Source organism: Hippocampus bargibanti, linkage group LG12 (genome assembly GCF_051943395.1).
Source record: "Hippocampus bargibanti isolate YZ-2025 linkage group LG12, ASM5194339v1, whole genome shotgun sequence".
In the NCBI taxonomy this organism is placed as follows: domain Eukaryota; kingdom Metazoa; phylum Chordata; class Actinopteri; order Syngnathiformes; family Syngnathidae; genus Hippocampus; species Hippocampus bargibanti.
In genome coordinates, this window is record NC_142745.1 from 19,304,258 (window position 1) to 19,448,436 (window position 144,179).

A 144,179-nucleotide genomic window follows, 5' to 3' on the forward strand; every position below is an offset into this window, starting at 1 on the left:
GTTATTTTGGAATTCATACAAAATGATGTGATAAATTATTTAGAGGACAACCGACGCCAAGTTGTGTCCATAATTTGCAAAATCACTTCAAATGACTTCTACTGAGCGTATTTTACAAAGATTCCACGGCATATAGCTATATTTTACGTTTTAAGACTCGCGCTGAATATTCAGGAAGTCTTGTTTTCGAGTTGATGACGATCCCCACTTGATGTCACGTTTGGAACGCCCCTGACCGAGAAAGCGACACACAATGCATTTTGGGTACTTTGTTTGGTCTGAAAACTTCATGTTTATCCGTGTTGACGGGGAAATTAGAAGGAAAACACATACATGACGCGATGGTGAATCGTTGTGTGTTACACCAAAACTACTATTTGATACTAGTTGACACAAATTCCCAGCAGACAAATCAGCCCATTTCCAAAAGAGCTTGGGCGCCATCTTGTGCATTTTCTGGGCGCTACATTGGTGGCCAGACACCTCAAAATGACACGGAAGAACTTGCAATCAATTGCAAACATTTATGCTTTCCTCTTCATAACTATTTGAATCATATTCATAAGTGGATGAGTAACAAGAAAGCATCTTCTCCGAATCTGAAGCCATTGTTTTGATTCTCGAGCAAGGCAAGACATCTTGGCGTGACGTCACGAACAAAGGGGTGGGACCTTCTGAAACTGGCCATTTCCGGATTCATTTTGAAGTCATTTTTATTGGTGTTTTTCATTTAACTAAAAATATCAGCCTGCGTGTTTTTGGTATTTTAGATGCTATCAAACGTTTTTCTGATGTCAGTAGGAAACAAACAAAATGGTGCCGGTTGCCCTTTAAACGTAGTGTGTACAAACCTCATAGCACAGTAAGAACACTACAACCCAATTTATTAACTGTCTTTCAAATGTGAAACATATCCTTGATCAATTAATAAATTTGTCTCAAGGAATATGCAAGATATGGCGTTTACAGACTATTTCGCAGATACTTTGAGGAGGAAATGGAAATAGATTAAAATAACGTGCACTGTGATTTATCAAGATTGCATCTGTTTTTAATAAATTTTCATTGAAGGGGCAAAGTGAAAGAAATCAACATTTATTGAAAAATTGAATCACTTTCAATACCTACTTGTGTTAAACTCCGCTAAATCATGGATGGATTGTCTTGACCGCGCGCTCTACAAACTCACCACTGACGCCCTCGCCTTCACGCGCAAACAGTACACGTGTACCGTCGCCAAGCACACAGACATAGGCTACCTGCAGTTGAAATTTGCATACTCGGCACGGCAGCCAATCAGAAGCCTGCTTCTCTCTTCCGGACTTTCGCAAGCGTTATAAAGTCGTGCAATTGCATATCATTTTCCAAAATAGATGCACAGAACCTCAGCCCAGAAGAAAGAATCAAAAGAAGCTAACAACATGTGTGACGCTAAAAAACGTAAATTTATATCAAACCGTGACTGTAAAGTGTACGTGAGAGTTATGAAAGGGGCTTAGTGGCAAACATTGCATTGTGCCCCATGGTGACAAATGACTACTGCAGCGCAATCTGGAGCCTTGGACATTTGCGTAAATTAAGCAATGTAACATTTGTGCTCGGTACAGCCTTGATTAATATAAAAAACATAATACTTTGTGACGATGTTTTTTTGCTATTGCTGGTTTTAGCGTGTTTCAACTTTTCAGAGTTGTCTGCCCTTTTCTCCGCTACCTTTTTGTCACCAGTTTGAGACACTATTTTTACTATAATTTGGACAAATTCGGCGGGCCGGATTAAAAAGCCTAATGCGCCGTATGTGGTTCGCGGGCCGTAGGAAACAAAAAGCATCGTGGTTTTGTCCAAGCTGTGTGATGGAATAACCGGTGCGGTTAACTTGTTTGAGTCAGAATTGCCATTTCATATGGAAAATTATTGTTTTATGATGGACATAATAAAAATCTCTCATGACTACCATATTTTTTACTTGGTGAATGAACAATGAAAAGGTAAGGTGAAAATGCTTGCAATGCATTAAGTTGAATTTCAACTTGCTTTTTAAACAAAAATATACATTCACTATTATTCTATGCACAAATATTTATGTAAGGAAACACATCTGAAGAAAAAATGATCTCCACTCTGCGATGTTCTGCTGCCCAAATCTTTCGATTGATGCCCTGAAGCAACAGCTATTTTCTTCCATCAGCGATCGGTATTTGATGAAATTTTAACCCGGATCCTTTCACAAAACGGGAGTGATGGGTAGATGAGGCATTCTGTATCGTTTCGACACAGTGACACACTGTATTGACACTGTGTTGACGCAGAGTGTTGCGAAATACTGACACCTGGCGGACTTGTAGGAACCATTTGACAGGGTCACCTGACACTGATCTGTCAACACACATTTAAATCTTTGCAAGGTACGTAGTCCTGAAAATAGATAGATAGTTAAAGAAATAAACGAATAAATACATTGCTGAATAGGTAAATAAATAAGTACATATATAAATAAAAAACTCAACATTTCGTAGTACTTAAAAAACATTTAACGCCATCAACCAAGAATGACGAGGAACCCTGTACGGGTTTGCGTCTGGGCCGATTTATTCTTTTTAAATCACGTTATATTGAGCGACCAGTTCATTCAGAATATATTTGAACGTGTACTTAAATATTAAATACGACCCAAACTTGATTTCCATGCTGAAATAACAACACCCCCCGTCACAAAGTCCCCGACCGACTGGTAACTAAGGAGATCACTCTGTTTACGTTACGAGAAAACCTAATTATGTCCTGCAACGTCATTATTCGGCGACGGAGAACAGAATCCAGAAAGGGGGGAAAACTGTTGCTATTTTTTTTACCGAACATTTAATACAATATGAACCTCCCGATTTTGTAGTTTATAACTATTCTATAGTGATTGTTTCGGTATATTTCTTTCAACGCACTGACGACGTAATCCCCAAAAGGTTAACAATGACGTCATAAAGAACGCACCGGGTCCTATAGCAACAGTGGCGCACGCATCGACGCCTCAGTGTCGCTGGGCCCGTCACTACAAAACGGTTCGTACAGACAACAACCACACACGATATCACCATCGTATTACAACGCGAAGACTTTCATTCATCAAAACCAAAAATAAAACGCATAAGCTCACAAAACAATGATGTACAATGAGATATACTGAACATAAATGGAAGGTCAGGTTCTCTCTTGGAACCACAGAAAGTCAATCGGAATGACCCGGTCTGCTATTTTTAAGATGTGTCACAGGGAAACAGTGAAAGCTCCAACGAAGGCTCACTGTGGGCTCTGAGATTTTTTTCCCATTACACCCCCTCCCCCAAATAAAAGATATTCAACCCAATTCAGCTTTGTGTGGTTGATGTTTAAGATCCCTCACACACTGACAGGAGGAGCTTTCCTTTTGGGTTCTCTGTTGCAATTGCAACTTTATGACAATGATGTGTCGTGAGTTGTCGAAAGATCTATGGGGACAAAAACTCAATGAGACGTCAGATTGTGAATTTCAGGGTCATATTCACATGACATCTGAGTCGGCCTGATCAGATGAGTTTCATCGTAAAGCCAAAACGCTGTGGTGATGCCACAAATCACTGACCAACATTTTTTGACAATTCTTTTTAAATGATGACGACAGTTTTGCGCACAGAAAACCAAAATCTACCAATCATATTCTACCACTTTATTGAGTCGTCAGTAAAAGTCAGCAGACAAGTGAGAGAAACCCACGGGACACATGAAAAATCAACACAATGCACAAATAAAACAAGGAGGAGGGAGGAACAAATCCAATGGAAATTATACACATTTACACACATGCACAATCAAAGTTACTTGAAGCTGTTTTCTAAGATGGTATGTTCCGTTTAGTTTAAAGGACAACCAACACCTCTGGACAAGTTGTGTGCATAATTTGTAAAATCACTTCAAATGACTCCTACTGAGCGCATTTTACAAAGATTCCACCGAATATAGCTATATTTTACGTTTTAAGACTCACACTGAATATTCAGGAAGTCTTGTTTTCGAGTTGATGACGGTGCCCTATGTGACGTCACGGAGGGAACACCCCTGACCAAGAAAGCGACACACTATGCATTTTGGGTATTTAGTTTCATCTGAAAACACCATGTTGATCGCAAAATTAGAAGGAAAACTACATCAATAACGCAATGGCGAATTGTTGCGTGGCAGCCAATTGTGGTAACACATATAAAGAAGGTGTACGTTTACACAAATTCCCAAACCAGCCATATCCAACGGACCAGAGCAATATAGAGCCAGCCGAGTAGCTCCCGGAGTGTGCGAATCCCAGCTTGGATAACTGCTGTCACCCTCTTAGCCTGACAATAGGTAGAAAGTTGCTTCCAGTGGTGAAAGAGAGCAATCGTCATCATAGTGGAGGAAACCTATGGGACAAACATTCAGCTGCTGGAACGAGGAGCTAACCGGAGTTAGCGATGGATAACCGCTGTTATTCATACGTACATTTGTAACTCTTCATCTTGAAAGTTTAAACAACATTTTGCATGCCCAACCATTAAGCAATCTGCATTGATGTTGACATCTTGTAGCTTCTTTGCTATTCATGTCCTTATATGCCACATATCACCCAAGTTGATGCTATATTGCTTATTCAGGGAGCTTCATATATTGTGTCCTTCACCAGTTTTGTTGCTTGCTTACATGACTCAAATTGATACGGAAGGTCTTCTTTAATCGATCTCCAAGCATTTATGCTTTCTTCTTCAAAACTATTTGAATCAAATTCATAACGGGATGACTAACAAGAAAGGATCTTTTTCCGAATCTGAACTCTCTGAAGCCATTGTTTTGATTCTGGAGCAAGGCAGTTTGTGAAGGAGTATCCTGACGAGATGTCACAAAGTGGGGGCGAGACTTTGTGAATCTCTCCACTTTTGAGCTCATTAGTGGCAGTTTTGGGACACTTTAAGTCATTTTTATTGGTGTTTTGCGTTTGACAAAAAATATTAACCTGCGTTTTTTTGGGTATTTTAGATGCTATAAAACGTTTTCCTGATGTCAGTTAGGAAACAAAAAAATGGTGTCGGTTGTCCTTTAAATGCATTTAACAACTTTCCTTGTCCCCTCCACACCCCGCCTCCAAAAGTTTAGAGAGTACCTGTGCAGTTATGGGGCGATCTAAACACATGGGGGCGTTTACACGCTCGCCACATTCTATTTACAGCGTTTAAAAATGGCGGCTGGCGACCGATTGATAGAGGCAGCATATTCCGATTTGGGGTAAGCATACAATGACAAAAGCAACGCTAGATGAACAACATTGATGGGTGAAAAAGAATCGGTGCGACCTGCCACCTGTGAATGGACAAGTCATCTGAATGTAGCGGTCGTATTGGTGAAGGAATGTCTTTTGTTTAACGATAGAAGAGTTAAGAAGAGGTTTCTGTTTTCGATAGCTAGGGAGTGACTATATCATCTTCTAAATCACGTGGCTCCTTACGGAACCTGCGGGCATTGAATTGAGCGTACGAGAGGGGACATAAGTTAAGATGGGAACCCCCCCCGGCCCCCCTGGAAAGGCGATGACCTCAGCAGGACACCTCCATGGTCTGCGGGGTGCGTTCCAGGGCCGCGGGGGGGTTGTTTTCCAGCAGGCTGTTCAAGTTGTGGCGGCTGCGACTGCTGCTGTCCATGGAGGTGATGCTGGAAGAAGAGGCGGTGCGCGATCGAGCCAGGCGAGTCATTCCTGCCGACGGGACTGCGGCAAACAAAACAGGCAGTTAAAACAAAAACAAATATTGTACAAATCCCCGCCACATAGAAGCAAAGTGCTGTGACAAACATGCAAACAATTTCAGAATACAGTCAAACCTGGGTTTTCGACCATAATCCGTTCCAGAAAGCTGTTCGAGAACCGACTTGGTAGAAAACCAAAACATCAACCGAATGTTAAATTCATGAAAATTAAACCCTGGCATACGATCTATTTTTCAGTATACACACGGAGTTGCCACAACGAGTAATGTGTCGTTTGCGAACGAGCCCGTTCTCCTAACAAGAAAATGGCAGCGGACTTGTTTTTGTCCTCTATTCCCCGCCCCCAGTCCTCGGTTAAAGCCACGTGATTGGTCAAGAACGCAGCAGTGAGGGGGGGGGGGGTACAGAAACACAGAGCTGCAAACTCTGTTAAATACTGTTAAATACTAAAAAGACAGGCGCGGACGACAGAGAGAGTGAGAAAATGGATAATGCAGCGGTCACAATGAAACATCACACAAGGAAGTGGCGTACAAGGAAGAGGAGGAGAGACGAGTGGTGCATTTGGATGGCTCATTTTTGGTCCAGAACCCATTTGCGGTTGTAAACCCGGGCGTAAGTTACTTCCGAGTTGAGCGCATGTGGCTGCCGCTGCTCACCTGTAGAAAAACTTAGCCTGTGACTGACCTTGAGAGTTTTGAAAGGCGCTTAGAAATCAAATGTATTATTATTATTATTATCATTTGCTATCTATTTGCTATCTATTAGCTATCTAAGTGGTATCTATTAGCTAGCTAGCTGGCTATCTACCTAGCTATCTGTTGGCTAGCTATTTATCTTTCTATCTATTTGAATTACTTCCGGGTTGAGTGAACGCTGGCGTCTGTGGCTGCCGCTGCTGACCTGCAGAAAAACTTATCCTGTGACTGTAAAGCAGGGGTGTCCAAAGTCGGTCCTCGAGGGCCGCCGTCCTGCCTGTTTTCCAGCTCTACCAGGAGCAACGCACCTGATTCAAATGATCAGCTCATCAGCCAGCTCTGAAGCGGCATCAAAATGGTCCTGATGATTTGAATCAGGTGCGTTGCTCCTGGGAGAGCTGGAAAACAGGCAGGACGGCGGCCCTCGAGGACTGACTTTGGACACCCCTGCTATACAGTCACCTTGAGAGTTTTGAAAGGCGCTTATAAATCAAATGTATTATGACTATTATTATTGTTATTATTATGATAAAAAAAAAAAAAAAATCTTAGTCAGAAACCGATCAGGACGAGAACCGAGAAGTTCGAAAACCCAGGTTTGACTGTATGAGGAAAATAAACAACAATGACAAAAATAAAACATCTTGAGGTACAGTATCTCCACAACAAAAAGAAGCATTTGCAATCAAATAATACCATCATTCATGCAAAAAGAAACAAAAATAAAGAATACATTCATGCTAAAGGTTCGAAAGTAGGGAGGCGGGGGACAAATGTGCACCAAAGTATTCCAGAAATCCTGACGGATTAAAAAAAACTGACTCAACAAGAACCACAGTGCGCCATACAGGATTTCTGTGTATTATATGCTGCATGCCATTCATCCACGCGGGCGGGCGGGTTTGCTGTGAGGCTTCAAAGCTTTCTAGTCGGAGAGCTTTGGAAGCCCCCCGCCCCCCACCTCCATCCCGGGTACCTGATTCGTTGCTCAGGTGACTGAGAAGGACATAAGGGACTGGAGGACAGAAAGAGGAAGAAAGGTTCAAAAGCTATTTTCGCTCGCTCCACCATCAGCTGATTGGACGCTCAAGATGAAAAGACCAAACAAGCGCAAATGTGCGCCCCCGCCACATTCCAACCTTGGGGCTTTTCCCACAGCGGCGACATGTTAACGAGGCCAAAAGTAGCTTTCGCCAGCACGCTGAGGTGTTTGGATTTATTTTCCAGCTTTTCTTGGGATGGAAACACTTCTTTTTAAATCTCATATAATCCTACGGCGACCTGTTGCTCAGCAGGAGGACTCGGGTGGCATTTCGAGGCAACGCGCCTCTCGCGCACTCGGCGAAAAACAACAACACGTGCGAGCGAGCGTGTTGGATTTTTGGTAAAAGGGCCAATTTGGGTCTGGCGAGCGTACGGCGTACAAGTGAAGACACAGAGTGGAACGCCACGAGCAATGTTCCCTCTAAGCTCCGGTCAGACCACTGGCAAAGTTTTTCCCTCTCGCGAGGGGGCAGCATTTGCCTTTTGTGCAGCCGCCCCCATTTCAAGTTCAGATAACTCCAGATCCATGTAATTTAGGCATTAACTCTTTTTTTCTGTTGAAAAAAGAGAGTCTAAGGTTTCTAACGCTGCATTGAATATTTGTTATTTATTATGTTATTCATATTCTGTGGGTCCTGCAATTTGAGTGGAAATGCGCTTAGAAATTAAATGTATTATTATTGTTAAACTGCGCGTGTGCGCAATCGCGCACTGCTTGCACACTTAGCGCACAAGAACACCTATGCAGAGCAGTAAAGAATATAAGACAGAAACACATTACGTAAAATCTATTTTTAGAACGGATATAATCTAGTTAATTAGACCACTTACACACACACGCACACGCACACACACACACACACACACACACACACACACATATATATATATTTTGTACCATTTCGCAAAGTAACTCAATGAGTGACAGGTGTCCAGTTCACAGTTCACGTACACTACGCAGCCAATCGGAGCACAACGACGCGAATGTGCCCTGCCCATACTGCCCATACGCACAACACATGAACAACAATATTTTTGTTCTTTTCTATTTTAAAGGACAACCGACGCCTCCGGACAAGTTGTGTCCATAATTTGTAAAATGGCTTCAAATGACTTCTACTGAGCGTATTTTACAAAGATTCCACGGCATATTGCTATATTTCACTTTTAAGACTCACACTGAATATTCAGGAAGTCTTGTTTTCGAGTTGATGACTGCCCCTGACCGAGAAAGCAACACACAATGCATTTTGGGTACTTTGTTTGGTCTGAAAACTTCGTGTTGAGCCGGCGAAATTAGAAAGAAAAAACATAAATAACGCGATGGTGAATCGTTGTGTGTTGCATCAAGACTTCTATTTGATACTAGTTGACACAAATTCCCAGCAGACAAATCAGCCCATTTCCAACGGAGCTTGGGCGCCATCTTGTACATTTTCTGGGACGCTACATTTCAGTCCAGATGCCTCAAAATGACACGGAATGACTTCTTTAATCGATTGCAAACATTTATGCTTTCCTCTTCAGAACTATTTGAATCATATTCATAACTGGATGAGGAACAAGCAACCATCTTCTCCGAATCTGAAGCCATTGTTTTGATTCTCTTGCAAGGCAAGACGTCCTGGTGTGACGTCATGAACAAAGGGGCGGGACTTTCTGAAACTCGCCATCTCCGAGGACATTTTGAAGTAGTTTTGGGACACTAGTCATTTTTATTGGTGTTTTGCATTTGACTGTAAATATCAGCCTGCGTGTTTTGGGTATTTTAGATGCTATAAAACGTTTTCTGATGTCAGTTAGGAAACCAAAAAACTGGTGTCGGTTGTCCTTTAAGTGGGCCAAATCAGTTATATTAAAAGTTAAATAATGAAAATTGCTGCTGTAATTTGATTCTTTTAATAAGCCATGTAACTTGCTATGATCCAAGATTTTCAACAGGCATGATACTGGCGTGTGGCCGCAGCGTACACATCTGATGTTGCTCACAGTGCTCCTAAGTGTGCTCAGGGAGCTTCTGTGTCTGCTCAGACACGTGAAAAATTAGAGGGAACATTGGCCACGAGCATCGTCCAAACCATTTTGAGAGGTCAACACTTGGCGGGAGGCCCGTTTGACACCACACAGCAGCGAGAGACAGAAGGAGAAAACACGGCAGACAACGTAGAGACAATTTCTCTCTTTTGAGTTGGCGCCTCACCTCCTGAGAACGGGCACTTCTACCGAATGCTACGGATAGCAAAAGGGTAACCACGTTAGCGTCCGCGTGCGGCAAAAGACGGACATTTTTGACCAGGCAGACACAGAGTTTTAAAAAAAAAGGTGCCAGCATGGAGCTCGCGATAAGAAGAAAGGAGCGTCAGCGCAGAGCGCAGATGCGTATGTGGAACTGTCGCGGCTTGGAATTGAGGCGGATTTACGTGGGACAGGAGATGTGAGACTAATGGGTTTTTAAAGATGTTTGTATAGCGAATTACCCCAACAGAGACAATCTCTTTTCGTCATTGGATGCTACAGCTGCGTGTTTGCTTTCAAAATTTAGCTTGTAGTAGACGTGCACATTCCACCATGACTTCCCTGATCCACTGCTGAAAAGGACGCTTTAATCCTCTCTTTCATCTAGAACTGCTTCATGTCACAAAGATGGTACAGCATGTGCTGAAAATGAATGACTCTGTGTGTCTTTGTGTTGTCATATTATTTGTTATTTTTGTTTCTCCCCCCCTAAGATGGCGGCGCGTGAACACGCAGAGGCTCCTCTCTCTCCTGGCAAATTGGCGTTTTCGTGTTTATTATGTTTGTCAAAGTCATTATAAGTGCCTTGCACGCTGGGTCCGAGGACAGTAATTTCATCTCTGCTGTATGTCATGCATATTAGCATATTTGACAATAAAGCTGACTTTGACGTGCACATTCGACCATAACGTCCCTGATCCACTGCTGAAAATGATGCTTTGATCCTCTCCTCTTTCATCTAGAACTGCTTCATGTCACAAAGAAGGTACAGCAAGTGCTGAAGAATGAATGACTGTTACTGACTCTATTTTTAAAAAAATATTATTTGCATATTATTTCTTTAGTTTTTTTTTTGTTCTTTTGACTTTGTTCTTTTGACTTCAAGAAGGTACATCCAATGCAATCCAATGACATCATCGGGGCTGTTCCGCTATCTTCTTCTTCTGTTCCTTTCGGCTTTTCCCTTCAGGGGTCGCCACAGCAAATCAATGTCCTCCATCAAACCCGGTTTTGTGCATCCTCTGGCTACCTTCATGTCCTCTTTGACAACATTCATAGACCTCCTCTTTGGTCTTCCTCTCGGTCTCCTGGCATTTCAAGGCTCAGAATCCTTCTCCCTATATAGTCACTCTCTCTCCTCTGGACATGTCCAAACCATCTCAGTCTGGCCTCTCTGACTTTCTCTCCAAAGCCTCTAATATGAGTTGTCCCCCTAATGTACTCATTCCTGATCCTATCCAACCTGGTCACTCCCAAAGAAAACCTCAACATCTTCAGCTCTGCTCCCTCCAGCTCTGCTTCCTGGGCTGTTCTAAAGAGTTTGATGTTTCTCTTTAATCCAAAGTAGGTTCGTTGTCAGATCTCCCAGGAGAGTGACACGCAGATGTATCCCAGAGCTTGAGCGTGGCGTGGAGTCGAGCAAATCGTGCTGTGAAACTCCGTCCGATGCTGAGCGGGTCTCTGCGAGCTGCGTGTCTGTCTGGGTCTGAGTCCGAGATGATTCTGCCCCGTGATTCCCTCCAATCTCTCTGTCCCACGCTGGCTACTGATATACCCTTGGCCTGCGTGGGAATGAGTCAGGCTCACTTGAAAGACATCAAAGGGTTGAAAGGCGCACTTCCGCGTGACGCCACAGTTCCGCTATAAGATGACCAAAGTTACCATATTTTTCGGTGTATAAGGCGCACCCAAAAGCCTCGATTTTCTTGACAAGATAACCATGCGCCTTATACGCCAGAGCGCCAGATATGTGGAGTCGTATTGAGCCACAACAGGTCTGGCAACTACTGTCAGCAGCCACCGAAGTAGTGCGTAACCCCAGCCTCTATTGTAGCGCCTTATAAAGTGGTGTGCCTTATATTTGGAAAACTTTATATTTCTAGATTATATTTGGAAAACGTTTTTCATTCATTGAAGGTGCGCCTTATCGTAAGATGAAGAAGGAGGCTTGGAAGATGGAACCGAAGAATCTCGATGAACTCTGGGAGTCCTGCAAGACTGCTTTCTTTGCAAGCTCCTGTATGTTGTTTTTCTACTTTCATTCCTTACATAACTTTGCGGCTGTGAAATGCAAATTTCTCCACTGCGAGACTAATGAAGGCAAAACCAATCCAATCCAATTCCAGATGACTTCATCCATAAATTAATTGAGTCATTGCCGAGACGTATGGATGCAGTCCTCCAAGCTCACGGGAGCTATTACCCCGATATTAATTATTTTTTTAAGGCATCATGACTTTATGTTCTGACGTTATTGTAGCATATTTATGTATTCAAAATGAAATATAGGTATCACTTCTACATTATTTTTGTATGCGACAAGACTTTTGTCCAAGCAAAATCTGACCTTTCTGTCCTAATTAAATAATAAAACTCAATGAATGAGACAAAACTTTATTTTGGTATAATAATCATAATCTAGAGGGCTTTGCCTTTCATATAAGCCATTTCTGATTCCAATAGATAAACTACAAGTCAAGTTATTATTTGTTGTTCCTACAACTTGGATAAGCGACAAGACTTGTCAGGGACCGTATGGAAAAAGTTTGAAAATATACCATTCATTGTGGGGGTGTACCTTATACACCAGAAAATACGGTAACTACTAAATAAGTTCCGGAAGACAACAGCAAATGCACCAAAGGTACACTGCGTCAGAGGTGGTGGAGTTGATTCTTGCCGATTTGAAAGGGGAACGTCCAACGGAAGGTGTTTGCAGAAGTTAAAAGAGGTGCAGACTTACTGTAGCCCATTCCCTGGACAAAGTACTTGAAGGCCTCAGCAAGTTTTCCCGGCTGTCGGGAGACAACGTGACAGAGAGGGTGAGGAGCCAAAATGACAAAAACGACATCCGGGGGAGGGGGATGGGGGGTTGGTTGACAAAAAGTCAAACTTGTACCTGCACAACCTGGGGCAGGCCTCCGCAATCAGCCATCTGAGACAGTGGAGAAATGAAATCCACAGTCAAACACAACAAAGAATTCAACATAATACTACTACTACTACTACTACTACTACTAATAATAATAATAATACATTTCTAAGCGTCTTTCAAAACTCTCAAGGTCACTTTACAGTCACAGGATAAGTTTTTCTGTGGGTGAGCAGCGGGAGCCACACGCGCCAGTGTTTATTCAATGCGGAAGTAAATCTGAGGAGGAGATGGCTGCAGCATCAAGTGAGCTCATAAAGGCAATGTTGGCAAAGTGGAATGATGTGCAGGCTTTTATCGAACAGTTCCATCCAGAAAAGACTGTGGCTATGACAATCATCAACATGATGAACAATAATGTGATGCCTCAGCTTCGTAAGACCTTACAAGTCAGAAAGCAACAGGTGTCAATGAAGAGGTTTTTAATCAGCAAAAATGATGGGTCTCCAAAGAAAAAAGAAGAGAAGCCAAACCAGAGGTTAAGTTACCCACAGTCCTTATGGAAGGTGACTCGCCTTCCATAAGCCATCAACGACCATCAAAAAGGTAAATAAAACGTTATTTTACAGCACAGTTTATTTCTTTAATTACAGTCCTCATGTAATGTGCCTCTCTTTCCGAACAGCAATTCCCTTTGACCTTCGACCTCCAACGCCATTCCATCAAGCCATCAATGACCATCACAAATGTAAATAAAGTGACTTTATGATACAATGCAGTGTATTTCTTTCATTACAATACAATAGCACATTTATTATACATAGAATAAGGTATGTTGTGTGTAGTTTTAAGGCTTTTGTAGTTGAAAAGTATATTTTATGGAAACCCGGGAACTGATTATTCCCATTTTAATGGTTTCCTGTTGGAAAATTCTTTTTGAGATGCACACTTTTCGCCTTACACACTCTGTCTGGGAACCAATTAAGTTCGTAAGTTGAGGTCTCACTATATTATTATTATTATTATTATTATTATTATTACGGCACACATGAAGGCTCGTGTTAGTAGTTAATAAGTCATGTTGCACGGAAACGAGTCAGAGGCATCGAAAGCGCGAAATGTGTTACTCTTGGATTTCCAAAATGAAGTCTTCATTTATTTCAAAGCAATTCTTTTCATCTATTCTAAAAGGTTTAGGTTTTCACCTTCAACAGGGTGGTCTTTGTGGGGTTCAGCCTAGAATTGCATTCCACCTAAGGAAGAACACATTTGGCATGATTTCCAACTTATTCAGAGCTACTTTGGGAAATCCTGCTAGAGGCATCATTTACCACGGCGTCCACGGCGGGCGACGTGTCACCGACAACCAGCAAAGCGGGGCACCTGGAAACAACAAAGGCGTTTGTCTTATATGGCTAAAAATAAAATCACAAGGGAAAAATCAAAGTGGAACAAGAGCGGCTTACGTTAGCGTGTTGACGGAGCTCTCGTTCAAACCCACGATGGGCCGTTCGATTTCCAGGTCCTGGCGACTGCGGGAGACAAATAATGGCAGGATTGGTCGCCTGTCTCTAACAGATACGTCGCCCCCAAGAACAACAGGCGGATTCATACTATTGGTAGGAGCCGCAGAAGAGAGCCAAGTTGTCCTGGTTGATGTCTTGGGCGATGTGGAGCCGGTACGTCTGGATCAGCTCCTGATTCTCGGTCAGCTCATCCTAAGGCGGCGGCGAACACGGGCAAAATAAGTGCGGCCAAGCGTGCCGTCACCACAGAAGAAGCCAAGTCATGAGACAGCAGGAAAAGAAGAATTGGCTCAAGTCTTAGTCAAGGTCTCCTGGGAAATTTACTCGAGTATTTCATACAGGCAGAAGGAAAAAGGCAGATAAGAAAAGGAGGACATGTTGCAGAAACTCACGCTGCTGAAATGGTGAGCCATGACGATATCAACCAGGTTACTGGTCCATCCAGAAAGCTGCAGCGCAGAACAAGAAAGCCGCCAAACGACGTTTGAATAATAATAACAATAATAATAATAATAATAATAATAATAATAATAATAATAATAATACAGTAAAGTCTCGTTATATCGATATCGGATATATCGATAGTCCCGGTTATATCGATACTATTTCTATGCACGCACGGAGAAAATTACATGCAGACAGGGTCGGATATATCGATAGTCCCGGTTATATCGATATTTTTTCGGACTCCCTTGAATATCGATATAACGAGACTTTACTGTAATAATAATAATAATAATAATAATAATAATAATAATAATAATACTGACACGTTAAAATAACTGTTATTTTATATATATATAAAATAACAGTTATATATATATATATATTATATATATAGGTTTATTTTTATATATAATTTATATTTAATATTACTACTACTAATAACAACAACTATTATTATAATAATAATGGTTTCTAATATTTTTTTATTTTATATAATTTAATTTATATTTAATAGTAATAACAACAACAATAACCCTTCACACACAGCGAATCAGTGTCCTCCATCTTCAGAGGTTAGATCTGCATGTTTGTTTTGGCCAAGCTTTTACGTCGGATGCCCTTCCTGACACAACCCTCTGTATTTTTCCGGGCTTGGGACCGGCACAAGAAGACTTATGTCCCTTTGTGGCTACAGAACAAGCATCTCGCTCAGTAAAAGGCTCCCAATCACAAAATGGTCGTCGGCACAGCAACATTCAAAAACATTACCGTAATCAAATAAGACTAATAATAGTAATAATCATCATCATCATCATCATCATTATTATCATAATCATCATTATAATCATCATCATAATCATCATCATAATCATGGCTTGTACATGTTTGCTAGGGGGAAGGACAGAGATACAAACTTTTGAAGCGGCCCAGTCGATCCAACCTTCAGCGCACGGGTCGATATTGATGAGCACCAGGCCCTCCACCAGCGTGGGATTGTTCAGCTGATAAAAATATGAATAATAATAATAATAAAAATAAAATGTAAAAAAAAAACCAGAGGGGTGCGAATGTGGGGACTCACGGCAAAGCGGGTGAGGACGTATGCTCCGGCTCCCACGCCGATGCCGATGATGCTGTTGACCCTACGGGGACGGCAGCAAGACCGCATAGCGTTACTCGCCATTGTGCATTGGCGCCCGTCCCGGCCTACTCACTTGAGCTGAGTCATCACCGACGGCAGCATTTCGGCCAACTCATCCATCGTCGGGTAGCGGTAGCTGCGGGAAGACCATCACAGACGATTGATGACATACGACGGGGACTAAGGGCAAATGGCGAAAGGACTCGTACCCGCCGGGGAACGGAGGCGCAGCCTCCTGCTGGCCAGGGGCATCCACATGGACCACCGCAAAGTGCTGCGTGATCTCCTGCATGTCCTCGTAGTTGAAGAGGGTATTGAAGCACGACTTGTCTGTAAAGGCGGACGCAAACGGGTCACGGGTTGGGAAAGCGCCGTCGCACAAGCCCAAGGTTGCGCTCACTCACGGTTGAGGCCAATGTCGTGATAGGTGAGGATGATGGGTCGGTTGCCCTTGGGAACGCCCCTCATCGTCACGTGAAGAACGCCGTGAGGAGTCTCAATGTCATGCTCCTGCAGCAACAAATGGGTGACGGGGTGGGGGCAGAGTTTGGAAATTAATTGGATTTTAAAGGACAACCGACACCATTTTTTTGTTTCCTCACTGACATCAGAAAAACGTTTTATAGCATCTAAAATACCCAAAACACGCAGGCTGATATTTTTAGTCAAATGCAAAACACCAATAAAAATGACTTCAAGTGTCTCAAAACTGCCACAAAATGAGCTGGGACTGGGAAGATTCAGAAAGTCCCGCCCCCTTGTTTGTGACGTCACTATTGGTCACACAATGCCTTGCTCTAGAATCGAAACAATGGCTTCAGAGAGTTGAGATTCGGAAAAAGATCCTTTCTTGTCACTCATCCAGTTGTGAATATGATTCAAATAGTTCTGAAGAGGAAAGCATAAATGTTTGCAATCGATTAAAGAAGTCCTTCCCTAACAATTTGAGCCGTCTGGACTCCAATGTAGCACCCAGGAAATGCACAAGATGGCGCACAAGGTCAGTTGGAAATGGGCTGATTTGTCCGCTGGGAATTTGTGTCAACTTACACCTTCTTTATGGTGTTACCACTATTGGTAGTGTTGGTGCGACACACAACGATTGACCATCGCGTTATTTACGTAGTTTTCCTTCTAATTTCGCCATCAACACGGTGATTTCAGACGAAAAAAGTATCCAAAATGCATTGTGTGTTGCTTTCTCTGTCACGGGTGTTCCCTCCGTGATGTCACGTAGGGCATCATCAACTCGAAAACAAGACTTCCTGAATATTCAGCGTGAGTCTTAAAAGGTAAACTATAACTATATGCCGTGGAATCTTTGTAAAATGCGCTCAGTAGAAGTCATTTGAAGTGATGTCACAAATTATGGATGCAACTTGTCTGGACGTGTCGGTTGTCCTTTAAAGAAGAAAAAAATGCCTGCCTTTCTGTAAGCGTACCACCGTAACACAAAAACGCCAAGGCGGCATATTTCGCTTTTGCATCTCTGAAAAGTTACTTGCCCCATTTTTCACAACTTGAAACACAATAAGATGACTAATCGCAAAAAAACATTGTTGCAAAGTATTAAGGATGCTCCCTTGCTTAATTGATGGTAAATATCCCTTGCTGATGATGTTTGCTCCAGTTGTCGTTTGTCCATACACTGTTCGTCATGTTGCACAATGCAATGCTTGCGTTGCGTCGTCAGCTACAACTCTTCTTTCCACGATGCTTTTAATAATAATACTACTAATAGTAATACTACTACTAATAATAATAATACATTTAATTTTCCAGTCACGGTGTAATAAACGTTTCCATTTTGTAGCGTCATAAATTTTGTTAGCTTCTTTTGAATCTTTCTTGTGGGGCTGAGGTTCTGTGCATCTACTTTGGAAAATTATATGCAAATGCACAACCTTATAACGCCCAGGAAAGTCCGGAAGCACGAAGCAGGCTTCTGATTGGCTGCCGTACCGAGTGTGCAAATTTCCAAACAAACCAGAATTCCGAAATTTCCAAACTGAACAAACGTTTGGAAATCGGAATAATTTATTCAGATTTCGAAATCTTCGTTCAAACGTTTGCTTTGTTGAATAAAGCAAAAGTTTGATTTGAAAAAAAAAAAACATTTTTTTTTCTTTTTCTTGAAGAAGTTGTCGGCCACCCGGGCGGAGACATTTTCTAAGTTGTACGCCCGACGTAAAACTTGCACTCCCCGGACGTTATTTCAGACACTGATATTTACATGATTCTGTCCTTGCGGACGTTCCCCATTCCATGATGATAAAAGCCAAATGCAAGAGCGAGTTTAGTCTTGGAGTAAGAGGCTAAATGATTGAAAAGGTCCCATTGGTGCACAGCTTTGCATATTTAAAGGGTGTCTTTTTAAAGATGCAAAGCATGTGCTCTCCGTCAGGCCCCCCACCCCCTTTTGCCCTTGGACACACAAAACACAGACTGAGCTGTTTCCACCAAGAAAATGGCAAAGACTGAATACGCCACCCCTCCCTTTTGCTAGGATGACACTGCAAAAACTGCTTTTGGGGGGTGAGGGGCAGACAGGCGGACGGCCATCTTTTCGAATGTTGCGCTGAAGGCTAGCTGTCCGGGGTTCAAGGACAAGGCGTCAATCATTTGAAATGGGGAAATGAATGATGGACAGATTGACGCCTCTCCAGCAAATGCCCTCAGGGGGTTGTCGCCAAGATCTGTTCGACTCAATTACGTGCAACGAAATGACATTGGGGGGTTTGAGAGCTACTGAACCAAATATAACCTCTGACAGAGACGACATGAAACAGGGGGAAATGATCCTCCCGGCCATGGAGCCTTTGTCTTTCCGAAATAAAGTTGGAGCTGCAACTAGACATGATTGGAATCATACCTTCTCTGTTCATAACATGTACAAACATCTGCACTCAGTGTTGATTTAATTTAGAAAATGTGCTTTGAAAGAGGGACTACAAGAACCGAAGAATAAAAAAAATCCTGAAGATTTGGAAAACAGATAACCCACGTACACCATTAGCGTCTTGTGACTACGGCGGCGCGCTAACGCATATCGACAGCCTCAAACTCTTTATATATACAGTGATACCTCGGTTTACAAACCTGTTGGCTTACGAACTTTTCGGTTTACGAATGTTAAATTTATGAAAATTTTACCTTGGCATACGAACTATTTTTCGGGATAAACACGGAGCTGCCACAATGACTGATGTGTCGTTCGCGAACGACCCCGTTCTCCTAACAACAAAATAGCAGCCGACTTGTTTTTGTCCTCTATTCCCCGCCCCCAGTCTTCATTTTAAGCCACATGATTGGTCAAGAACGCAGCAGTGAGGGGAGGTGGTTTAAACATTAAAGAGACAGGCAGACGACAGAGCGAGAGAGTGACAAAATGGATAGAAAACAGTGAAATTTGGACTTGTTTCAACTTTGATAGTTCAAAGGCAAAGTGGAGACTGCAAGGTTAAAATATCAAAGATCAAATATCAATCAGGCTCCACAAACAACCCGCACAAGCAATCTATACACTTGATGCAAAAAGCTATGAACCCAGCTAAACAGAACACAATTGATGAGAAACAAGGTAAAATTATCGCAGAGAAAGCACCAACAAGGGATCATTCCTCAAGATGGTGAAAGAGGAAGGCTACGTTCCTCTTCATGTGTTTAATGCTCATGCAACCGGCCACTCCATTCCATCAAGCCATCAACGACCATCACAAAGGTAAATAAAACGACTTTATTGTACAGTACAATTTATTTCTTTAATTATAATACAATAGCACATTTATTATACATTAAATAAGGTATATTTTGTGTCGTTTTAAGGCTTAGAAAATTATGTTATTTGGGGACCTGGGAACAGATTATTCTCATTTTAATAGTTTCTGATGGGAAATTCATTTTTGGGATACACACTTTTCGCCTTACAACTCTGTCTGGGAACCAATTAAGTTCCGAAGCCAATGTATCGCTGTACCTCATTTTCATGATCCGTGGATAAAATTATCTCAACAAAGGCATACATTTGACCGAGTATCCATTCTGTACTATCGGAACTAACAGTGAGACATTTGTTTGAATTTAATGTGGCGTCCACAAAATTCGAAGTTGCAAAAAAAAAAAAAAAAAAAAAGAGGGAGGACTAGCCAGCGAGCATGATAGCAAATAGATAGATAGCTAGGTAGCTCGCTAGATAGGCGAGCTAAATGGCAGATGGATGGATGGTTGGGTGGCTGGCTTTCTGACGAGCTAGGTGGCGAATGGATGGGTGGCTGGGTGGCTCTCAATCTCACGTGGGAAGTCTGGACTTTTTTGGTCTATTTTTTTTTGCCAGCTTTCTATCTATTTGAGTTACTTCCGGGTTGAGTGAACGCTGGCGCGTGTGGCTGCCGCTGCTCACCCACATAAAAACTTCTCCTGTGACTGTAAAGTGACCTTGAGAGTTTTGAAAGGCACTTATAAATGAAATGTATTATGATTATTATTATTATAACAAGAGTGGTAGGGGACGAGAATGCCTTTCATGCCCATTTAGCTATTGGCAAGGTTTAAGTATTGATCCGACTGATGAGTCATCTCGAATCATTTCCTGTCCAAGACGCAAAATGTAACTTGTGGTGAGGCTGTTTGGTTGCGGCTTCGGAGGTAAAGTGAAGAAGAAAGTGGCAAAGGTTTTTGGGGCCTTTTTTTCTAGTGGACATGACACATGTCGCCGTTGCGGTTCGGGAGGTTGCCACAGGCGAGTGATGGCAAGGTGAAGTCGTGCGTTCAATGAGGGTGAGCCAAATAAAAGCGCTATGTCATGCTTTCTTTTTCTTCCTCTTATTGGTCCGCCTCTTGCCCAGCTCACCCCACCCTGGCCGGGAAGAAGATCAATCAACCACGGGGAGCAGCATTACAAGGCAGAAACGGTGGCCAGTCAGCAACTGCTAAAAATGTGTACACATTGCATGCACATACGGCTGCGAGATGAATACAAATACACATTTTCATCGTGTACGTCGACGCGACTATCGTCCAACCTGCAGTGCTGTCCGCAAACGTTTGTCATCAAAGCATCAAAAGTCCACAGTCAAGGTCTCGGCAGGCGAGCGTAGAAGCTGCGACATTGTATTGGAGTTGCTACAGTGTGTTGAGATGGGTGACCTCCCTGCTTTTTAACACAAAAAAAAAACAGCACCGACACCAAACACACCATTATGAACCCAAATATACATGACCCTACTCTCTGACTTCCCACCAGGCACATCCACATCTTTCACTTGCACAAAATCGAACACCAAGAGCTTCGTCCTTCCCAGCTGCTCTATGAGGGCAAATCACACACATAGCCATCCCAGTGGCAGGCAAAACCCCCAGCGACTAAGATCCAAGCAGCATCCCGTCCGTGTATGTGTAAGTGTATGGAAAGGAATTTGTCACTCACCACTCCATTCCCAGATTCCACAATCTGGTCCAGATCCAGAAGAGCTGACATTGTTCCCGCACACTGCTGGAGAGTGGCGTGTTATGCTACGCGTGAGTGTGCGCTAGGCAGATTTGAAAAGCTTCGAATGCGGAAAGAGGGGTCGGAAAGGAAGCCGCGACGACGTTTGGTGGCGGTCGGGCAGGAATGGCAACAAGACAGAATGAGGGGTGGAGGCACTGAGGATGGGATGGGCAAATCTGAATGAAAGGAGAACGACCAGGGGAGGGAGAAAGGCAGGCAAAGACAAACGGGTGGTGGCGGGGGTGTCAGTGGTGGGCACGTAGACTGCTCAGTAGTCACAGTTCGTCCGCGCATTCAACCTCCAGCGAGTCTAATTGGATTGCGGAGGGTCAGGTGGAAGAAGAAGGTGGAGCCATGGGAGGGAATGGGGGCGGCGATGCAGACGCCGTCCAGGAAAATGGGAAGAATGCTGACATGCCGCAGTCACGTTGGTTGAACACAAAACAGAGAAGATGCTGACTATGGCTGCTCGCACTTGCATTGGCAAAATTGCGTCCACTCCCACCTTCGAGTGTCATTACCACGTCAATTAATGTTTTCGGGTAGAAAACGACCCTACGGAAGATGGAATTTGTGTGAAAAAAACAGCACCGCGGTCAAGCCAGCCTCCACTCGCAAAATAGAAGTCAAGTGAGCCGCCACATCGATTGACAGTGTGACAACACTGTGCATTCCGGTAACTGCCGGCAGCGAGCGGCGTAGGCCACCTTCAAAATAAAAGCGAGATTACAAGTGCTTTGGATTAAAATAAACACATAAATAGGAAAATAGGCGGTTTCTTGGGTGTCGGGTAACGCCGCTCTCCAGCGACAGATTACTGTAATGCACAATATTGACAATCACAGCGGCGGCTCACTTGGCGTCAGTTTTGCAAGAGGAGGCTAGCCTGACCGTAGTAAAACATCGCCGCGTTACAATTTAACCAGGAAGTTAACCCCAAACCAAAATCTCTCCTTCTCAAACAATGACGCCAACATATGAGAGGAACAATCTCATCTCAAGCCATTTTGGAGTCATTTTCTCATCAAACTGGACCGATTTAGAAATATCTGCAGTTGAGAGCAGCGGAAAACACTTGGCGACAACGGAGAAAAAGTGGCACAGTGAAACAGCCAATAGGCAGCAGAGGGGGTGAGGCCATAGCAAAAACAGTCGACTCCCATTGGTCAGGCAGGCAGCAAGCAAACCTGGTTGCACGTTTGCTCAAGTCGACATTATACAAGCCAACAGAGGGCGCTGCTAAGACAAATATCGAGTTGGTGCAGTATACGGATAGCTGTCACAACACCGACGAGAATTGAAAAAAGACCGGCATCCTCCTTTCAGGTCGACGAGGGGGGAATTCACAACCGAAATGGGGCACAACCCTCTCGGCGCCATCACGTGATATGCATCGTCATGGGCTTCCTTCAAATGACTGATGTGTAGGTGAACTTCGGGGTTATCAAGAGCTCTCCAACTTTATTGATTTTGATTTATACAGCTACTGTATAGAGGTGGTCGGCACGGTGGGGGCCATGAACACGTCCGCCTTTCAGTGTGGAGGTTCAGGTTTCCAGGATTGGATTCCAGCTCTGGTTGTATTCCAAGGGAATACTTGAAATTGTCCCAAGGCGTGACGGGCTGGCAAGCAGTTGAGGGTGTCCCCTGCTCTACGGCATGACGGCTGAGATAGGCTCCGGCACTCCCGTGGCATTCTAAAATCTAGTAATGGGTCCAGCGACACCGAGGCGTCGATGCGCGCGCCGAGCTTCCAGGGCAAAACCATGTGTCGGTGCGCGTACCGTTTTAAGAATGTCACACGACCACAACGGAACCACTGTTGCTATGGGAAGCGGCGTGTTCTTTATGACGTCATTGTTAACCTTTTGGGGATTACGTCGTCATTGCGTTGAAAGAAATAAACCGAAACACTTACTATGGAATAGTTATAAACTCCAACTTCGGGAGGTTCATATTGTAATAAATGTTCGGTAAAAAATTAGCAAGAGTTTCACCCCCCTTCTGAATTCTGTTCTTCATCGTCGAGTAATGACGTTGCAGGACATACTTGGGCTTTCTCGTAATGTCAACAAAGTGATCTCCTAAATTACCAGTCGGACAGAGACTTTGTGACGGGGGGTGTTGCTTTTTCAGCACAGAAATCAAGTGCGGGTCGTATTTAATATTTAAGTTGACGTTCAAATATATTCTGAATGAACTGGTTGCTCAATATAACGTGATGAAAAAAAAAAGAGTAAATCGGCCCAGGTTAAATGTTTGAACGCAAACCCGTACAGGGTTCCTGTCATTATTGGCTTATGGCGTTAAATGGTTAAAAAAAGTACTACGAAATGTTTTGTTTTTTTATTTATATGTATTTATTTATTTACCTATTCACCAATGTATTTATTCATTTATTTCTTTATTTAACTATTTATTTATTTGTTTATTGATGTCTTTATCTATTTATCTATCTTATTTATTATCAGGACTACGTACCTTGCAAAGATTAAAATGTGTGTTGACAGATCAATGAGTGTCAGATGACCCTGTCAAATGTTTCCTGCAAGTCCACCAGGTGTCAGTATTCAGCAACACAGTGTCAACACAGTGTCAACACAGTGTCTCACTGTGTCGAAACGATACAGAATGCCTCCTCTACCCATCACTACTAAAATCCAAGCTGGTACCACTCGGCTGATGTGACGTGTCTTTTCGTCACGATGAAATGGCCCGGTGCTCTTTGTCAAGTGAAGCGCTGCAGTCCAGAGGGTGGAGGAGGCTGAGTCACGTCACACCCTCAGTCCCGCAGGACCGGCATAAATAGTCCAAGACTGCAGCGCCACACCCTCAATGGTCATTTTGCATTTCTGTCATTCCAGGCAGGTTCTACGAGAAGCCATGTGATGTCAGTGGATGTTTCAAGGCACAGACATGACGATGAGCCTGAATGCGGTTCCCTTGCTGAGTTTTTGGCTTGTCGCAGCAACAGTGGACAACCATTCCTGCTCGTTGGAGAGCTCACGCCAAAGTCATGTTCTGCAAGCGGGCTTGTTTGAAATTGGCACAAAAATAGGCCTATCACATTCCCCATTTGGACTCAAATCAGAGTCCGAGACTCCTCATAAAAAAGGCATGTTTTTGTATTTTCAAAAAACAGATTTGCAATTGCTGGAAAATTACGGAAAAGCATTAGGGCCAGGTTGAAATACAGTATCTATTTTTTTTTAGAGATGGGGTATTATTCTGAGAAAAAAGTGACACATTTGCTCGATTTAAAGTGAGAAATTTGCTCAATTTAAAGTGACAACTTTGCTAGATTTAAAGTGACAAATTTGCTAGATCTAAAATCACAAATTTGCTCGATTCAAACTTGCAAATTTGCTAGATTTAAAGTTGGAAATCTGCTAGATTTAAAGTCACACATTTTCTAGATTTAAAGTCACAAATGTACTAGATTTAAAGTCAGAAATTTGCTACATTTAAAGTCGCAAATTTGCTACATTTAAATTCACAAATTTGCTAGATTCAAAGTCACAAATTTGCTAGATTCAAAGTCACAAATTTGCTAGATTCAAACTCGCAAATTTGATAGATTCAAACTTGCAAATTTGTTAGATTTAAAGTCGCAAATTTGCTAGATTTAAAGTCACAAATTTGCTAGATTCAAACTCGCAAATTTGCTAGATTCAAACTCGCAAATTTGTTAGATTTAAAGTCGCAAATTTGCTATGTTTAAAGTCACAAATTTGCTAGATTAAACCTCGCAAATTTGGTAGATTCAAACTTGCAAATTTGCTACATTTAAAGTCACAAATTTGCTAGATTCAAACTCGCAAATTTGCTAGATTCAAACTTGCAAAGTTACTACATTTAAAGTTGCAAATTTGCTAGATTTAAAGTCACAAATTGGCTAGATTTAAAGTCACAAATTTGCTAGATTTAAACGTTGAAAAAAAACTTTCAGAGTTTGAGATCCATCATTCGGTCGTGCAGTGGGTTAGCGTTAGCCGCCGTGTGAGACGAGATAATTTGTAGAACAGAAGTGCGTACCTGTGGAGTTGCAGTTATGGCATAATTAATTTATTTTATAATGTTTTCATGGACTAACTACGTACGAAATGTCAATACTTTTAGTCGCGACCGAGTTCACGAGACCGCCTCTTCAAATAGATCTTCTTCTTTTCCTTTGGGCTTTTCCCCTCAGGGGTCGCCACAGCGAATCAATGTCCTCCATCTATCCCGGTTTTGTGCATCCTCTTCTCTCACACCAGCTACCTTCATGTCCTCTTTGACAACATCCATAAACCTCCTCTTGGGTCTTCCTCTCGGTCTCCTGCCTGGCAGTTCAAGGCTCAGCATCCTTCTCCCGATATAGTCACCGTCTCTCGTCTGGACATGTCCAAACCATCTCAGTCTGGCCTCTCTGACTTTCTCTCCAAAGCCTCTAATATGAATTGTCCCTCTAATGTACTCATTCCTGATCCTATCCAACCTGGTCACTCCCAAAGATAACCTCGACATCTTCAGCTCTGCTACCTCCAGCTCTGCTTCCTGTCTTTTCTTCAGCGGCACCGTCTCCAGTCCAAACATCATGGCTGGTCTGACCACGGTTTTATACACTTTTCCTTTCATCCTAGCTGAAACCCTTCTATCACACATCACACCTGACATTTTTCTCCAGCCGCTCCAGCCTGCCTGGACACACTTCTTCACCTCTTTACCACACTCTCCATTGCTCTGGACAGTTGACCCCAAGTACTTAAAATCATCCACCTTCTTTATCTCTTCTCCCTGTAGCATCACTCTTGCACTTGGATCCCTCTCATTCACACACATATATTCCGTCTTGCTGCGACTGATCTTCATGCCTCTCCTTTCCAGGGCATATCTCCACATCTCTAGTTTCTCCGCCACCTGTTCCCCGTTCTCGCTACAGATCACAATGTCATCTGCAAACATCATGGTCCAAGGAGATTCTTGTCTAACATCGTCTGTCAGTCTGTCCATCACCATAGCAAACAAGAAGGGGCTCAGAGCTGACCCCTGGTGGAGTCCCACCTCCACCTTGAATTCCTCAGTCATACCAACAGCGCACCTCACAACTGTCTTACAGTCATGATACGTGTCTTGCACCGCTCTGACATACTTTTCCGTCACTCCAGACTTCCTCATGCAATGCCACAGCTCTTCTCTGGGCACCCTGTCGTACGCTTTCTCAAGATCTACAAAGACACAATGCAATTCCTTCTGACCTTCTCTGTATTTCTCTCATTCTTAAAGCAAACACTACATCTGTCATACTCTTTTTTTGGCATGAAGCCATACTGCTGCTCACAAATGTTCACTTCTGCTCTTAGTCTCGCTTCAACTACTCTTTCCCAGTTTCATTGTATGGCTCATCAACTTTATTGCTCTGTAATTAGTACAGCTCTGCACATCTCCTTTGTTCTTAAAAATGGGCACGAGTACACTTCGTCTCCATTCTTCAGGCATCTGTTCACCATCTAAGATCTTGTTGAATAACCCAGTCAGGAACACCACCGCCACCTCTCCAAGACACTTCCATACCTCGATTGGTAATCCTCTTCAGCGCCCTCCTCACTTCATCCTTGCTACATCTTGGTCCACAACAGTCACGTCTTCTACTCTTTGTTCCTTCTCATTTTCCTCATTCATCAATTCTTCAAAGTACTCATTCCATCTTCCCATCACACTATTGGCACCCGTTAATACATTGCCATCTCTATCCTTAATCACCCGAACCTGCTGCAGGTTCTTACCATCTTTGTCTCTCTGTCTCGCCAGCCTGTAAAGATCAGTCTCGCCTTCCTTGCTGTCCAGCCGAGCATACAAGTCATCATAGGCCTCTTTTTTGGCCTTTGCCACCTTTACTTTAACCGTGCGCTGCATCTCCTTGTCCTGCTGTCTACTCTCATCCGTCCTCTCAGTGTCCCACTTCTTCTTTGCTAACCTCTTTCTCTGTATACACTCCTGCACCTCCCCATTCCACCACCAAGTCTCCTTATCTACATTTCTTCCACTCGATACACCAAGTACTTTCTGACCTGTGTCTCTGATTATGTTCGCTGTAGTTTGCCAGTCATCTGGAAGGACCTCTTGCCCACCCAGTGCTTGTCTTACCTCCTTCCTAAATGTCATGCAACACTCTTCCTTTTTCAACTTCTACCATTTTGTCCTCACTTCAGCCTTTGGTTTCATCATCTTCCTCACTGCCAGCATCATCCAACACACCACCAACCTATGCTGTCTGGCTACACTCTCACCAACCACTACTTTGCAGTCACTGATTTCCTTTAGATGGCGCCGTTGACACAAAATGTAGTCTACCTGTGTACATCTGCCTCCACTCTTATAGGTCACCCTATGTTCCAGTCTCTTCTGAAAGAAAGTATTCACAATAGCCATTTGCATTCTCTTAGCAAAGTCAACCACCATCTGTCCTTCAGCGTTCCTCATCTGGAGTCCAAACCTACCCATCACCTCCTCATCATCTTTGTTTCCTGCGCTAACATGTCCATTGAAGTCTCCACCAATTACAACCCTCTCACTTCTCGGGATGTTCTGTATGACTTCATCAAAGTCCAACCAAATTTTCTCCTTCTCCGCCAGCTCACATCCTACTTGTGGGGCATACCCACAAACAACATTGAACATCACGCCTTCAATTTCTAGCTTCAGACTCATCATTCTATCTGATACTCTTTTTACTTCTAAGACATTCCTAACAAACTCCTCATTTAAGATAACCCCAAGTCCATTTCTCTTTCTGTCTCCACCATGATAGAACAACTTAAACCCTGACCCTAAACTTCTAGCCTTGCTCACTTTCCACCTGGTCTCCTGGACACACAGTATGTCTACCTTCCTTCTCTGCATCACGTCAACCAGCTCTCTACCTTTACCTGTCATTGTTCCTACATTCAAAGTTCCTACTCTTAGTTCTATACTCTTGGCGTTCCATCTCTCTCTTTTCATCCGGGCACACCTCCCTCCTCTCCTTCTTCGACCAACAGTAGTCCATTTTCCACTGGCACCCTGAAGGTCAACAGTACCAATGGCGGCCCTTGTTAACCCGGGCCTCGACCGATCCGGTATGGGATTCATAGGTTTGATTCGCATATTTGTTTTGGCAAAAATGTTTACGTCTGATGCCCTTCCTGACACAACCCTCTGTATTTATCCGGGCTTGGCACCGGCACAATAAGACACTGGCTTGTGCCCCCTTGTGGCTACATTGCCTCTTCAAATAGATAGAAATCATAATATTGTGATTCTGTGCCTTCAAGACTTGAAGGATATCTTTGTTACTAAACCCCATCTCAAAGTAACAACTGATGAACTCGTCCATTTCAGCAAGACCGTATCCGTCAGATAAGCAAGAGCATTAGGCTGCGAACCCACTACACGACCAAATGATGTATCTCACTCAAGATTTTTTTTTATGTTTAAATCTAGCAAATTTGTGACTTTAAATCTAGCCAATTTGCGCGTTTGAAATTCGCAAATTTGAGATTTTTTTTTCCTCAGAATAATACCCTGATGCTCTTCCGTAGAAAATAGCAGACATTCAGTTTTTAAAATGTTTTTTTTTTTTATTATGTATTATTGCATCACCGGCGATGGAAATCTCATATTTTTCAGAGAACTATAAGTACTCACCAAACTGAATCATACAGACAGAGAAGGCATTCATTTCAGTTCAATAAATCAGCAACAACAACAAATAATGAAAACATAAAAATAAAAATAAAAATCCATAATGATAATAATAAAAGTAGAAAAAATGGACAGGCAAAGGACTCACCTGACAGTCAAAATCCTGAAAGTTACGTGCATTCTGTAAAAAAAAAAAAATAATAATCAAACCACAGGCTTTGAGTTCAAAACAAATAGAAGTTGTGTGCTTTTTAAATCAGACTCGGTTTAGAACCTTTCTTAGAATCATGTGTGGTTGATTTTTGAGCATTTATACACACACGCGCAAAATTGTAACACACTATAAAGGACAACCGATACCATTTTTTTTGTTTCCTAACTGACATCAGAAAAACGTTTTATAGCATCTAAAATACCCAAAACACACAGGCTGATAATTTTAGTCAAATGCAAAACACCAATAAAAATGACTTAAAGTGTCCCAAAACTGCCACAAAATGAGCTCGTAACTGGGCAGATTCAGAAAGTCCCGCCCCCTTGTTCGTGACGTCACTATTGGTTACACACTGCCTTGCTCCAGAATCAAAACAATGGCTTCAGAGAGTTCAGATTCGGTGAAGATGCTTTTTTGTGACTTATCCAGTTATGAATATGATTCAAATAGTTCTGAAGAGGAAAGCAAAAATGTTTGCAATCGATTAAAGAAGTACTTCCGCATCAATTCGAGCCGTCGGGACTCCAATGTAGCGCCCAGAAAATGCACAAGATGGCGCCCAAGCTCCGTTGAAAATGGGCTGATTTGTCCGCTGGGAATTTGTGTAAACTTACACCTTCTTTATGCGTGTTACCGCAATTGGCTGCGACACACAACAATTCACCATCGCGTTATTTCTCTCGTTTTTCTTCCAATTTTACGATCAACACAGTGTTTTCAGACGAAAAAAGTACTCGAAAACAAGACTTCCTGAATATTCAGCGCAAGTCTTAAAATGTCAAATATAGCTGTATGAGGTGGAATCTTTGTAAAATACGGTATCAGTCGAAGTCATTTGAAGTGATTTTACAAATTATGGACACAACTAGTACAGGGGTGTCGTTGTCCTTTAAGGGACATAACCAAACTGTACCTTTACATTTCCACTAAAATGGCCGCCATTTACAATTGTAAAAAAAACATGAACATGATGCAAAAAATCATTTCACGAAACAAACAACCAGGGAGTTTCTTCTTCTTCATCTTTGACGTCAAGTTAGCATTTTTCTCCCGCCATGGGTTCGTGCCACGAATCGTCGCGCTATTTTGCCCTGCATGTCAGAAAAGATGAAGGCCGTTCGCTCTTTAATATTGTCACAAATCATCATTTGAGTTTATGTCGACGCATCAGAAAAAGTTGCATCGGCAGCAAACTCCCGAGCTCCGGGAATCTGCAGGTTGCAAACTGGAGAGGATGTTCCGCGGGAACATTTTAAAGGACAAGTTGTGTCCATAATTTGTAAAATGACTTCTACTGAGCGTATTTTACAAAGATTCCACGGCATATAGCTAGATTTTACGTTTTAAGACTCATGCTGAATATTCAGGAAGTCTTGTTTTCGAATTGGTGAGGATTCCTGACATGACGTCACGTCAGGAACGCCCCTGACCGAGAAAGTGACACACAATGCATTTTGGGTACTTTGTTTGGTTTGAAAACTTCGTGTTGATCCGTGTTGATGGCGAAATTAGAAGGAAAACATAAATAACGCGACGGTGAATCGTTGTGTGTTACACCAAGACTACTATTTCATACTAGTTGACACAAATTCCCAGCAGACAAATCAGCCCATTTCCAACAGAGCTTGGTCGCCATCTTGTGCATTTTTACATTTGTGCATTTGTGCAAGCAACTTTTCAGAGTTGTCTGCCCTGGTGTCTGGTAACTTTTTGTCATGAGTTTCAGACGCTGACATTAGTAAGAAATATTGTGCTACGTCAATTATCTTTGTCTTTTCTTTAATACCGTACAATAGCTATCTGGCTGGCTGGCTAGCTATTAGCTATCTATTGGCTTATTAGCTAGCTTTCTATCTATTTGTCTTACGATTCTATTTGAGTGACTTCCGGGGTGAGTGAACGCTGGCACGTGTGGCTGATGAGGATCAAGCGGTCTGGAAAATGGATGGATGGATATCAGAAGTTGAAAAATACGGATGAGGCATGAGGGAAAACAAGTTGTTCTTCTATCAAGCACACTTGGGATTTGTCCTTGCTCAAATAAAAAAATAAATAAATACAGGCATAATTATCCTGCTTTTGCCTTTTCTATTTTTCCCTCCACACAGATGAGGACATAAATAATTCACTTTGATGTACACTACAGCCGAGTCTGAATTTGTGGTCTATTCGTGTTTGGAGGATCTATTTTTGGTTTGGACAGCGTCTCCCGACTCAAGGCCCGGGAAGCGGATCTGGCCCTTCGCACCCCTCGCCCAGTGTGCGCCATGTCCGTATGTACGCACGCCTCAGAGGAGAGCGGCGCATGCTAAGTTGGATTATCCCTTTTGTTACATCAACTCACCTTATTGGTCAGAAGCGGCTTGATCTCAGTCAGCTGGACATCCTGGAGCTCATCCATGATCCTTTTTGGTCACCGACCAGTGCTTCAAAGAACAACAAAGAGAAAATAATAATAATAATATAATAATAATAATAATAATTAATCCATTCAATTTCTAAGCGCCTTTCAAAACTCTCAAGGTCACTTTACAGTCACAGGATCGTTTTTTTCTGCAGGTGAAAAGCGGCAAGCACCTGCGCCAGTGTTCACTCTACCCGGAAGTAACTCAAATAGATAGAAAACTAGCCAGCGAGCTAACAGATAGCTAATAGATAGCCAGGTAGACAGTTAGCTAACTAGCTAGATAGCCATATAGCTAATAAATAGCCAGCTACATAGCTAGCTAGCTAGACAGATAGCCAATAGATAGCAAATAGATAGCCATCTAGACAGTTAGCTTACTAGCTAGATAGCCATATAGCTAATAAATAGCCAACTACATCGCTACATGTGCCAACAGATAGCAAATGGATAGCAAATAGATAGCCAGCTAGACAGTTAGCTAACTCGCTAGATTGCCATGTAGCTAATAAATAGCCAGCTACATAGCTAGCTAGCCAGATAGCCAATAGATAGCAAATAGACAGCCAGCTAGACAGTTAGCTAACTAGCTAGATATCCAGATAGCCAGTTACATAGCTACATGTGCTAATAGATAGCAAACGTATAGCAAATAGATAGCCAGTTAGGTAGCTAGCTAATAGATAGCAAATAGAAGCAGATATACATTTATTGATGGGATGAGATAACCTTTATTTGGCTCATATTGAAGAAATTCCTATTTCACTGAAGCAAAGGTTATGAAAGGAATAGAAAAGGAAAAAAGTAGAAAAAGAAAATCTAGGAGCTGCTCTAAAGGCATCTTGGAGTCAAAACTACAACAAAAAAAACATACACGTCAGGCCTCAATCTTCAGATTGGGCCTCAATCTGCAGTACAGATAGAGTCTCACTCACTCACTCTCACTCTCACACACACACGCACACGCACACGCACACGCACACACACACACACACACACACACACACACACACACACACACACACACACACACACACACACACACAAAGATAACAAAAAAATTGTGACGCTTCCTGGCCAATAAGTCCATCTTTATGACCTTGAGTTGTACTGACATTGCATGACCCTGAAAGCCGGTTTGTGTCATCATCCAAAACTCAGGGTGGGGTAGCAGCCAAAATCATGTCAGAGTGTCAGTGAGTCCCCAGTTTGATCTGGTGAGACTGTCAGAGATGTTCGATCGGACACTGTGGACAAAGACTCGAACCCAGAAAGATTGTCTTTTACTGCCGGCAGGAGACGAAGCCATTCATGACAGATGCATGAATTCTGCAGCCCTCTGCCAAGCTATTTATTGAGAGTATATGCAAATTAAAGTGATACATTAGTAAAACATAGTTTTCTTGATTAGAATACCACGGCCCAGGATGTTCTAAGCACCAACAGCTGTTAGCAATAAAACATGGTCTTTTCCATGAACTGATAAATTTGTAACCCGGCTAATGAGCTCTTCCTGTGAAGGAGTTTCCGAAGTCCTAAATTCTGTCTAAGGCCAGATCTCCTAGATGAAGATGACAGCTGTGTCTGTCGACCTCAGATTGACCTCAGGTTGTCGGTGCTTCAATTGTGTATTCGAGTCACACATGTTCACTAAGCATATAACAGCATGAAACTTTGAAATATCATAACTTCTAATTGTCCATCAGAGACCCTGAGCAAATGAGAAGCCCGTTGCCGCAAACATCTGCTCTGAGGTCACCCCTACTGGAGCAAGCGATCGCATCAATGTCGCGAAAGAACAACTAAGAAAGCAGCAGGCCACGAGAGGTATCATTACATAACCAGCATCCACCTGCCAAAAAACAAAAAAAACGACACAGCTGTGAGGGAAAACAGGACCTGCAAAATCCTTGCTCACAAATCCGGCTCACCAGCGGACTAAATAATATTTAGACAAGCGACCAAGGAAAAAAGACCAACAAATACTCGGCGTGCTTGAGCAGATTGACCAGATCAGTCTGACACTTCCTTGTACTTGTGAAAGAATATCGGCAAACGCCAAACTTGTCGATGGCCAGTGGCGTAACGAGGGGGGGGGGGGGGGGGGTGACCACAGCGAGCAAAAGACGATTTGCTCTCGGAGCGCAGAGCCTCCATCCAATCAACCCGACGCCAATCAACAGACACGCTCCGCTCTTGAGTGGGTGTAGCGCAGTCGCCATGGAGATCAAGCTCGCTGCGATGTTTATTCCAAGACAGAATATCCCCAGGGGAGGAGGGAGATGTGACGCAAGGCTGCGATTTGCAACGCAGAAAGCTCCGCCCCATTCCGGCGTGCGATGGATGCCGTTTGCTGCGGGTTGCCCCATCGGAACCGGACCACCGCATCAGTACTGAAGGGCCCCCAGTTGGCCTGGGAAGTGAATCATCGACGGAAACGTTGGCCTTCAGTTGCAACCTTCAAACTACAGTGACACCTTGGCTGACGAAATTAATTGGTTCCCAGAAAGTGCGTGTAAGGTGAAAAGTGTGTATTCCAAACAATAATTTCTCATAGGAAGTCATTAAAATGAGAATAATCCGTTCCCATTTCCCCATAAAACAATTTTAAACTAAATAAGCCTTAAAGGACAACCGACGTCACTTTTTTGTTTCTTAGCTGACATCAGAAAAACGTTTTATAGCATCTAAAATACCCAAAACACGCAGGCTGATATTTTTAGTCAAATGCAAAACACCAATAACCAATGACTTAAAGTGTCCCAAAACTACTTCAAAATGACACAGAAAATTGCGAGTTTCAGAAGGTCCAAAATCTGCAAAAAAATTGAGCTGCGAATTGGGCATTTTCAGAAAATCCCTCCCCCAGTTCGTGACGTCACACCAAGACGTCTTGCATTGCTGGAGAATCAAAACAATGGCTTCAGATTCGGAGAATATGCTTTCTTGTTGCGCATCCAGTTATGAATATGATTCAAATAGTTCTGAAGAGGAAAGCATACATGTTTGCAATCGATTAAAGACTTTATTCCGTGCCATTTTGAGGCAACATTGGGGGAAATGTCTCACCCAAAAAGAGGCAGAAACTGGCCATTGAGCCTGTGAGGAATGAATCAGCCCGTTTCACAGGCTGATAAATTCTTTACATGGAGCTTGGACGCCCTCTTCTGACTCTTTCTGGTGCAACACAAGGTTTTCAGACCAAACAAGCATTGACGTGATGGAAGGACTGCTACAATGTGTCATTTTTTTCGGTCAGGGGCGTTCCTTCAGTGACGTGACGTGAGGACTCGTCACCAACTCAAAAGCAAGACTTCCGGAATATTCAGCACGAGTCTTAATACGTAAAATATAGCTATATGCGGTGGAATCTTTCTAAAATACGCTCAGTAGAAGTCATTTGAAGCCATTTTACAAATTATGGACACAACTTGTCCGGAGACGTTGGTTGTCCTTTAAAATTACACACAATATACCTTATTTTATGTATAATAAAATAAACATGCCAAGTTCCATGATGCTAGCTAAAGTCCCACGCACAATTTCCAATTGTCCTATGTAAACCACAATAACAGTCATTATTTAGTACTTCAAATTTGAAAACTAGTCATTTATTAATGCGTTGGGTGCTCGAGATGTAATATGAGGAGTGGATGAAACCCTTTCATGGCTTCCCCAAATTCATAACGGCCTCAGAGAGGAAACCGGAACTACAATGTGGCCCGCGGCAAAAAAATTACTTTGACACCCCTTGGTTAGACCGTATCGTCCTTGGGGAAAAGTCTCAGTAGTCACGCGATTCCTGACACTCTGGGGATTCACATTTTTGTCTGCAGATCCATCAAGGTCGTTGGCAATGTGGCGGATGACCTTGTATCAACTTCCTCAGGAGATTCTCCTGGCCGCCAATTCTTTTGGCGTATTGCCACGGTGATGAATGGATGAAATCAATCATTTTTGACGGCCTTCCGCTGACGGCAAATGTGACGAACGACCTCTTGCATCACCGAAAACAAAAGCGACTTTGTCCTCACTGGCCACCTGGATTTGTTTTCGTCACAGAGAAAGCAGGGCAACCCATCTGCGAGTTTGGGAATGCCCAATCACCGCAATTCCGAATCAGAATCATCTTTATTCCCAAGTATGTAGAGCACACAAGGAATTTGTTTCCGGGAGAACACGCTGCACTAGTATCATCAAAAAATTGCTAAGTGGCACTACTATACAGTTCCATTTGGGCTACTTGGGCTATTCGGTCTTTCATATTCTGCTAAGCTTATCGAATTGGTTGTTCTGTAGCCACAAGGGGACACAAGCCAGTGTCTTATTGTGCCGGTCCCAAGGCCGGATAAATACAGAGGGTTGTGTCAGGAAGGGCATCCGATGTAAAAGCTTGGCCAAATCAAACATGCGAATCAAACCTCTGAAGATGGAGGACTGATAATAAAAATAATAATACATTTCATTTCAAGCGCCTTTCAAAACACCCAAGGACAGTTTACAATAAAAACAATAAAACGAAGCACATAACAATAAAACCATAAGTAAAATGATACATAATAAAATAGCAGATAGAACTAGACATTGAAAGCAATTTTAAACAAGTGGGTTTTGAGGTGAGCCTTGATTCGCTGTGGCGACCCCTGACGTGAAAAGCCGAAAGGAAAAGAAGAAGATATTCCGCTAAGCACACAATTGCGCCAAACAGCGAGGCGCTCTAAAAAGTCAACACCAGCATTTAGTCCCCCCCCCCCCTCCCAAATAAAAGCTGAACTATTATGAATTAGCTATCTAATATATTAATAATAATCCATTTCATTTCTAAGCGCCTTTCAAAACTCTCACAGTTATAATAATACATTTAATTTCTAAGCGTCTTTCCTAACTCTCAAGGTCACTTTACAGTCACAGGATATGTTTTCTGTGGGTGAGCAGCGGCAGCCACACGCTCCAAAACCCGGAAGTTAATAGATAGAAAAGTAGCTAAGCCAGCTAGTAGATAACTAATAGATAGCCAACAGTTAGGTAGCTCGATAGCTAGCCACCTAGATAGCTATATAGCTAATAGCTAGCTATCTAGACTATCACTATTAAACACAGAGATAGAAAGATTGCTAGCCAGCCAGTAGATAGCTAATAGACTGCCAACAGATAGCTTGCAAGAAGTGTGTAAATGGCAAGAAAGAGAGCATGGCAAGATGGCTACATGAGCTAACTAGCTATTTGCTCCTTATTTGCTATCTATTAGCTATCAGCTATCTCACCAGCTATCTATTGACTAGCTGGCTCGCTTTCTATCTATTTGAGTTACTTCAGGGTTGAGTGAATGCTGGCGTGTGTGGCTGCCGCTGCTCACCCACAGCAAAACGTATCCCGTGACTGTACAGTGACCTTGAGAGTTAGGAAAGACGCTTAGAAATTAAATGTATTATTATGATTATTATGATTATTATTATAAATCGGGATATTTGGCGACGGACCCCCCCCCACCCAGATTTTTTTTTATTTTACTTCCCACATTAAAAAACAATTCCAAGTTAGGTGAGCTATCTATTTGCTATCTAGCTGACTAGCTGGCCACTGAACTAGCTGTCTACTAGCTATATATCTATCTAGCTGGCTAGGTGTGTGGCAAGCTAGCTCTGTAGCTGGCTAGCTGTATACTTTTCTAGTCTGCTGGCTAGCCAGCTAGCTGGCTATCTATTGGCTATTAGCTAGATAGCTAGTTTTCTATTAGCTAGCTAGTCTTCTAGTATCTATTTGAGTTATTTCCGGGTTGAGTGAACGCTGGCGCATATGGCTGCCGCTGCTCACCCACAGAAAATACTTACCCTGTGACTGTAAAGTGACCTTGAGAATTTTGAAAAGCGCTTTTAAATGAAATATATAATAATAATAATAATAATAATAATAATAATAATAATAATAATAATAATAATAATAATAATAAGGGAAACGCCGAAAGGAAAATAAAATAATAATAATTATTATTATTATTATTATTATTATTCTCCATTTCCAGACAGATGAGTCATGTGTCGTGTCAAATTTGTCCGTCTGGCTTTTCCACAGACTACATTCCTGTCATGAAAAGCAACATAAGCGCGCCTGTGCTCCACCGGAGCCTTCGGACTTCACATCGCCACGGAAACAAGGTCGGAGCAAATTCCAGGGATGTTGCCAACAATGCAGCCCGACGGGGATATTCCCTGTTCTTTTGTGCCGCGCTGGCCCATATTACATGCACCCAAACGCACTCAAAATGTGTGTGTGCTCACAACTCCTGAAAGTTTGGACTCGGGCGAAACGAGCCTTGAACTCCCCCTCACACACTGGATGGAAACATTGCCTTGGGGGTTAGTGGGGGGCATTCATAATACATGCTGCTCGTGTGCATGGGCCTCGGACCGCTGATTCATATAAAGCACAGGTCTTAAACTCGAGCGAATGAGGACGGACCAAAGTGTTGGCAATGATCACAAATACAGTGATACCTTGGCTTGCGAACTTAATTGGTTCCCAGAGAGAGCGTGTAAGGCGAAAAGTATGTATCGCAAACATTAATTTCCCATAGGAAACCATTAAAATGAGAATAATCCATTCCCAGGTCCCCATAAAACATAATTTTTCTACTTTCTAATTTTCTAAGCCTTAAAACTACACAAAATATACATTATTTTATGTATAATAAATGTGCTACGGTATTATAATTAAAGAAATAAAATGCACCGTATAATAAAGTCGTTTTATTTACTTTTGTGATGGTCGTTGATAGCTTGATGGAATGGAGTGGCCGGTTTCATCAGCATTAAACACTTGATGAGGAACGTAGCCTTCTTCTTTTACCATCTTGAGGAATGATCCCTAGGTGCTTTCTCTGCGATAATTTGACCTAGTTTCTCAGCAATTGTGTTCTGTTTCGCTGGGTTCATAGCTTTTTGCATCAAGTGTACAGATGGCTTGTGCGGGTTGTTTATGGAGTCTGATTGATGGGATATTTTAAGCTTGCAGTCTACTCTGCTTTTGAACTATCAAAGTTGAAACGAGTCCAAATTTCACTGTTTTCTATCCACTCTCTCTCTCTTTGTTATCTGCCTGTCTCTTTAATGTTTAAACCACCTCCCCTCACTGCTGCATTTTTGACCAATCGCGTGGCTTTAACCGAAGACTGGGGACGGGGAATAGAGGACAAAAAAAGAAGTCGGCTGCCATTTTCTTTTATGGAGAACGGCCTCACTCTCTCTATGTAACCCCCCCCCCCCCCCTCACTGCTGCGTTCTTGTCCAATCATGTGCGGCTTTAAGACTGGGGGCGGGGAAGAGAGGACCAAAAAAAAGTTTGCTCCCATTTTCTGGTTAAGAGAACGGACTCGTTCACGAACGACACATCACTCATTGTGTGTATCCTGAAAAATAGTTCGGATGCCAAAGTTACATTTTCATAAATTTAACGTTCGTAAACCGAAAAGTTCGTAAGCCAAGGGGTAAACCGAGGTATTACTGTATTTTATTCGGCCCGCGAAAGCAAATCAAACTTGTGTAACCCAAATTTATAATTGTCCCATGTAAACCACAAAAACAGTTTTTTTACTTCACATTTGAAAACTAGTTATTCATTCATTTGTTGTGAGCTTTTATGTAATATTCAAGATGGCAGCCTTGGCCACACGCTCCCTCACGGTCATCGGTCTCATCAAAGACGGCTGGAGCTCTGGTGCTGCCGTCACAATCTAGAGCTGAACACGCTCAAGACAGTAGAGATGATCGTGGACTTCAGGAAACAACCGTCACACTATCCAACTGCCTCGTGTCAAGCATTGAGACCTTCAAGTTCCTGGGAATCACAGTCTCCCAGGACTTGAAGTGGGAGGTCAACACCAACTCGTCCTGAGAAAGGGCCTACAGAGGATGTACTTCCTGGGGCTGCTAAAGAAGTGTCAGAGATATTCGGTCGGACACTGTGGATAAAGGCTCAAACACAGAAAGATTGTAGTTTACTGCTGGCAAGGGACGCAGCCAATCAAGACAGACGCCCAAATTCTGCAGCCCTCTGCCAAGTTATTTATTGAGAGTATATGCAAATTTAAGTGATACATTAGTAAAACATAGTTTTCTTGATTAGAATACCACGGCCCAGGACGTTCTAAGCACCAACAGCTGTAAGCAATAAAACATAGATATTTTAATTGGTTGTCTTTTCCGTGAACTGATAGATTTGTCACCTAGCTAATGAGCTCTTCCGTCTAAGGAAGGAGTTAACCAAGTACTAAATTATGTCCAAGGCTAGATCTCCTAGATGAAGATGACAGTTTAACAGGCTGTGTTCAGATTGACCCATGGTTTCTGTGCTTTCATTGTGTACTCGAGTCACACATTTTCACTAAGCATATAACATGAAACTTTTAAATATGATAACTTCTATTCCTTCTAATCTCAAGAAGCATGGCCTGCCACAGGAGGTGCTACAACATTTCTACATGAATCCATCCTGTGTTCTTCCATCACAGTTTGTTCAGGGCCGCCACAACAATGGACAAAATCCGACTTCAACGGAGACTTAGGAGGGCGGAAAAAATCATTGGCACCGCCCTACCCACTCTTGAGGACTTGCACACTGCAAGAATCCAAACTAGGGCGCGCAAAATCCTACTGGACCCTCCGCACCCTGCCCACCACCTTTTCCAGCTACTCCCCTCACTCAGGCAGGCGCTACCGATCCATGCGCACCAAATCAAGCAGACATTTAAACAGCTTCCTCTCCCAAGCCATTAACTCTTTGAACACTAACCCAAATAGAACTGTATAGTGCCTATTTGCAATTTTTTTGATGATGATACTAGTGCAGCGTGTTCTACTGGAGACAAATTCCTTGTGTGTTCTACATAAATGGCAATAAAGATGATTCTGATGAACCATTCTAATGGCTTCCCCAAATTCATAACGGCCCCCGAGAGGAAACCATAATTACAATGTGGCCCACTGCAAAAAATTACTTTGACACCCCTGATAATAATAATAATAATAATAATAATAATAATAATAATAATAATTTCATTTATAAGCGCCTTTAAAACTCTCAAGGACACTTTACAGTCACAGTATTTTTTTTTTCTGTGGGTGAGCAGCGGCAGCCACACGCGCCAGCGTTCACTCAACCCGGAAGTAACATAAAGTAAAAAAAAACGAAATAAAAAAACAATAAAAATGACAGCACAAAGACACAGAGAGTCATTCATTCTTCAGCACGTTGTTGTGACATGAAGCAGTTCTAGATGAAACAGGAGAGGATCAAAGCGTCCTTTTCAGCAGTGGATTAGGGACGTCAAGTTATTCATCTTCCTTAACTACAACAACCACACTTCAAAGTTTCAGTGCCCAAAATCAAGCTAGGTTATACAATCTGGCTCCAAGAATCTTGCTATCAAGAGAACCCAAGTGAATGGAACCATGCTTGTACTCAGACCGACGAGTCAATTTCCCTGAGAAACACGCATTGGGGGTGGAGGGGTGGGGCGCTGTGAGACGCCCCGCTCAGATATCGCCTGCCGGTGTCCTTGGCAACACCCCGTGCAGGCTCGGCTCGGCTGACGGCGCCGCTGAAATCGAATGACCTTTCTTTTCACTAGTGTAAAAAAAATAGTGGTCTACCTTCTGTAACCTTTGAAACGGGGGAAGGCGTTACTTCAAAGAATTTGTTGGGAAATTCTTTCTTCCCAGGCTGATTTCAAAGTACAGTGATACCTCAGCTTAAGAACTTAATTGGTTCCCAGAAAGTGAGTAAGGCGAAAAGCGTGTCTTCCAAACATCAATTTCCCATAGAAAACCATTAAAAATGAGAGTAATCTGTTTCCAGCTCACCATAAAACATTGTTTTCTACGAAAGAAGTCTTAAAACTACACAAAAATATACCTTACGTTATAAATAATAAATGTGAGGCGCACCTAATGCTTTTCCAAACAAACATCTGAATGGGCGCCGTGTGCTTTGGCCAGTAATTAACCCGGAGAAGAAGGCCCTCCTAGGAGACGGCCATAAACCTCTTTTGCCGTGTAAACACAAAGGCCTGGTTAATAGCGAGAGCGGAAGGGCTTGTCTGTCAATGGTTAGTCACATCTTCTCACAGTCTGAACAACGGCGGTTGTTGTGAGTGGCAACACATTTCTGCTAGCTGAATTGTTTATGGTCAACGCTCAAGTCAAACTTTCCAGCTCGCGTGACTGCTCAAAGGAATCACGGGAGATAAATATTTACATCGAATTGCGTGATTACTCCTTATATTTACAAATCCCCGTTCACTTATTTAGAAGATTTTTAAAGAATATTTATTAATTATCATTCCGTCTTTTTTTCACGGCCATATGACCCACCTCGAAATAGACTATGGCATATTTGGTGGAAAGAAAACACTCAAGGCTTTTCTTCTCACCCTTGTAATTGACAAGTTGTGTCCATAATTTGTAAAATCACTTCAAATGACTTTTACTGAGCATATTTTACAAAGATTCCACCGCATGTAGCTATATTTTATGTTTTCAGACACGCGCTGAATATTCAGGAAGTCTTGTTTTCGAGTTGATGACGATGCCCTAAGTGACGTCACGTCTGGAACGCCCCTGACTGAGAAAGCGACACACAATGCATTTTGGATACTTTTTTTTGTCTGAAATCGCCGTGTTGATGGCGAAATTAGAAGGAAAACACATAAATAAAGCGATGGTGAATCATTGTGTGTTGCACTAAGACTACTATTTGATTCTAGTTGACACAAATTCCCAGCAGACAAATCAGCCCATTTCCAACGGTGCTTGGGCGCCATCTTGTGCATTTTCTGGGATGCTACATTGCAGTCCTGACGGCTCGAATTGATACGGGAGGACCTCTTTAATCGATTGTTTCCTCTTTAGGACTATTTGAATCATATTCATAACTGGATGTGTAACAAGAAAGCATATTCTCCGAATCTGAAGCCATTGTTTTGATTCTACAGCAAGGCAAGACGTCCTGGCATGACGTCACGAAAAAGGGGGCGGGACTTTCTGAATATCCCCAGTTCCGAGCTCATTTTGTGGCAGTTGTGGGACACTTTAAGTCATTTTTATTGGTGTTTTGCATTTGACTAAAAATATCAACCTGCGTGTTTTGGGTATTTTAGATGCTATAAAAAATTTCTGATGTCAGTTAGGAAACCAAAAAAATGGTGTCGGTTGTCCTTTAAAGTTCTACTCTTTTAATTGATTGACAATAAAACCACAAATGTAACCGCAACAACTGTTTGGAAGAAGAGACGCCAATCGGTAGAAAAGTAACACTTACTGCAAGGGTGTCAAAGTCATTTTTTGCCGCGGGTCACATTGTCGTTATGGTTTCCTCTCGGGGCCGTTCTGAATTTGGGGAAGCCATTAGAATGTTACATCCCCTCCACATATTACATTGTGTGCACAAAACAAATGAATGAATAACTAGTTTTCAATTTTGAAATTAAAAATAATGACTGTTATTGTGGTTGACATACAACTATTTAAAATTTCGGTTGGGACTTTAGCAATCATGATACAATTTCACAAACTGGATTTCGCGGGCAAAATAACATGATAGATTTGGCCCCCGGGCCTTGACTTTGACACCTGTGACCTCCAGTGACTTTAAACAAAAAACGTTACTGCAAACTCTTGTGCCTAGTTTTTCATCTTGTAAGTGGCCAAGGTAACACCGGGTTGAATGAATATTTGATTAAAATACTAACGCATTAAAAAAGTGATGCCAGAACACGTATTCGATCCATTAGTGTAGTCAGTTTACATGTGAAGCCCAAGCGCAAATGTTACTATTTATAGCAAAAGCGCGCACACCAATGTTACGTCATGGAAATCAATTTAATAAAAACAAAGTGCGCTTCCACGAGCTTGCATGGAAGGTGACAGAAGAACAAAGTAAGGCTGCAAAGTGGCGACACGGTGAGGAAAACGGAAGCCACATCGTAGCACTGTTGGGAAGTCATTTAACTGCAACTGCAGAGGACCGACCGCCTCACTCACTCACTCACTCACCGTGCGTCTAAATGGATTTCTTTGAATGAATATGGAAATGCTGCGTTACATAGCGACGGCGGTCACGACGCGTCCATGACAGCAGCGAGAACAGGTTGGAAAAAAAATCCGGCCAACGGAAGATTATCTCTCTTGGCACATCTGTAACTACTACACGGCGAAAGGAACGAGGCGCAAGGCGAATCCGAGACTTACCTCAAAGATGCAATGGGAGCGTTTCACTCGATGCCGCTATCGCTTATGGGGTAAAATATAAAAAGCCGTGTGGTATTTTGTCGTCAAAATGTAAAATTGGCCGCACTCGGTTGGCTCGCTTGCCGCTTCCTCTGCTTCCAACTCGTATTTCGACGTGATTGTGGGCGGAGCTACGCGCTGCGTCGAAGACAGGCGGCCAGCCAATCAGAGCAGACGCTACGTAGTAAAGACAGGAAGAAGAGACAGAGGTCATTTTTTTCCCCTCTTGGTAAATTTATTGACTATTTTCGCTCTGCTAAAAATTAAAAAGTTCCCACAACGACGAAATACATTTTAGTAATTTGGCAGGAAAAAAGAAAGAGAGAATATTATCACGTGGTACTGAATAGCAAACCGCAAAATCCCACACAATCGAACAGCATACCTGTCAACCTTGGCTAATAGCTGCCCTTATAAAATGATGACAATTCCCGTATAAAAGTTGTAGTACGCCCTACATGATTTGAAATGGTTAAAAAAAACGCTAACACAAGCGGAAATGCAAACTTTATCGCGCGTATGCGCACTTTAATCAATCCGAGCGTCGGCATCGATCCAAAAATATATATAAGAATAAATTTTATTTATAAGCGATTTAAAAACTCTCAAGGACACTCTACAGGCAGGGGATATACGACTGATTATTTATTTTCGGTGTTTTGCCGTGACAATAATCGCGATGGCTGCAGCATTGTCGTTGGCTACCAACAGTGAAAGGACAACCGAGACCTCCCGACAAGTTGCGTCCATAATTTGTAAAATCACTTCAAATGACTTCTACTGCCGTATTTTACAAAGATTCCACCGCATATTTTACTTTTTAAAATTCGCGCTGAATATTCATGAAGGCTTGTTTTCAAGTTGATGCCGATACCGAAAGTGGTTTGGAGCCAAAATGCGGTTCACAATTGTATTTTTTTTTTTTCGTATAAAAGTTGTCGTACCCCGGGTATTATTTGAAATGATGAAAAAAAAAAAATACAGGGAAAACGGATAAATTGACATGTATGGAACAGTGTCTGTAAATTTGCTTTTTCGACCGGGTCGTTGTAAACTACCGATAGAGTAGAACCGAGATTTAAACCCTACAAACGTCTCAAGAGAGCTGCTGTTTTTTTTTTTAACGCCAAGTAGCTTTGCTAATGTTCCGGTCCAACCGTTGTAAAAAATTAAAAGTTGTTACTTTGACTTGTTCTGCCGGTAAAATATTGAGCGATTAAATTAAACAGCGCGCCATCACACTCTAACAATCGGATTATGTAATCCCCCGAATTGCCTATTAAATCAAATAAAGTATGCACGGATCCTGTTATGGTTTGCTTATGTTTGAAGGTTGTAGTTCGCTGACCATGAGCGCCATGCTCCGCGGTGCTGCTGCAGAAACGGAATCGGTCGTGTTGCTATTCCCTAATTTTGCTAAATTAGTCGCAGACTGCTTCCCACCCTCCTCCGCACCCCAATTTTGATCCGATTGTGTAAGAGGTCAAATCAGCTATGAAATCAGGTTACACCAAACTGAATGATGCAACTTTAATTTCATGACAGCGTTGCCATCTGGATAAACAGGATGGGGTGGTGGGGGGAGGGATATGGATGGACAAGACATTTTAAGTCATGAGAGTTTATTTATGTTCTAGCAGATTTGTTGCATTGTTAAACATTTTCCCTGCTCTAATCCAAACAGTACAGTGGCATAGGACATCTGTGTTGGAGAACATTTTCAAAAAGGAAAACTCAATTTCAATGGACATGTTTATAAAGGAAATAAAGAAACAGGTGGAATTGGGAGTAGAAGATAACATCATCTTGTCTAAACAGTATTTGTTATGGGCAAAAGCACAGGATCCATTCAGGATCCATGTCTTCATTGAGCCATCGAGTGCTACAGCAACAACACAGAGACAAAAAGGTCGTGAAGAATACAGTCACAGGCCGACAAATAAAAAGTAACAAACATAACTGCCGCCGCTTGTTTCAGGATAAGCACAGCTGTGAAAGCTATAAATTGCGCATGTTGTGGCGGGCACTAGGACCAGGCATCTCACCCAGCAGGTGCATGGGTGGGGGTGTGTTCATGTTTAGATATTTCACTGCATTTTCATGTTCCAAGTTAGAATAAAGACGTACTCCAGTCACTCGTGTGTTCTCCTTCCTCAACTGCGACACTGGTGACCCCGACGTGATCCAGTGTAGCAGTTGAGGAAGGAAACCACACGGCTGACTGGAGTACGTCTTTATTCTAACTTGGAACATGAAAACACAGTGAAATATCTTAACATGAACACACCCTCTGCCGTGCACCTGCTGGGCGAGATGCCTGGTCCTAGTGCCCGCCACAATGTTACCGTTGCAAAACATTAATGACAAAAATAAGAAACTTGGGAATCAAAACAAAAATAACTTCACAGTGTAGAAAAAAAGAACGAAAAGACTCCAGGAAATCAGTTTGTCAAGATGATTGTAAAGTGCCATTTTATACTGGGTGTGAAAGGATCAAGCCTTTTTTCTTTTTTTTTTTGGGGGGGGGGGGGGGGGGGGTTGACACAAAACTGGAAAACAAATATGTATACTGTATATGTATACACACACACACACACACACAAATACTCTCACATGAGTGTACTGCTGCAAGCTAAATGTAAAGCTTGAGTGTAACGCACAAAGCATTGAGAGAGTGACAAGCCACCTTTAGCTGTCCAGGCATCCAAAAGGCATCATAGCAAGTCGTGTGATCTGGTTCAAAGGACTTTGCTGCATTACGAGGTTATGTTATTGTGTCTAATCCTGATTCATCATGATGGCTTTTCCATATAAGGATGCCAGTGGCCGTAGCATCTGAAGTCACCACGTTCCGAGCCTTGAAAAGCAGCTTCAGGTCATCAGGCCGGAGTCTCGCAACAGGCAAGTTTGGTGAGATTCCAAACGCGGCTGCTCCGTGGCGCCCTCATGTGGAGCTGAACATAGCGAGCTGGTGGACTTTTCCAAGCTGCGACATCAGCCTCTTCATGCGCTGTTTGAGCTGAGGCAAACGGGCCAGCGGGTCAGGAGGCTCCAGTTCCCCAGTGTAGTCCAACCAGCTCTCCAGCACTGAGTACAAGAACAAAGCAAATGAGGGTTGAGAAAACCTAATTTCAGCCTCCTCGGCGTATCGTTGCCACTTTTCATGCCATCCTGAACGTGTATGACTCAAATGGACGTAACGTTAAACCTGGCTTTTCGAACCAAACATTTCAGGGCTTTTTATGCCACAGTTTGCAACCAAAAATGGGTTCTCGAGCAAACTGAGTGCACCTAAATGCACCTCTCGACTGCCCTCACTTCCTTATACAGTGACACCTTGGCTCACGAACGCTTTAACTAACGAACCTTTCGCCTTTCGAACACTAAATTAGTGAGAATATAATCCTGGCATCCAAACTAGTCTTCGGGAAACACACGGAGAGCCACAATGGCGGGCGGACTAGTTTTCAGTGGAAGAACACCAAAACCACATGGCCGAACAGCGCCACCGTGGCTGGCGGACTACTTTTCCACACCCTCTTTCTCTGAGTGGCATACGTGGTTTGCTATCAAGTGATTACTTTTGCTATGATGGGACCGAAAAAGACCCCACCACAGGCTAGGGTTCAGCCGAAGAGGACACAAAACAATATTACGGTCGAGCAGAAGGAGGACATCATCGAGAAACACGAACGAGGTATGCGTTTGTGTGACTTAGCGTCCCAGTACCAGGATGCTAAGTTGATCATTGCTACGTGTGGCTAAGGGTGTTTCCGTGTTGACTAAATAACGGTCTCAGGTAATAGAAGAGGTTGAAAAACTTCTGTTGATTTGGATTAACGAAAAGCAGCTCGCAGGGGACGTGTTAGTGAGGATAGTATCACTGACAAAGCACGTCAACTTCACTCGGATATCATCAAGAGGCAATTACATTAATGACCATCACAAAGGTAAATAAAACGACTTTATTATACAGTACAGCTTATTTCTTTAATTACAATACAATAGCCCATTTATTATACATAAAATAAGGTATATTTTGTGTAGTTTTAAGCCTTATTTAGTAGAAAATTATGTTTTTATGGGGACCTGGAAACAGATTATTCTCATTTTCAATGGTTCCCTATGGGAAATTAATGTTTGGAAGACACACTTTTCGTCTTACACACACTTTCTGGGAACCAATTACGTTCGTAAGATGAGGTATCACTGTATGTCATTTTGTTATGTCACATCTCATTGTGACCGACACATTATCCTTATATAGCGTTCCGGTGTGAGTTAACATTCGTAACTGTTCAATATCGATGCAAAACAACAGACATTGATTACATTGATTATAATGGGAAATGTTTGGGTTTTCAAACAACTTTCTGGAATCGGTCAAAAATCCACCTTTGACTGTATTTGCATTTGAACAGGGCTGTGTTAACTTTTTCTATCCGCTGCATTAAGATCTCATCGTTGAAATAAAAATCTCACCATCCAACTCGCGCTCAATAAAGTCCATCCTATGTGAGACTTCGTCTTGAACCGCGTCGATGTGGTCCAGCAAGTTGAGCTGCCACTGCTGTTGCGGCTTGCAGTTGACGGCAGCCTCTTCGGGAGGACTTCGAACTTCGCTCTTGATTTCAACGTCAGGCCATGAGCTTCCACACGTAGCCTGGAGATCATCATCAGGAAATGACATAAAATGGCTCCACAGGCAGAAGAAACAAAAGGGATATTGTGACTTGTGGTTGAAGAAAAAGAGGGCGCTAAAACATAGAAAAAGGGGCAAGAATAGAGCCACCACACTTGCATCCAAATATTGAAAGCGATGGCCACTTTTTTGTAACCCAAGGACCCCCTTGTATGGCAGCTACAGTGCATGTATTGCACCAGTGTCTGAAACTCATGACAAAAAGTTAGCGGCCACCAGAGCAGACAACTCTGAAAGGTTGCCTGCCCAGCCATAAAGTTGCTTGCCCCATTTTTCACAACTTGAAACACAATTACACGACTAATCGCAAAAAAAAACCATTGTTTTGTAGCGTCATAAATTTTGTTAGCGTCTTTTGAATCTTTCTTCTGGAACTGAGGTTCTGTGCATCTACTTTGGAAAATTATATGCAAATGCATGACCTTATCATGCTCGGGAAAGTCTGGAAGCACGAAGCAGGCTTCTGATTGGCTGCCGTGCCGAGTATGCAAATTGCCAAACAAACCAAAATTTCCAAGCCGAACAAAGATTTTGAAAACGGAATAATTTATTCAGATTTCAAAATCTTCATTCAAACATTTGCTTTATTAAATAAAACAAATGTTTGATTTGATTTTTTTTACTTCATGAAGAAGTTGTCGGCCACCCGGGCGGAGACGTTTTGTAAGTTGTACGCCCGACGTAAAAGTTGCACGCCGGGGAGATGTGATTTCAGACACTGATTGCACTAAACAAGCTAAAGAGAAAAAAAGAAATCCAAAAGTGGGAAAAACAAACGCACCTTATTGCCGACGCGGATGGATTTCGGTGTGTCCATCTCCAAGAGGCCACCGTAGCGTTGTTCGCGCTCCAACAGTTCCTCAGTGCTTCTCATGCTGTCCTCCAGTTCAGAGCCTTGTCGGGTCTCCACCACCAGTCTTTGCTCCACGGCCGGGTAGTAGGTCCGTGGTTTTTGGTAGCAGTGTTCGCTGGTGATATACGAGTCCTGGAAGGAGGGGAACGGGGTCGAGGAGCAGGACGAGGTGCCGGCAGCCGCCCGGCTCAGCTTCTCCAAGGCGTTGGACATTAAAATCTCACCACGACACATGTCCTCGTCGGGAGTGACGGGAGAGGGGGCCGCGTTACTGGACCGGCAAGAGTCCGAGATGGTCGCCGGCCTCAAAACTCTCTTCCAAGGTTGGCGCCATAGCTTCAAGTCGGGATGCGCGTTGTTTCTGTGGAGGGGAGAACATGCATGAGAATGACAAATGACAAAATAGTCAGAAAAAAGGCAGGGTGGAGTGGACACACGCATATATATTATTGACAGTTGGGAAGGGGCCACGCCTCCCCGCTCCACCACTTCCTTCTTCAGGACAGCGGGTACGAAAACGGGACACTGCCAACTTTTATTTGTACTTTGTATTACCCTGGACTTTCTATATCTTCATCTGAGTTATGAAAGGCACTTATAAAGGAAATGTATTATTATTATTGTTCTGTTTCTGCACCACCGTGTGTGAGTTGCTTCTCGCCATTGTCAGGTCTTCCATTGCCCCCCCCACCCACTCGTCATTTTTCATATTCTTTATTTTTAATTATTCCCCTAGTCCTCTTTTTGGGAACAGCGCTTTGTGTTGTATCTTAATAAATCGGTCTGCATGGACCTCTGTCTCTGTCGCGTTGCTGGCTGTAGCGGTGGCAGCCGTACAATTTAAAAACAAAAATCTCTGGCGGTCGTTAAGTATGGGTGGTCGTAACTCGTGCCGGTTGTAAATCGGATGTTACCTGAATATATATAGTATATATATAATGTATATATTAACGTGATTTCAACAAAATGGCAGAATGTATTATTTAAAATAACTGTGATAATACGTCTGTGTAAGTGATAATACTCACCATTAATATGAATGGTTTTCTATTCCTCATGATTGGTAAAAATCCAGCCAAACTATCTCAATAAAAGTCAATTTGCCGGGTACATACACAAGGTTATTGCTAACTAGCCTGTACACTGCTCATTAGCTTGCATGCATGCTTGCTTTCTGCTGCCTCTCACAGAAGTATAGTGATGCTAACGTTAGCATGGGGCTTGTCATAGTGCCACAGACATTCGACTGTTTCATCGATTGTATCGTTTCATTGCAAATTAGAATCTATCAAATTAGAACCTGTTCTCTCCACAAAGGCAAATCCTTGGGTCCATTCAAGCTGATTTTTTTTTACACATCCGTTTATTCAAAAGGGGGCGTTTACCTGTTTCGACATCAACGGCACCTAAATCAAGATCATCCAATCAAAATGGCGCTTTCGGCCAACCGGCATCAGTATGATCCAATCAAAATTGCGCTTTCCGCCAACACAAGCCGAAACAGGAAACGAACAGCGAAAAAGCGAGAATACATATTTAGTTTTATCTGGTCATTTTGGTCTGAAAAAGTCGGAAATCCGCTGATCGGCGGAAAATTCTCATCCCTGAGATTATCATGTGTGTGTTGGTGGGGGGGGGGGGGGGGGGGGGTCCCCAGTCCTATTATTTTCAGTTTCCCACTGACTCACTGCAAAATGTTCATCTTCAACTGCAAGCCATTAAGAATCTCAACCACATGGTGCACATCTCCCAGCAGCTGGTGTGTGGTGGTGATCTTCTTGGCGTTTTGGTGAGAGTAGTTTTCTTCCAAGAAGGACAGGCCGTACATGTGGCCATTGCTCAACCATTCGCGGTCATACCAATAGCGCAGACTCTGCCTTTGACCTGGAAATCAGAATCAGAATCATCTTTATTGGCCAAGTACGTAGAACACACAAGGAATTTGTCTCCGATACTACACACTGATCTAGTATCATCATAAAAAAAAAAACAACAACACATGACAAATAAGTATGGAACGATATTCCTGAATGTAAGTGGTACCTCTCAGGAACAACTGTGAGACAATGTGAAAAGTAAAGTGAAAATGTTTTTTTTCCCAAGATGGCGCCCGACTAGGCAGCCGTCAGCAAGTTCTCTCATGAGCCTTGCTTTTTGTTGTTTTTGTCTTGTTTTGTTGTTTTCTTTTGTCACTTTGTGTTGTTGTGCATCATGTAGAACGGATACGGATTGTTTTTCAGCATTTTTGGCCACGACATTCATCAAGGAGGAGACTGTGCTGAGCGGTTGCGCCTTTTCGGCAGCATGAATATGCCAGTACTGTTTTTGAATGGGAGGAATGTCGGTGCCATTTGACTGTCATCACTGGACACCAAAGGGGCCATTGTGCTTTTTTGCAGCTGTAATGGGCAGCATCTTCACAGCCCCGCTGTGTTCAGAGGAAAGGTCGGTGCTGTTGTACAGTCTGCGGCTGGATGTATGGATGGCTTGAAGAGCCCACGATGAGAAGAAAGGAGCGTCAGCGCAGAGCGCCGATGCGTATGTGGAACTGTCGCAGCTTGGAATTGAAGCGGATTTACGTGGGACAGGAGATGCGAGACAATCTCTTTTCATCAATGGATGCACAGCTTTTTGTTTGCTTTCAACATTTAGCTTGGAGTGGACGTGCAGTTTCCACCATGACGTCTCTGATCCACTGATGAAAAGGATGCTTTGATCCTCTCCTCTTTCATCGAGAACTGCTTCATGTCACAAAGAAGGTACAGCAAGTGCTGAAGAATGAATGACTCTCTGTGTCTTTGTGTTGTCATATGATTTGTTATTTAGTTTTGTTTTTTTTTTACTTCAAGATGGCACCGCGAGAGCGGCTGCCTTTCCAGCAGCTCCTGTATTTTGTTTTTCTACTTCTTTCTTTCCTCTTCCTTTCATAACTTTGCTGCTGTGTTACTTCCGGGTAGAGAGAACGCTTGCGCGAATGGCTGCCACTGCTCATCCGCACACCAAAAAAGTTCGTATCCCGTGACTGTCAAGTGTCCTTGAGAGTTTTGAAAGGCGCTTGGAAATTAAATGTATTATTATTATAAAAAAAAGGGATCAGTGGTGGCATGAAATCTGTTAACAATTGTACAGTTGGTGCAGAAAATCAGTGCAATAAAGCTGACTGACTTTTGACTTTGACTAAATTGATCAGTCACTGAATTTGTAGGACAAGTGTTCAATTATGCAGATGTCCTTGAGCACCTTAAAGTGTCTGGTGCTGGAGATTATATCGGTCAGCAAGTGGTTCAAGTGTGGATAAAGCTGGAGATACAATGACAAAAACAGGATGGTGTTCCACAGAGTTGTTCAAAATTGCAAAGAGCCACTATACAGTAAGATTTGGGTTACAGTTCAGAGTTAATGGCTAGGGCAGACATGGGCAAACTACAGCCCGCGATCCACATGCGGCCCGTTAGGTTTTGTAATCCGGCCCGCCTAACTTGTCCAAATTATAGTAAAAAGTGTCTGAGTTAAAGTTAGCAGACAACAGGGCAGACAACTCTGAAGAGTTGCCTGCCCGGCCATAAAGCTGCCTGCCCCATTTTTCACAATTTCAATTATTAGACAAGTAATCGCAAAAAAAACATTGTAACAATGTATTACGTTTTTTTTTTTAATAAAGGCTGTACCTACCGCAAATGCTACCTTGCTTAATTTAAGGTAAATATCCATAGCTGAAGATTTTGCTCCAGTTGTCATTATCGTCATGGTTCACAATGCAATGTTTGCATTCCTTGCTGCAATCCACTAAGCGCCTTTCATTACTCACAAGTACACTTTACAGTCATGGTATAATGTATGTTTACGTTTTGAAGCGTCATAAATTTTATTAGCTTCTTTTGAATCTTTCTTCTGGGGCTGAGGTTCTGTGCATCTATTTTGGAAAATGACATGCAAGTGCACGTCTTTATAACGCTTGGGAAAGTCCGAAGCAAAAAGCAGGCTTCTGATTGGCTGTTGTGCCGAGTATGCAAATTTCAACTGTAGGTAGCCTATGTGTCTGTTTGCTTGGCAACGATACACGTGTACTGTGTACGCGTGAAGGCGAGGGCGTCCGTGGCGAGTTTGTAGAGCGCATGGTCAGGACAACCCTTCCATGATTCTGCAGAGTTTAACACAAGTAGATATTATTGAGCTTGAGTATTTTGTTGTGTAATAATATGTTTTGAATGTTTAAAGTGATTCCATTTTTCAATAAATGTTGATTTCTTTAACTTTGCGCCTTTGATTGAAACTTATTAAAAACAGACGCAATCTTGATAAATCACAGTGCGCATGTTATTTTAATCTATTTCCGTTTCCTCCTCCCAGTATCTGCGAAATAGCATGTAAACGCCATATCTTGCATATTCCTTGAGACAAATTTATGAACTGATAAGGGCGATTTGAAAGACAGTTAATCAATTGGGTTGTAGTGTTCTTACTGTGCTATGAGGTTTGCAGACACTACATTTAATGCTTTAGGTTTAGTATATCCTGCCCAAACACGCCCTCCAAATGCTCCTCCGGCCCCTCTGTCAAATTTTAGAACCCATTGTGGCCGCGAGTCAAAAAGTTTGCCCACCCCTGGGCTAGGGGGAAGGAGCTGTTTAAAGGACAACCGACACCATTTTTTTTGTTTCCTAACTGACATCAGAAAAACGTTTCAGAGGATCTAAAATACCCAAAACACACAGGCTGATATTTTTAGTCAAATGCAAGACACCAATAAAAATGACTTAAAGTGTCCCAAAACTGCCACAAAATGAGCTAGGAACTGGGGATATTCAGAAAGTCCCGCCCCCTTGTTCGTGACGTCAGGTCAGGAAACTCCTTCACAAACTGCCTTGCTCCAGAATCAAAACAATGGCTTCAGAGAGTTCAGACTCGGAGAAGATCATTTCTTGTTACTCATCCAGTTATGAATATGATTCAAATAGTTCTGAAGAGGAAAACATAAATGTTTGCAATCAATTAATCTTTATGCGTGTTACTGCAATTGCTTGCGACACACAATTCACCATCGCGTTATGTAGTTTTCCTTCTAATTTCGCGATCAACACATTTGCATTTTCTGTGTAGCTTAAAATTAGCTCTATGTCTTGTTTCTATTTATTTATTGCATTGTATTTCTAATTATATTTTATTTATTATAATACCTATGCTTGTCTGTGGCTGTAAAGTGTCCTTGAGAGCTTTGAAAGGCGCTTAAAATGTAATGTATTATTATTTTTAACACAGTGTTTTCAGACGAAAAAAAGTACCCAAAATGCATTGTGTGTCGCTTTCTCGGTCAGGGGCGTTCCCTCCGTGACGTCACTTAGGGCATCGTCATGAACTCGAAAACAAGACTTCCTGAATATTCAGCGCAAGTCCTAAAACATACAATATAGCTATATGCGGTGGAATGAGCTCAGTAGAAGTCATTTGAAGTGATTTTACAAATTATGGACGAACTTGTCCGGAGGTGTCAGTTGTCTTTTAAATGTCTGCTGGATTTGGTACGCATCGATCGGTAGCGCCTGCCTGAGGGGAGTAGCTGAAAAAGGTGGTGGGCATGGTGCAGAGGGTCCTGGTGGACTTTTCGTGCCCATGTCTTGGTTCTTGCAGTGTGAAAGTCCTCCAGAGTGAACATTCATTAGCATGGAAACGTGATTGGAGAGCGGCATTTTTATTTATTTCTTGACCAGGGCTTACCTGGAGGGTCTCTGCAAATATAGCAAGCATATCTGTCCGGGACATTGTCTTCCAGCAAACCCATGCACGGGCCATGCTGCCAGCACAGGCAGTCTTCACACTGAAAGACAAGACATCACGAGGAAAACTCAAAAAGAAAATCCTGGGACAGTGTCGTGACCATAAAATCCTAAAATAATAACCTGGATCATGAAGTCATTTTCCTCTTCCACTTCACAGATGCATCGTACGATCTCTTGGTCGTTGCTCTCGGCACCGCAGTCCATGCTCAGAGGCGGGCTGGTCACATCCACGTCCAGACCGTAGTCGTCGTCGCTCCACCCGCAGCTGTCCGTGGACCAGTCACTGAAACTGTCGTCGTCTACGAAAATGTGGACGGACCAAAGTGTTGGCAATGATCACATATACAGTGATACCTTGGCTTACAAACTTAATTGGTTCCCAGACAGTGTGTAAGGCGAAAAGTGTGTATCCCAAAAATTAATTTCCCAGAGGAAACCATTAAAATGAGAATAAGCCTTTGCCAGGTCCCCATAAAACATAATTTTCTACTTTCTAATTTTCTACGCCTTAAAATTACAGAAAATGTACCTTATTTTATGTATAATAAATGTGATATGGTATTATAATTAAAGAAATAAAATGTACTACATAATGAAGTGGTTTTATTGACCTTTGTGATGGTCGTTGATGGCTTGATGGAATGGAGTGGCCGGTTTCATCAGCATTAAACACTTGACGAGGAATGTAGCCTTCTTCTTTCACCATCTTGAGGAAAGATCCCTTGTAGGTGCTTTCTCTGCGATAATTTTACCTTGTTCCTCATCAATTGTGTTCTGTTTAGCTGGGTTGATAGCTTTTTGCATGTAAATTTCTCCATTGTGAGACTAATAAAGGCAAATCCAATCCAATCCAATCAGATGGCTTGCTTGTGCGGGTTATTTGTGAAGCCCGATTGATGGGATATTTTAACCTTCCAGTCTACACTCTTCTTTTGAACTATTAAAAAGTTGAAACGACTCCAAATTTCACTGTTTTCTATCCATTTTCTCACCATATCACTTGTTTTTTTTCACTTTTGTTTTTGTTTCAAGCTTTGTCGTCTCCCTTTCGTGTGTGTGTGTTTTCTCACTCTCTCTCTATCGTCTGCCTGTTTCTTTAATGTTTAACCCCCCCACACTGCTGCGTTCTTGACCAATCACGTGGCTTTAACCGAGGCGCGTCAAAGTCATTTTTTGCTGCGGGCCACATTGTAGTCGAGGGCCGTTATGAATTTGGGAAATCCATTAGAATGTTTAATCCCCTCCACATATTACATATAGAGCACACAACAAATTGAGAAATAACCAGTTTTCAAATCTGAAGTCAAAAATAATGCCGGTTATTGTGGTTTACATGTGACAATTTGAAATTTTGGTTGTGACTTTAGCAAGCGTCATGGAATTTCACAGGTTTGATTTGCCTTCACAGGCCGAATAAAATGATGTGGCGGGCCAGAAAATTTTCATAAATATAACGGTCGTAAACCGAAAAGTTTGTAAGCCAAGGGGTTCGTAAACCGAGGCACCACTGTAAGTAGAAATGACCAAGGAGGAGAGTGCTAAGCGTGTGTAAACTTTCACAAATGGCCGATAGGTGACAAAAGTAAATTAGTACCGCCCATCACAATCAATCAAGTGTCGATGCATTGAAGCAATGATGTGAAGGGGTTTTGCGACGTGAGCAAGACAACGGCGACGGATTTAGCATCGACGGGAGGCAAAGCCGCACACGCACACACAACAGATACCCACCATCCACATTTATCTGCACCGAGTCGCCGTATCCGGGCCTGCAGCGGTAGGCCTCACGCTTGTTATTGTGTGAGGGGGGAGATTTGAATGGCATTTTCAATTGGGGTGGAGGGCACAGTACTGATAAGTCAATATTCTCCTCAACATCTGTGCAGTCTGTTAATACAGGGAAGAGGGGGGAAGGAAAAGCAGATGTTGATCAACTTTGAACATGAATTTCATTTGACAGACGTCCGTTAGGGGCGGCGGCGGTGAGGGGGCGGGCACACAAACATTTTTGGAATAATGCGACCAATTTAAGGAGAATAAGGCTTTTTGGAAAATGTCAAAACTAGTTTGGAAACGGCTCGCACGGTGGAACACGACGAATTACAATCAATTACAGTATTTTCTGTTGTATAAGGAGCAGCCAAAAACTTAAATTTTCTTCAAAAGATGACCCTCCGCATGATAATCAACTTTAAATTTCTTCGTTATACATGTAAAGCTATCCATAACCTTGCCCCTCAATGACTATCTGACCCCTTCAAATTTCTATTCCCTCTCGTTCCCTCAGATCCTTTTCCTCCTTCCACCACTGTGTGCCCCCCTGCCCGTCTCAGCACGATGGGGGAGAGCTTTCAGCTGCTCTGCCCCCAAACTCTGGAACTCACTTCCTCCCAACATTCGTAACATGGATTCTCTTCCCACCTTCACATCCCACCTATTTAAAATTGCATTTTCTGTGTAGCTCTTTCTGTGTTTTACATTTATAATTGCATTTTATTTATTATTGTATCTATGCTTGTCTGTGACTGCAAAGTGTCCTTGAGAGCTTTGAAAGGCGCTTGAAATAAAACGTATGATGATGATGATTATTATTATTATTATTATTATTATTTATTGAGCCACAACTGGTCTGTCAATTACTGTCAGCAGCCACCAACTCAAACGCCCCCCTGTAGAAGTATTGCGTAACCCCAACCTGTACTGTAGCATCATATTATGTGGTGTGCTTTATATTGGGAAAACTTTTCTATATTAATAGTATATATGTGGAAAACGTTTTCATTCAATGAATGTGCGCCTTCTAGTCCGGTGTGCCTTATATATGAAAATACACCATTTATTAGGGGGTACACCATTTATACTCTGGTGCGCCTAATCCACCAGAAAATATGGGACTAATATCGTTGTTTCTCAGGTGCACTTTGCATTAGACAACCCCCCTCGCTCCCCAATTTACAATTAAGTTGTGGTTCAAACAATATTGTCAGTGCCTCAGTGACGGATGCGAGAACACCAGTGAGTTGTACGAGTGGGCCCAGAGGGGAACGACACAACACACACGCCAAAACGCAGAGCTTCACATTTAGCAGCCAGGCCGTTCCCTTAATTCAATGGCGAGTGCGCATGCAAAGCGGCCAGGCGACGGGCTGTGGTTGCTGATCAGAATTCCTGCTTACCGGACTGGGCTTTCTTCTTTTTCTTCCTCTTCTTAAGTTGAATGCGAAGGAAGTCCTTCTGCTTGGGTTTGTCTTTTGGTCTGTCTTTGACTGGACCTAGAGAGGTGAGAAGCTTTAAAGGACAACCGACACCTCTGGACAAGTTGTGTCCATCATTCGTAAAATCACTTCAAATGACTTCTACTGAGCGCATTTTACAAAAATTCCACCGCATATAGCTATATTTTACATTTTAAGACTCGCGCTGAATATTCATGAAGTGTTATTTTCGAGTTGATGACGATGCCGGAGTGATGTCGCTGAGGGAATGCCCCTGACCGAGAAAGTGACAGTGCATTTTAGGTACTTTTGTCTGAAAACCCCGTGTTGATCGCGAAATTAGAAGGAAAACTACATAAATAAAATGGTGAATCGTTGTGTGGCAGCCAATTGTGGTAACACGTATAAAGAAGGTGTAAGTTTACACAAATTCCCAGCGGACAAATCAGCCCATTTCCAACGGAGCAGAGCAGTCGAGCTCCAGCGGAGGCGAACGAGAAAGCTAACCAGAGTTAGCGATCCAGCGCTTGGATAGCGGAGGTATGATGCATGCTGACTCATTTAGTCACACTGTATGCTAACTGTGAGCTCACCTGGTGAAAGAGAGCAATCACCATATTAGTGGAGCAAACCGATAGGACAAACATCCACTTTCCACCGTGTCATTTGTTATTCTGTAGCGCTGTCGGAGCTCTCTCTCTCGTCTCAACATCTCTGATGGTTGAGGGCTGTTCAAATTGTGTCGCTGTATCTTTTGTGTGTGTGCGTAAAACCCACCCCTCTGCCTTCTATCACAGATTTTTTTTGAACAGTTAGAAAAGGGAGAACATGATCACATTGAGCATCATCTGGTCAAGACATCAAAACAAAACATAGATCACATGACCATCTCAATAAGACGTTTTACATTTCTTGCAATTCTGCTGATGCAATGTCCTGTTCACTATGCCATATAAGAAAGAAAAGTAAAACAAATAATGAAAAAAAAAACAATCAGAAACAAATAATAGTAATAAAAATAAAAATAATGAATAATAGTAATTATAATAGCAATCATTAACAATTTTGATCTTGAGTGGATTGGGGTTCATAGGCTAACTTAAATATCTTTATAAGCAGTTAGAACTACCATGGATTTTAAGCAATCACGGGGGGCTTTACGGCTCTTGTAATCAGCTCCATATACTGGACTTGTGCATTTTCTGGGCTGCTACATCAGAGTCCAGATCTTCACCGGTTTCATCGCTTGCAGACGGCTCGAATTGATACGGAAGGACTTCTTTAATCGATTGCAAATATTTATGCTTTCCTCTACAGAACTATTTGAATCATATTCATAACTGGATGAGGAATAAGAAAGCATCTTCTCCGAATCTGAACTCTCTGAAGCCATTGTTTTGATTCTGGAGCAAGGCAGTTTGGGACCTAACGTGACGTCACGAACAAGGGGGCGGGACTTTCTGAATCTGCCCAGTTTCGAGCTCATTTCGTGGCAGTTTTTGGACACTAAGTAATGTTTATTGGTGTTTTGCGTTAGACTAAAAATATCAGCCTGCGTGTTTTGGGTATTTTAGATGCTATAAAACGTTTTTCTGATGTCAGTTAGGAAATAAAAAATGCTGTCGTTGTTCTTTAATTTTCCACTTTGAACATCACGACCGCATTCGCCTCAATATCGGAGTAAGTGATGCCTTATGTGTGTTGCAGGGGGGCGGCAAAGCACGAGATGAAGCTTCTCAACTCAGAGCTAACCGGGATGGCGAAGGAACAAGGACAAAAATATCCCACAGGCCAATTTGCATATTGTCGTTCCATTCGGATATTGTTACTGACCCGCATCAAAGCCACACTCAGATTCTTTCTCCTGCTGTTGGCACCCATTGCTGTCGAGCTGGTTCTCCTTGCACTTGTCCCTCAGCAGCAGCCTCTGCTGGTGGCCGTGAGCGCCGATGGCGGAGGGAGCCGAAGTGCGCCTTCCCGCGGCCTTCGTTTCGCTGCTGGTCACCCCACCAGCGACCACGTCTGCGCAAAATAAAGCTAGGATGAGGTGGCCACTCGGTCGGACTGGGATTTTGGAAATTATTCTTTGGCCGTCCATTCAAAATACAGTGATACCTTGGTTTACGAACCCCTTGGCTTACGAACTTTTTGGTTTACGAACGTTCAATGTATGAAAGTTTTACCTTGACATACAAACTACTTTTTCGGGATACACACGGTGCTGCCACAATGAGTGATGTGTCGTTCGCAAACGAGCCCGTTCTCCAAACAAGAAAATGGCAGTCGGCTTGTTTTGGTCCTCGATTCCCCGCCCTGAGTCTATGGTTAAAGCCACGTGATTGGTCATGAACGCAGCAGTGAGGGGAGGTGGTTTAAACATTAAAGACACAGGCAGACGACAGAGAGTGACAAAATGGATAGAAAACAGTGAAATTTGGACTCGTTTCAACTTTGATAGTTCAAAGGCAGTGTAGACTGCAAGGTTAAAATATCAAAGATCAAATATCAATCAGGCTCCACAAACAACCCGCACAAGCAATCTATACACTTGATGCAAAAAGCTATGAACCCAGCTAAACAGAACACAATTGATGAGGAACTATGTAAAATTGTCGCAGAGAAAGCACCAACAAGGGATCATTCCTCAAGATGGTGAGAGAAGAAGGCTACGTTCCTCTTCAAGTGTTTAATGCAAATGAAACCGGTCACTCCATTCCATCAAGCCATCAACGACCATCACAAAGGTAAATAAAACAACTTTATTATATAGCACAGTTTATTTCTTTAATTATAATATTATTAAATGTTCTAATGGATTTCCCAAATTCATAACGGCCCTCGACTACAATGTGGCCCGCAGCAAAAAATGACTGACACGCCTGGGTTAAAGCCACGTGATTGGTCAAGAACGCAGCAGTGTGGGGGATTAAACATTAAAGAGACAGGCAGACGATAGAGAGTGAGTAAACACACATACGAAAGGGAGACGACAAAGCTTGAAACAACAACAAAAGTGAAAAAAAAAACAATTGATATGGTGAGAAAATGGATAGAAAACAGTGAAATTTGGACTCGTTTCAACTTTAATAGTTCTAAAGCAGTGTAGACTGGAAGGTTAAAATATCCCATCAATCGGGCTCCACAAATAACCCGCACACGCAAGCCATCTGTACACTTGATGCAAAAAGCTATCAACCCAGCTAAACAGAACACAATTGATGAGGAACAAGGTAAAATTATCGCAGGGAAAGCACCTACAAGGGATCATTCCTCAAGATGGTGAAAGAAGGCTACGTTCCTCATCAAGTGTTAAATGCTGAGGAAACCGGCCACTCCATTCCATCAAGCCATCAATGACCATCACAAAGCTTAATAAAAGCACTTCATTATGTAGTACAGTTTATTTCTTTAATTATAATACCATAGCACATTTATTATACATAAAACAAGGTATATTTTCTGTAATTTTAAGGCTTAGAAAATTAGAAAGTAGAAAATTATGTTTTATGGGGACCTGGGAAAGGCTTATTCTCATTTTAATGGTTTCCTCTGGGAAATTAATTTTTGGGATACACACTTTTCGCCTTACACAATGTCTGGGAACCAATTAAGTTTGTAAGCCAAGGTATCATTGTATGACTCTGGTAAACATTGGTCGTCACAGAGATCAATCCTCGGCCTCTTTCCAAGTCCTCGATTGGGAGGGATAAAACTCACGCGTGGAAGCAGAAATGGTCCGTCTTCGCTTTGGTCCAGCCGAAACGGAGCAGGCCGCCTGTTTGTCAGCCGACCTGGCGTGGCCGGCCCTCGTCGGGCTTCGCTCGTTCTCCAGAGGCTGCTCCTCGCCATGGTAATATTTCATGTGGTAATGCAGCAGCTTGGCCTTCCGGAAGGACTTTGCGCAGCCGGGCGCGCTGCATTTGAAGGGGTTATGGTCCAGGTTTATTGACAGGACAGGCGGGGGCTGGTTTTTGATCACCCTATACACTGTGTGGTGAAAGATGCCGCAAGTCAGGGATAATAATAATACATTTCATTTATAAGCGACTTTCAAACTCTCAAGGACACTTTACAGCACAGGTGTCAAAGTCAAGGCCCGCGGGCCAAATCCGGCCCGCCACATCATTTTTTTCGGCCCGCGAAAGCAAATCAAACTTGTTAAATTCCATGATGATTGCTAAAATCTGAGCCAAAATTTCATATTTTTGGATGTCAACCACAATAAAAGTCATTATTCTTGACTTCAGATTTGAAAACGAGTTATTCATTAATTTGCTGTGTGCTCTATATGTAATATTTGAAGGGATTTAAACATTCTAATGGGTTCCCCAAATTCATAACGGCCCTCGAGAGGAAACCGTAACTACAATGTGGCCCACGGCAAAAAATGACTTTGACACCCCTGCTTTAGTCACAGGATATTTTTCTGCGGGTGAGCAGCGGCAGCCACACGCGCCAGCAATCACTCAACTCGGAAGTAACAAAGGGGGGGAAAAAAACCGACACAACAAATATGACAACACAAAGACAAAGAGTCATTTATTCTTCAACTTGCTGTACCCTCTTTGTAACATGAAGCAGTTCTAGATAAAGGAGGGGAGGATCATAGTGTCCTTTTCAGCAGTGGATCAGGGACGTCATGGTGGAACTACAAGCTAAATGATGAAAGCAAACACGCAGCTGTAGCATCCATTGATAAAAAGAGATTGTCTCACATCTCCTGTCCCACATAAATCCGCTTCAATTCCAAGCTGTGACAGAGCTGTCTAGCTAGCTATCTATTAGCCAGCTAGCTCGCTTTCCATCTATTTAAGTTACTTCCTGGTTGAGTGAACGCTGGTGCATGTGGCTGCTGCTGCTCACCCAAAGAAAAACTTATCGTATGACTGTAAAGTGACATTGACAGTTTTGAAAGGCGCTTATAGAGAGCGCCTTTTGGCAACCTGGACGATTCAAGAGGATGACTTACGTGGTTCTCTGCTGAATCTGTTCGGGTTGTGGAAACCCTGCTTCTTTGCAGCTGCTGAATTGGGGAGGGGGAGGGTAATGAAAACAAACCATTAATTGACTTCCGAACCCCACTGTCCAGTCACCATTACAGTCAAACCTGGGTTTTTCAACCAAAATCAGTTCCAGAAACCTGATCGAAAACAGATTTGTTCAAAAACTAAAACATTTCCCATTAGAATCAATGACTGCTTTTATTTCAAATCGCAATGGAACAATGCAAACATGTCAACTTACAATTGAATCCTAGATGCGGATGATGTCTGATTTTGAGCGATCTCATCTGTCTAGATGTGACGGTACCAGACTCTGTTACGATTGGTCCCTGCTCTCAGGTTGGGGGGAGCCAAGGACTATTGCCTGAGGCTAAACTGATGACTTCTATTGTCCTGACTGATTACTTCTATTGTCCTGCCTAATTATGGAGTCTACGACTGGCCTGATTGCCCCATTTACTCTGGTATCACCTCGTCACCACGTTGATGAAGCCTCTTGGATAAGAACCGAAACATCCGACACCTTCAAAGTACAGATGACGGCTGAAGAAACCTTCTCATCGTTAGATCACTCCTGTACGACTGAGAGCTGACACAGACGAAGCAGCAGGGAGTCGAGTGGTGCATTCAGGTGAGCTCAGTTTGCTCGAGAACCCATTTCGGTTGCAGACCGAGGCATCTGAAATTTTGGGTCTAAGACGTAATTGGTCGAGAACCGAGAACCCAAACCCAGGTTTGACTGTATTTTGTGTTGCAGGTCCATTTCAAAGCCCCCCCCCCACACCCCTTTATGACGTGACAGACTTACACTTGACAGTCTGGGGCAGGGGTGTCACAACCGGCTGCAGGCTTTCGGATTTGACATTTGGCTTGTGCTCCTCCACATCATCATTTGATCCGGTGGTGGTCGGCTCCGGCTGATCGGGGGGCACCTCCGCGTACGGCTTTGCCGAGTCACCGTACGGCTGTGTTCCCGTCACCTCCACTTCTGCTTCCTCCTCTTCCCTTTTTACATCTCCATTTCCATTTTCATGACATTTTTGGTCACGGCAGCCCCCGGCGCCATTCAGGAGTTGGCCGCCGTCCTCCGAATCACCGGGCTTATTCGGATCCGACGGGCCTGATTTGCCTTGGGCCCCTTTGAGAGCGGCCGTGGCCTCCACGGTGCCGTTCGCTCTCTTGCTTTTCCCGTTCGCCGTCCTGGCTTCCCTTTCCTCCCCGTCGCTGATGCTATCATTCTCCTGGTCGGAGGTGCTGCGCCGAGCCCGCTTGTTCCGCGTCTCCCCATTCACCGGAGGTCTGCGGCCTTTGCGGTTCACGACTCTTCGAACCATGTTTCTCTCCGAGATTTGAGATTTTCCCGTACCTCTCTATTTGGGATCGGACAAAGTCAGCGGAAAAGATATTGGTGGCAGAATACGGCTCGGCTCATTTAACACAAACCTCTTTTATAAAAGGTTTCACGTGAATTCCTTTCACCGTCTGGATGACGCCATCAAAGAACTTCACTGTATAAGACACTGAGGGGGAAAAAAAACATAAAAAAGCGTTGATTGCCATTCATGTTTGTGTCACGCATACAATATTTATTGTATTCATGACAACACATTCAATATCCATTTTTTTGGTTTATTTTTGTACCCACCATCTTTATTGACCGAGATGACTTTTGCAGGATAGAATCGGCAATCAGACCAGCTGGCCAGGACCTTGTCATTCACTTGAAAACCCTGGACAGGCCAAAAAGAAATATTTAAAGGACAACCGACACCTCCAGACAAGTTGTGTCCATAATTTGCAAAATCACTTCAAATGACTTCTACTGAGCGTATTTAGGATTCCACGGCATAGAGCTATATTTTACGTTTTAAGGCTTGCGCAGAATATTCAGGAAGTCTTGTTTTCGAGTTGATGCCTGAAGTGATGTCACATTTGGAAGGTCCCTGACCGAGAAAGCAACACACAATGCATTTTGGGTACTTTGTTTGGTCTGAAAACATCACGTTGATCCGTGTTGATGGCGAAATTAGAAGGAAAACTACATAAATAACGCAATGGTGAATCGTTGTGTGTTGCAGCCAATTGCGGTATCACGCATAAAGATGGGGTAAGTTCTCACAAATTCCCAGCGGACAAATCAGCCCATTTCCAACAGAGCTGGTGCGCCATCCTGTGCATTTTGTGGGCGCTACATTGGAGTTCAGACGGCTCGAATTGATACGGACGGACTTCTTTAATCAATTGCAAACATGTATGCTTTCCTCTTCAGAACTATTTGAATCATATTCATAACTGGATGAGTAACAAGAAAGCATCTTCTCCAAATCTGAACTCTCTGAAGCCATTGTTTTGATTCTGGAGCAAGGCAGTGTGTGAACAATAGTGATGTCACGAACAAGGGGGCGGGACTTTCTGAATCTGCCCAGTTCTGAGCTCATTTTGTGGCAGTTTTGGGACACTTCAAGTCATTTTTATTGGTGTTTTGCATTTGACTAAAAATATCAGCCTAAGTGTTTTGGGTATTTTAGATGCTATAAAACGTTTTTCTGATGTCAGTTAGGAAACAAAAAATTGGTGTCGGTTGGCCTTTAAAGCTGAAGTTCCAGACAGTTAAACTGCAACTCTTGACTTAGCTTGACCAATAAATTCAATCCGGGAATATCTTTTTATTTAAAGGACAACCGATGCCTCTGGACAAGTTAAATCGCTTCAAATGACTTCTACTGAGCGCATTTTACAAAGATTCCACCGCATATAGCTATATTTTACGTTTTAAGACTCGCGCTGAATATTCCGGAAGTCTTGTTTTAGAGTTGGTGACGAGACCTCACGTCACAGAAGGAACACCCCTGACCGAGAAAGGACACACTGTAGCAGTCCTTTCATCACGTCAATGCATTTTGCAGTACTTTATTTGGCCTGAAAACTCTGCGTTGATGGCGAAATTAGAAAGAAAAGACATAAATAACGTTATAGTGAATCGTGTGTTGCACCGAGCAACTATTTGATATTCGCTGACAAAAAAGGAAAAAAAAATCAGCCTATTTCCACGGAGCTTTGTCGCCATCTTCTGCCTTTTTTGGGCGCTACATTTCCCCGCAGATACCACAAAATGACACGGAATAAATTCTTTAAATGATTGCAAACATGTACCCTTTCCTCTTCAGAACTATTTGAATCATATTCATAACTGGATGAGTAACAAGAAAGCATCTTCTCCAAATCTGAAGCCATTGTTCCGATTCTCGAGCAAGGCAAGACGTCTCGGCGTGACACCACAAACAAGGGGGCGGGGGACCTTCTGAAACTGGCCACTTCCAGTTTCAATTTGAAGTAGTTTTTAGACACCAAGTCTTTTTTATTGGTGTTTTGCATTTGATTAAAAATATCATACTGCGTGTTTTGGATATTTTACATGCTATAAAACGTTTTTCTGATGTCAGTTAAGGAACAAAAAAAGTGGTGTCGGTTGTCCTTTAAGGTTAAAGAAGAAGAACAATTAGTCTCTGTTGGCTTACTGGCACGGGAGCGTCGTCCTGCAATCCTCGGCGCCTCAGTTGGACCCTCTCGAGAGGTCTCAAGTAGGGACTTGTCCACTCAAACCACTCATCATAACGATGACTCCACTGACGGTAATGAATTAGTACTTTCTCATCGTCGTAATCAATCTTCTCAATGTTAGCGGCATACCTATAAAGCAACGGAAGGCAAGAAGTTGATATTTTGAAGTTTCCGGTACAAATCAAGAGCGTGGGCAAGGGGGGGGGGGGGCGATCATGCTGGTCACACGCTCTGCATCATCCATTGTACACCACCCAAAAAACGTTTGTGATGAATAAAATGAGGATTATGACCCCCAGTGACTTGCCTCCCAAAATTATAAAACGAAAAACGTGCCTTTGTCCGAGTTGGTGAATTGTACTTACAAAACGATAGGGGATATTCATTCATGGCAAAATGCCACGCAGGAATTTTGCCACTCAGCCAAAAGTACTGAAACAAACAGTTGGACAAACCTTTTGTTTTATTTACAAGATGAATTTTTTCACTCATCCCCAAAGGGGAAATTTGCCTTGTACGCCCTTCTTGTTTTCCGTACTACATACAAGTGTTATTTGCTTTTTCGCAATACAATGATACCTTGGCTTGCGAACTTAATTGGTTCCCAGACAGTGTAAAACGAAAAGTGTGTATCCCAAGAATTAATTTCCCATAGGAAACCATTAAAATGAGAATAAATGAGAATAATCAGTTCCCAGGTCGTTGATGAAATGGATAGCTTTTTGTATAAAGTCCCTCAAGGAGCTTTGGGTTGTACATCTTGGAAGTTGTGATATTGCAACAGATGCAAACCGACACACTAGAAACTTCATTAATAGCTGGTTCCCTTGCTTGTCTTTTTATTTCAAATTGAACTGATGGCTAGTGCGGGTTATTTGGGGAGCCTGATTGATGGGAATTTTAACCTTGCAGTCTACACTCCGGCTTTGAACTATCAAAGTTGAAACAGTCCAAATTTCACTGTTTGGTATCCATTTTGTCTCTCTCTCTGTCTGACTGTCTCTTTAATGTTTAAACCACCCCCCTCACTGCTGCGTTCTTGACCAATCACGTGGCTTCAACCGAAGACCGGGGGCAGGGAATAGAGGACAAAAAAATGTCGGCAGCCACTTTCTCTTTTGGAGAATGGCTTCACTCTCTCTGTCTGTTACCCCCCCCTTCCCCCCACTGCTGCGTTCTTTACCAATCGCATGGCTTTAACTGGGGGAGGGGACGACACATTACTCATTGTGGCAGCTCCGTGTGTATCCCGAAAAATAGTTCGTGTACCAAGGTAATTTTTTTTATAAATGTAACGTTCGTAAACCGAAAAGTTCGGAAGCCAAGGGGTTCATAAACCGAGGTATCACTGTACATAAAATAGGTCTGTGTATTTTTTTTAAGATTTGACTGCAAACAGATTGACAGCAAGCAAACACTGTCCCAGAAAGGAAACAAAGCCAACATAAAAATGGAGTTTCAAGGATGGAAAGGTATGAATGAGGCCATGACTCACCAGTTTTTGAGGCTATCTCTGGCCTCAAGCTGAGCTCCCACCTCAAATGTTATCCCTCTTCTGTTAGGGGGCGTCTTACTCATACTGCCCACATCAAGGCTCTTTTCCTGGACACACACACACACACACACACACACACACACACACACACACACACACACACACACACACACACACACACACACACACACACACACACACACACACACACACACACACACACACACACACACACAACACATACCCATGAAAGTGCTATTCAAAAACTACACTACTCCTACATGTACAGTTTCTTTTCATCACAACCACTGCATCCCAAATGAGCATCTTGCGAGTAGAAAACACAGGAAGGTGACAAAGCAAGCACGCTCTGAAGATGAAGCAGAGGGGAATATAACAAGCTACGGTGAGCCAGGCCCCTTAAATGGTAATGAGATGAGATCTTCATCGTTGTTAAAAAAATGTCTATCAGCATCCCTTTCACCTTGATGAAAAAAAATGGTACACGCACATGTCCAATAGCAGCAATGACAGCCTATTGTACAAGCATGGTGTTCGGAATGGTGGAAGCATGCAATGGCGCAATAGGGACTTTGTTGGAGCGGTCTGGGCGTGCTCACGGGGGACGCCACGCTACAAACCGTAATACGGACGCGCATCTCGGCCCACGTGCTTAGCAACCGGCCGATCCCCGGTTCAGACACAAAAGGTATGGGGCGACCACCACGTGGTCGGCTCTGTCTGGGGTAAACCCGTTGATCTCACGTTGACGTGACGCGAAATTTGACAGGCTACAAACATAGCAATAGAAGTGGGTGTGTTTTGTAGTCACATCAAAGACTCAACGGTTCCACGGCAGACACAGGAAACGAGAATTGGATGGGGCATCATCAAAAGAGACAGTGGCGGGTTCAAAATGACTGGTTTAAGTCGCAGTCCAAAGCGTCCACTAATGCAGTTGTGCGCTGATATAAAACCCGATGGAACAATCAGTACAGTTGTGCTCGTTTGAAGAACCTCAAGAATCGAATGGGATCAATTTTATATGTCATTTGCTTGTGTTCTTTTTGACCACCTCAGCCAGGACTTCATAATTTAAGATACGGTCGGGTTTTATAACGTGTAGGCGTAGCGCGAAAAGCTCTTTTCCGACATCGGGATGAACGCGAATCCGATTGGCGTAAAGCGTTTCACGTGGGCAAGGGCGAGCATTGCAATTGGACCTGCAGCTGTCACTCAGACTAGCTGGCTAGGGCCTCGCGCGAAGGCCTTCACTCGTCCACACTTTTCTCGGTAGGGAGCAGGGCAGCGTGGCAACACAAAGCATTTAACTTCCCCACCTACGACACCAAGCCGCCACTCAGAGGTCCCAAGCGGGAAGCGACGTGAGAACACGGCTCGACAAAGACACGACCGCGACGCCGACAGGAAGGGGCCGTATTGTGTCGACGACTTCGTCACATTTGTTTGGAACTCAAAACGCCGACATGCGGCATTACGCCAGCCAAGATGTTGATGCCTCCACCGAAAGCGGGCTCTCTTTTCGCCAGTTATATCTCCACAAGTGCGACGAGGAACACGGTTCTTACCTTTTCCCCAATCACCTGTAGTCCGGTTGTGTGTCAAAAATGCGCCGAAATCGCGTGAAAAACGGATACTGCAGCCTCCGCCTGTCTGCCTCGCGGATCACGCAGTTGAGTTTCTCACTCGCATTCACTACCGGCGCGGGCTGCGTGGCGCATGCGCGTTCTAAGGTTCTCGCGTCACCGGCCCGATTCTTTTATTTATTTTTAACAATACAATACTGAAAAACGCTTTGGGTATTTTGGATTTAATCATTGAATTCATCATATGATTGGATTCATATTTAATATGTGTATATTTACATCGAGTTGTCGTTTACGCAATTTTGTAGATTCTTTCGGAGTAAGTAAACAAATAACATTTATTTTGAAAAATAGGAAAGATTTGAAAATCAACAAAATATGTATTTAGGAGGAATGTCCGATATACTGTAACACATTTTCGGGATAATTAAATCTCTCCAGGCTACATGGAGGCATCTTACTCTGATGGCTGCGGTCAAGCCAGCCTTCACTCGCAAAATCGAAGTCAAGTGAGCCGCCACTTCCATTGACAACACTGTACATGCCAGTGAGCGGCGCGCACTACCTTCAAAATAAAAGCAAAACAACGAGTGCATGCCCAGCAGTGGTTTGGATGTAAATAAACAAAACATATGGAAAACACATTAACTTAAGATGAAACAATAACTCTCAGAAAGGTGCCAAAGTGCGTTCTCAAGCGGAGTCAGAAAAACTAATAATAATAAATAATAATAATGATGGTGACGATGATGATGATAAAAGTAAAATAAACACCATCACAGTTCAGTGTATGCTGACGTCATTTTTCATTAATTTTTAGAAAGTGCTAAAGGAGAAAATCTTCGATATCCCTGGAATAAATCAACACCAGGGCCCAGGGGAAACTAGAGCACACCAGCTGTGACACCAGACCACTGTAATACAGACCTGATGTTTTATTTTGAAATAATGGGCCTCTGAAAAGTGATAACTTATCGGTATTGTTTGTCAATTAAAAAAAATCGAATAATAGTCGATATCCCGGTACAAAACCAACAGTGGGGAGAATTAGAGCGCCCCAGCTATCCAACCAGACCACTCTGATACAGATCTGATGTTTTATTTTGAAATAAGGGGCCTCTGAAAATTGAAAACATATTGATATTGTTTGTCAATTAAAAAAAAAACTTCTAAATCGAATAATAGTCGATATCCCGGGACATAATCAACAGTGGGGAAAATTAGATCACCCCAGCTATCCTACCAGACCAGTCTGATGCAGATATGATGTTTTGTTTTGGAATAATGGGCCTCTGAAAAGTGATAATGTATCGATATTGTTCATCAAAATAAAAAAAACTTCTACATTGAAAAATATGCGATATCCCTGGACCAAACAAACACTGGGTGAAACCAAGGCACACCAGCTATCCAACCAGACCACTCTGATACAGATCTGATGTTTTATTTTGAAATAAAGGGCCTCTGAAAAGTGACATCTGACCTGTTTCCTAACTCTAATGCATGTGAACATGTTGGTATTGTGTGTGTGTCAATGTTTAAAAAATTATACAAAATTCGATATCAATGGACCAAATCAACACTGGGGGAAACGAGAGCACCCCAGCTATTGTAACCTTGGATTTGTTTTTACACTTTTTCTAGTACATAAATGCGCTTACTGAATGTAGCCACACGGGGGCACAAGCCAGTGTCTTATTGTGCCGGTCCCAAGCCCGGATAAATACAGAGGGTTGTGTCAGGAAGGGCATCCGACGTAAAAAAAATTGCCAAAACAAATATGCGAATCAAACCTCTGAATCCCATACCGGATCGGTCGAGGCGCGGGTTAACAACGGCCGCCATTGGTACTGTTGACCTTCAGGGTGCCAGTGGAAAATGGACTACTGTTGGTCGAAGAAGGAGAGGAGGGAGGTGTGCCCGGAGGAAAAGAGAGAATCTGAACGCCAAGAGTATAGAACTAAGAGTAGGAACTTTGAATGTAGGAACAATGACAGGTAAAGGTAGAGAGCTGGTTGACATGATGCAGAGAAGGAAGGTAGACATACTGTGTGTTCAGGAGACCAGGTGGAAAGAGAGCAAGGCTAGAAGTTTAGGGTCAGGGTTTAAGCTGTTCTATCATGGTGAAGACAGAAAGAGAAATGGAGTTGGAAATTTTGGTTGGACTTTGATGAAGTCATACAGAACATCCCGAGAAGTGACAGGGTTGTAATTGGTGGAGACTTCAATGGACATGTTGGCGCAGGAAACAAAGATGATGAGGAGGTGATGGGCAGGTTTGGACTCCAGATGAGGAACGCTGAAGGACAGATGGTGGTTGACTTTGCTAAGAGAATGGAAATGGCGATTGTAAATACTTTCTTTCAGAAGAGACAGAAACATAGGGTGACCTGTAAGAGTGTAGGCAGAATTACACAGGTAGACTACATTTTGTGTCACCGGCGCCATCTAAAGGAAATCAGTGACTGCAAAGTAGTGGTTGGTGAGGGTGTAGCCAGACAGCGTGCAGCGGCTGCTGTTCTCTGTGCTCCGGCAAATAAATATCCTACTTGTATGATCTAAACAAGAGGACCTTCTCGACTCTTTATTCTCCCAAATGCATCGCGAAAGCGCTGAAGATCTCAACAATGCACTCAACTACGTATGATGTTGTTTATTTTACTTTTATTATTATTATTATTATTATTATTATTATTATTATTATTATTATTATTATTATTATTATTATTCCAACTACTTTTTCTCTCTCCATTTGAGAACACGTCTTTACGGAAGAGGATGAGGGCCACTGAAGAAAAAAAAACGGTTGGCAAAATTCTGACTTTAATCTCAGAATTCTGACTTTAAACTGACTTTAAAGTCAGAATTATTTTCCTTGTGACTTTAAAGTCAGAATTCTGACTTTAAAGGAATTCTGACTTTATTCTCAGAATTCTGATTTAAAAGTCAGAATTCTGAGATTAAAGTCAGAATTTTGCCAACCGTATTTTTTTTTCTTCAGTGGCCCTAATCCTCTTCCGTAATAAAAGGATAACGTGCGCATGCGCGGTACGATGTCTGTATTTTGTTTTTTTTAATCATTTCAAATAATTTACGGCATACTGCAACTTTTATATGGGAATTGTAATCATTTATAAGGGCAACTACTACCCAACGTTGACAGGTATGAAAATCGCCGTGATTAGCGATATGGCCGATATTAAAATTGGCTCCATCTAGTGGTCAGAAAGCAGACATCTTGGACGGTGGCATTTTTATACACTTTATGTGCCTCCATTCGAAACAGAGGACTACGGTTATTTGTATTGAGAGTTAATTCTTTCATGTGATTTCACATCACCTTCACCACCACCGTAGAACTACAAACAAGTATAAAAATAGAACTATTATTTACACATAAACATTTGGGCTTTACATCAATGAAATAAAACGTATTTCGGTCCGAAATGGAAGTTTTTGATGTTCGTCCTTTTTATCTTTTCCTTGCTAAACAGTACAGTACGGAGCCCCTAAGGGGACATCGAAGAAAAAAAAAAAAAACTTTGCGAGATCTCGCAAAACTTTGCGTTCCCTCGCAAAACTTTGCGTTCCCTCGCAATACTTTGCGTTCCCTCGCAATACTTTTGCGAGATCTTGCAAAGAATGCGAGATCTCGCAATCTTTTTTTAAAAAATACGCGTACATGTACTTCCGGTTCATCGTCAGTGTAACCGAAAACAACAAACATGGAGCCTTTTCACCCTTTCGTTCCTTTAATCCAGTTTTACTTTAAAATTGGCTTGAAATACAAAGATATAAAATCCGTTCTTGAGATTAAACACGGCTTACTAATAAGTGAAAGACATTTGAAGCGAGTGGTGAACAAAAGTGGACTATTTCGCCGAAAAACGTTCGATGACTTGGGCGTCTTGGTTGACTTTATTCGGACAACTACACGGTTACAGGTGGATGTACAGTAAGTGCAGAGAACATGGGCTTCTTGTCAGGAAAGAGGATGTTCGTCTGGTCCTGAAAGAGTTGGATCCGAGAGGAGTGTCTTTAAGGCAAGCAAGACGTCTGAGACGACGAAACTACTTCTCGAAAGGGCCGGATTTTATTTGGCATATGGATTCATATGACAAACTGAAACCGTTTGGAATTTGCATCAATGGGGCTATTGATGGCTTTTCAAGGAAAATAATGTGGCTCGATGCCTACACAACAAGTAGTGACCCGAAGTTAATTGGAGGTTACTACATTGAAGTTGTGCACCGTTTGGGAGGTTGTCCTCGAATCGTTCGAGCTGATTTGGGGACTGAAAATGGTCATGTTAAAGGCTTCCAGCGTTTCCTGGTGCCCATACCGCCAGGCAGCACCCTTGACAGTTACTTGGATGGAGCCAGCACCGCCAATCAAATAATTTAATATTGGTGGGGGTTTCTTCGCAGCCAATGCATGGAATTCTGGTTATCACTCTTCAAAGACCTCAGAGACAATGGCTTCTTTGATGGTGGATTTCTGGACAAAAGCATCCTGCAATTTTGTTGCATGGGACTTATTCAGGTGAGTTCATATATTCTGTAGCTCCATTTATGAAATATGTATTTTTGTATTTGAGAGGGTGTTGATGGGACACAAAAGAAGGTAAATAATCGGATAGTGGAAAGAAGATAGTGGTCTGTGTGTGTGGGGACATAGGGTGAAGGTGAAATGATCAAGGAAAAGATGAAGGAAAAGTGGGGATGGGCAGAGTAGTAAACATGAGTGACGAGTTTAAGGTAGAAAGGAGGGAGCAGGGAGAGAAAAAGCAGTCTAATTCTATAATTTCTTGCTCATAAGAGCTGCTATGACTGTGCAACTCTTCCTAAATCTGTCTGTATATCACACCAAATCCAGCAGGCATTTAAACAACTTCTTCCCTCAAGCAATTAACTCTCTAAAAAGTAACCCCAATAGAACTGTATAGTGCCTCCATTTTTTGATGAGACTAGTGCAGCTACAGGAGACAATTTCCTTGTGTGTACTACATACTTGGCAAAAAAAGATGATTCTGATTCTGATATTATTCTCAACAGGATGAGTTGGATGATACTGCCCGTGTTTGGAACAGCCATCTCATCAGGCCCTCAAAGAACATAAATGTCCCCAGTGGTCGGCCCAACGTGATGTATTCTTTACCTGAACTTTATGGCACAAGGGACTTCCTCTCCACAGTTGACAATGAACAAGTTCAACTATGCAAAAGCCAGTGTGTCTTCCGTTTAACTATGCCTTGTGATCCGGATGTATTTGTATTGTGTGCTTCCTTAATGGCCCAGTCTGGTCTGATGCCACCAAAAGAGCCGTATCAGGCTCTGAACTTGTACTTGCACCTCAGAGAGGCCCTTACTGCAATTCTAAATTAGAAGCATGATGTTTTCAGGGGTCAGAGACATTAACCTTTGGTGAAAGCATTTTTGTTTCCGTATACCAGTCATACTGGAATTATATTACATTAAAATTTAAACATGAATTACTCAAAGCAATAACCATATTTTTTTTTGGTGTGTGTTTGGGTGAAGCCATTTTATGGCTCCTCAACTGGTTCGAAGTAATATTTAATGAAGGCTGAATCCGACGACCATTGCCATTTCTTCAACCCTTTGTTCATCATTTCTTTTATCACTTCACTTTAAATGGATTATTGGGATACATTTGAGGACGAATAATATATAGCAATCACAATTTAAATAATTTTTTGTCTGCTGTTTTTGTTACTGTATAAGGAAAGCATATTTGATCAATATGAAATGTTCATTTGCCAAATCATTCTGGGTGTCAATAAATATACTTGGTTGCTGATTTTAACCACAAATACTTAACCAATGTGGATCTGTATAGTATTCCTGCACCCCAGTACACAATCACTTGCCTGTAAATGATAACATAATTGTCACTCTTCAATTTCGTCAGCAGGTGGTGTCTTGTGTTTAAAAAAAACATGAATTATTTGGAACAAATTTTATTAACATTGACAAATTGGTATGAACAGCAATCACAAACATATAAATGGAATACAATATCAAGTACAAAAAGAATTGCTTTTGTTTGAACAGTGCAAATATTTGCAACATTACATGACATATCAACTTCAAACCTTTAGGTCAAACTGAAAGTGGCACCATATCCGAAACCATTAGGAGAATAAGTGATATGGAAAATTGAATGAATGAATAATAACCATGAAATCAATTGTAGACACAAAAGGAAAATACAACTGTAGACTGCCCTACGCAAGGTTGACCATGACAGATGTTTTACATCTCAAAGTACAAATAATGAAATGCTCCTAAACTGATGTGTGTGCATGTGTGTGTAGACATAAGAGAGTCAATCAATCAATTGCGCACTTTCTCCCACCATGTTGGTGACAGATGAATGAGCTTCACTGCATTCATCCAAATGAGATGTTGGAGTATTTTCTTTTGTGCCAATGTAAAATCTTAACAGTTTCAATTTGTTTTTTTCATAGAGTCTGCCAATTGTTTCATCTAAAGCAATGTGGTTTCTTTTGAAATCACAGACCTCAAAAGTAAAGTCTTCAACAGGTCCTTTGGTTTAGCTTCCATCTGGGAAAAATAGCCCTTTTCCCAGCTCCAAAATTTGAGCGACAGTTGCTGTTTTTTTCCAGGATGGCATGCCTTGTTCCTCCACCTTTGCTTGTCCTCACTTGATGGTAATCGTTGCCATAAATCTTCCTTTGAGTCTTTTCTGCAGAAACATTGTTATGTCTTGCCATCCCATCAACATGGTTTTGGAGTACTCCCGAAGTCTCAGCCAGTACATCTTTTTTCCTTGATCTTATTTTGCCTCTTAATTTTTGGAGGAGCAGTTCATTATCACCACTGGACATTTTCTGATGACAAAAGCAAAGAACAGCTATTCGATCACCATAAGAAGTGATATATTTGCCCATTTGCTCTTCGGTCATCATAGCAATTACTGCCATGTCAACCTGCAAAGATAAATTGTGAGAATAAATACTTGACATGTTTATTTAATTATCAATAACTTTTAATACATTTAACATATTCACATGAGTGATGGGACACTACAGTCATCATTATTTGTATTCAGTATTACACGAGAATAGTATATTAGGTAGCGGCAGCCCAATTACTAACTGTAATATCGATTTTAAATTGTGTTAATAACCTCATTATTAAAATAGAATTAACAGTACAGGTAGAGTAGATAGAAATGTTAGCTTCACTTTCACTTTATTGACCTACTACCAATACTACTTCGAAAAAAAATGTCCATGTTTCTCTTGTTTTGCTTATTACATCAGACTTTGTAGCTGTATGCCCACCTTGTCGCTTTTCATACGTGCAATGTCCACGTGAGGGACGTTTGTTGACTGCAAGAAGTGTTCCAAGTCTTCCTCCATGATGCGCCGAGTTGTTACCTTCTCTCAATAAGCAGCGCGCGCGACCGTCTACCTGAGCCAAGCTGACCCGGAAGTACAGGAACGCACATTTTTTAAAAAAAGATTGCGAGATCTCGCAATCTTTGCGAGAGAATGCAAAGTATTGCGAGGGAACGCAAAGTATTGCGAGGGAACGCAAAGTTTTGCGAGGGAACGCAAACTTTTGCGAGGGAACGCAAAGTTTTGCGAGGGAACGCAAAGTTTTGCGAGATCTCGCAAAGTTTTTTTTTTTTTTCTTCGATGTCCCCTTAGGGGCTCCGTAGTACAGCGATAAAGCATGTCGATTCTACGGAGCCCCTAAGGGGACATCGAAGAAAAAAAAAAAACTTTGCGAGATCTCGCAAAACTTTGCGTTCCCTCGCAAAACTTTGCGTTCCCTCGCAATACTTTGCGTTCCCTCGCAATACTTTTGCGAGATCTCGCATTCTTTGCGAGATCTTGCAAAGAATGCGAGATCTCGCAATCTTTTTTTAAAAAATACGCGTACATGTACTTCCGGTTCATCGTCAGTGTAACCGAAAACAACAAACATGGAGCCTTTTCACCCTTTCGTTCCTTTAATCCAGTTTTACTTTAAAATTGGCTTGAAATACAAAGATATAAAATCCGTTCTTGAGATTAAACACGGCTTACTAATAAGTGAAAGACATTTGAAGCGAGTGGTGAACAAAAGTGGACTATTTCGCCGAAAAACGTTCGATGACTTGGGCGTCTTGGTTGACTTTATTCACAACCAGTTGCAGAATTCCGGACAACTACACGGTTACAGGTGGATGTACAGTAAGTGCAGAGAACATGGGCTTCTTGTCAGGGAAGAGGATGTTCGTCTGGTCCTGAAAGAGTTGGATCCGAGAGGAGTGTCTAATGCAAGCAAGACGTCTGAGACGACGAAACTACTTCTCGAAAGGGCCGAATTTTATTTGGCATATGGATTCATGACAAACTGAAACTGTTTGGAATTTGCATCAATGGGGCTATTGATGGCTTTTCAAGGAAAATAATGTGGCTCAATGCCTACACAACAAGTAGTGACCCGAAGTTAATTGGAGGTTACTACATTGAAGTTGTGCACCGTTTGGGAGGTTGTCCTCGAATCGTTCGAGCTGATTTGGGGACTGAAAATGGTCATGTTAAAGGCTTCCAGCGTTTCCTGGTGCCCATACCGCCAGGCAGCACCCTTGACAGTTACTTGGATGGAGCCAGCACCGCCAATCAAAGAATTTAATATTGGTGGGGGTTTCTTCGCAGCCAATGCATGGAATTCTGGTTATCACTCTTCAAAGACCTCAGAGACAATGGCTTCTTCGATGGTGGATTTCTGGACAAAAGCATCCTGCAATTTTGTTGCATGGGACTTATTCAGGTGAGTTCATATATTCTGTAGCTCCATTTATGAAATATGTATTTTTGTATTTGAGAGGGTGTTGATGGGACACAAAAGAAGGTAAATAATCGGATAGTGGAAAGAAGATAGTGGTCTGTGTGGGGACATAGGGTGAAGGTGAAATGATCAAGGAAAAGATGAAGGAAAAGTGGGGATGGGCAGAGTAGTAAACATGAGTGACGAGTTTAAGGTAGAAAGGAGGGAGCAGGGAGAGAAAAGCAGTCTAATTCTATAATTTCTTGCTCATAAGAGCTGCTATGACTGTGCAACTCTTCCTAAATCTGTCTGTATATCACACCAAATCCAGCAGGCATTTAAACAACTTCTTCCCTCAAGCAATTAACTCTCTAAAAAGTAACCCCAATAGAACTGTATAGTGCCTCCATTTTTTGATGAGACTAGTGCAGCTACAGGAGACAATTTCCTTGTGTGTACTACATACTTGGCAAAAAAAGATGATTCTGATTCTGATATTATTCTCAACAGGATGAGTTGGATGATACTGCCCGTGTTTGGAACAGCCATCTCATCAGGCCCTCAAAGAACATAAATGTCCCCAGTGGTCGGCCCAACGTGATGTATTCTTTACCTGAACTTTATGGCACAAGGGACTTCCTCTCCACAGTTGACAATGAACAAGTTCAACTATGCAAAAGCCAGTGTGTCTTCCGTTTAACTATGCCTTGTGATCCGGATGTATTTGTATTGTGTGCTTCCTTAATGGCCCAGTCTGGTCTGATGCCACCAAAAGAGCCGTATCAGGCTGTGAACTTGTACTTGCACCTCAGAGAGGCCCTTACTTTTATTTATTTTTAACAATACAATACTGAAAAACGCTTTGGGTATTTTGGATTTAATCATTGAATTCATCATATGATTGGATTCATATTTAATATGTGTATATTTACATCGAGTTGTCGTTTACGCAATTTTGTAGATTCTTTCGGAGTAAGTAAACAAATAACATTTATTTTGAAAAATAGGAAAGATTTGAAAATCAACAAAATATGTATTTAGGAGGAATGTCCGATATACTGTAACACATTTTCGGGATAATTAAATCTCTCCAGGCTACATGGAGGCATCTTACTCTGATGGCTGCGGTCAAGCCAGCCTTCACTCGCAAAATCGAAGTCAAGTGAGCCGCCACTTCCATTGACAACACTGTACATGCCAGTGAGCGGCGCGCACTACCTTCAAAATAAAAGCAAAACAACGAGTGCATGCCCAGCAGTGGTTTGGATGTAAATAAACAAAACATATGGAAAACACATTAACTTAAGATGAAACAATAACTCTCAGAAAGGTGCCAAAGTGCGTTCTCAAGCGGAGTCAGAAAAACTAATAATAATAAATAATAATAATGATGGTGACGATGATGATGATAAAAGTAAAATAAACACCATCACAGTTCAGTGTATGCTGACGTCATTTTTCATTAATTTTTAGAAAGTGCTAAAGGAGAAAATCTTCGATATCCCTGGAATAAATCAACACCAGGGCCCAGGGGAAACTAGAGCACACCAGCTGTGACACCAGACCACTGTAATACAGACCTGATGTTTTATTTTGAAATAATGGGCCTCTGAAAAGTGATAACTTATCGGTATTGTTTGTCAATTAAAAAAAATCGAATAATAGTCGATATCCCGGTACAAAACCAACAGTGGGGAGAATTAGAGCGCCCCAGCTATCCAACCAGACCACTCTGATACAGATCTGATGTTTTATTTTGAAATAAGGGGCCTCTGAAAATTGAAAACATATTGATATTGTTTGTCAATTAAAAAAAAAACTTCTAAATCGAATAATAGTCGATATCCCGGGACATAATCAACAGTGGGGAAAATTAGATCACCCCAGCTATCCTACCAGACCAGTCTGATGCAGATATGATGTTTTGTTTTGGAATAATGGGCCTCTGAAAAGTGATAATGTATCGATATTGTTCATCAAAATAAAAAAAACTTCTACATTGAAAAATATGCGATATCCCTGGACCAAACAAACACTGGGTGAAACCAAGGCACACCAGCTATCCAACCAGACCACTCTGATACAGATCTGATGTTTTATTTTGAAATAAAGGGCCTCTGAAAAGTGACATCTGACCTGTTTCCTAACTCTAATGCATGTGAACATGTTGGTATTGTGTGTGTGTCAATGTTTAAAAAATTATACAAAATTCGATATCAATGGACCAAATCAACACTGGGGGAAACGAGAGCACCCCAGCTATTGTAACCTTGGATTTGTTTTTACACTTTTTCTAGTACATAAATGCGCTTACTGAATGTAGCCACACGGGGGCACAAGCCAGTGTCTTATTGTGCCGGTCCCAAGCCCGGATAAATACAGAGGGTTGTGTCAGGAAGGGCATCCGACGTAAAAAAAATTGCCAAAACAAATATGCGAATCAAACCTCTGAATCCCATACCGGATCGGTCGAGGCGCGGGTTAACAACGGCCGCCATTGGTACTGTTGACCTTCAGGGTGCCAGTGGAAAATGGACTACTGTTGGTCGAAGAAGGAGAGGAGGGAGGTGTGCCCGGAGGAAAAGAGAGAATCTGAACGCCAAGAGTATAGAACTAAGAGTAGGAACTTTGAATGTAGGAACAATGACAGGTAAAGGTAGAGAGCTGGTTGACATGATGCAGAGAAGGAAGGTAGACATACTGTGTGTTCAGGAGACCAGGTGGAAAGAGAGCAAGGCTAGAAGTTTAGGGTCAGGGTTTAAGCTGTTCTATCATGGTGAAGACAGAAAGAGAAATGGAGTTGGAAATTTTGGTTGGACTTTGATGAAGTCATACAGAACATCCCGAGAAGTGACAGGGTTGTAATTGGTGGAGACTTCAATGGACATGTTGGCGCAGGAAACAAAGATGATGAGGAGGTGATGGGCAGGTTTGGACTCCAGATGAGGAACGCTGAAGGACAGATGGTGGTTGACTTTGCTAAGAGAATGGAAATGGCGATTGTAAATACTTTCTTTCAGAAGAGACAGAAACATAGGGTGACCTGTAAGAGTGTAGGCAGAATTACACAGGTAGACTACATTTTGTGTCACCGGCGCCATCTAAAGGAAATCAGTGACTGCAAAGTAGTGGTTGGTGAGGGTGTAGCCAGACAGCGTGCAGCGGCTGCTGTTCTCTGTGCTCCGGCAAATAAATATCCTACTTGTATGATCTAAACAAGAGGACCTTCTCGACTCTTTATTCTCCCAAATGCATCGCGAAAGCGCTGAAGATCTCAACAATGCACTCAACTACGTATGATGTTGTTTATTTTACTTTTATTATTATTATTATTATTATTATTATTATTATTATTATTATTATTATTATTATTATTATTATTCCAACTACTTTTTCTCTCTCCATTTGAGAACACGTCTTTACGGAAGAGGATGAGGGCCACTGAAGAAAAAAAAAACGGTTGGCAAAATTCTGACTTTAATCTCAGAATTCTGACTTTAAACTGACTTTAAAGTCAGAATTATTTTCCTTGTGACTTTAAAGTCAGAATTCTGACTTTAAAGGAATTCTGACTTTATTCTCATAATTCTGATTTAAAAGTCAGAATTCTGAGATTAAAGTCAGAATTTTGCCAACCGTATTTTTTTTCTTCAGTGGCCCTAATCCTCTTCCGTAATAAAAGGATAACGTGCGCATGCGCGGTACGATGTCTGTATTTATTTTTTTTTTATCATTTCAAATAATTTACGGCATACTGCAACTTTTATATGGGAATTGTAATCATTTATAAGGGCAACTACTAGCCAACGTTGACAGGTATGAAAATCGCCGTGATTAGCGATATGGCCGATATTAAAATTGGCTCCATCTAGTGGTCAGAAAGCAGACATCTTGGACGGTGGCATTTTTATACACTTTATGTGCCTCCATTCGAAACAGAGGACTACGGTTATTTGTATTGAGAGTTAATTCTTTCATGTGATTTCACATCACCTTCACCACCACCGTAGAACTACAAACAAGTATAAAAATAGAACTATTATTTACACATAAACATTTGGGCTTTACATCAATGAAATAAAACGTATTTCGGTCCGAAATGGAAGTTTTTGATCTTCGTCCTTTTTATCTTTTCCTTGCTAAACAGTACAGCGATAAAGCATGTCGATTCTCGCCGTCTTCTCAGTAAAATATAACTTAAATAACGACGCGGGGAAAGTAAAACCTGTACCGGAAGTGACAACAACCTAACGTAATGCGAAGAAAATAAAGCACAGCCATCTGCTGGTCAACTATGGGATAGCAGTGATAAACAAATATATCAGCTGCATTTTACACTATATATATATATATATATATATATATATATATATATATATATATATATATATATATATAGAGTATACATTTATTTTTTAAGCGCCTTTCAAAACTCAAGAACACTTTACAGTCATAGGATAACTTTTTACTGCATATGCTGCACCTCTAATTGGATTGGATTTGCTTTTATTAGTCTTGCATATAATGCCATACCTCTCTAATTTATTCAATAGAATGTTGAGCTTTTTCAGATCAAGATGCCAACATTAAATTTATTGATTTTGGTCAAGTCAGAGGGTTGTGTGAGGAAGGGCATCCGACGTAAAAGCGTGGCCAAAACAAACATGCGGATCAAACCTCTAAAGATGTAGGACACTGATTTGCTGTGGCGACCCCTTGAAGGGAAAATACGAAAGGAGAAGAAGAAGAAGATTTTTTGACTTTTGAAGAAGTTTTCATTGAGGTTTCTACTGTTTATGTGTCTCGGCGAAAGTCCACTTTCAATCCCAAATGACAAAAAGAGGATGCAAACAAATACACAACTGACCAAACCTTTATTGACAATTGCTCTGTCGTCAAACAAGGAAGATCAGCCTATACACACACACACACACACACACACACGTCGAGTGGTTTGAGTCAGTCCTATGTTCAAAAGGCAGGAAGTTACGGCAGAACAACAAAACATTGACAAAACCATTTCTCTTTTTTTGCTCATTACAGCATCTCCCACACATATCCTTCATTCAAATAAACTGTTACTTTTATTTACATGTGCTGTATACATACACACATACACAGTGATACCTTGGCTTACGAACTTAATTGGTTCCCAGACAGCGTGGAAGGCGAAAAGTGTGTATCCCAAAAATTAATTTCCCATAGGAAACCATTAAAATGACAATAATCCGTTACCAGGTCCCCATTAAACATAATTTTCTACTTTCTAATTTTCTAAGCCTTAAAACTACACAAATTATACCTTATTTTATAGAGAATAAATGTGATATGGTATTATAATTAAAGAAATAAACTGTACTATATAATAAAGTCGTTTTATTTACCTTTGTGATGGTCGTTGATGGCTTGATGGAATGGAGTGGTTTCATCAGCATTAAACACTTGATGAGGAACGTAGCCTTCTTCTTTCACCATCTTCAGGAATGATCCCTTGTAGGTGCTTTCTCTGCTTTAATGTTATCTAGTTCCTCATCAATTGTGTTGTTTAGCTGGGTAGATAGCTTTTTGCATCAAGTGTACAAATGGCTTGTGCGGGTTGTTTGTGGAGCCTGATTGATGGGATATTTTAACCTTGCAGTCTACACTCTGCCATTGAACTATCAAAGTTGAAACTCTCTCACTGTCGTCTGCCTGTCTCTTTAATGTTTAAACCACCTCCCGTCACGGGTGCGTTCTTGACCAATCACATGGCTTTCACTGAAGACTGGGGGCAGGGAATAGAGGACCAAAACTAGCCGGATGCCATTTTCTTGTTAGGAGAACCTCGCGAACGACACATCACTCATTGTGGCAGCTCCGTGAGTATCCCGAAAAATAGTTTGTATGCCAAGGTAAAATTGTCATAAATTCAACATTCGTAAACCGAAAAGTTCGTAAGCCAAGGGGTTTGTAAAGCGAGGTATCACTGTACTGGAAAAGCCAGAGAGAGGACTCGGTCATTTTATTCAACCTTCTCATTGTGCTTGATAGTTCAGAACAGTCCATTCACAATGACGGACTTGGACAAGACGATGACATGTTTAGTATATGGTACAGTGATTTCAGCTAACACCCACCGCCCCTTCCCAGACAGACCCGAGCAACAACGGACACATATCACAAGAATATAGAACAGAGGTCCGACTGAAATGTCTTCTAAATTAACCTGTCATTAAATACGTCATCTCCCACGTCACAAAAACATAAAAACATACGCATCATCGGTTTGCCCTCAAATGAGTACTGAAGGTCAGAACAATTCCCAAATGTGTTATTTTCAAAAATAATCATCAAAACTCAGTCACAAAAGTTTGCGCTCTGTACACTCTGCACTCAAAATTCCGTCCAATAGACCAGTGATCAGGTGAGCAACAAATGCATCTTATGGATTGTCTAGGATTTTTCAAAACAAGCCGATGCGTGGCTAAATGTCTCGCATTCGAATGCTGTAAGGGAACATAAACAGAGTCTCAAACCTTGGGTCGGCAGGAAAAGAAGAAGTGATCTCGCCCTGGCGTGCGCTGGTTCAAAGTCGAGGTCACCTAAAGAAGACTCAGTTTGGACTCTCTTGGCTTTAAGACTACATAGCTGCATAGTTTGGAATCATTTGACCGGAACAAGCTTCTGGTCATTTGTTTTGTCTTTCACTGAGATGTCCCGTCTCTTCCCGTGTGGGTTTCCAGTGTATTTTGCAGAGACAGCTTCAGTGAGTCTATACCACACCTTCCACGTAACTGGTGTCCAGGTGAACGATGAGCATTCTCAGGAAGGACATCTCTTTACGCGTATTCTCAAAAATAATGCGAGGGTCATCTGATTGGCACCGGAGGCAGTTGGGGGCCATCACCATGGCCAGGTTGTTCACATCCATCTTGGTGATAGCTACGTTGGATGGCTGAGAAAACACCTGCAGATGGAAGGGGGGGGGGCATTCAACCACTCTCCCAAATGTACTTTTGTTTAAAGGACAACCAACACCTCCAGACGCGTCCATAATTTGTCAAATCACTTCAAATCACTCCTACTGAGCGCATTTTACAAAGATTCCACCGTATATAGCTATATTTTACCTTTTAAGACTTGCGCTGAATATTCAGGAAGTCTTGTTTTCGAGTTGATGACGATGCCCTAAGTGACGTCACGGAGGGAACGTCCCTCACCAAGAAAGCGACACACAATGCATTTTGTTGTTGTTTGGTCTGAAAACATTGTGTTGATGGCAAAATTAGAAGGAAAACTACAGAAATAACGCGATGGTGAACCGTTGTGTGTCGCAGCCAATTGCAGTAACACACATAAAGAAGGTGTAACTTTCCACAAATTCCCAGCGGACAAATGAGCCCATTTCCAACAGAGCTTGTGCGGCATCTTGTGCATTTTATGGCCGCTACATTGGAGTCCAGATTTTCAGCGGTTTCATCGCTTGCAAATTGATATGGAAGGGCTTCTGTAATCGATTGCAAACATTTATGCTTCCCTCTATTTGAGACAATACGCTCAGTAGAAGTCATTTGAAGTGATTTTACAAATTATGGACGCAACTTGTCCGGAGGTGTCGGTTGTCCTTTAAATAAGCCGGAGGAGTAAAAAAAAAATGGCGAGTACACTTCAGCTTGAATGCACCGGAGGATTCGCCTTTGTGGAGAGAAAAAGTTCTGCCGTGATTCTAATTTGCAATGAAACAACACCATGAATGAACCAGTTGAATATCAGTGGCACTATGACAAGCCCCATGCTAACGTTAGCATCAATATACTCCTGTGAGAGACAGCAGAAAGCAAGCGTGCAAGCTAATGAGCAGTGTGCAGGCTAGCTAGCAGTAGCTTCGCTTATGGACCCGGCAAGTCGACTTTCAGTCTGATCGTTTGGCTGGATTTTTACCATCATGAGGAACGGAAAACCATTAATATTAATGGTGAGCACTATCACAACGTTATTTTAAATAATACATTCTGACAGTTTGTTGAAAAATGAATGGCCGTGCATGCGTGTGTGCGTGTTTGTGTGCGCGGCTCTCACTGAATACGTTTCTAAATATTTTACTTTGATGGCTCTCTTAGTCAAATAGGTTCCCGACCCCTGGTATAAGGCCTCGACTAGTGTTTACCTGCAGAAAGTGGATGAAGTAGAAGAGCACCAGCCTGTTGAGCTCAGGCAAAGATTGAACCACGCTAATGGCTGCGACTGGGTCGTCGCAGTTGCTGACGCACTGCTGGTAGAAGTTCATGGGGATGAGCGGCTCCTCCAGCTCTCGATACCACAGCTTCATGAGAGAGGCTGACAGGGTGGAGGGGGGGGACACGATGCGCATAAGTAAAATGGGCTACTAACCCAAATGCGTCAACGGGATCCATCCTCACCGGGAACATTTGGGTCCGAGAGGTTCTCCGGGATCCTCCACTGGTCTACCTGCAGCTTCAATGCGTTGACTTCATCGATGTCTCCAGGCACTCTGTAAAAGGAAACAAAATTCAGCAATTACATTGAGTGACCGCAAGAGGGACCCATGCAATCATCTCTCATGATTCTTCTTGAGCGGCTTTTGACAGTGCTTTGGAAGAAAACAGCAATACAGTGATACCTTAGCTTACAAACTTAATTGCTTCCCAGACAGTGTGTAAGGCGATAGATGTGTATTCCAAAAATTAATTTGCCATAGGAAACCTTTAAAATGAGAATAATCTGTTCCCAGGTAGGTCCCCATAAAACATAATTTTCTACTTTCTACTTTTCTAAGCCTAAAACTACACAAAATATACCTTATTTTATATATAATAAATGTGCGATGGTATTATAATTAAAGAAATAAACGGTACTCTATAATAAAGTCGTTTTACAGTAAAGTCTCGTTATATCGATATTCTGAGGAGTCGGAAAAAATATCGATACAACCGGACTATCGATATATCTGATCATGCGGCATGTAAATTTTCTCCTTGCGTTCATAGAAATAGTATCGTAATAAGCAGTACTATCGATATAACGAGACTTTACCGTATTTACCTTTGTGATGGTCGTTGATGTCAGGGTTTGCAATTCTCAATGATCACATGTGAAAAAGAGAAAAAAAACTGGACACTTGTAAATATGGGTTGATGCAACATACCAATATGCCTTTCTTGATACTTGCACTATGTACAGTTTTTTTTATGAAGCGGTTTTGCACATTTACATTTGCACAGTATACAGTTGACATTTTTATTTTGTTATGCTTAGAATATCCTGTTTTCTCCCTTGTTATCTCCCTTTCAAATTGCTGCTGTGGACTGCAAATTTCCCCATTGTGGGACGAATAAAGGTTTTCTGATTTTCTGATGATGGACTGGAGTGGCCGGTTTCATCAGCATTACACTTGATGAGGAACGTAGCCTTCTTCTTTCACCATCTTGAGGAATGATCCCTTGTAGGTGCTTTCTCTGTAATCATTGGATCTAGTTTAACACATCAATTGTGTTCTTTTTAGCTGAGTTGATAGCTTTTTGCATCAAGTATACAGATGGCTTGTGCGGGTTGCTTGTGGAGCCTGATTGATGTGATATTTTAACCTTGCAGTCTACACTCTGCCTTTGAACTATCAAAGTTGAAACTCTATCACTGTCCTCTGCCTGTCTCTTTAATGTTTAAAACACTTCCCCTCACGGCTGCGTTTCACCGAAGACTGGGGGCGGAGAATAGAGGACAAAAACAGTCAGCTGCCATTTTGTTGTTAGAAGAACGGGCTCGTTCGCGAACGACACATCGCTCATTGGGGCAGCTTCGTGTATGAAAAAAGTTCGTATGCCAAGGTAAAATTTTCATAAATGCAACATTCGTAAACCGAAAGGTTGGTAAGCCAAGGGGTTCGTAAACTGAGGTATCACTGTATTCATTTAAACGTCGGTTAAAGAACAAACACACGAAGAAACGCTTCATGGAGCATGATTGTGTGATGTAATAATCTGATAAACGGTTAGCAAACGTCAAATAACAAACGTGCATTTGAATGGATCACACTCGCTTGCAAAGTCAGCCTAAACACGCATTCAACAACAGTTCTCATGAGTGACACAAATATTTTGACGTGAGCGATTGAGAAGATGACAGACGCATTCACACACAGGAGTGTTTGATACACAGTAAATTCACAATTGAGGACAGACACAAACACAACAAGACCCCCTCGAAATTTCGTGGACATTTCCCACCGCACGCCACTGTCTGATTTTTCGCCACTTACCGAAAGATGCCCTCCGTTTGAGCGCCGCCCAGAGCAAGAACATATTGGGACAGTTGAACTTGCACCCAGGGTAATTTCCTGTCTGGGAAAAGCTCACTTTGCCGCTCCATGACTTCCTCCAAGGAGCTACCAAACAGGGAGGGGGTGACGATGGCCCGTCTACTGTGGTCCACCTCTTCCAAGGTGGGCTTACATAGCCCCTGGCAGGCCACAAAAAAAGGAAAAGAATGGCAGATTCAAGACCCGAGAATATCAGGAAGCATTAAAGGACAACCGACACCTTCAGACAAGTTGTGTCTATAGTTTGTAAAATCACTTCAAATGACTTTTACTGAGTGCATTTTACAAAGATTCCACCGCATATAGCTATAGTTTACATTTTAAGACTCGCGCCGAATATTCAGGAAGTCTTGTTTTTGAGTTGGTGCCGATTCCTGACGTCACGTCATGTCAGGAACGCCCCTGACCGAGAAAGCGACGCACAATGCATTTTGGGTACTTTGTTTGGTCTGAAAACACCGTGTTGATGGCGAAATTAGAAGGGAAACACATGAATAACGCGATGGTGAATCGTTGTGTGTTGCACCAAGACTACTATTTGATACTAGTTGACACAAATTCCCAGCAGACAAATCAGCCCATTTCCAACAGAGCTTGGGCGCCATCCTGTGCATTTTCTGGGACGCTACATTGGCGTCCTGACGGCTCGAATTGATCCGGAAGGACTTCTTCAATCGATTGCAAACATTAATGCTTTCCTCTTCAGAACTATTTGAATCATATTCATAATTGGATGAGTAACAACAAAGCATCTCCTCCGAATCTGAAGCCATTGTTTTGATTCTAGAGCAAGGCAAGACGTCCTGGCGTGATGTCACGTACAAGGGGGCGGGACCTTCTGAAACTCGCAATTTTCGGGGTCATTTTGAAGTAGTTTTGGGACACTTTAACTCATTTTTATTGGTAGTGTGGCAGTGTGTGGCAGTGTGTGACCAATAGTGACGTCACGAACAAGAGAGCGGGACTTTCTCAATCTGCCTAGTTCCGAGCTCATTTTGTGGCAGTTTTGGAACACTAAGTCATTTTTATTGGTGTTTTGCATTTGACTAAAAATATCAGCCTGCATGTTTTGGGTATTTTAGATGCTATAAAACGTTAGGAAACTAAAAAATTGTGTCTGTTGTCCTTTGAAGCACCTGTAATTAAATCACTTTCTCTGATTGAATCCAGTGTGACTAAACTTGGGCAGAGCCAAAGCGTAACATAAACTTACGAGGGCCAAATGCGACTTCAGTTATCACTCTCCGAACAAAGTTTTATCAAATGACAAGCAAAGGTGTTCTTTGTGAACTGTTTAGATAGCCACAAAAATCTTTTTGGATGGTGACGTCTTCCCTGACACAAAGTAGCCAATATTTCCAAAGGATGGTGACGATGATGACATCCGGCCATTTTACCTTTTTCCCTCCCGTGATGGCAACTTTTTGTAGCTTCCGATGGCAGAACTTGGCGTAGGTGCTGACAGGCAGGCCTGTTATTTAAGAGAGAAAATGAAATCATACACTGAAGCACTATACAGCACAAACAGACCCATCAGGAATTTAACCCAACATATTTGTTAAAAAAAAATAAAGTTGTTCCCACATGCAAGACCCTCCACAAATGTCAAAGTGGTTAACATAGGCTAGGGAGTGGTAACTGGTGGCATGTTGACAAAAATAACCTAGCATATGGGGATTAGAGGAGAACCGGCTGAAACATCAGGTGGAGAGCAGATTTAACATACCGGAACAAAAGCTTCATGAAGCAGGATCCGCCCCCAAACCCAAAGTTCAGGTGATTCCACACGTAAAAAAAGGCCTGTGCGATGAATGGGAAACACACACGTGGCGTAAAGGACAACCGACACCCCTGGACAAGTTGTGTCCAAAATTTGTAAAATCACTTCAAATGACTTCTACTGAGCGTATTTTACAAAGATTCCACAGCATAAAGCTATATTTGACGTTTTAAGACTCACGCTGAATATTCAGGAAGTCTTGTTTTCGAGTTGATGACGATGCCCTAAGTGACATCACGGAGGGAATGCCTGTGACCGACAAAGCAACACGCAATGCATTTTGGGCACTTTTTTTCATCTGAAAAGACTGTGTTGATCGCAAAATTAGGAGGAAAAGTACATATATAACGCGATGGTGAGTCATTGTGTGTCGGAGCCAATTGCGGTAACACGCATAAAGAAGGTGTTAGTTTACACAAATTGCCAGCGTACAAATCAGCCCACATTAGTAAGAAATATTGTGCTAAGTCTATTGCCTTTATCTTTTCTGTCACACCATACAATCGCTAACTGGCTGGCTAGCTATCTAGCTGGCTAAGTATTAGCTACCTATTGGCTTGCTCGCTAGCTTTCTATCTATTTGTCTTACTATTCTGTTTGAGTTACTTCCGGGTTGGCGTGTGCGCCTGCCGCTGCTCACCCACAGAAAAATGTATCCTGTGACTGTAAAGTAACCTTGAGAGTTTTGAAAGGCGCTTATAAATGAAATGTATCATCATCATCATTATCATTATGATTATCATCATTATTATTTCCAATGGAGCTTGTGCGCCATCTTGTGCATTTTCTGGGCGCTACATTGAAGTTCAGACGGCTCGAATTGATACGGACGGACTTCTTTAATCAATTGCAAATATTTATGCTTTCCACTTCAGAACTATTTGAATCATATTCATAACTGGATGAGTAACAAGAAAGCATCTTCTCAGAATCTGAAGCCATTGTTTTGATTCTGGAGCAAGGCAGTGTGTGACCAATAGTGACGTCACGAACAAGAGGGCGGGACTTTCTCAATCTGCCCAGTTCCGAGCTCATTTCGTGGCAGTTTTGGGACACTAAGTCATTTTTATTGGTGTTTTGCATTTGACTAAAAATATCAGCCTGCATGTTTTGGGTATTTTAGATGCTCTAAAAGTTTTTCTGATGTCAGTTAGGAAACAAAAAAAAATGGTGTTGGTTGTCCTTAAAAGGTTTTCTGAGTCTGATTAAATAGTTAAAAAGGGTTGGATTGATTCAGGTGTAGTAGTACTGAAGGCCCAGGTGGGAAATGCACGGCTCACCACTGGTGTAATGCAGTTGAAATAATCCGTACAATTTTATCATTTTAAGAGAACCAGTTAATTGTAATTGTAAAGTTGTAAATGTATCCACTGCGAGACTAATCAGGGCAAATCCAATCCATTCATCCATTATCCGAGCCGCTTTATTCTCCTCGAGGGTGGCGAGTGTGCTGGCTGCCAGCCGATCGATCGCAGAGCAACACAGAAACAGCCATTCGCGCTCACAATCATACCGGGGGGGATGAGGGCAAATTCCGAGTGATCAACGACCGCACATGTTGCTTTCGTCAAATTCCTGCAGATTGACAGCCAACAGGTGACTCCCATGCTGGGGTAAACCTGACTCATCCGTTTGACCGTAATTACATCTCGAGGTTTTCGCCGAATACCTCGGTGGGGGAGATGAATCATTCATCCAGAAAGCCAAAACATGCCAGGACCTGTGTTGCCGCGCTAGAGGGGATGAAACTTGTCGGTGTTCTATATTTAGGATCAACACCACAAAAGCCGCAACCAGGCAACCCACCTGTTGACATACGGCCTTGGACTAAAATTAACTCAAGTATGCAGCAGCCTTTTCGGCGAATGTCACAAAGTGACACAGGATTCGTCTGTCAGTTGTTTACAAGACTGCCAAGTGAAAACAACATGCTCCCCTCCCCAATTTCCTCTATCAAAAGAGCTCATTATACCATTCGTATCATACATTTTTATCTGGTTTGTGGTCTGCTCATTGAAGGGAACCTCTGAATAAGAGTCTTCAAGTATCTTGCATGACTTGGAAGCGAGTACAAAGCCGTGCTTGTGAGTCACTCCAGTTTCATGTCTGCAGAGATGATTGTGGTCCTACGGTGACATCATCGTAACAGATGCCTGTGTGGCTTCCTCACATGCGGCCAAGTAACGATGAGGTGGCCCAGACCGCTGAGATAGGATTCGCAGAACGGGGGGCGAGAGCAAACAGAAGCTTCTGAAATTCTCCTCCTACAGTGATACCTCGGTTTATGAACCTATTGGCTTACAAACGTTTCGGTTTACGAACGTTAAATTCATGAAAATTTTACCTTGGCATACAAACTATTTTTTGGGATACACACGGAGCTGCCACAATGAGTGCTGTGTCGTTTGCGAACGGGCCCGTTCTTCTAACAAGAAAATAGCAGGCGGCTTGTTTTGAGCCTCGATTCCCCGCCCCCAGTCATCGGTTAAAGCCACGTGATTGGTCAAGAACACAGCAGTGAGGGGAGGTGGTTTAAACATTAAAGAGACAGGCAGACGACAATGAGAGTTTCAACTTTGATAGTTCAAAGGCAGAGTGTAGACTGCAAGGTTAAAATATACCATTAATCAGGCTCCACAAACAACCCGCAGAAGACATGTGGATACTTGATGCAAAAAGCTATCAACCCAGTTAAAGAGAACACAATTGATGAGGAACTAGGTAACATTATCGCAGAGAAAGCACTTACAAGGGAGCATTCCTCAAGATGGTGAAAGAAGAAGGCTATGTTCCTCATCAAGTGTTTAATGCTGATGAAACCGACCACTCCATTCCATCAAGCCATCAATGACCATCACAAAGATAAATAAAACAACTTTATTGAGAGTTTTGAAAGGCGCTTATAAATTGAATGTATTATTATTATTATTATTATTATTATTATTATTATTATACAGTACAGTTTATTTCTTTGATTATAATACCATAGCACATTTATTATACACAGAATTTTGGGTAATTTTAAGGCTTAGAAAATTAGAAAGTAGAAAATTGTGTTTTATGGGCACCTGGGAACGGATTATTCTCATTTTAATGGTTTCCTGTGGGAAATTATTTTTTGGGATACACACTTCGCCTTACACACTCTGTCTGGGAACCAATTAAGTTCATAAGCCAACGTATCACTGTACTTAGTTTTATCTTTTTTTCCCTCCAAATGAACCTTCTGTGAAAGTCATTCATCAAGTCCGCAGATGCAGGGGCATCACCGTGGCCTCATCTGACAAAGTGCACCCAGCACAATTTTCAATTCCACTCCAAGAGAGCACTTTCGAGAGGAAGAATTAGGTTAGCGGTTCGGTTATTGATAGCTTGACAGTGGACGGTAGCAGGAAAAAACACAAAATAAAGTGGAAGATGGCACTATGGTGAAAGATTACCTTCTTCCTCATCAGTGTTCTGTTTTCGCTTTTTCCGGGATTTTGAATTCTTCTTTAATTTCAGTTCCTGCTGCTCCACTATGAACTGGGTCACTGACAAGAAACAGAAAAGCATCAAGTCGCCCCTCCCGATTTGACCAGGTAACTGTGTTTAAATCAAGCGCAATCGCTGGGAGAAAAATTGACATTCTCTTTGGGATCACGTTTGGGGTCATTTTATTCGGCCCGCAAAAGAAAATCAAACATGTGAAATTTCATGCTTATCTATCGAGGGAGCTAACGAGCTAGCTCACGATGGAAATAGCTAGCTAGCTCTCTATTCAGCTAGCTGGCTAATCCCTTACATCACAGCTTACATCATTTCAACAAACTGTCAGAATGTATTATTTAAAATAACTGATAATATTCACCATTAATATGAATGGTTTTCTATTGCTCATGATTAGTAAAAATCCAGCCAAACTATCAGAATAAAAGTGAACTTGCCGTGTACACACCAAGGTTACTGCTAGCTGGCCTGCGTACTGCTCATTAGCTTGCACGCTTGCGTTATGCTGCCTCTCACAGTAGTATATTGATGCTAACGTTAGCATGAGGGTTGTCATAGTGCCACTGACATTCGACTGTTTCATCGATGGTATTGTTTGATTGCAAATTAGAATCTATCAAATTAGAACCTGTTCTCTCCACAAAGGCAAATCAATGACATTTTTTTTACTCGTCCGCTTATTCAAAAGTTCTGCGTTTACCTGTTTCGACTTCAACGGCACCTAAGTCAAGATCATCCAATCAAAATGGCGCTTTCCGCCAACACAGGAAACGAACAGCGAAAAAGCAAGAATACATATTTAGTTTTATCTGGTCATTTGGTCTGAAAAAGTCGGAAATCCGCAGATCGGCGGAAAATTCTCATCCCTGTAGGTGTCAACAGTAAGGCCCAGGGCCAAAATATGGACTGCCACCTTATTTTATTCCGACCGCCAAAGCAAATTAAATTTGTGAAATTCCATGATGTTTGCTAAAGTCCGAATCAAAATTTCAAATTGTTGTATGCAAACTACAATAACAGTCAGTATTCTCGACTTATGATTTGAAAAGTATTCATTCATCAATTTGTTCTTTCCCCTATGAAGGGGATGAAACATTCTAATGGCTTCCCCAAATTCATAACGGCCCCCGATGTGGCCCGTGGCAAAAAATGACTTTGACACCCCTGAGTTAGGTTGAGCCTCGCGTCAGACATCGAAGGGAAGGCATCAAAAGGATGAGTGAGCCACCCTGCTGCTCGGTCTGAGACTCACATTTCTTGTCGCTGGCGGGCTCCGTGTGTCTCTGGATGTAGCCCTCCAGGTAACAGCGAAATTTGGGTGACGGGGCAAAGAAGGCCAGGCTGACGGCCATCAGTTCCCAGCCGGCCGCCAAGCTGCGGGGGCTGGCGTTTGCGGTGGTCTGCCTCACCAGCTGCACGTAGAGCTCGTCGCGCAGGCCCTGCATGTCCCAGCACTTGGTGACAACCAGGAGGGCGCAGTGACGGCGGTCCAGGCGCGAGGGCCGGTCTCCCATGTAGGCCTGCACCAGCTTGAACATCTCGCAGGCCTCCTTGCGGACGGCGCGGTCGCCGGTGACCAGCATGGGCTTCTTGATGGAACCTCGGTTCCAAGAGAGCATGTTGGCGATGGAGACGCGGCGGCGGAAGAGGCCCTGCGTGTGCATGTTGAGGTGCTTGCTGGCCCAGTCCTCGATAGCGGCGTCCGCGGGGGGCGGCTGGCGCAGGGTGGCGTACGACAGGCGGTATGACGAGTCCGCCGCGCCCGCTGGGTTGGCGGTCTCTCTGTTTGCGTGGCTGGAGGGTCGATGGGGGCCCAGGGATGCGCTGCGTCCGTCCGCCGCGTCCTTCTTTCTGCTCTCCGGCTGAGACTGCAGTTCTAGGGTGCTCACCTGACAAGATATGGAAGTTTGAGATGAAAAGTTTTAAAAAATGATCACACGGTTGCCTCTTGGTGAGTGTTCGCGAGCCATTTGCCAACGGGTCTGAGTTACGACAAACATTCCAGGACAGAGTTAGTCTGGCCCGCTGTTCCCTGGCCGATCGGGCTCCGCACGAGCATTTCTTTTGATGGAGATGCTATCTACTAGCTAGCTAGCTAGTTGAGTCAAAGATAGTGACTGTGGCTGTGACTGTGATTAGGCACCATCAATGTCAACAATCTTAGCTATCTATTAGCGAGCTATCTATTGGCTATCTATTAGCTAGCTAGCTAGCTTTCTAACGATTTGAGTTACTTCCGGGTTGAGTGAACGCTGGCGCGTGTGGCTGCCACTGCTCACGCACAGAAAAACTGATCTTGTGACTGTAAAGTGACCTTGAGAGTTTTGAAAGGTGCTTATAAATGAAATGGATTTCGTTCCGAGGTCACAATTATTTCGTTTCGCCATGGTTGAAAATGGTAGAAAATGGCGTCTGCTACAATGCGCAAGACACGGAAGCTGGTCACGTGACCAAGTCACATGACCAACGGCGCGACCGATAGATTTCGATAATGGTGGTACTGTATAGAAACCCCTAAGCAAATAGCGATTCACCTTAAGCTGCTTTTGTATCGATATAAACATAGCAAAATGGCCAGTGCGAGACGAAAAAGGGCACTGTAGTAACCGGATTAACGTAATAACCATATATCGTATTAAACGGAACTAAATACATAAGACTAGAAATTTGCCGGGAAATGAAATTAGTATCGTAATAGGCAGTATTATCAATATAACCGATATAATGAGACTTTACTGTATTATTATTATTCCAGGGCCGGACCATATGGAGCACAACATGCGTCCGTCCCTGCTTCCTGAAGAAGAGAGGCCATGTCTCCAACCTGAGCTTTGGCCTGGGCATTGGATGCCGGCAGAGCAGAACAGATGGAGGGCAGCAGGTCATGCCGGGATGGTCGCCATAGGCCACCGTGCCGATCGCTCTCGACTGTTGAGTCAACGTAGCCGAGCTCAATCGAACCAAAATGGGTTCACTCCCTCCATGCGACGGCATATTGCCATTTTCATGTTTATTATGTTTGTTAAAGTCCTTACAAGTGCCTTGCACGCTGGGTCCGAGAGGACAGTAATTTCATCTGTGCTGTATGTCATGCATATTAGCATATTTGACAATAAAGCTGACTGACTTTTTTTCAAACCTGGAGCCCCGTCCAACATTTGACGAACAGCTTGTGGAGGCGGCGGTGGGGCTTACCTGGGAGGGGGGTCCCGGAGTCTCGGGCGAAGTCATGCTGGCCTGGCTCGTAACACTCATCTCCAAGGTATCGACTTTTTCATACGTCCTCTTCTGCCTAGCCGTGATCTCGAAGGGGCTGGCGGGCGCGTCGGCCACCCCGGTCAGGTCCTCTGGGGATGAGCCCCCCCTGGCGTACCACCTCCGCGGATCTGCGGGGGAGCGCGGCTGGCCCGGTTCCGGTACCACTGCGGCTCTCACCTCCCTCATGGTGTTGGAGCGACTAACAACTTCCCTCATTTCAGCCATCAGCCTGTCGTTGAGTGCGCACAGCTCTCCGCCGCTGCCCACCGAGCCGGGCCTGGCTCCAGCGGCTCCCGTCCGTCGCCGACTCTTCCGTCTCAAACTCGGAGATGGCCCGGTGGAATAGCCCGAGTCCTGATAGTTTGTCATCGCCGCCTGCGGCGTGGAGGAGATCAAGTCCTGTGACGCCTGGCTGCTTTGCCTGCTGTGGCGCGCCTCCATAGCGCGCTGGACCGTGGCCTCCAGGACTCGCCAGGTCTGCTTCTTATCCAGGGTGCTCGGGCCGGGCGCTCCCGCATCCCTGTCCCGCGACGGGCCTCGGACTTGGGGCAAAGAGTGCGCCTGCAACTGAACTGGGTGTGGCGTAAGGCCCCGAGGCGGTGAAGGGGTGCGAGTGGGCAAGGGGGAACCGGACGGGAGCTGCCTGGGGTCCACATTGATCATGTGTTTGATGCACTCCAGGCCTGCCGGGCTGTAGTCGGATGAGGAAGGGCCCCTCCCGATCCGGGAACCGGGAAGAGAAGCGGCGGGATGCTGCAGGAGTCTGGCTTTCTGGAGAAGGTGGGAGGGATTGGGGCGGGAGGGCCGTTGCCCGTTGAAAAGGTGCGCCCCCTCCACCTCCATGTCGACGGGGGGCTCGTCGTATATGGGGCAGTCCGTCACCGGTTCATCATAGATTGGGGCGCTGCAGGCGTACTGCGGAGAGACCGGGCGGGGGGTTCCGCTGCGCGAGCGCTGGAGGAACGGACTGCGTTGCCCCCCGTCCGACGTCGCCACGCTAACGCTACCGTTGCTGGCTTTTCTTTGGTGGTGGGGCTGGCGCGGGTCGGATGCCGTCTTCCCACAGGGGGCCGTTTTATACCCTTGGGTGGCGCCTAAACACCCTGCCAGGACCCTGGCGCCGGACGGCGGTTGGGCGAAGGTGTTGCCTTTGACGGGTGCGCCGGGCTGGGGTGGTTGCCGCTGCGAAGGCGGGCTTGGCTGGTTCCGACTCATGCTGCTCACTTTTACCAACATTGCTGCCTTAGAGCCGGGTGCGGGCTGCCATCTTTGCGACGTGTTCCTGAGAGGAAGACGGGCAACATATCAATCAAAACATCACACAAAGCTGATATTGATTACTTTTACTGATTACTTCTATTGTCCTGCCTTGGTATGGAGTCTACGACTGGCCCAATTGCCCCACTTCATCTGGTATCACCCCATCAGCATAACTAAGCCTATGTTGCCTAAGAAGTCAGTTGTAGGAACGATCCCCACCATGGTGATTCAGTGAAGGGTTTTGCTGTTTTATCAAAGAAGTACAGATGACGGCTGAAGAAACCTTCTCATCGATGGACCACTCCTGTACGACTGAGCTCTTACACAGACGTATCACACAAAGCTGTAGATTCTGGTGAGCAATATTGTTGCTGCTATTAGGTCGGGAATTAACAATTTCAAACAAAAATTGATTCAAATGAAATGTACGGTGGCAAACAACAGCGGCCCTTTCGGATAGGACAGCTCCAAGAGGTTCCTGTTTGTCAAGTCCCGCTACGTTTCAGAGCCAAACTAACATATATCCATCTATTTACGTATGTATTAATGTGTTGTGTATGTGTTGATCATTTATTGATGTATTTATTTGTTTATTCATTTATTTGTGTGTTTGGTTATTTGTGTATTTATTTTCTAATTATTTATTTCACGATACCTAAATCTATTCATTTATTTATTTATGTTTATTTGTTTTTAATTAATTTATTTATTTGTTATGTATTTAATCATTTATAAATGCAGTTTATTCAACCAATTATTTTTTGTTTACCATTCCTCTTCCTTTCCTAACTTTGCTGCTGTGTTACTTCCGGGTAGAGGCTGGCGCGAATGGCTGCCGCTGCTCACCCGCACAAAAAAAATATGTGACTGTAAAGTGTCCTTGAGAGTTTTGAAAGGCGCTTATAAATGAAATGTATTATTATTATTATTATTATTTGGAAAAAAACAAAATGGTGGCTTTCCAAGAAATCTGAATTGTAGCACCTGGACTCTGGGCCAAATGTTAATTCTTCTCATTTTGGTTGCACGGTTGGGCTAACTCCGAGCAATCTGCCACCAATCTGGTCGCTTGTTTGGCCTGTCAGACGTGACCCTAAAATTCGGATTTAAGGGTCAACACGCTTGCATCTCCTCAGTTCCGTTGAAAGTGGCTCCCTCCGTTTCAAGAATGCCGGTCAGATGTCGGAAATAAAGGTGGCACAGCATATGTACTGGAAACCTGGTAAAGGTAGGAAGAGGGACAGATGCGTACTTACCTTAATACTCTTTGCTCAACACTGACCCGATTAATGAGACCGAAGGGTGATCACCGCCTTCCATGTTTAGCGCAAGCTAAATAATTACAGTTACAGAATCGCGGCCAGCTCGAGTCTCACGCTTCTCCTTTTACCAAGAACGCCAAGAAAGAATCAGAGTGGGGGCCATAGGAGGTGTCGTCACGGCAGGAAGAGGTCGCAAAGGGGAGGAGGGAATAAGCCAAATTGCCCCCTCCCCCTCTGGAACAATGCTGAAACAATTCCCTCGAGGTCCAAAGTGCAACGGCAAACTTCCACAAAGCCCTGCCACCTGAAAAGGACCTCCTCTCAGGCGCCCGAGCGCTTCTGCAGCCTTCCAATAACTCACAAATGGAAATGAGGCGGACCAACAGCTGGGGCCACGCCGCCTAGCACCTCACCAACGGCAATCAAGTCGGTTGACCGCCAAATGCACAACAGGACGCCGACGCGCGCGAAGACTCAAAGATCTAACGGAGTTGGCTCCAAACCGCCACCGTTTGTTTGTTTATCACATGTACGTGTGACACCGCATGATAACGCAGTGCCTCAGGGAGCGTGTTAGGGCCCAGGCGTGACATTGACGAGCCACTGTTTGCACGCTTTGAAGTGCGCTCGGTTTCGGCACCGTGGTCACATCAGGTGGCGACATAAACGTGACAGAATTGTTCCCGCCTCTGGATCAAAAGCTTAGGTGTCATCCTTGACAGCACACTATTTTTCCACTCCCATATAAATAACTTAATCCCGTCCGCGTACTTCCACCAACGCAATATCAATCGTCTTCGCCCGTCTCTCACTCCTCACACAATTGCTATCCTTGTTCGTAGTCTTGTCACCTCCCGGATGAACTATTGCAACTCACTTCTCCTTGGTGTCCCTCAGAAACTCCTCCACAAACTTCAACTAGTCCAGAATTCATCAGCCCGGGTCATCACCAGAAAGAATCTCATCCTTTCACCACATCACCCCCGTCCTCCAAGAGCTCCACTGGCTCCCGGTCAAATATAGAATCAACTTTAAAATTCTTCTTAATACATTCAAAGCTATCCAAAACCTTGCCACCCCCCTTACCTATCTGACCTTCTTCAAAATTCTATTCCCTCAGATCCTCTTCCTCCCCCCACCTTTGTATGCCCCCCTGGCCGTCTCAGCACGATGGGGGACAGGGCTTTCAGCTGCTCTGCCCCCAAACTCTGGAACTCACTTCCTCCCAACATTCGTAACATCGATTCTCTTCCCACTTTCAAATCCCATCTCAAAACCCAAATATTTTCTGTGTAGCTCTTTCTTGTGTTTCTATTTATAACTGTATTTTATTTATTGTATTCTATTTGTGATTGTATTTTATTTATTATAGTACCTATGCTTGTCTGTGACTGTAAAGTGTCCTTGAGAGCTTTGAAAGGCGCTTAAAATGAAATGTATTATTATTACTGTGGACACACACACACACACACAAAGTGTTGTGCCTATGATTGGAGTAGACGTAGGGCTGTCATTCAGAAATCTTTGTAGAATTGATTATTCTATCGATTATTATTATTAACACGCCACTGACGCCTTGGCGTCGGTTTGCCAGACCAGAGCGACTTATCAAGGTTGCACTTCGCTCTCTCAACTTGCAAACAAATCAGCTTTGTGTCTTCCTGCCGGGCCCCATGCGAATCTCCCAGCCGGGAACCCGAGAGACAAGAGAGGACAGCGGGGCTGTGCGCTATTGAGAAGGTCTGGGGATTAGTCGTGGGAGAGCTCAGCAAAGGAATGAGAGAGGAGGAGGCGAGCATTCCACAGAGCTCTTTCAAAGCGGATCCTATGCCTGCGTGGGGAGTCTCACACAATGTGCGGCTGCGCCATCGTCATGGAGATGGCAACGACAAGGGCGCAAAGGTGGGGGGGGGGAGTCGTGTCGAGAATCTTCTCGACAAAACTCTTAAATGGATATAAAAACTCATTCGTACCGCAGGCTATCATCTTAATCAATAACAACAATTGGGATACAGTGATACCTTGGCTTACGAACTTAATTGGCTCCCAGAAAGTGTGTATAAGGCAAAAAGTTTGTATTCCAAACATTAATTTTCCATTGGAAACCATTAAAATGAGAATAACCCGTTCTCAGGTCCCCATAAAAATAATTTTCAACCAAATAAAACTTAAAAACAATAACAACTACACAGAATATAACTTATTTTACATATAATAAATGTGCCATGGTATTGTAATTAAAGAAATAAACTGTTCTGTATAATAAACTCGTTTTATTTACCTTTGTGATGCTCGTGGATGGCTTAATGGAATGGATAGCTTTTGCATAGTGTCCCAAGAAGCTCTGGGTTGTAAATCATGGAAGTTGATATTGCCTGATTGATGGGAATTTTAACCTTGCAGTCTACACTCTGCCTTTGAACTATCAATAAAGTTGAAACGAGTCCAAATTCCCTTGTGTTTTCTATCCATTTTCTTACTCTCTGTCGTCTGCCTTTCCTGTTTTCATATACATCTATGTGTTTCTCTATACCCCCCAATGTTGCGTGTGTCCTGCTGCGAGTGTCCCCTCCCTCCTCTACCATGGTTCTTGACTAATCACGTGTGGCTTTAACCGAAGACACGGGGCCGGGAAAAGAGGACAAAAAAAAGTAGGCTGCCATTTCTAGCTCCTTGTTAGGAGTTCACTTCAGAGATCCAGCTCCAAGAACCGGCTTGTTCGCCAACGACACATCACTCATTGTGGCGCTCCGTGTGTTTGCCAAAATTATATTCTCACAAATTTAACGTTTGTAAGGCGAAAAGTTTGTTAGCTAGAGCGTTCGTAAACCGAGGTATCACTGTATTTGGAAAACTTTATTCATTTATTGGGGGTGCGCCTTACAGTCCTTGTTCACCGAAAAATATGGTACCCAAATTGGACAAAAGCTGATTTCCGTACGGAACAAAAAGCCTGAATATTTTCAACCAATGTGCATCAGCTATGCGACTCCTTCACAATTTTGGTCAATAGGATCCAGAGTCTCATTGTCCCACAAAGAAAGTGGACAAGACAAAAGCGTTTGGGTTAGGACAAGGGAGTAGTAGCAGAGTAAAATGTCTGTGTAAGCTCTCAGTCGTACAGGAGGGGTCCATCGATGAGAAGGTTTTTTCAGCCGTCATCTGTACTTCTTTCAAAGTGTCGGACGTTTCACTTCTTATCCAAGAGGCTTCGTCAGCTAACTAAAATCTTGTTGCTGGTAGTTTTGACCCTATATATATCCCTACTGTCCAGACGTGGCGGTGTCAGACTCTGTTATGATTGGTCCCTGCTCTCAGGTTGGGGGGAGCAAAGGACTACTCCCTGCGGCTACACTGATTACTTCTATTGTCCTGCCTGAGTATGGTGTCTACGACTGGCCTGATTGCCCCATTTGATCAGGTATCACCTCATCAGCATAACTAAGCCTATGTTGCGTCAGTAGTCGGTTGTAGGAACGATCCAAATTGAACCTCACCCCACCATGGCGATTTAGTGAAGGGTTTTTGCTGTTTTATGAAAATAACTTATTTTACTCCCCTCGAAAACCATTTATTTTCTTTCGCTAAGATTTTAACCTCATTGTCGTCAAATGAGTGATTGCTAGCTTTTAGGTGCATATGTGCTGCCGATTGAGGCCCACTAGTATTATCCCTGCGATGTTGATAGTCTTTTTTTTGAGAATTTGTTTAGTTTCCCCAATGTATTGATTTTTACAATTTTCATTTTTACAATGTATTGAATAAACTACATTACTTTGTTTTTCATTTGGCAGCCTATCTTTTGGATACCTGAGAGCAGGGACCAATCATAGCAGAGTCTGTCACCGCCACGTCTGGACAGTAGGGATATATATATATAGGGCCAAAACTACCAGCAAAAGATTTTAGTTTGCTGACGAAGCCTCTTGGATAAGAAGCGAAACGTCCGGCAGCTTCAAAGAAGTACACATGACGGCTGAAGAAACCTTCTCATCGGTAGCAGAGTAAAGCATTTCTGAAAGGCTTTTTTTTCTTTTCCAACCATCTTGCGAGAAACACCTGTCGCACAACAGCTGAAGCGACACACCTCCGCCCGAGCCAAGATGTCTCGCGGCTGTGCGTGACTTTGGCCCGGAATTCACCATGTTGGGAACATTGGATTTTTCCGGCGGGGGTGCCCAAGCATCCAGTGGTGTGTAACCGCAAAAAGATGCAGCAAAGTCATCACTAAGAACGTTTCATTCTGAAGGTGTGACTCAGCAAACGCTTCACACAGTCCGAAAAAATGGGGCCACGGAGACCCCGAGTCTGAAAAAGGAAAAGTCGCCACGGCGCAAGGTGTCTTGTTGGGAGGCGGCTGGAATGTTGTGAGTAATCACGGGCAACGCTCTCGTGGAACTGCACACAAGCGCATACTTAGGAGGCCAAACAGTCTTTGCCGGGATTTGTTGTCGAAAAAAAAAATCTAATGGCAGAGGCGGCTCAGGGTCAGCACACAGAAAGACACAGAGTCGCGGTGGCCGTTTGCTAGACCAAACAGACACGGCATGCGTGGAATCTAAAGGGTGGAGATCAGCGGTTCGGACCAGGCCTCAAGGCCAAGCGTACGACGGGATCTCCTCTTTGGGGCCTTTTTGCGTCAGCGGAGGGGCAGGGGGGCGAATTTGGCAGTGGAAAAGAAAATGCGGAAATGTGGAAGCGCTCGATAAGCGAGGGGGAAAATGGAAAGACAGTTTGAGAATGACCCAGAGAGTGGTCCAATGAGAGTGGTCCAATGTCAAAATGGTGATTTGGGAAAGATATTGTGACAACCCGCGCCACTTCGCCATCTCTCCTGGCAACCGCCGCTGACGAAGCGCAAATCCCACCCGGCGACCATGGCATTACAGTGATACCTTGGTTTACGAACGCTTTAGCTCACGAACCTTTCGCCTTACGAACATTGAATTGTGCTTTTTTGCGCCTGTAATGGGCAGCATCTTCACAGCCCCGCTTTGTTCAGCGGAAAGGCCGGTGCTGTTGGAAAGTCTGCGGCTGGATGGATGCATGGCTTGTGAATCCCGCGAAAAGAAGAAAGGAGCGTCAGCGCAGAGCGCCGAAGCGTATGTGGAACTGTCGCGGCTTGGAATTGAAGCGCAGAAAAATTATCCTGTGACTGTAAAGTGTTCTTGAGAGTTTTGAAAGGTGCTTACAAATGAAATGTATTATTATTGAGTGGAGTACTTTTGCTATTATGGGACCGAAAAAAGACCCCACCGCAGGCTAGTGTTAAGCCAAAGAGGACACAAAACAAAATTACGGTTGAGCAGAAGAAGGAGATCATCAAGAAGCACGAACGAGGTGTGCGTTTGTGTGACTTAGCATCCCAGTACTAGGATGCTAAGTCGACCATTGCTACGTGTGGCTAAGGGTGTTTCTGTATTGTCTAAGCAACGGTCTCAGGCAACAGAAGAGGTTGAAAAGCTTTTGTTGATTTGGATCAACGAAAAGCAGCTAACAGGGGACAGTGTGTGAGGGTATTATCGCAGAGAAAGCACAGCAACTTCACTTGGACATCATCAAGTGGCAACTACATATCTAATGTTAAGCAGATTCCTTACTTACAGACAGTGTATTGTAGGTGTTCAAATACCTGACATGTTTCGGCGACTACTTCCGCCTTCGTCAGAGTGTCGGACACTCTGACGAAGGCGTAAGGAATCTGCTTAACATTAGTTATCAAGTAGACAGGATGAATTTAGTACAACAACTACATATCTACCTATCTGACCTTCTTCAAATTTATATTCCCTCTCGTTCCCTCAGATCCTCTTCCTCCCTCCACCTCTGTGTGCCTCCCTGCCCGTCTCAGCACGATGGGTGACAGAGCTTTCAGCTGCTCTGCCCCCAAACTTTGAAACTCACTTCCTTCCAACATTCGTAACATCGATTCTCTTCCCACCTTCAAGTCCCATCTCAAAAGCCACCTATTGCATTTTCTGTGTAGCTCTCTCTCTCTCTCTCTCTCTCTCTCTCTCTCTCTCTCTCTCTCTCTCTCTCTCTCTCTCTCTCTCTCTCTCTCTCTCTCTCTCTCTCTCTCTCTCTCTCTCTCACTCTCTTCTATTTATAATTGTCTTTTATTCATTGCATTGTATTTGAGATTGTATTTTATTTATTATAGTACCTATGCTTGTCTGTGACTGTAAACTGCTTAAAATGTAATGTATTATTTATTATTATTATATCAATGACCATTACAAAGGCAAATAAAACGATTTTATTACACAGTAGTTTGTTTCTTTAATTACAATACAATAGTACATTTATTATACATAAAATAAGGTATATTTTGTGTAGTTTTAAGGCTTATTTAGGCGAAAATTATGTTTTATGGGGACCTTGAAACGGATTATTGTCATTTTTAATGGTTTTCTATGGGAAATTAATGTTTGGAAGACGAACTTTTTGCCTTACACGCACTTTCTGGGAACCAATTAAGTTCATAAGCTGATGTATCACTGTATTGGTGGGGGGGGCTCACCTCTGCGGTTCTCCGAGCTCATCGCCATGTCCGTTGGCCGGCGATCTGACATCCGCCGCCGGCTCTGCGTTGGCAGCCATTTCCGGGCCATTTCCGCCTCGCTCCGGCGGAAGTGGGCCCTGGGTCCCCACATCGCCGAGACTCCCGGAGGTGCCCTGCGGGTGCCTCTCGTCGCTCGCTGCCGTTCGCTCGGCCTCGCCGCAGCGCTTCATGGCCTGCAGCTGGGACAGGGGCACGATATCTGCCCCTTGCGGCCGATGCCAGACGGTACGGCGCCCCGCCGAGTTGTAGTAGTAGAAACGGCCGCTTTGGGGGTCAAAGAGCTCCCACCACTGGTTGCCATCCGCCTGGCGAACCGCAGAGCCCACAGGAGGATTCCAGCCACATTCACCGGTGGCCAAGTTCACGTACATGCGCTCGCCGGAGCGCGGCTCCAAAATCTCCACCCAATCAGAGCTGCTTCCAAGCAAGCACCATAAAAGAAAAAGAAAACAACAAAAAATGGCGTTTGTCAAGGAATATCGTTGATTTACAGCACAGAAGTTTTTTTTTGCCACGAACCACATTGTAGTGTGGTTGATCATCTCATGGGCTGTAATAATAACAATAACAATAATAACAACAACAACAATAATAATAAAAATAATAATAATAAAAACAATAAATATTATTATTTGTATTATTTTTATTATTGTTATTACTAATATAATTTCTAATTATTATTATTATTATTATTAACAATAATAATAATAATAATAATAATAGTAATAATAATACTAATAATACTAATAATACGACTACTACTAATATTTACAGATTATACAGATTTTTTTTCCTTCCTCAAAACCAATCAAAAAAACATCAATTAAGAAACAAAAACAAAAAACACCTCAATAATAAACCCAAAAAAATACCCCCCCCCCCAAAAAAAAAAAAAAAAAAAAAAAAAATATATATATATTATGATGATGATTATTATTATTATTATTATTATTATTATTATTATTATTAGTGTAGGTGCTCTTGGGCAAATGTCAATGTAATAGTTTGCCAACGGAAAAACAAATGTGTTTTTTGTAAAAACTTGTTCAGCAACAACTAACCACAACCATGGTCCAGGTTTTTGGGGTGGGGCGGGGGCAAAGGGCTATTGCTGTGCCTATTTTTTTTCCTTTCCCAAAACCATTACAGAGCGCTGTGGTTCAAAAACCTATGTAGGATGGATGCACTAGATTAAATAAAAAACATGCAAGCGCCACATGCACATGCTTCAAATCATTTTACTTGTAAGGTAAACGGCAACAGCGCGGTGACGCCGGTTGTATGTTACTCGCAAAAAAGATGACAGGTGGACGCCACAGCCGGTGAGCCGCCAGGTATCGATCGCATCAGCAGGGCACAAAGACCAACGCAGGCAATGCCACGAAGGCAAAAAAACCACAGCGCTCGACTACAATCACAGAGGAAGGGCGGCTGACTCAGCAGAATAGATGGAGGCAACGAAAAAAAAAAAAAAAAAAAAAAAAAAACAGTTAACCGAGTGAACATAGGGAAGGGGCCAACTCGCTTTCTAGAAGAGTACAAAGGGCACAGATAAGCCACACACAAAAATCCAACTCAATTTCAAAACACTATCAACTCAAACAGCGACGAGAACTGGCGAGACCGACATAACATAACATAACATAACATAACTTTACGTGCCAGATATTGATTTAAAAAACGAACAACTAATTTTCAAATTTGAAGTAAAAAATAATAACTGTTATCAGTGTCTGAAACTCAGGACAAAAAGTTAGCGGACACCAGGGCAGACAACTCTCAAAAGTTGCCTGCCCCATTTTTCGCAACTTGAAACACAATAAGACGACTAATCACAAAAAAAACCATTGTTGCAAAGTATGAAGGATTTTTTTAATTAAGGATGTACCTACCACAAAAGCTCCCTTGCTTAAATTATGGTAAATATCACTTGGTGATGATTGGATTGGATTGGATATGCCTTTATTAGTCTCACAGAGGAGAAATTTACATTTCACAGCAGCTCCAGTTGTCGTTTGTCCATACACTGTTCGTCATGTTGCACAATGCAATGCTAGCGTCGTCAGCTACAACCCTTCTTTCCACTATGCTTTTAATAATAATACATTTAATTTCTAAGCGCCTCTCAAAACTCTCAAGGACACTTTACAGTCACGGGATAATGTACGTTCACGTTTTGTAGCGTCAAAAATTTTAGCTTCTTTTGAATCTTCTGGGGCTGAGGTTCTGTGCATCTACTTTGAAAAATGATATGCAAATGCACGACCTTATAATGCTCGGGAAAGTCCGAAGCAGGTTTCTGATTGGCTGCAGGTTTCTGATTGGCTGAGTATGCAAATTGCCAAACGCATTGAAATTCCCAAACCAAACAAAGATTTTAAAATCGGAATAATGTTTTGATTTCAAAGTCTTTTTTTTTTTCAAAAAATCATTTTTTTTCAAAAAAGTTGTCGGCCACCTGGCCGGAAACGTTTTGTAAGTTGTACGCCCGACGTAAATGTTGCACGCCCCGGGTGTCCGGGCTGACGTTGTTTTAGGCACTGTTGTTATCGTGGTTTACATAGGACAATTTGAAAGTTTGGTTCATACTTTAGCAAGCATCATGAAATTTAACAAGTTTGATTTGCTCTTGCGGGCCGAATAAAATTATGTGGCGGGCCAGATTTGGCCCCCGGGCCTTGACTTTGACACCTGTGCTGAAAAAGATTCAATCAGCTCACGAGTAAGACAGATGTCTGAAGGAAATACCGTCGAAGCTCGTTACAACCGACCTCGAGGGACAGTATGTATCTGCTTGTCTCGAAATCTGCTCTAATTTTGCTGTCACTGCATCCTTGACACCCCACTATCTTTCACTCCCATATAAACAACGTAACCAGATCTGCGTACTTACCTACGCAATATCAATTGCCTTCGCCCGTCTCTCACTCCTGACACCACTGCTATCCGCGTTCATAGTCTTGTCACCTCTCGGATTGACTATTGCAATTCACTTCTCTTTGGTGTCCCTCAGAAAATTCTCCTCAAACTTCAACTCATCCAGAATTCTTCAGCCCGGATCATCACTAGAACCTCATCCTTTCACCACATCACCCCCGTCCGTCCTACAAGAGCTCCACTGGCTCCCGGTCAAATATAGAATCAACTTTAAAATTCTTCTTTACACATTTAAAGCTATCCATAACCTTGCACCCCCATACCAATCTGACCTTCTTCAAATTTCTATTGCCTCTCGTTTCCTCAGATCCTCTTCCTCCCTCCACCTCTGTGTGCCCCCCCCAGCACGATGGGGGACAGAGCTTTCAGCTGCTGTGCCCCCAAACTCTGGAACTCACTTCCTCCCAACATTCGTAACATCGATTCTCTTCCCACCTTCAAGTCCCATCTTAAAACCCACCTATTTAAAATTGGATTTTCTGTGTAGCTCTCTCTCTTGTTTCTATGTATAACCGTATTTTATTTATTGCATTGTGATAATATTTTATTTATTATAGTATCTATGCTTGTCTGTGACTGTAAAGAGCTTTGAAAGGCGCTTAAAATGTAATGTATTATTACTGTGGACACACAAAGTGATGTTCCCATGACTGGAGTAGCTGTAGGGCTGTCATTCACAAATCTTTGGAGAATTGATTATCCTATCGATTATTCCATCCATTACGGGAGCAATTGCCCTTCTCCCATGTGACAATTTCATTTAGAACTACCGTGTGGAAATGTTCTCACTGAGCTACCGCGGAAGTAATGACATGGAACTTGATTTTGTTCTTCGTTTTTCAACCTCAAACATTCGGTGAACTTTGCTATGCCGACAATCAGAGAGCCGTCTCGTGGCCAATGCTTTTATTTTCCTTTGAAAGCACGACGGAGCTACTTGACAGTCCCTTTACCCTTGTGAAGCCATGAAACAAAATTTCGGTCTGCAACGACGATCAGACCACCAGAGAAGAGGAAGTAGCAGTGTCGCTACTATGTAGTGTCGACACTATGCGTCCGTGTGTCTCCGCTGGGAGGCCATCTGGCCCGATCCGCCGCAGCAAGAGAAGGGTCCTGACCTTATGCGCATCGAGTATGCATGGGTCTTTCCCAACTGCTCTTTCACTCTGGAATTTGAGAAAACGCGCTGTCCTCGAATTTCTACACTGAAGGAGGGAGGGGGAGATAAACTCATCCAAACAAGGAGTTTTATAAATGTGGATTAAGAAAAAAATAAATTTCAAGCATTCTTGTGTAAACAATCTCAAAACCTGATTTTATGTGCAATGCTTGGCACAGGAAGCAACCCCCCCCCCCTAACCCCCCGTGCACTTAACACAGCCTCCAAAAGAACCGTTTGCATGCGAGGAATCCGACGGAACTTTACATCAGGGTCCCGCCCACGTGTGGTTTAAAAAAAAGAATCGATGTTTGTTCCCATGTCCACAAAAGAGACTTGCACGTATCTCCAAATCACTTGGATGCAATGATACCGAGAAAGTGACAGAAAATTCAACATCCCTGACAGGACTGTTTCCTTCGCTCGCTTGTTGCTTTCACAAACAGCATTTTCAGCCCGTGGTGAAGTTGCCGGGCTTTGTTCACAGAACCCGAGAAGCAGGAAGACGCTCCGATTCAGATCCAAAAATTCCTTAAACGTCAGCCAGGGGAGCATTCGACATCAAGAGAAAATCCAGGAGTTGGGTTATAAAAACAACTTCAGCCGTCATCTGTACTTCTTTGAAGGTGTCGGACGTTTCACTTCTTATCCAAGAGGCTTCGTCAGCGAACCAAAATATTTTGCTGGTAGTTTATATAGATCCCTACTTTCCAGACGTGGCGGTGCCAGACTCTGCTATGATAGGTCCCTGCTCTCAGGTTGGGGGGAGCAGAGGAATATTCCCTGAGGCTACACTGATTACCTCTATTGTCCTGACTGATTACTTCTATTGTCATGCCTGACAAAGGGTCTACGACTGGCCTGATTGCCCCATTTGCTCTGGTATCACCTCATCGGTATAACTAAGCCTATGTTGCCTAAGAAGTCTGTTGTAGGAACGATCCAAATTGCCCCTCACCCCACCATGGCAATTTAGTGAAGGATTTTGCTGTTTTATGAAAATCGCATCTTTTACTCCCCTTTCAAACCATCTATTTTCTTTCGCTAACATTTTAAACTCATTGTCGTCAAAAAAATGAGTGGTTACTAGCTTTTAGGTGCATATGTACTGCCGATTGAGGGCCAATAGTATTATCCCTGCGATGTTGATAGTCTTTTTTTGAGAATTTGTTTTGTCTCCCCAATGTATTGCTCTTTACAATTTTCATTTTTACAATGTATTGAATAAACTACATTACTTTGTTTTTCATTTGGCAGCCTATCTTTTGCATGCACTAATTTCAAGTGTTTATCGGTTTGAAACAAGTAGGAATTTTGTGTTGCCAAAGGACTCATTGTAGTTTTTCAGAAACACCTGCAATGTAAAGTACTGCTACTCCTCTCCTTTTATTATCTTCAGAATTTTGCGTTTCATTCCCTATTCTTTTCTTTTGACATTTGTTAATAGACCACTGAGGGTAACCACAGTTTGTGAGTGCTCTCCTGACATGTTTTGACTCCTTTTCTCTACCTTCGACTCTTGTAGGTATTAGTTTAGCCCTAGGATTCAGGGTCCTGATAACTCCCCTTTGTGTTGTAGAGGGTGGTTAGATTCAAAAAGTCAGTATTGGTCAGTGTGCGTGGCCTTCCTACGACTGAGAGCTTACACAGACAAACTGCTCAAATTAAGGATTCCTGAAAGGGGGGAGCAGAGCAAAACTCATTATTATTCATTTGTGTATTTATACTTGCTAAGTGGCTTGAGTTAATCATTTGAAAGTGAAAAGGCAGAAAACCGCTGAAAACAAAAGCCCACCGAAGCGCCTCGGCCAGCCTTCTCCCAAAAATGTTCATAAATGGTTTGGAATGCAGCTTGCACCACCTCAGCCAATCTCAGATGGATTTTGTTTTTTCATTTGATAGAAAATAAACCTCATCGAGCACACTTATAGGACTGAAAGACAGAAACCTGTTTCAAAACCAATTTGTTTGAAAACCGAACCGTTTCCCATTATAATCAATGGAATAAATGTCTGCTTTTTTTAATCGATATTGAACAATACAAACACGGCAACTTACAGTGTAACGCTAGACGAGAATAATGTCCGATTTGCGAAGATCTCAGCCAAACACGTCTGCTTTTTAATAAAAACTTGATTCAACAACACTAATGCACTAATATTTCATCCGCCCCATTTCATACAGAACGCCCAACAAATTAATGAATAACTAGTTTTCAAATTTGAAGGAAAAACTCATAACTGTTATCAGTGTCTGAAACCCATGAGAAAAAGTTAGTGGACACCAGGGCAGACAACTCTGAAAAGTTGCCTGTCCAGCCATAAAGATGCCTGCCCCATTTTTCACAACTTCCATCCATCCATTTTCCGTACCGCTTATTCCTCATTAGGGTCGCGGGGGTTGCTGGATCTCAGCTGTCTTCGGCACGAGGCGGGGGACACCCTGAATTGGTTGCCAGCCAATCGCAGGGCCCACAAAGACGTACAACAGTCACTCTCACACTCACACCTAGGGACAATTTGGAGTGGTCAATCTGCCTGCCATGCAAGTTTTTGAAGTGTGGGAGGAAACCGGAGGACCCGGAGAAAACCCACGCAGGTCCGGGAAGAATGTGCAAACTCCACACAGGGAGGCTGGACCGGGACGCAAACCGGCGACCTCTGCACTGTGAAGCCGGTGTGCTAACCACTCGACTATCGGGCCGCTTTTTCACAACTTAAAACACAATAATAATACATTTCATTTCTAAGCGCCTTTCAAAACTCTCAAGTTCACTTTACAGTAACAGGATAAGTTTTTTTCTGTGAGTGAGCAGCAGCAGCCACACGCGCCAGAGTTCACTCAACCCAAAAGTAACTCAAATAGATAGCAAATTAGTGAATACCTAGCGAATAGATACGTCTGTGTAAGCTCTCAGTCATACAGGAGTGGTCCATCGATTTCTTCAGCCGTCATCTGTACTCCATTGAAGGTCTCGGACGTTTCGCTTCTTATCCAAGAAACTTCGTCAGCAAACTAAAGTCTTACTGGTAGTTTAGGCCCCATATATATATATCCCCACTGTCCAGACATGGCGGTGCCGGACTCTGCTATGATAGGTCCCTGCTCTCAGGTTGGGGGGACCAGAGGACTACTCCCTGCAGCTCCACTGATAGTTCCTATCGTTCCGACTAACCACTGGCCTGATTACCCCACTTCGACCGGTATCACCTCATCAGTATTACTAATCCTGTGTTGCCTAAGCAGGCTATTGTATGAACGATCCAAATTGAACCTTACCCCACCAAAGTGGAGTAAAAGAAGCGATTTTCATAAAACAACTAAATCCCTCATTAAACCCGTTTTGTGAAGTGAGGTTCAATTTGGATCGTATATATATATATATATTTTTTTTTTTTTCGGGAGACGGAAAAAATATCGATATAACCAGACTATCGATATATCCGATCCTGCGGCATGTAAATTTTCTCCTTGCATATATATATATATATATATATATATATATATATATATATATACGTTAATAACCATGAACGCGAATTGTGCAGTTGAAGACGTCTTGAAAATCTATTAGCTGGCTATCTTGTTATTTAGCTGGCTATCTCTGTATCTATGAGCTATATAGCTAGCTAGCTATTAGCTATCTATTCGCTATGATATTAGCTATCTATTCTCTAGGTATTAGCTATCTATTCGCTAGCAAATAGATATCTATTCACTATCGATGAAAAGGTCTCTTCAGCCGTCATCTGTTCTTCTTTGAAGGTGTCGGACATTTCGCTTCTTAACTTCGTCAGCAAACTAAAGTCTTACTGGTAGTTTAGGCCCTATATATATATATATATATATATATATATATATATATATATATATATATATATATATATATATATATATATATATATATATATATATATAAAAGAAACCTTTTCATCGATAGTGAATAGATAGCTAATACCTAGAGAATAGATAGCTAATATCATAGCAAATAGATAGCTAATATGATAGCAAATAGATAGCTAATAGCTAGCTAGCTATATAGCTAATAGATACAGAGATAGCCAGCTAAATAACAAGATAGCCAGCTAATAGATTTTCAAGACGTCTTCAACTGCACAATTCGCGTTCATGGTTACAAAAAACACAACCGCATAGAGACGCTCGGAAAAGCGCCCGTTCCCAACCGCCTCGTTCTTTCAAAATCAAAACGGGCCACGGAGAAATAAAGCGATCCTCCACAAGCGATAGTCAGCTCCCAAAATAATATGAGCGCGTCTATTCATACCACCACCCCCCCCCCCCTCCCGCAGAAGGGAAACGGCAGCATACGACTCATGGAATCTGCCCCATTGTTCCACATCCGTGCCAAAATGGAACTGGCACGTTTCCCGGCAACACTGAAAACGGGACTGGACAAACACACTCGCTTGAAAGCAGTTAACTTAAAGGACAACAGACACCATTTTTTTTAACTGACATCAGAAAAACGTTTTATAGCATCTAAAATACCCAAAACACGCAAGCCGATATTTTTTGTCAAATCCAGAACACCAATAAAAATGACTTCAAGGTTCCTAAAACTGCCACAAAATGAGCTTGGAACTGGGCAGATTCAGAAAGTCCCGCCACCTTGTTCGTGATGTCACTCTTGGTCTTACTCATCCAGTTATGAATAAAATTTAAATAGTTCTGAAGAGGAAAGCAGAAATGTTTGCAATCGATTAAAGAATTCCTTCCGTATCAATTCGAGCCGTCTGGACTCCAATGTAGCGCCCAGAAAATGCACAAGATGGCGCACAAGCTCTGTTGGAAATGGGCTGATTTGTCTGCTGGGAATTTGTGTCAGTGAGTATCAAATAGTAGTCTTGATGCAACACACAACGATTCACCCTCGCGTTATTTATGTAGTTTTCCTTCTAATTTCGCGATCAACACGGTGTTTTCAGATGAAAAAAGTACCCAAAATGCATTGTGTGTCACAGGCGTTCCTTCCGCGACGTCACCTAGGGCATCGTCATCAACTCGAAAACAAGACTTCATGAATATTCAGCGCAAGTCTTAAAACGTAAAATATAGCAATATGCGGTGAAATCTTTGTAAAATGCGCTCAGTATAAGTCATTTGAAGGGATTTTACAAATTATGGACGCAACTTGTCCAGGGGTGTCGGATGTCCTTTAAGATTGAACTTCTTCTTCTATTTCACACAAACAGTACGCAATTTTTTAGTTTGAAATATTTAAGTTTTTTGGGGGAGTTGGGGAACAATGTGCACAAACCTCGCTGGTGTGCAAAAGCTTTCGCAAGCCCTTCTCTGCATTCAGGCATCCAGAACAGTCAAAAAGAGCGATGGGGAGTGGGGGGGTGCACATGGTTCAGATGACAGAAAGAAAGTGGTGCACCTGTTCAACTCAAATTCATTATCTCTCCTGTTCCACACCTCCCACTTCTGCTGCATCGCCAGGCTCAAAGGTTAGCCTGGCGCAGAACGCAGCTTGATTGCTCCATGTGTGACATCCGTGATTACACAGGTGTCAAAGTCAAGGCTCAGGAGGTCAAATATGGGACGCCACATCATTTTATTCGGACTGCAAAAGCAAATCAAACTTGTGAAATTTCATGATGCTCGCAAAAGTCCAAACCAAAATTTCAAACTGTCCCATATAGACCACAAAAATAGTCATTATTCTTGACTTCAAATGAGAACTAAAGAAAACTATTATATACTACTATACCAGGGGTGTCCAAAGTCGGTCCTCGAGCGCCTGTTTTCCAGCTCTCCCAGGAGCAACACACCTGATTCAAATGATCAGCTCATCAGCCAGCTCTGAAGCAGCATCAAAATGGTCCTGATGATTTGAATCAGGTGCGTTGCTTCTGGGAGAGCTGGAAAACAGGCAGGACGGCGGCCCTCAAGGACCGACTTTGGACACCCCTATACTATACTATTATTATTATTATTATTACAGGGATGAGAATGACAAATAAGAAAAAAGTCTGGACAAAAATGTGATTTCAACAAAATGGCAGAATGAATTATTTAAAATAACTTTGTGATAATACTCACCATTAATATAAATGGTTTTCTGTTCCTCATGATTGGTAAAAATCCAGCCAAACCATCGGAATAAAACTTGCCGGGTACATACGCAAGGTTACTGCTAGCTAGCCTGCACACTGCTCATTAGCATGCATGCTTGCTTTCTGCTGCCTCTCACAGAAGTATAGTGATGCTAACGTTAGCATGGGGCTTGTGATAGTGCCACAGACATTCAACTGTTTCATCGATGGTATTGTTTCATTGCAAATTAGAATCTATCAAATTAGAACCTGTTCTCTCCACAAAGCCAAATCCTTGGGTCCATTCAAGCTGATTTTTTTTACACATCTACTTATTCCAAAGGGGGCGTTTACCTGTTTTGACATCAACGGCACCTAAATCAAAATCATCCGATCAAAATGCCGCTTTCCACCAACCGGGTGTTAGTATCATCCAATGAAAATGGGGCTTTCCGCCAACACAAGCCGAAACAGGGAATGAACAGCGAAAAAGCGAGAATACATATTTAGTTTTATCTTGTCATTTTGGTCTGAAAAAGTCGGAAATCCTCCGATCGGCAGAAAATTCTCATCCCTGTTATTATTGTTATTATGTTATGTTATGTTATGTTATTTTTTTAGTCCAGTCGGGGGCTGCTGAAAATGGCTGGTGGCCCGCCAAGGGCCCCCAGGCTGGCGTTTGGACACCATCAGTCTAATCATTGCATCAGAGGGTAAGCACTAAAAGGTCACAAATGCATGACGACGACAGGCAAACTAATCATTGCTCAAACCACAAGGCCGCATTGCCACTAGGAAATCACTCATGTGACAAAACCCCCCCCCCGAAATGAAAGCGGTTTAGGGTGGAGTCTTCAAATTACCCCATTGCATTTGACCTTTGCTTCGTTGTATGAAGACAAACAAATCCAGAAGGCCGCTAATTTTAAAAGTGGCCTGGCACGGCAAAAATGTCTCAGCAGAACATGAAACCGAGCGATGACGGCTAATAAGAGAGGGTAGCGCCAAGGAATTCTGGACTCCCCACCCCCACCCCTCACTAAGTACAGACAGGTAAAACAGGTCAGGCGGGAACTCTTGGGCATCTGAACAGTCCCATCCATCCGTATCAGAGTGGCTGGAAAGTCATCCAAATAATTAACCACAATTACCACATTTAGCGACGATTAACCACAAGACTTTTTCAATGCCAAGTGCGATCACTTGATGATTGGGGCGGGTGCGAGTTAGCCCCATGGCCTGAAACGGTAAGAACTCGACGGTCCGGTTTTGGATAAATTTCAACCGGCACGGCCTTGGCAAAATGTCAACGCGTGTGGTCCGCTCTCAAATGATTCAGCGCCTGGAAAAGAAAAGCATCTCGAGTCGTCCTGGAGAGGAGAAGGTGAACGCCTGGTGTGAAACTACTGGAATTTTTCTCACAACTTTTTAAACGTTCCGACGAACAAGCGGGATCATCCCGTTTTGTCCTTGGCGCTAATTATTGGCTTCTTTAAAGGACAACCGACACCTCCGGACAAGTTGCATCCATAATTTGTAAAATCACTTCAAATGACTTCTACTGAGAACATTTTACAAATACAGTAAAGTCTCGTTATATCGATATCGGTTATATCGATAGTACTGCTTATTACGATACTATTTCTATGAACGCAAGGAGAAAATTTACATGCCGCAAGATCGGGTATATCGATAGTCCGGTTATATCGATATTTTTTCCGACTCCCGAGAATATCGAGATAACGAGACTTTACTGTATTCACCCGCATATAGCTATATTTTCCCTTTTAAGACTTGCGCTGAATATTCAGGAAGTCTTGTTTTCGAGTTGATGGCGATGCCTGACGTGACGTCACGCAGGGAATGCCCCTGACCGAGGAAGCGACACACAATGCATTTTGGGTACTTTTTTTCATCTGAAAACACAGTGTTGATTGTGGAATTAGAAGGAAAACTACATAAATAACGCAGTGGTGAATCGTTGTGTGTTGCAGCCAATTGCGGTAACACGCATAAAGAAGGTGTAAGTTGACACAAATTCGCAGTGGACAAATCAGCCCATTTCCAACGGAGCTTGTGCGCCACCTTGTGCATATTCTGGGCGCTACATTGGAGTCCAGACGGCTCGAATTGATACGGAAGGAATTCTTTAATCGATTGCAAACATTTCTGCTTTCCTCTTCAGAACTATTTGAATCATATTCATAACTGGATGAGTAACAAGAAAGCATCTTCTCCAAATCTGAACTCTCTGAAGCCATTGTTTTGATTCTGGAGCAAGGCAGTTTGTGAAGGAATATCCTGGCGTGACGTCACGAACAAGGGGGCGGGACTTTCTGAATCCGACCAGTTCCGAGCTCATTTTGTGGCAGTTTTGGGACACTTTCAGTCATTTTTATTGGTGTTTTGCATTTGATTAAAAATATCAGCCGGCGTGTTTTGGGTATTTTAGATGCTATAAAGCATTTTTCTCATGTCATTTAGGAAACAAAAAAATGGTGCTGGTTGTCCTTTAATAACCAATTGAAAATCACTTGCATTTTTTGTTTGGACAGAAAAAGAGGGAGCTGTGGGCAAATATTACATTTCCTCCCACTCTTCGTTTTTAACAAATCTCCAAATGACTTTTTATTGTACAATCTAACCTGGGCTTTCGAACGTCTCAGTTCCTGACCAATTCAGTTTTTGACCAAAAACTAACCTTTTTATGCCTCGGTTCACAACCAAAAATAGGTTTTCGGCGAAACTGAGCACACCTGAATGCACCACTGGACTCCCCTCCGCTTCCTTATATGTCACTTCCTCGTGTCGCGTCTCATTGTGACGACACATAATCCTCGTGTAGCGTTCCATTGTGAGCAGGCGTGTTTGTATTGTTTGATCATGATTACAAAAAAAGCAGATAATGATTGCATTGATTTCAATGGAAAATGTTTTGGTTTTCAAATAAAATCGGTTTTCGAACAGCTTTCTGGAACGGACTATGGTCAATATGTTTCGCATGTCGCATGTTTATGCAGTCAAAGGTTGGTACCTTTGACTGCATAAACATGCGACCCAAATTTTTTTTCTTATCCGAGCATCCACACAGGTTGAGTCTGGGGTCTTGCTTGGATTCAAAATGGTTCCCCAAGTTGCACAAATGTCCCGTAATGACTCGCGGTAGTAAGCATGACAAAAGCCCCTGAAACGCAGCCTCGTCGAACCAAAGTTCGCCACGCCGCGGAACAACGGTGACTATTGTCGGAGCGACAACTTAATTCAGCACAGAGCTCGCTAACGTTGCTTCGACGCGGGGCATTCCAACTCTGTTGTGAGGGACGCACTTCAACAGCTGCCCTCAACCAAAACGAGCCAGGATTTCCCTTGGCTAACAGGACAGGATTCCACAAAGGGCAACCGGTCAGCGGCCATTTTTCTTCCCAAATTGCGTTGATTCACTCCCTCGCCTCGTCTACGTGCTCGACATCTCCTCGTTCGCCTCGCTCAGTGTCATGACTAAACTTTCCTCTCGGAAAACGTGTGCAGGTTTCGACACCTGCGTGTGTTTAAAAGGTACTTTCTGTTCAAAGGCCTTTTTGTTCAGCTCACCAGCTTTCAGAGCAACAACAATGGGGCCAATTGTCCAAACAAGGGAAGATAAGTCAACCTGTGAGGAGGTTGCGCTTTTTAAACACGCCACGTTGCATCGCAGGGACATTGCTAGCAAGAACGGCAAACTTCACCAACGTCACATCTGCAAGCTAGCCAAACAAGGTTTCCGCGCATGTCTGCCTCCAGTAGCGATCTGCAACTTCTTCTCGAGGCCCCCCCCCTCCCCCCGACGACATGACAAATGAGGCTGCGTCTAATCCCAGAGTAGAGTTACAGGGTGAGCGGGGGGTCAGCGAGTGACCGCATGAGAAACAAACACACCAATTGTCCTCGAGTGGAAGTAAAGGTGCAGGGTGTGTTTAACCCAGTTAAAGAGACACGTCCACCCGCAGATGAGACCACAAACATACAGTACAGTGATACCTTGGCTTACAAACTTAATTGGTTCCCAGACCGAGTGTGTAAGGCGAAAAGTGCGTATCCCAAAAATTAATTTACCATAGGAAACCATCAGAATGAGAATAATGTGTTCCCAGGTCCCCATAAAACATAATATAACTTTTTAATGTCCTAGGTCTTAAAAATACAGAAAATATACCTTATTTTATGTATAATAAATATGGCATGGTATTAGAATTAAAGAAATAAACTGTACAGTATAATAAAGTCGTTTTATTTACCTTTGTGATGGTCGTTGATGGCTTGATGGAATGGATAGCTTTTTGCATTAAGTGTCTCAAGGAGCTCTGGGTTGTACATCTTGGAAGTTGTGATATTGCAACAGATACAGATGCAAGCAGGCACACTAGAAATATCATTAATAGCTGGTTCCCTTGCTTGTCTTTTCATTCCAAATTGAACTGATGGCTAGTGCGGGCTATTTGTGGAGCCTGATTGATGGGAATTTTAACCTTGCAGTCTACACTCTGCCTTTGAACTATCAAAGTTGAAACTAATCGAAATTTTACTGTTTTCTATCCATTTTGTCACTCTCTCTGTATCGTCTGCCTGTCTCTTTCATGTTTAAACCACCTCCCCTCACTGCTGCGTTCTTGACCAATCACGTGGCTTTAACCGAAGACTGGGGCGGGGAACAGATGACAAAAAAAATGTCGGCAGCCATTTTCTTTTTTGGAGAATGGCTTCCCTCTCTGTCTGTAAACGCCCCCCTCACTGCTGTGTTCTTGACCAATCACGTGACTTTAACCGACGACTGGGGGCGGGGACAAGAGGACCAAAACAAGCCGGCTGCCATTTTGTTGTTAGAAGAACGGGCTCGTTCGCGAACGACACATCACTCATTGTGGCAGCTACGTGTGCCCCCTGAAAAATTGTTTGTATGCCAAGGTAAAATTTTCCCAAATTTAACTTTAGTAAACCAAAAGGTTAATGTGCCAAGGGGTTCGTAAACCGAGGTATCACTGTATATGCACTGCAGGCATTTGTCGGAAAAATATCATTAACCCTGATCATGGCATGTGGCTATCAAATCAAATTGGAATGAGTTAATAAAAACTAATAATCAATCTCCATTCATGCTAACATACAGCTAGCTGTGTGTATTGATTCCGAGGAAAGGAAAATCAAAAAACAGATCAGTCAAAAAACAAATGCAAAAGGCTCCATGGTTCAATCACAGCTATTTGCTTCAGATAAACGTCAAATAATGAAAATGTCCTTTCCAAAATGGTGGACACAATGTGTACACTTTCAAAAGTTTGTATTTGAACAAAAAAATATGAACCGAGTCGATGTTGACCAACATTTACTGCCGGTAGTTTTTGCACACAAATGACACACTGTTGAAGCAGATCTTAATCCTTTCATTCGCAAAGCTTCAGAACCTGATCGACAGATTGACGTGTGCGGGCAAATCACCTTAACCTCATTACGGCGCCAATATGGCAGCCTTTGGATATATGAAACCTGGTGGCCCGCTAATCTATATTGATTGGATCAACAAGACACCTAAGTAGAAAAAAAGACAAGGAGACGTCAACAGACAGATGTTGTCATGGAAGCTTGAGAATCACTTCCTCTCAATTCTATTTTGACAAAAAAGAATGGACATCCACCTGGGGTGTCCAGGGCAAGGGTCGGGAAGCTTTTTGACTAAGAGAGCCATAACAGCCAAATATTTAGAAATGTTTTTCAGTGAGAGCCACATGCGCACACACACAATACACTGTATAGAAAGTACAGTGATTTCAACAAAATGTCAGAACGTATCATTACAAATAATTTTGTGATAATCATCACCATTAATATGAATGGTTTTCCGTTCCTCATGATTGGTAAAAATCCAGCCAAACCATCGGAATGAAAGTCAACTTGCTGGGTTCATACACAAGGTTACTGCTAGCTAGCCTGCATCCTGCTCATTAGCTTGCACGCTTGCTTTCTGCTGTCTCTTACAGAAGTTTATTGATGCTAACGTAGCTTTGTCAAAGTGCCACTGACATTCAACTGTTTTATCAATGATATTGTTAGAATGACGGCAGAACTTGGTTTCTCCACAAAGGCAAATCCTTCGGTCCATTCAACATGAAATGGACAATACTAGCCCTCTTTTTTTACTTGTCAGGCTTATCCAAAAGGGTGTGCTTACCTGTTTCGACTGAACGGTACCTAGGTCAGTATCATCCAATCAAAATTGCACATTCAGCCAACTGCAGCCCAAACAGGAAATGAACAGCGAAAATACGTATTTATTTTTATCTGCGAGCCAGATGCAATCATCAAAAGAGCCATAAATGGCTCGCGAGCCATAGGTTCCCGGCCCCTGATCTAGGGGTGTCGGGGGACATTTTGGCCAAGTGGTGCGGGCCGTGTCAAATATTATTTTTAGTATCTTGTACGGCAGGGGTGTCAAACTCATTTTTATTTTTTTTGCCGCGGGCCACATAGTAGTTACTGTTTCCTCTCAAGGGCCGTTATGAATTTAGGGAAACCAGTAGAATGTTTCATCTCCTCCACATATATCTACAGCGCACAACAAATTAATCAATAACTAGTTTTCTAATTTGAAGTAAAAAATGATGACTTATTGTAATAATAATAATAATAATAATAATAATAAATTTCATTTACAAGCGCCTTTCAAAGCGCTCAAGGTCACTTTACAGTCACAGGATATTTTTTTCTGCGGGTGAGCAGCGGCAGCCACACACGCCAGCGTTCACTCAACTCGGAAGTAACAACTCATTCACTGTCAGACACGTGCAAAAATGTGTCAACTCCAAGTGCCAGGGTTTTTGTCATTGTCACTTGAATTCCAGGACCCACGGAATATTGGTTTAAGGACTACATAAACATTCAATATAGCAGTAGAAACTTCAAATTCTCCTATTCCTAAATTATATGGGTCTGGAGTTATATGAGCTTGAAATGAGGACAGCTGGCAAAGTACAATGCAATACATACATATTGGTTCATATAGCGATTGAACAGCAGCTATTGTGTCTGTGTAAACTCTCAGTCATACAGGAGTGGTCCATCGATGAAAACGTCGACAAGGTGTCGGACGTTTCGCTTCTTATCCAAGAAACTTCGTCAGCAAACTAAAGTCTTACTGGCAGTTTAGGCCCCATAGTTATGTCCCTACTGTACAGATATGGCGGTGCCGGACTCTGCTATGATAGGTCCCTGCACTCAGGTTGGGGGGAGCAGAGGACTACTCCCTTCAGCTGCTCCACTGATAGTTCCTATCGTTCTGACTAACGACTGGCCTGATTGCCCCACTTCGACCGGTATCACCTCATCAGTATTACTAATCCTATGTTGCCTAAGCAGGCTATTGTATGAACGATCCGAATTGAACCTCACCCCACCAAACCGGTTTCATGAAGGATTTAGTTGTTTTATGAAAATCGCTTCTTTTACTCCCCTTTCAAACCACCTATGTCTATATCCTTCATTAAACCGGTTTGGTGGGGTGAGGCTCAATTTGGATCGTTCATACAATAGCCTGCAAGACAATGGAAGTAATCAGTCAGGACAGTAGAAGTAATCAGTGTAGCCGCAGGGAGTAGTCCTCTGCTCCCGCCAACCTAAGAGCAGGGGTCAATCATAGCAGAGTCTTGCACCAACACGTCTGGACAGTAGGGATATATATATATATATAGGGCCGAAACTACCAGCTAAAATCTTTAGTTTGCTGACGAAGCCTCTTGGATAAGAAGCGAAACGTCCGACACCTTCAAAGAGGTACAGATGGCGGCTGAAGAAACCTTTTCATCAACAGCTATTGTGGTTTATATGGGACAGTTTGAAATTTTGGTCAGGAGTTTAGCAAGCATCATGGCACGGGTTGAATAAAATGATGGGGGGGGGGCAGATTTGGCCCCCGGGCCTTGGCTTTGACACCGGTGTTGTACGATATAAAGGGTGGACAGCCCTGCTCTAAATTCGCCTGAGTTTTGAACGTTCTCGTGGGGGCCAGAACGATAGAAAATGGACGGGCAGCACCGACATCACAATATCAGAAATGCATTCAGTCAGAGAACAACCGCATGGTTGCATTTTATCACTACGGTAGCTTTAGCTTTCAGTAAAACATGTGAATTAAAACACAGAATATTCATCACAACCTGAGATTGAAGGCAACCCGGGTGCGTGAGGAAAGCGCCATGTGGGGGAACTTCAAATCGGGAAATCGAGCCAATCCCGTTTACGATGTCGCACTTGGAATTGCGTTCGGAGTAGCAAATTGCTGGCGAACATTAGCCTTCCGTTTTGGTTGCGGCTCTTAAAACCACACCAAAAAAGTTACGTGGCCAAACGGCGCGGCGTCCAGGAAAAGTCTTCAAAGGTCATGAGGTTGCGGGGAAAAAAACTTCTCTCGTTTTACCGATTCTTATAATAGAAGCAAAAGTGCATGTGGCGCTACACGTTTAAAGCACAAGCAACGTCACAATTAAAGAGGTGACATAGACAAACGAAAAAATAACCCCAACACCCAAACTTTGTGTGGTTCAATTAGTGGATAGACACATCGTGAAAATAGCGGCGAAGCATCGTAACTCGCAAGTATCCGTTGTGGTTTGCTGTAGGCGGTAAGAGAAGTTTACCCAGCTCACGTTCCAGTCACTTAGCGGTGCACAGCGCAATTTAACTTCGATAAATACACAAAACTTCAACCTACCTGGTCCCGGCCATTTTTTCACATTGTAAAAAGCGTAGCAAACACAAGTTAAAACGAGGTTTGTGCTCGAGTCGCGGTGAACACCAGTCAACCACCGTCGAACTGGACCGTCCTCCTCCACTGGAGAATCCGAAAACGAATCTCCGCCCCAGCACGTGAGTCGAGAGGAGGAGGACTTCATTCCGCTCCAGGAACAGCCGATGGGACCCCCGCCATGGAGCACGGAGGCTGTTTTGCTCATTTGCTCAACGAGAACAGTCAACTGCAGGATTTTCGCAAGCATTTAGCGCAGTAGTCCCCAACGCCCCGGACCGCGGACCGGCACCGGTTAATTGGTACCGGGCGACACAGGAAAAAAAAGAATTACTGTACATTACTGACTGCCGGTTTATGTTTTGGATGTTTTATTTTGAAAAACGGCAGGATCCTCTACATCACAGGTGTCAAAGTCAAGGCCCGCGGGCCAAATCCGGCCCGCCACATCATTTTTTTCAGCCCGCGAAAGCAAATCAAATTTGTTAAATTCCATGGTGATTGCTAAAATCTGAGCCAAAATTTCATATTTTTGGATGTCAACCACAATAAAAGTCATTATTCTTGACTTCAGATTTGAAAATGAGTCATTCATTAATTTGCTGTGTGCTCTATATGTAATATTTGAAGGGATTTAAACATTCTAATGGGTTCCCCAAATTCATAACGGCCCTCGAGAGGAAAACATAACTACAATGTGGCCCGCGGCAAAAAATAACTGACACCCCTGCTCTACATGATAGCGGCATTGTTTTTCGGCACAGTGATTGCCGTGGCACACGTGTGTGCTGTGAGAAACTATCCAATGCTCCTTAAAAAATGTTTAATTTTAAATTAAATTAAAATTTAACAAACATTTATTAGGTAATCGTTTTTCTACCAATATAATGTAAATCCGGTGTCCGTGCTGAAAAGACTGGGAGGGTAATTTAATATTCGTCCGTGTGGCAACACGTCACTGATTGCCTCTTTCCTGCGAGATGGTTAGTGGTGTGCCTAAAAAAATCCAATGTAAATAAAACGTGCCCTGGTTCAAAAAAGGTTGAAAAACACTGCTCTTTAACGTCCATGTAAAATATGTCAATTTCTGTTCCAAAATAACTTAACTTAAAGGGGCTAACCCAAGATATCAAGACCACCTGTATCGTCAAGAAGAAAGCAGAGTACGAATTACCTTCTTTGTGGACTTGAGTAGATTTTTCTCTTGACGTTTGATATCAGAAAGCAGATACATTTGGATATCTGCTCCCAAAGCTGGCAAAAGTAGTCACTGCTTGTGCTTGAGTCGATGTACAGGCTGGAGAAAAACGACTACAATTAAAAACGAACAGGCTCTGAAACAAGTTTTTGTTCAGACTTTCGGCTTGGTGTCTTCTTCGGGCGTAACCAGAGCGTGTCACGCACTTTGTTTGCCGTTTTTGCCAGTTTCCACGAGAGCAACCCACCCATTTTTTTCTTGTTTTGATTTGGCCCTGTGACAGGATTATGGATTTGCATCAATCACCAGCATATACCACAATACTGCAGTATTGTCAGGTGCTTAACAACAAAATTAATATATATTTTTTTTACTGTTATGCACATAATTTGATAACTTGGGGCAACAACAAAACCTACTCACAGTTTCTTTCTTTTAGTCATACGTCTGTGTAAGCTCTCAGTCGTACAGGAGTGGTCCATCGATGAAAAGGTTTCTTCAGCCGTCATCTGTACTTCTTTGAAGGTGTCGTACGTTTCGCTTCTTATCCAAGAGGCTTCGTCAGTGAACTAAAGTCTTTTGCTGGTAGTTTTGGCCCTATATATACCAGTTTCACCCATGGTGGCTAATCTGTACATGGAAGAGATGGAGAAACAGGCCCTCACACCCTTCCCGGGGACAAAATCTCAGCACTGGACTTTCGTCATAATTAAAAAACAAGAAATTCTTCACAGATCACCTCAACTCGGTAGACATCAATATTAAATTTACTTGTGAGGACATTAAAGAGAACCAACGAGCCTTTTTGGATTGTAAAGTAATTATAAAAGAGGACAGAGCGCTAGAAACAGAAGTCTTTAGGAAGGCCACGCACACTGACAAATACTTTTTCAATTCTAACCACCCTCTACAACACAAACCAGGAGTTATCAGAACCCTCCAGCATAGGTAGAGAAAATGAGTCAAAACATATCAGGAGAGCATTCACAAACTGTGGTTCAGTGGTCTTTTAACAAATGCCAAAAAGAAAGAATAGGGAATAAAACCAAAACTTCTGAATATACTAAAAGGAGAGGAGTAGCAGTATCTTACATTGCAGGAGTTTCTGAACAACTACAGAGTCCTTTGGCAACACAAAATTCCTACTTATTTCAAACCGATAAACACTTGAAGGCAAAAATTACTGCATCCAAAAGATTGGATTTGCCTTTATTAGGCTGCCAAATGAAAAACAACGTCATGTAGTTCATTCAATACATTGTAAAAATGAAAATTGTAAAGAGCAATACATTGGGGAGACTAAACAAATTCTCAAAAAAAGACTATCAACATCGCAGGGATAATACAAGTGGGCCTCAATCGGCAGTACATATGCACCTCAAAGCTAGCAACCACAAATTTTTTTTGACGACAATGAGGTTAAACTCTTAGCGAAAGAAAATAGATGGTTTGAAAGGGGAGTAAAAGAAGCTATTTTCATAAAACAGCAAAATCCTTCACTAAATCGCCATGGTGGGATGAGGTTCAATTTGGATTGTTCGTACAACAGACTTCTTAGGCAACATGGGCTTAGTTATGCTGATGAGGTGATACCAGAGCAAATGGGGCAATCAGGCCAGCCATGGACCTCATACTCAGGCAGGACAATAGAAGGAATCAGTGTAGCCAAAGGGAGTAGTCCTCTGGTCCCCCCAACCTGAGAGCAGGGATCAATCATAGTAGAGTCTGGCACCGCCACGTCTGGACAGTAGGGATATATATACGGCCAAAACTACCAGCTAAAGACTTTCGTTCGCTGACGAAGCCTCTTGGATAAGCGAAACGTCCGACACCTTCAAAGAGGTACAGATGACGACTGAAGAAACCTTTTCATCTCTTTTAGTCACTTTTTTCAAGACAATTTTCTTTAATAAAACCGTTTGGTAGTTGGTGACTATCTTCTAAATCAAATTCGTCGTCATTCAAGCGCTGATTATCGTCCATTTACGTCGAAGTTCAACCAATAGCCCCCTTCTGTAATCGCCCGTCTTTTTTTAACATCTATCAGTGTGATGACTTCAGTTGCCTCGAGAAATTCACTCGGGTTTGACGAGCTCGTTAGATGCTCAACTCAACCCAATCGTATTTCTAGAGCAAAAAATAATACATTAAAAACGAAGACCTTACAAAGCACAAAAACTGCCGAAGTGCCATCAATTCTCGCACTGAGTCAAAAGCCAATGAATAAAATGATTTTCAAACAAACAACACAGTAGATAGATTGATATTTGAATTTCAAATAATCAGAATCTGGGATATATTCCCTATTCCAAATAATGTAGTTTAGTCGGCACGGTTTTTGGCCTCCAGAGTCAAGCGGGCCGACGGCGACCCCTGCAGGGCACAAAAGGTGACGTCAGTTTTTTGGTCAAAACAACACTTTATTCACATTTACGGTCAGCACTCAAGTCTACGCCCCGGTAAAAGAAAAGAAAATTGAAGAAACGTATTTAAAAATACAGTCAGACTGCCAAATTTACGCAAAAAATGAACATAACACTGTCGTGTACTTTCTCTGGCACATAATAAATGTTCTAGGTTAATGTCTTCACAGTGAATTCTTTTTAAGTGCTTTTTTCTCACGTAAATAAGCAATGGACAACCTACATTCCTCTTTATAGTAGTCCACTTGTTCCAACTCACGCGAATCAGGTCCGCCCCTTGGGTAATTACAAAAATATTGTAAACATTGATATCCATTGCACGACATACATTCAATTTCAAACTGTACAAAGAGTTGACTTTTGTATGCTTATCCTGTCGCACCAAGTATACAAGCAAGCTATATGGAGACATTTACTGTGTGGCGTCGGGAGAAGAAAAATGGCATTCATGAGATACATTCTGCCGATGATTAAATATGTTGTGAATGGACAGACGGAATCATGGATGGACTTATTCAGACCTTTCTCGTGCTGAGACGTGCTTGCGGTGAAGCGAACACTGACAGAGGGGGCGACTGACGGAAAGTTCTCACTCGAGTGTACAAAAGCATCGGTGTAGGTCAGAGGTGGGCAAACTACAGCCCGCGGGCCAGATCCGGCCCATTGGTCTTTTAAATCCGGCCCGCCACAGGATGGTACACAACTGAGGTTTGATATGATTGATTACATTCATTTCATTTGGACTTGTAATGACAGGCATTTAAATGTCAGGTGTTACTTCAAGTTGAGAGAGAGAGAGAGAGAGAGAGAGAGAGAGAGAGAGAGAGAGAGAGAGAGAGAGAGAGAGAGAGAGAGAGAGAGAGAGAGAGAGAGAGAGAGAGAGAGAGAGAGAGAGAGAGAGAGAGAGAGAGAGAGAGAGAGAGAGAGAGGAAGAAAACTTATTTCCCACTTGTGGACCCCTGACAAACAGGAATTTCCAAACTAGGTTTAAAAAATATATATGCATTAAAACGGTGGCATGCAGGGACTCTTAATTGTAGAGAGTTTTACTGGAATTGCGAAGGTTTTTAATTTACATTGACATCATGTCATGTTTGTGCATGACATTAGCTGAGCAATACTGTCATGTGTGGTGATCGCAGGGCTCTATAGTTGGGCATGGAAAGAAAACCACCAGATCTCTTACTCATTTCGTTTCGTAGCAATTACTCCCAATGATGTTATACAGTGGGACCTCGGTTTACAAACACCTTGCCTTACGAATTTTTCGGTTTACGAACGTTTATTAAAATTAAACCTTGGCATACGCACTACTTTTCGGGATATACATGGAGCGCTGCCCCACCATGGCTGGCAGTGTAATCTTCGGCGGAAGAACACCAAACCACACGACCAAACAGCGTCACAGCCGGCCTCCCTTTCCACACCCCCTTTCTCTGAGTGCACACGTCGTTCGTCTTCAAGGATTTATCACGGATACTTTTGCTGTTATGGGACCGAAAAAGACACCACCATAGGCTCGTGTTCAGCCGAAGAAGACACAAAGCAAAATTACAGTCGAGGAGAAGACTTCACAGCCCAGTAGCAATATGCTAAGTCCACCATTGCTACCATCCTTCGCAACAAAGAAGCCATTAAAGGCGCGTGTGTTGCTAAAGGTGTTTCCGTGTTGTCAAAGCAACGGTCTCGGGCAATAGAAGAGGTTGAAAAACGTCTGTTAATTTGGATTAACGAAAAGCAGCCAGCCGGCGACAGCGTGAATAAAGCAATTATATCCGAGAAAGCACGGCAAATTCACGCTGATATCGTCATGCGGCAACCTGGAAGTTCACCGTTTAGTGATGATTTTAAAGCTAGCAACGGATGGTTCGAGAACTTTAAGGGATTCACTGTGTTACTCGTCATGGTGAGACAGCCAGTTCTGACAGTAAAGCTGCCGAAGCCTACGAGGGTCATTCCTCGAAATGGTGAAAGAAGAAGGCTACGTTCCTCAGCAAGTATTTAATGCCTTTTTTGGAAAAAGATGCCTAACCGGACTTTTATAACACAGGAAGAGAAGTCTGAACCCCATTCCATCAAGCCATCAACAACCATCACAAAGGTAAATAAAACAACTTTATTATACAGTGCAGTGTATTTCTTTCATTACAATACAAAGCACATTTGTTATACATAGAATAGGTATATTGTTTGTAGTTTTAAGGCTTATTTAGTTGAAAATTATATTTTATGAAGACCTGGGAACGGATTATTCTCATTTTAATGGTTTCCTATGGGAAATTAATTTTTGGGATACACACTTTTCGCCTTACACACTCTGTCTGGGAACCAATTAAGTGCGTAAGCCAAGGTCTCACTGTATTCTGTATAAATATTTTGTATAGATTTTTATAAACGTGGACTGCACGCTGCAGTTTTTGGGCAATATAACATTTTGTTGCTTGTGTTTTTGACACTTGTATGTCATGAATATAATTGGACGCTCATACCGGACATATACTGTACCGTTGTTGTTTCACTGTTCTCATTAATAAAGGTATGTTAATACCCAAATGTTTTTTTCTGATGATGTTTTATTTGAACTGAAAAACATATGCAGTTTTTTTTAGATGTACCGTATCTTGGGCTGACCCAGCCCACCTGTTGAATTTTTGGAATGAATGTGGCCCCAAGAAAAAAACAAGTTGAGGGCTCGGTCCATTCGAGTCCAAGGTGAAAACGGAATAACGGCAAGACGTATCTACAAGCAGTAAAACCGAGTGGCTTGTGCTAATACACGGGGTCACCCTTTGAATCACGCTATCCAGTTGGTCGCGACGGCAGAATGAAATGTGGGGTGATGAGCAACTGATAATCTACAGACTTGATGAGCGCACTCTTGTCAGTTTCGTCATGCCTCCCGGCTGCGTCAGCGGCTCTGCAATCACGTCCTCGGAGCGTGGCAAGACCGCCTCTTGAGGTTGGTTAAGGCGAGCGGGCGCTTAGCCTACCCAGCCGTCCCAAATCTGCCCCCTGTCAAGAGAACAGAGCACGCAAATCTGTGATTTGAGTTATTTACGGGGCTGTGGGTGTGGTCGCTTCCTGCTCAGAAGGCGAAGGAATAAAAAAGTGACCATTGGTAAGTACGCAACATGACATTGGAACACAAATGGTGCAGCATCACATGCAGATAGATACTCCGAGGCACCCATTCTTAATCTTCTCCCCAAAAAAAATCAATGGGTATCACAGCAGTAAACCGAGTCACTGGAAGTGGACGTGATGTTAAAGGACAACCAACACCATTTTTTTGTTTCCTAACTGACATCAGAAAAACGTTTTATAGTATCTAAAATACCCAAAACATGCAGGCTGATATTTTTTGTCAAATGCAAAACACCAATAACATGACTTAAAGTGTCCCAAAACTGCCACAAAATGAGCTTGGAAGTGGGCAGATTAAGAAAGTCCCGTCCTCTTGCTCAGAGTTCAAATTTGGAGAAGATGCTTTCTTGTTACTCAACCAGTTATGAATATGATTCAAAGAGTTCTGAAGAGGAAAGCATAAATATTTGCAATTGATTAAAGAAGTCCTTCCGTATCAATTTGAGGCATCTGGACTCCAATGTAGCGCCCAGAAATTGCACAAGATGGCGCACAAGCTCCGCTGGAAATGGGCTGATTTGTCCACTGCGAATTTGTGTCAACTTACACCTTCTTTATGCGTGTTACCGCCATTGACTGCGACACACAACGATTTACCATCGCATTATTTATGTAGTTTTCCTTCTAATTTTGCGATCAACATGGTGTTTTCAGATGAAAAAAAATACCCAAAATGCAATGTGTGTGCCTTTCTCGGTCAGGGGCGTTCCTTTAGTGACGTCACGTACGGACTCGTCATCAACTCAAAAACAAGACTTCATGAATATTCAGCGCAAGTTTTAAAACATAAAATATAGCTATATGCGATGGAATCTTTGTAAAATGCGCTCAGTAGAAGTCATTTGAAGTGATTTTACAAATTATGGACGCAACTTGTTCGGAGGTATCGGTTGTCCTTTAACTTGCTCTTAATGTTAACGAGTAAAATTTTATCACGACGCTTGTAGGACACGGTTGTCAACTAATGCGATTGTGTCTCTGTAGTAACATGTTATTGTTTTACTAGTGCTCCAAAATGTCACATTGTGGAGGCGACATCATGACCAAGACAGTTGTTGGACGTGTGTGTGTGTGTGTGTGTGTGTGTGTGTGTGTATATATATATATATATATGTGTGTGTGTGTGTGTGTGTGTGTGTGTGTGTGTGTCTCGTTATATCGATATCAAGGGAGTCCGAAAAAATATATATACTATATATATATATATATATATATATATATATATATATATATATATATATATATATATATATATATATATATATATATATATAAATAGGATATGTGAAAAGAAGACAGATTGGCTTATGACAAACTCACAGCGATTTGGAGGACGGTTTCTTCACTTTTGGTCTCTTTCGACGATAAACCGGCCTGAAGCATGCATGGCATGACAATGTGCAGAGCAAACATAGGTCGACAAACACACAGGTATAAAGACACACACACACACACACACATCAGAAATTAGACTTCATTACAAAAGGAGCAAAGTATGAATGTTGCATTTTTATGCCTGTACAGTGATACCTCGGCTTACGAACGCTTTAGCTAACAAACTTTTTGCCTTACGAATGTTAAACTCGCGAGAATATAACCTTGGCATACAAACTATTTTCCGGGAAACACGGAGTGCCACAATGAGTGATGTGTCGTTCGCGAACGAGCCGGTTCTTGGAGCTCCTGAAATGGCAGCCGGCTTTTTTCCCCCTCTCATCCCCGCCCCCAGTCTTCGGTTAAAGCCGCACATGATTGGTCAAGATCCATGGTCGAGGAGAGAGGGGACACACGCAGCAGGACACACACACAGCAGTGAGTGGGTGAGGGGTTACAGGAACAGAAAAACACACACACACACACACACACACACACACACACACACACACACACACACACACACACACACACACACGAAAGGGAGACGACACAAAAAAAACAAAAGTGAAGAAAAAACTCCTTGAGAGCTGCTTGAGACACTTGATGCAAAAAGCTATCCATTCCATCAAGCCATCAATGACCATCACAAAGGTAAATAAAACGACTATTATACAGTACATCGATGAAAAGGTTTCCTCAGCCGTCATCTGTACTTCTTTGAAGGTGTCGGACGTTTCGCTTCCTATCCAAGAGGCTTCGTCAGCAAACTAAAGATTTTAGCTGGTAGTTTCGGCCCTATATATATATATCCCTAATGTCCGGACGTGTTGGTGCAAGACTCTGCTATGATTGACCCCTGCTCTCAGGTTGGCGGGAGCAGAGGACTACTCCCTGCGGCTACACTGATTACTTCTACTGTCCTGACTGATTACTTCCATTGTCCTGCCTGAGTATGGGGTCTACGACTGGCCTGATTGCGCCATTTGCTCTAGTATCACCTCATCAGCATAACTAAGCCTATGTTGACTAAGAAGTCTGTTGTACGAACGATCCAAATTGAACCTCACCCCACCATGGCGATTTAGTGAAGGATTTTGCTGTTTTATAAGAATCGCTTCTTTTACCCCCCTTTGAAACCATCTATTTTCTTTCGCTAAGATTTTAACCTCATTGTCATCAAATGAGTGGTTCCTAGCTTTTAGGTGCACATGTACTGCCGATTGAGGCCCACTTGTATTATCCCTGTGATGTTGATAAAGTCTTTTTTTGAGAATTTGTTTAGTCCCCCCAACGTACTGCTCTTTACAATTTTCATTTTTACAATGTATTGAATAAACTACAGTAAAGTCTCGTTATATCGATAGTCAAGGGAGTCCGAAAAAATATCGATATAACCGGGACTATCGATATATCCGATATCGATATAACGAGACTTTACTGTACATGACTTTGTTTTTCATTTGGCAGCCTATCTTTTGGATGCACTAATTTTTTTGTTGTGTTTATCGGTTTGAAATAAGTAGGAATTTTGTGTTGCCAAAGGACTCTGTAATTTTTCAGAAACTCCTGCAATGTAAGGTACTGCTACTCCTCTCCTTTTTTCCCTTTTGCTCCTCCACCATGGCGATTTAGTGAAGGATTTTGCTGTTTTATGAAAATAGCTTCTTTTACTCCCCTTTTAAACCATCTATTTTCTTTTGCTAAGATTTTAACCTCAAAATCTTACTCAGACGTATTATACAGCACAGTTTATTTCTTTAATTACAATACCAGCACATTTATTATACATAAAATAAGGTTTATTGTGCGTATAGTTTTAAGGTTTATTTAGTTGTAATTATGTTTCATGGGGCACTGGGATTATTCTCATTTTAATGGTTTCCTATGGGAAATTAATGTTTGGAATACACACTTTTCGCCTTACACACACTTCCTGGGAACCAATTCAGTTCGTAAGCCAAGGTATCACTGTACATGGTTCGTATTCTGAGGAGGAAAACAAGCAAAGACACATCAGGGAAGCCAAAACCTCTGCCTGTTCTTATGGTAACCGGAATTCCATCTGCGGCATTTGCAAAAGCAATCAGAAGGAAAGTGGGAGGAAAAAAAAACAAAACAAACCTACCGGTATTCACTAAAGTAGTTTCGCACTTTGCCTCCTGAAAAGAAACGGGAGTAACATCAATCTCAGGCTGACGCGAGCGAAGGCGCTTACGATCCATCAAGCGTGCCCTCGGGGCCTCGTACGCCGGCGCTGCCTCACCCTTTTCGGGGTTGCACTGCTTGTGTCCTTTGCAGGCCCGTAATTCCATCAACTGCCGATGCATCGAATTCAAAGCGTCGCGGTCCAGGGTGCTGACGCCGTTCATCAGCTGACAACACACAAACTCAGCTCAACTTGATTCAGGAACACAGAAACCAAACGGTTCTGGTGTCCTCGGACCGGGCGAGTGAGTCATACCTGGTACGGGTCAGTGTTGAGGTCAAAATACTCCAGGAAACCGGTGGCAAACTCACAGAACAGGAAGTTGTGTGTGTCGTTGATGGTCCTCAGGCACCAGTAGGTATTGTTGTTGGCGCTGGTGCAAGCGCAGAATGGCCCCACTGAGACGGGGGGAGGGCGTGGGGGGAGATGGAAAAATGGAAATCATCACAATTGTTTGGGAATCTGCCGTCGCTGAACACGAGCCAACTTTCCAACAAACAGAAAATATGTGCTCATTTGTTTTCTAAAGAGGAAACCGAATGGCTGGCGACAGGAATTCCGCCCCACCACAAAACGTCCGTCAAGATCATCAAATGGTTTCAAAATTGCCAGAAGATGGCGGCAGAGCTTTGTGTTGTTTCTTGATTTTTTTTTCCTTGTGATGAAACGCCACAGAGACCACTGCTGAAAAGGACAGTGATCCTGTCCTCTTTCATCTAGAACTGCTTCATGTCACAAAGAGAGGACAACAAGTGCTGAAGAATGAATGACTCTATGTGTCTTTGTGTTGTCATATTATTTGTTATTTAGTTTTTTTGTTCTTTTGACTTTTGTTTATGTAGACCAGTGGTGTCAAACATATGGCCCGCGGGCCGGAACCGGCCCCCAAGGAGGGTTGATCAAAAGTGGTAAAAATGCACAAACGACATGGAATTAATATTCCTAATGACGTGTAATTCAATAATTGTCCACGAGGGGTCAGAGTGTTGCTGTTTCGATCAACGTAGTAGAAAACAGCAGTGGTTTTTTTTTCAACCGTGGTCTTTCTTTCAACCGCGGTTTCAACACCCTCATTAGCCAAAATGTCATTATCCAAATGGCGAAAAGTAGATAAGGAGTGTGGAATTTTCAATGAATAATGGACCACGTCATATTTTTTACAGAGATGCTTGGGAAACATTTGTACTAGTTGTGTTTTCAACAAGTTTCGATATTGAAGGAATATAATCCAGTATTCGACGCCAGTACGAGACTCATCGCAGCGAAAAATATGACGTCTTGCAAGGACAACTGAGAAGAGACAAGGTTGACGAATTGCTGGTGGGTCTGAGGACACAGCAGTCAACTTTCACCCAGATCCGATAAGTCAGTAAAGCAGCAGTAAAAGCCAGCTATCTAATTGCTAGCAAAATAGCATTAGCATCAAAGCCCTATTCCGACGGTGACTTTGTTAAAGGATGCATGTTGAAGGCTGCTGAACTTGTATGTCCCGACAAGCGACACGCTTTTGCCAAAGTTCATGTGCTTCTTTACACCAAAACTAATAAAAGACATGATATTTTGGTTATTTATAGCATGTATGGTATCATTTTAATGGTCCGGCCCACTTGACATCTACTGAGGCCATATGTGGCCCACCATGTGAATTTCAATCAGTTTGACACCCCTGATGTAGACATTAGTAAGAAATACGTATTGTGCTAAGTCTATTCTCTTGGTCTTTTCTGTAATACTGTACAATCGCTAACTGGCTGGCTGGCTAGCTATCTAGCTGGCTAACTATTAGCTATCTATTGGCTTTCTAGCTAGCATTCTAGCTATTTGTCTTACTATTCTATTTGAGTTAATCCTGGGTTGAGTGAATGCTGGCGCGTGTGGCTGCCGCTGCTCACCCACAGAAAAATGTGTGCTGTGACTGTAAAATGGCCTTGAGAATTTTGAAAGGCGCATATAAATGAAATGTATTATTATTATTAGAGTTCAAGTCCCTGTCCACCCTCCCTGTATGGAGTTTGCATGTTCTTCCCGGCCTGCGTGGGTTTTCTCCGGGTCCTCCGGTTTCCTCCCACATTCCAAAAACATGCATGGCTGATTGAACACTAAATTGTCGCGCGGTGTGAGTGTGAGCGCGAATGGTTGTTTGTCTTTGTGTGCCCTGCGATTGGCTGGCAACCAATTCAGGGTGTCCCCCCTCAAAGATGGCTGGGAAAGGCTACAGCACCCCCCGCGACCCTCGTGAGGATTAAGCAGGAAAAGGGATGGAAACTCCTCAGTTCACTTCAACACAGCACCCAATTGCTCCAAAATGGCAACAAAGCAGTGTTTCTATTAAGCTGAAACTGTCCAACCCACTTTAACATAGCTTCCTGATGCAAGTGGTTTTGCTTTATGACAGAAATGTGTTATTAGCTATCTAGCTAGCTATTAGCTATCTATCTGGGTGGCTATCTAGCTGGCTAGCTATTAACTATATTAATATTACTATTAATATATTATATTAGCTATATATTAGCTAGTTTTCTGAGTTACTTTTGTTTTACTTTGTTACTTCCGGGTTGACTGAACGCTGGCGCGTGTAGCTGCCGCTGCTCACCCATAGAAAAACTTCATCCTGTGACTGTAAAGTGACCGTATTATTATTATCGTTCGCCTATTATGACATCAGGAAAGATTTCTGCCATCATCGAGAGAGTCCAAAAAAAACAGTCGAAGTGGTGGAAAATGCATTGTGGGAATTGTGTTCTTTGGGTACAACAGTTGAAAATGACATGCAATATCGTACTTGTCCAGTAGGGGGCAGTCTGCCAGTGGTGATTGTCGTGGGTGAAGCAGGTGAGGCCTGGCATGCTGCAGGTATCATTATTCCGGAGCCTTTTCAGAAATTTCCGGAGTTTCTTCCTGCGTTTCTGTTCCTTCTGCAGCCAGCGTGTCTTCTGCTTTGGCATCCTGATGAGAGGAGAGAAAAAAAAATGTGAAAAGACCAATGAGACTGGTTAGCTCCTTCAGCCAGAGACTATTACACCCATGCTGCAAGAAGGAGAGGTACCGCCGCTCGTTCCTAAGATGCTGTCAGGCTTCTCAATTCTCAATAATCACACGTGAAAAAAAAAACTGAACACTTGTACTGTAAATATGGGTTGATGCAATACAGCTACATATATCAATAAGCCTTTGTTTTTTTTGCAAATTACCCCATTGTGGGACGAATAAAGGTTTTCTGATTCTGGATACTTGCACTATGCACAGTTTTTGATGAAACGGTTTTGCACATTTACAGTGCCGTACACACTTCAGTCTGCTGACATTTTTATTTTACTATGCTTAGCCTTCGAATATCTTGTTTTTCTATCCTTTAAACTCTACCCCACCCCATGCTGTGGACTGCAAATTCCCCCATTGTGGGACAAATTAACGTTTTCTGATTCTGAGGCCCACAGTCTATGATTGTATGCCCACTCAAAGCCTGTCATACCTGAGTGAATGCCCACGTCCGCTGCCCAGCAAAAAGCTGCCTTCATTCTTGAGCAGGTAGCTGTAAAGGCAAGGCTGTAAATTCTCAGCACAAACATTTGGACAAAGCGGCGCGCTCGTTCAAGATGTGGAGTGGTGGCCCTTTGCCAATCTCCAGTCCTTACCCCAGAGCTGTCAAAGTCATTTTTTTTGCCTCACTGTAGTTATGGTTTCCTCCCGGCGGCCATTTTGAATTGGGGGAAGCCATTAGAATGTTTCATCCTCTCCACATATTTCATACAGAACGTCCAACAGATTAATGAATGACTAGTTTTCAAATTTGAAGTAAAAACCAGTGTTTTAAATAGCGTCTGCCCGGTGGCCCGGGGCATACAACTTTTACATCGGGCAACAACTTCTTCAAGTAAAGACAGAGCATTTTTTTCAAATCAAATGTTTGTTTCATTCAATCAAGCTACAAGGACTCCTCTTTCTTAGCGGCTTGCATAACTCTCATTTATCGGCCTGTGGAAACGGGCTGATACATTCCTCACGGGAGCTGGTCGGCATTTTTGGGTGCGACATTCCCCCCCGCCCGTTTGCCCCAAAATGACACGGAAAAAAAATCTTCAATCCATTGCAAACTTGTATGTTTTCCTCTTCAGAACTATTTGAATCATATTCACAACTGGATGTGTAACAAGAAAGCATATTCTCTGAATCTGAAGCCATTGTTTTGATTTTTCAGCAATGCAAGACGTCTTGGCGTGACGTCACGAACTGGGGGCGGGACTTTCTGAAAATGCCCAATTCGCAGCTCAATTCTTTGCAGATTTTGGACACTTTAAGTAATTTTTATTGGTGTTCTGCATTTGAATAAAAATATCATACTGCATGTTTTGAGTATTTTAGATGCTATAAAACGTTTTTCTGATGTCAGTTAAGAAACAAAAAAGTGACGTCGGTTGTCCTTTAAAATGAAGTAATTGATGTACCTACCACAAATGCTTCCTTGCTTAATTTATGGTCAATATCCCATGCTGATGATTTTGCTCCAGTTGTTGTTTGTCCATACACTGTTGGGCATGTTGCACAATGCAATGTTTGTGTTGCATCGTCTGCTACAAGCCACGTGAACTCCTCTTTCCACGATGCTTTTAAAGTACGTTTACGTTTTGTAGCGTCATAAATTTTGTTAGCTTCTTTTGAATCTTTCTTCTGGGGCTATGACGCTCGGGAAAGTCCCGAAGCACGAAATTAATTCGATGCAGGCTTCTGATTGGCTGCAGAGTATGCAAATTACCGAAAGAAAATATTTAGTTGTTTTTGTTTTTCCTTGAAAAAGTTGTCGGCCACCCGGGCGTAGAAGTTTTGTAAGTTGTACGCCCAACGTAAAAGTTGCACGCCCCGGGCGTCCGGGCGGATGTTGTTTCAGACACTGCTGTTATTGTGGTTTACATGGGGCAATTGGAAATTTTGATTCGGACTTCAGCAAGCATTATGGCACTTGACATGCTTGATTTGCTTTCGCAGGCCAGATTTGGGCCCAGAGCCTTGACTCTGACACCTGTGACATAAGGGATTAGCCAGGTAGCTGAATAGAAAGAGAGCTAACCTCGCTCACTTACTAGCTAGCTCAATCAATAGCTAGCTCGATCGCTAGATCGCCGGATCTCTAGCTCGCTCATTCGCTAGTTAGATTGACCGCTAGCTATTGACCGCTAGCTAGCTTGATAGATCAGCATGGAATTTCACACGTTTGATTTGCTTTTGCGGGCCGAATAAAATGATGTGGCGGGCCACATTTGGCCCCCGGGCCTTGACTTTGACACTTGTACCTTCACCCGATTGAGAGAAAATCTCCGGAGGAAATTGAGGCTTTGACTTTCCCCAGCGGCAGCCAGGAAACATGGAAGATTTAGAGAGTTTCGGAGCTGAATGCACAATGTTTTTTTTTGTATTTCCCTGACTGGGCCCAACACAGGAAAGGAAGGCTCACCTGGGAGTGTTACACTGACATTCCTCCGGTCGCACCTGTTTGAGATGCCCTTTGACCTCACGCAGATTTTTTATCTTGGTCTGTAAGGTTTCAATCTAAAGAGCCCAAGAACACATGTGGAGCCAAGTCAGGTCGGATCAAGCGTCTTTTGTCTTTGCACGTAAGATGACAAAAACGATGCCCGCCGTACCTCATGCTCGATGTGCATTTTATGGTCTTTCCAAGCTTGGAGGGACTTGTACAGCCCACCGTCACACTTGACAGTATCATTCATTAGGATGGAGCATCTGTCGAGAAGAAAACTCAAAGGTGTCTAAACGGAGGCCAACGAGGACTTCCCGACACCCCGACATCAAGATACAGTGATACCTGGATTTACGAACCCCTTGGCTTACGAAATTTTCGCTTTACGAACGTTAAATTTATGAAAATTTAACCTTGGCATACAAACTATTTTATGGGATACACACAGGAGCACCACAATGAGTGATGTGTCGTTCACGCGAACGAGCCCGTTCTGCTAACAAGGAAATGGGAGCGGACTTTTTTTTTGTCCTCTATTCCCCCAGTCTTAAGGCCGCATGTGATTGTTCAAGAACGCAGCAGTGACGGGATGTAGTTTAAACATTGACAGTGAGAGATTGAGAAAATGGATAGAAAACAGTGAAATTTGGACTCGTTTCAACGTTGATAGTTCAAAGGCCGAGTGTAGACTGCAAGATTAAAATTCCCATCAATCAGGCTGCACAAATAACCCACACAAGCCATCTATACACTTAATGCAAAAAGCTATCAACCCAGCTAAACAGAACACAGTTGATGAGGAACTAGGTAAAATTATCGCAGAGAAAGAACCTACATAGGATCATTCCTCAAGATGATGAAAGAAGGCAAATCCATCCATCCATCAAGCCAGAAACGACCATCACAAAGGTAAATAAAACAACATTATTATACAGTACAGTTTATTTCTTTAATTATGATACCCTAGCACATTTCTTATACTAAACTAAGGTAGATTTTGTGTGACGTTAAGGTTTAGAATATTAGAAAGTAGAAAAATTATGTTTTATGAGGACCTGGGAACAGATTATTCTCATTTTAATGGTTTCCTATGGGAATTTTATTTTTGGGATACACACTTTTGATCTTACACACTCTGTCTGGGAACCAATTAAGTTTGTAAGCCAAGGTGTCACTCTAATGCGACGCGTGTATGCGCATGCGACGAACCTGTACGTGACCTTGAGAGCGGCAGGCGGAGGCGCGTCGCTGTCAGCGGTGGGCCTGCCACTGAACTCGTCGTCATGCTCCTCATACGCCGCTTCTCTGCTTCTGCTCAAAGTCCACGTGCTGTTCTGGGAGGACTCGCCCAGGTCCACGGCGTACATATCTCCATCCATCTCAAAGGATACCGAACGGGCCCAACGCCTCCTGGAGGCAGACTTGCTGGATTTGATCTCTGGAAAGACGAAACCAACATTTATTGGTTTCGTTTATTATTAGAATGAAGAAAAAAATAAAAGAGAGAAAGAGAGTGACTTCTTTTTCTTATTAAACGTGTCAAATAAAACAGGGCAAAAAGATTAAGTATGTGCTAAATGGATTGGTTAATATATACATGTAACATCCGACTTACGACCGAGTTACGTTACGACCAAACGGTCGTAAGTCGAAATGGTCGTAAGTCGAAATCCATTCAAAATATTGACTAGAGACTCGGAGGCTAAATGACTAAACTCCCCCCTCTAGTGCGATCACATGGTCTATTGCTGTGCGAGAGTGAGATGCTGGCTGGCTGGCCACAATTGTTGTACACGTTGCCGGCCTGCTAGCGCGTTGCGGTGCCAGGCGTAGAATCAAATTTTTTAAAATAGGGTTTGGATGTTGTGGTCGTAAGTACGGGTGGTTGTAAGTCGAGCTGGTCGTAAGTGGGGTGTTACCTGTATTTCATAAATGCAGTGATACCTTGGCTTACAAACTTAATTGAGTCCCAGACAGAGTGTGTAAGGCGAAAAGTGTGTATCTCATAAATGAATTTCCCGATAGGAAACCATTAAAATGACAATAATCAGTTCCCAAGTAGGTTCCCATAAAACATAATTTTCTATTTTCTACGCCTTAAAACTACACAAAATATACATAATTTTATGTATAACAAATGTGATCTGGTATTATAATTGATGAAATAAACTACAGTATAATAAAGTTGTTTTATTTACCTTTGCGATGGTCATTGATGGCTTGATGGAATGGAGTGGCTGGTTTCCTCAGCATTAAACACTTGATGAGGAACGTAGCATTCTTCTTTCACCATCTTGAGGAATGATCCCTTGTAGCTTTCTCTGTGATCATTTTATCTAGTTCCTCATCAATTGTTTTCTGTTAGCTGGGTTGATAGCTTTTTGCATCAAGTGTACAGATGGCCTGTGCAGGTTATTTGTGGAGCCTGATTGATGGGATATTTTAACCTTGCAGTCTACACTGCCTTTGGACTATCAAAGTTGAAACTCTCTCACTGTCGTTTGCCTGTCTCTTTAATGTTTAACCCCCCCCTCACTGCTGTGTTCTTGACCAATCACGTGTCTTTAACCAAAGACTGGGGGCGGGGAATAGAGGACAAAAACAGTCGGCTGCCATTTTGTTGTTAGAAGAACGGGCTCGTTTGCGAACGACACATCACTCATTGAGGCAGCTCCGTGTACAAAAAAAAGTTTGTATGCCAAGGTAAAGTTCATA

At 42.8% G+C, this 144,179-nt stretch overlaps 4 protein-coding genes across 14 annotated transcripts in view; all 4 read right to left on the minus strand.

Annotated features, from left to right (window-relative positions):
* Positions 1–3,685: 3,685 nt before the first annotated feature.
* On the minus strand, positions 3,686–43,893 carry ndrg3a (ndrg family member 3a). Of its 3 annotated transcripts, XM_089009855.1 has the most exons (17): positions 43,734–43,893; positions 31,432–31,513; positions 29,022–29,054; positions 16,128–16,233; positions 15,933–16,053; positions 15,797–15,859; positions 15,664–15,724; positions 15,497–15,583; positions 14,528–14,584; positions 14,224–14,327; positions 14,076–14,141; positions 13,941–13,992; positions 13,815–13,862; positions 12,637–12,672; positions 12,481–12,532; positions 7,435–7,473; positions 3,686–5,761 (listed from the first exon to the last, which is right to left on the minus strand). In XM_089009855.1, the coding sequence occupies exons 2-17, from the start codon at positions 31,486–31,488 to the stop codon at positions 5,592–5,594; spliced, it is 1,152 nt and encodes a 383-aa protein (XP_088865981.1). In that variant the 5' UTR covers positions 31,489–31,513; positions 43,734–43,893; the 3' UTR covers positions 3,686–5,591. The 3 variants fall into 3 exon arrangements, with proteins under 3 accessions (XP_088865981.1, XP_088865982.1, XP_088865983.1); XM_089009856.1 differs by lacking the exon at positions 7,435–7,473; XM_089009857.1 differs by lacking the exons at positions 29,022–29,054; positions 31,432–31,513; positions 43,734–43,893 and adding an exon at positions 21,149–21,451.
* Positions 43,894–46,019: 2,126 nt separating this feature from the next.
* On the minus strand, positions 46,020–70,124 carry phf20a (PHD finger protein 20, a). Of its 3 annotated transcripts, none has more exons than XM_089009836.1 (17): positions 69,968–70,124; positions 68,379–68,485; positions 66,841–67,012; positions 64,968–65,052; positions 64,766–64,842; positions 64,131–64,692; positions 63,289–63,342; positions 62,037–62,306; positions 60,153–60,341; positions 58,281–58,376; positions 56,836–56,991; positions 55,225–55,403; positions 55,043–55,142; positions 51,016–51,211; positions 49,256–49,688; positions 48,255–48,435; positions 46,020–46,859 (listed from the first exon to the last, which is right to left on the minus strand). In XM_089009836.1, the coding sequence occupies exons 2-17, from the start codon at positions 68,459–68,461 to the stop codon at positions 46,717–46,719; spliced, it is 2,976 nt and encodes a 991-aa protein (XP_088865962.1). In that variant the 5' UTR covers positions 68,462–68,485; positions 69,968–70,124; the 3' UTR covers positions 46,020–46,716. The 3 variants fall into 3 exon arrangements, 2 of the variants coding, with proteins under 2 accessions (XP_088865962.1, XP_088865963.1); XR_016116594.1 differs by lacking the exon at positions 46,020–46,859 and having other exon boundaries at positions 48,296–48,435; positions 49,256–49,459; positions 49,552–49,688; XM_089009837.1 differs by lacking the exon at positions 56,836–56,991.
* Positions 70,125–83,649: 13,525 nt separating this feature from the next.
* On the minus strand, positions 83,650–125,759 carry arhgap46a (Rho GTPase activating protein 46a). The gene is made up of 10 exons (XM_089009835.1): positions 125,611–125,759; positions 106,677–107,132; positions 97,572–98,916; positions 95,629–96,265; positions 94,328–94,420; positions 90,505–90,578; positions 89,048–89,247; positions 87,192–87,283; positions 86,939–87,108; positions 83,650–85,738 (listed from the first exon to the last, which is right to left on the minus strand). The coding sequence occupies exons 1-10, from the start codon at positions 125,622–125,624 to the stop codon at positions 85,544–85,546; spliced, it is 3,276 nt and encodes a 1,091-aa protein (XP_088865961.1). The 5' UTR covers positions 125,625–125,759; the 3' UTR covers positions 83,650–85,543.
* Positions 125,760–130,134: 4,375 nt separating this feature from the next.
* Positions 130,135–144,179, minus strand: part of sulf2a (sulfatase 2a) — a 79,836-nt gene continuing 65,791 nt past the window's right edge. For all 7 annotated transcript variants that reach the window (XM_089009841.1, XM_089009842.1, XM_089009839.1 and 4 more), the window contains 10 exons: positions 142,674–142,902; positions 141,631–141,727; positions 141,441–141,535; positions 139,464–139,523; positions 138,774–138,937; positions 136,247–136,389; positions 136,049–136,157; positions 135,911–135,944; positions 133,729–133,782; positions 130,135–132,276 (listed from right to left, as the gene is read on the minus strand). In XM_089009841.1, coding sequence (XP_088865967.1) covers positions 132,246–132,276; positions 133,729–133,782; positions 135,911–135,944; positions 136,049–136,157; positions 136,247–136,389; positions 138,774–138,937; positions 139,464–139,523; positions 141,441–141,535; positions 141,631–141,727; positions 142,674–142,902 — 1,016 coding nt within the window. In that variant the 3' untranslated portion in view covers positions 130,135–132,245. The remainder of the gene's footprint in view (positions 132,277–133,728; positions 133,783–135,910; positions 135,945–136,048; positions 136,158–136,246; positions 136,390–138,773; positions 138,938–139,463; positions 139,524–141,440; positions 141,536–141,630; positions 141,728–142,673; positions 142,903–144,179) is intronic.

Excerpts from the sequence above, each read along its gene's own strand:
- arhgap46a (XM_089009835.1), bottom strand. Across the intron at positions 89,248-90,504 it reads CCATCACGGGAGGGAAAAAG|GGGCTATGTAAGCCCACCTT; the intron begins GTAAAATGGCCG and ends GTGGCCTGCCAG. Across the intron at positions 87,284-89,047 it reads CAAACGGAGGGCATCTTTCG|AGTGCCTGGAGACATCGATG; the intron begins GTAAGTGGCGAA and ends TTCCTTTTACAG.
- ndrg3a (XM_089009855.1), bottom strand. The coding sequence starts at position 31,488 with ATGGATGAGCTCCAGGATGTCCAGCTGACTGAGATCAAGCCGCTTCTG. Across the intron at positions 13,863-13,940 it reads CGCCCGCCGTGGACGCCGTG|GTGGAATGCAATTCTAGGCT; the intron begins GTAAATGATGCC and ends GTTCTTCCTTAG. Across the intron at positions 12,533-12,636 it reads GCCTGCCCCAGGTTGTGCAG|CCGGGAAAACTTGCTGAGGC; the intron begins GTACAAGTTTGA and ends GTCTCCCGACAG.
- phf20a (XM_089009836.1), bottom strand. The coding sequence starts at position 68,461 with ATGAGTAAGACGCCCCCTAACAGAAGAGGGATAACATTTGAGGTGGGA. Across the intron at positions 51,212-55,042 it reads TATTTGCAGAGACCCTCCAG|GTCAAAGGCAGAGTCTGCGC; the intron begins GTAAGCCCTGGT and ends TCTGATTTCCAG. Across the intron at positions 49,689-51,015 it reads TTGAAGATGAACATTTTGCA|AAACAACGCGCATCCCGACT; the intron begins GTGAGTCAGTGG and ends TCCCCTCCACAG.